This window comes from Micromys minutus (genome assembly GCF_963924665.1).
Source record: "Micromys minutus genome assembly, chromosome: 11".
Taxonomy (NCBI): Eukaryota; Metazoa; Chordata; class Mammalia; order Rodentia; family Muridae; genus Micromys; species Micromys minutus.
The window spans coordinates 40,323,149-40,465,746 of NC_137980.1; the positions used below are offsets into that span (position 1 = coordinate 40,323,149).

The window sequence follows — 142,598 nt, forward strand, 5'->3', positions numbered from 1 at the left end:
TACACAGCAAGTTCCAGGACAGCCAGGACTACACAAAAGAAACCCTGTCTTGAACAAACAAACAATCAAAAAGAAGTTTTAAAATCTTTTGTTAGGTATGCCCTTAATCCCTGTACTTAGGCAGGCAGATCTCTGTGAGTTCAAGGACAGCCTAATCTATATAGCAAGTTCTAGGACACCAGAGATACATAGCAAAGTCTTGCCTCAAAAAAGGGGAAAAAAAGTTTTATTTTTAACTATGTGCAGGGATGTAATGGGAGTACATACATGAGTGTAGTTACCCACAGAGGCCAGAAGAGGGCATCATGTCTCTCTTCGTCGGGTGTGGAGCTGGTGTCACACAGATGATCAACGTGAATGCTGGGAACCAAACCCACGTCCTCCACAAGAGCCACAAATGCTCTTAACTACTGAGCCATGTCTCCGACCCTAAGATTTCTCCTTGAAGTAAATCTATTTAAAACAAAGCAACCAGGCTTAAAGGAACCTTCAAGTTGCTACTCATCACGAGGACAGATAAATCAGAGCAAAGACAAAACGCAGGAAGCTGAAGTTTGCAAATTGTCCTAAGAGAATCTTGATGGAACTTAGTGGAAGCTGCCTTGGCTTGTTTCTCTTTAATTAAATTTCTGTGAACCCCATTTACATTTTCAGTATCTCATCACGGAATGCATTAATACATATTTGCTAGATAATTGAGGAAATAATCAATCGATAGAAGACGCTAACTGTAAGACCTGTCATCTCCTCTTTCATTAATCCAGTTCATAGCAACAAAAACATCTTCACCATGTAACAGAGCATTTGTCATAAGCCACGCCCACAGACCACGCGCATAAGTCACGCCCATAAGCCACACTCAGCCTGCCTATTGCAGTCTTATGTGAAACGCCCCCCCCACCACAGGCTCATGAGTTTGAAAGGTTGGCTTCTTGTGGTGCTTCATCCTCAGGTTTTGTAACAAGAGGCCTAACTGGCAGAAGTGTAATTTCGGTGGGGGTGGGAGACGCCTAAAGTTTAAATCGGTCTCTGCTTCCTGCCCCAGCTCTCTGCTTCCTGACTGGCCAAAAAATGAGAGCTCTCAGACATTCTCTGGCCACTGTGGACTCTATCAATAAGGAAAGAAAGCCTGAGCCAAAGGAAACACCTCCTCTCTTTCAGCTGTTTCTGTCATGGTGATGGGAGAAGAAACTTTTAGATGACCTTAAGCAGGCTGAGACCCTTAAGCAGGCTGAGATTCTAGACAAAGTCATCCACTACCATATAATAGGTAGTGGGCATGCAGCGTGCTTTTAACACCACCATGAAGTGGGAAAGTCACCAGTGGGCACACTTTAGGTCGGCAACCGTATGCTATCATCTCCTGCCCCAACCCAGCTTCTACAGTCACATTTTCTCCCTGGCTCTGACCTTCCTGACTCCCTCTGTCAAGAATGTGTCTGGTGGTATTGTTGCAGGGGTGGGGTTGGGGAGGATGTTTGAGTGGGTGGAGCTTAAGTCAGAGGACTAGGGCCCTAGAAATACAATGGCCATTCAAGTCACTCTGGACCAGTGGTCCAAGGTCCACTGTCAGCTAGCCCAGGAAAAGATGAGAGTGTCAAGGACAGGCCAAACCTTACTGAGATTGTTGTACCCATTTCGTGAACCACAAGAAGACCAGCAAAGAGCTGATTCTGATGTAATTGCACTAGGATCTTTATTCAGGCTTGCACACACACACACACACACACACACACACACACACACACACTATCACTGATGCAGCAGGACAGGAGGGTGAAGCCGCAAGCCCTCAGCAGGACAAGGGTTTATGGGAAACAGCGAGCAAGCAAGGGGGTTTCAGCCTGGCAGGCATCTAACCGGATGACTGTTATGACATATGCTCAGCAGTCAGGTAGGTGCTCTGAAGCAAAACCAGGAACAATAATCACAAATGGTCTGAAAGTGCATCTGGAACTACCAGACTAATCCTGATTGGCTGTTGCTAGGGTGTAGCTAAGGAGTAATTCTCTTATGGGCCAGGGACAAGCTATGTGGTTCTTCCTGGAACTTGGGTGCAGCTTGGGCACATCTACAGGTCAAGTTCTCAGGCACTTTTTCTTTTAAAATGGAGGCTGGTCCCAAGATGCGGTAGGTTTGGCCTCTCAAGATAGAGAAGCAGCTCTGGAGGAGGGAGGGGAGAAGCCCTGGCCCAGGTCTTAAGATTCCAACTTCTTCATAAAGATCAAGATCAGCAGGTGACCTTCCCAAATCAAGACCCCTGGCTGCGGTGGATCAGCGAGAGCCCCGGCTGATGAAGGTCATGCTTCAGACATGCAGGAACCATGGGCATACTCCACACAAATATGACCAAAGTTTAGTCATTAAGAGCAATGCCTCAGCCTGGGCCTGGAATCAGGTCTGTCATCCCAGCTACTTGGAAAGGTGAGGCAGAAGGATTGGAACAATAAAATGCATGGACAGGTGTTCACAGGAAGATGGGGGCCAGCCACTCTCAGGTCTAAAGGAAACTCCGTTTCCCCAAACTCCATTTGAGAAGAGATGGCATTCCTCAGGAGCCTGTGGAACTGGTTCCTGCACCTAAAGGAGCCATTTCCCTTACCTCAGCACAAGGGGCACATGGCTACCTGTGGTGCCCATTAGCACAGCAAAGCTCATGCTGGCCTCCAGCCTTCCCCGGGTGACACAAGAACCTGTTACACACTTCAGAGTCCCAGCTAGCCCCCTGTCTCTCCTCACCTCTTCTGTCTTAACTCTACTCATCCTTAAAACCTGGCTCTTCGTGCCTCCCCTCCCCCACCCCTAAATCCCCTCCTACCTCTCCCACCAAGTTCTCTGTTCTCTGCTGCTCTTCTCCCTCTCTCACAGACAGCCCTGGCCCGCCCCAGTCTGCTGGCCATGGTCAGTCTACTTTCCGTCTCTGCTCTGGACTCTTCCAGATGCCTCTGGCTGTTCTCCTTCATATCTATAACAAAAACCTTCCCCTTATCCGTATCTCGGATTATTCTTGTCGTCAGTCTATACAGTCACAACCCATGTCCATAGTGACGTTCTTATCCTAAGGGGTGTGTACCTCTGTGTGTGTGTGAGTGTGTGTGTATGTGTGTGTGAGTGTGTGTGAGTATGTGTGTGTGTGAGTGTGTGTGTGAGTATGTGAGTGTAAGTGTGTGTGTGAGTATGTGAGTGTAAGTGTGTGTGTATGAGTGTGTGAGTGTGTGTGTGAGTGTGTGTGTGTGTGTGAGTGGGCGTGTGGGCGTGCATGTGTGTGAGTGTGTGTGAGTATGTGTGTGAGTATGTGTGTGAGTGTGTGTAAGAAGTTTAGCAATTGTTTGTTAATTAAACGGGGGAAAGGACAGCATAGAAGAAGTGAGGCCAAATGACACCCATGGCTCTAAATTTACAGTATGAGATTAACTGGATGCATCTATTAAAAATATGTTTCTGTCGGGCCTGGTAGTTCACACCTTTAATCCCAGAACAAGGGAAAGAATGGCAGGTGGATCTCTGTGAGTTCGAAGCCAGCCTGCTCTACATCATGAGTTCCAAGCCATCCAGAGTTACACAGTGGGACCTACCTCATCCATACATAGAAGTGCCCAAGTCCTCAGGAAAGATCTGCCCTTCAAGCTGTGAGCCCCTGGTACCAAGATCACTAGATCTCACAGCTACAAAGGAAGTGTGGTTCCAGATCTGAGATGCAGGCGGGGCTTGAGGAGTCTGAGACCAAGAAAACCTTCATAAAGGACTGCCACCAGGGACCAGTGCTTTTGAGAGGTGACATGGGAAAGACTTTGAGATAACAGAGGTGGGGACAGGAGTGGAAACCTGCTGAGAACAAAGAAGCCAGAACAAATGTTGGAAGGCAGGGCAGGTAGGGGACAGGGACAACTAGTCACCTAACAAGAAACCTGGATTTCTTTTATAAGAGGCAACTGGGGAGCATGAAGCAGTCGCCTCATGTGACCAGAGCTTTCAAAAGATCCCTTCCAGCTGCTGAGAGAACAGAGGCAGGAATCAGTGGGCGGCAACATGGCTCAGCAGGTTAAATGGCTCGCTGTCAAACCTGACCACCTGAGTTCAGTCCCCAGGACCACATGAAGAAGGGAGAGAGCCAATTTAGTATGTTGTCCTCTGACCTCTACTTGTGTACTATACACACACACACACACACACACACACTAAAAAAATCAAATGTAATTTTAAAAAAGAAAAAGGCATTTGTGGTGCCTCAGTCAGAACCCCCTGGGCTCACCTCTTCCCTCCAGGGGTGGTTTCTTCCACACTCAGAAGCCTCCCTCCCTCCCTGCTCCCCACACCACCAATTCCCCCCCTCCCCTGCCCTTGAGTGAAGAGAGGAAGAGGATGGTCACCACCATGAGAGGCCTCTAACATGCTGGGGTCCAGGTCCCTAACCAGCAAGAACAAGTCCTGTGTACCACAGAGTTACAAAACTACCATTCGGGACACATGCCCAAAATCACAGTAAGTGCTCCGTGAATGCTTAAAAGGGATTTATGGAAAGACTAACAAACTCACAAACCACTACCAGGGCAGATGGCTAACAGTTTTCTTTCCTTCAAGACAGCCCCCAAGAAGGAAGAGGAGGCCACAAGCTTGGCCACTGAGGACAAAGCAACTCAGTCAGGCTGTGAGTCAACAAAGTGCTTGCACATGTAGGTGTAACAGGACAAGCAGCAGCAGACCAGGGAGGTTAGATCTCGGTGTCCTGCAATCAGGGTGTCTGTCTCCCTGCCTTTCCCACATTAAGACTCTTCCCCACTAAGCCGGCAGGCTCCATGCTCTGTGGGAAAGAAGTAAATTTGTCTCTGCAGAAATAAAGGGAGAAGCTGATATGATTCCTGCTTTCATGTTTTTTTTTCTTACTTCAAAAGAAAGCGCTTGGCAATAAATGGGGGGACCCTGGGGCAGCAAAGCATGCAGTTGGTACAGCGAAGACCAGATGAAAGGTGGTATAGAAATTGCTAGACTCGACCTGGGTGAGGGGAAGGTCGGAGGTCCAGGACACAGGAGAAGAAGGGGTCAGGCATGAAAGAGTCTGCCCACCACAAACCCTTCTGCAAGGCTCTGTGCAGCCAGCTGCTGCATGTCTCCAAGGGTCACACACGAGGGTGACAAGCACTTAACCCCAGAGCTGCTCCAAGCGTGTAGTGAACCACCACACAGCACCAGGAGATGCTTCCAAGTTCAACCCTCCTGGCTCCCGGGGGTAGAAGCCACAGCATGGGGTCCATCTAGAACTGCTCAGCCGGTAACTCAGTCTGTTCTGTGAAGCCCGAGCCTCTGTGATCCTCTGATAGGCGAAACCACTAAGAAAGAGAGGGACCAGAGATGTCCTCCAAACCACTGGGATGGACCACTGGGACAGCAGGCCAGGCCATCCGCTGCAGAGGTGAGATCTTAAGGAAGAGATGGTGAGATCAAGATAGCGGGCAGTACTCACAGATGGTGGGGTCATTCACTCATTCATTCATAGATGGTGGGATCCTTCACTTGTTCATAGATGGTGGGGTCATTCACTTGTTCATAGATGGTGGGATCATTCACTTGTTCATAGATGATGGGATCATTCTCTCGTTCACAGATGATGAGATCACTCATTCATTCATAGATGGTGGGTCATTCATTTGTTCATAGACAGTGGGATCATTCACTCATTCATTCATAGACGGTGGGATCATTCACTCATTCATAGATGGTTGGATCACTCATTCATTCATAGATGCTAGGATCATTCACTCATTCGTTCTGCAGTACTATCATCTTTATCTTTGTGTCGGTGGAGCCCAGGGCCTCTTGCACCCTAGGCAAGCTCTCTATCACTGAGCTATGGCTCCTGTTCTGATAGTTGAAATAGGAAGTGTCCCCTGTAGGATTATGTGTTGTCCCCAGCTGGTGACACTGTTTGGAGAGGTGACAAAGCCTTTAGGAGGTGGAGCCTTGCTGGAGGAGGTTCATCACTAGGGGTAGGTTTGAGGTTTTATAGCCTCCCCAACTTCCCCTTCTGACTGCCAAACCACCTCACACCCCCACTGCCTACCATGATGGGTTACACCAATCCAGAGCTGTGCACAGAAATGAACCACTTTCCCCCAAATTCCCCTTGGCCATAATATTTTATTGAAGCAACAGAAATCTCTAAAGCCTCAGCCTCTTTTTTTCTGAAATTTTTTTTTTCATTTCAGACAGTCTCAAGATGTTGCCCAGATTGGCCTTAAGCTTGCAGTCCCTCCTGCCCCAGTCTCCCAAGTAGCTCTGATGCCAGACAGGCCTGTGGTGGCAGGCTCAGTGCTTTTCTGCCAACACTGACTGAGCACTTACTTTCTCAGCGCTGTACTAGCTGGAGAATGTGGGGACTCATTTCTGGGAGCCACAAAGAGGCTGAGAGCAGCCTGTGTGCAAACTGGAAAGCTGGCTTCCTCCGAGGCTCAGGGATCTTCAAGGAAGAAGCAACCTGAAGACCTTAAGAGCCAGAGGTGGAGGATAACGCAACAGGAAAGCCTCACACATAAACTCAAAAGAGACTGACGGCACCCACGAGATCTGCTCAAGCTCAAGACAGACAGACAGCCAAAATCCTATTGTGGAGTGGGGAGGTGGGCACAAAATCCCAGCCCTCTGAGGAGCTATGGGCATTTACCAGCTGCCGAGAGAGGGAGAGTTTGTTTTCTTTAACCATACATCTACCAGGTCAACCACATATCAGGCCCCAAGTGTATGTAGCTGCATGTCTTAGTTAGGGTTTCCATTGCTGTGAACAGACACCATGACCAAGGCAACTCTTATAAAGGACATTTAGTTGGGGCTGGCTTCAGTCCATTATCATCCTTGCAGGAAGCATGGCAGCATGCAGGCAGACATGGTGCAGAAGAAGGAGCTGAGAGGGTCTGCATCTTGTTCTGAAAACATTCAGAAGACTCAGCATCCTCAGGCTGCTAGGAGGAGGGTCTCCAAGACCACGCCCACAGAGACACACTTCCTCCAACAAGGCCACACTAACTCTTAACAAAGCCACGCCTCCTAATAGTGCCACTCCCTGGGCTAAGTATATTCAAATCACTACACTGGGTACCACAAACAGAACCTAATGTGTGGGGAGAAGAAAAAAAGAAAACTCAAAGTCAAGGAGGGGCCACATGAAGACAGTAGCTCTGGGAGAAGTTCAGAGGATGAATATGATCAAAATACGTTATATCAAACTTATGTTAAATTCTCAAAAAATTAAGGAAAAATTGAAATGAGGGGGTCTCTCACTGTCCCGAAAGTGGTCTCTCCCGGGAATTATCACACTGAAGAGATGCTGGGAAGAGACAAAGCCAACATGCAGAGGAAGAAAGGGAGCCACAACTGCTGCAGAGCAGCCTGGCCAGGGAAGAGGGTTTCAGAACTCGAGGGAGAAGGCACAGGAAACTTCTGCAATGGTGTAATCCTGTGAGCCTGAATAAGACAGCAGGAGCTATGCAGGCACGCATGGGACCAGGCTGGCAAACAGCAGGAAGACTGGTTCATGTGTAGGCTCTCAGTGTGTCTGGGGCGGGGGGGGGGGGCGCAGGGGGAGGGGCACCTAGGAATCTGGAGTGACATCTCTTTTTAAAAAAAGATATATTTATTTTATTTATATGACTACACCATAACTGTCTTCATGCACACCAAAAGAGAGCATCTGATCCCATTACAGATGGTTGTGAGCCACCATGTGGTTGCTGAGAATTGAACTCAGGACCTCTGGAAGAGCAATCCATACTGTTACCTGCTGAGCCATCTCTCCAGCCCTAGAGTGACATCTTTAAAGGGGAGCATTCTAACAGAGACCCCAGGAAGAGAAGAAAGAGGACCCTCAAGCCAGATGTTGGAGTAGAGAAAGCAGGTCCTTGAGATTCTGAAGAAGAAAACCGGGTCTAACATTTGGGAGATTTCAGCCCTGCCCCTACCAGTTACCTGCTGTGCAAACCCCTTCAAGAGTCTAGCTCTCTCTGGGCTTCATCTCATCATTGGAGCACTGAGAAGTTTGAAGACAGTTGGTCCAGCGATGGTATCTGGGGAGCGGGGGACTTTGGCAGGCCATACATACACTCTCAAGGCTTTGAGACTTAAAATGACAAATCAACAAAGAGGAGGCCACTAGGCAGTCCTGGGGGTCGGCGGGGCGGGGGGGCAGAGAATGAAGAGGGAGGATTTAGGCAACAAAATGCATATCCAGCCAAGGGGGTCAGAGCAGAGACTCTGCCGCTCTGGTCTTGTTGCTGCCAAATGAAGATGTTCTGTGTCTCCCTCCAGTCTGCAGGAACAAAGCAAGGTGGCAGTCGCCCAGAGTGCTCACTCACAGCAGCCCTCAGCCGCTGCAGGCCTCAGAAATAAATGGTCCCGTCAGCCACTGAGGAGGTGAACCGGGGCTTTGAGATGGAAATGAAATAAGAGGGAACGGAGCCCAGAAACGACGCAAAGGAACGCGGGAATCAAAATCTTCCACTGCAGCAAAGCCGAGGTTCAGGATGCTACAAGAAGCGCTGACCTTGAATGCAGGGACCAGGGCACAGAGCTGGTGCCTGATCCCAGAGCGAGTGGAGCCTGGACCCGGAGCGAGCAAGCGGACGGCTGCACTCCGCCTTCTGACCCACCCCTGTAGGAAGGAACCTTCACTTCCTGTTCTCCCCGCCCTGTATGCCTGCTACCTATCTAGAGGCTGCATCGAGGAAGCAAAGCTAATTCAGGGCGAGGGCTCCACAGGAGCAAAAAAAGGTATAAGCGCACCCAGGTTCTTCTCCAAGCACAGCTGGTTTGTGATCCTGACAATAACTGAGCACCCTACCCTGTACAGGAAACAAGAAGAATAAAAAAAAATTTACCCTGTGGGGTCATAGATTTAAAAATCTTAGGAGAGGGTCGATGAGATGGCTCAGTGGGTAGTCGCTGTCTGCCAAGCCTGATGACCTCAATTCCCAGGACCCACATGATGAAAGGAGACAATGACCTGAAGTTGTCCTATGACCTTGCATGCACGCTGTGACACACATAACCAAAGGCACTCACAGGAACATAAGGAAATGTGATACAAGTAAATAAATATAATATATGCAATGCCCATGGGGGCCAGAAGATGGCGTCAGATCCCCTGGAACTGAATGGTTGTGAACTGCCACATGGATGTTGGGAACCAAACCCAGGTCCTCTGTAAGAACAGCCAGTGCTTGTAAGGTCTGAGCCATTTCTCTAGCCCTGTTGGTTTTTGAAACAAGGTTTCACTATGTAGCCCAGGCTGACCTAGAACTCCTGGGCTCAAGTAATCCTCCTTTCTCAGCTTGTGGTGGGGGGAGGGGTAGATGGACCCTAGGCTTAGTCATCCCCTTAGTCTCAGGTTGTTCTTCAGTAAAGAACCACTTTATGCTCCAGTTACTTAGGGTTATTGCTTCCTGTAAAGGCAAGACCACATATCAGCCAGGATGAGACCATTAGACTACATGTATGGAGTAAGTGCAAAGCAAGCACCCTCGCGTTCGGCTTTCCCTTCTCCCATCAGACGCCCTCCCTCTGAGGCTGCACAGGACATCACTTGTTCAAGAGTATATACTGTCTCCCTACCTTACAAGTGTCTAATCACTATCAGGAACTTTTCTGAGGCAGGCCCCTCCAGAGGCTACCTGTCTAAAGTCCAATCTCCCCCATCTTCATGTGTTACTGAGGACCAGGCAGGCATCCTTGGGGCATAAGAGCCACACCTCCCAGTTGAGTTAAAGCTGCAGGAAACCTAGGCAGATGGAACCAAAGCATCCTGGAATGTGGTTATGGGCTTGGCAGGGGTTACCCTGACACCTGGACTTGGGAGGGAGAGCTACTCATGCATCAAGAGTGGGGTTGTCAGGACTGGAGAGAAGCCACCATCCTCAAAGAGACTGAGGGAAGTGGAGAACTCACAGCTGGATCCTGAGAGGATGCTCCCGAACTCACACAGCACTCTCTGGAGCAGGGAGTTGTTGGGAAGGCTTCTGCGTGGCTGGTGGTATCTGGAGACAGTGCTGGAAAGACCTACCTGGCATGGGGCTCGAGGACATTCCATCGCACCTGCAAACCACACACTGCACAGACCACACTGGGCACGGCATTCCCTTGGGGCTGTCGGAACTCTCAGACTGCGGATGTGGCCAAGTGCTGGCTTGTGACAGAGGTCCTTGCGGGATGATGTCTGTCTGGCAATCGTGACTGAAACTGAGGGACAAAGAGCAGAACATTGAAGAATACAGCCACCTCACACCTTCCAAATCACATGCTTCAAGGGAGGGGAAATCATTGCATTGAGATCCTGTCTGCAGGGGGTGACTTGGGGGGAGGTGCCCGGGAAAAAATGACACCCTAAAAAAAAGTGACATCCCTAAATGGCTGGGGTCCGCAAGGCCACAGAGAGACTCCGTGTATCTGTCAGAGCTTTAGTGGGCCTCTTAGATCATTCCAGAACCAGTGTCAGAGGTTAACCTTCCCTAGAATAATGAGCCAAGGGGCTCAGGTTGCCAATGGGACCTGTGTCTGAGGACACAGACTAAATCTAAGTTGCTCTCCTGAATCCAGCCCAGGTTTGCTTTTTGTTCGTTTGTTTGTTTGCTCGCTTGTTCCTTTGCTTTACTTTGGGCGATGATGTCTGTCTATTTAGAACTGGAATTCCATATCCAGACCAGGATGGTCTCCAACGAGATCCCCCTGCTCCAGCATCCCCAGTGTTAGAATTAAAGGTATGACTATCACATCTGACTATAGAGCTCTTTTCAAAGAACACAGGCAGGAACTAGGGAGACGGCTGGGGTTGGGAACACTGGCTGTTCTTGCTGAGGGTCTGACTTTACTTCCAGCACCCACAATCAGGGAACTCACAATTGCCTGAGACTCCAGCTCCAGGGGATCTGACGCCCTCTTCTGGCCTCCATGGGCACCTGCACTCACACATGCAGGCACACATACTCATAAATAGAAAGGAAAATAAGTTTTGTTTTTGGGTTTTTTTTTTTTTTTTCGTTGTTGTTGTTTTTTAAGATTTACTGTTATGTGACAGGTGCTTGCCCATGCACCATGTGTACCCAACACCTGCAGAAGCTTGAAGAAACCAGGGTGACAGATGGTTGTAAGCTGCCCTGGGAGTGCTGGGTGCTGGGTGCTGGGAACTGAACACAGGTCCTCTGCTAGGGTAGCCAGTGTTCTCAACCAATGAGCGTCTGCAGTGGAAATGTCTGGTTTCTTTGGTCAGTTATGCCCAGTGATGTTTCGCTGAAGCAGACACAGGTGAAAGGATGTTTTGCTGAAGCAGCTTATGAAAGGGCACATGATGAAGGATTTTTCTCTAACAACACGCATGTATTGGTTCGTCTTGCACTGCATTGCTGAGCTCCACTCGTGGGGATACCACAGAGAGAAACTTGCCAAAGAACTCATGAAGTTCCTGTGGCTTCTTGTTGCTTCTGTAAACCCAGGATGATCGGCAGAGTGAGGTGGAAGTTTCTGGACAGTGTCCTGTGGATTTTTGCTTAGACAGACTCACAAGGTATTTGACTGAGGCAAGACCCACGGGAGAGCACTGATGTCTGGAGGGAGAGTTAACAGGTCTCAGTGAACATAGCCAGCCTTCCAATGCTTCTTTGGTTTCATGTCTTCGCTGATCTTCACCTTGTTGAGAGGGACACAGCCGAGAACTTCTCCTGGTGTCCCTACTGGTCCTGGTCGCTCTTGCAGACTTGTGTGGGTCTGGCTGTCTCTGCTAGGCCGTGCCACCGCTGCTGAGTCCTGTTTGCTAGCCCGACTCTACTGAACTGGGCTGCTGGTGTATGTGAAGTGTTTGCAAGTGGATCGAGCTGCCTCCACTGACTCCTGTGAACTGAACTCTGATTTCCTGACAACGCAGATGGGATTTGCTCCAAAGAACAATTTCTAAACAGGTCCACCTCCCTCATATCCTAATAACCTTTCTCTTCCACTACCTCTGGTAAGTGGTGGGCTAGAGGAGAGGTTAAAGCATTTAAGAACCGTTATTAATATATATTTATATTTATATATGTACATTATATATATAACGTTTTATACACACACACACACACATATGACTGAACATGGTGGTACACAGCTTTAATCCCAGCATTCAGAAGGCTGATGCAGACAGACTTCTTTCTGTGTGTTCTCGACAAAACTACATAGGAAGCTCCAGGACAGCCAGGGTGCAGGAAAAGGAAGGAAGGAAGGAAGGAAGGAAGGAAGGAAGGAAGGAAGGAAGGAAGGAAGGAAGAAAGGAAGGAAGGAAGGAAGGGCCCCAGGCTGGAGCTGAGGTGGAAAAGTGACCTTATTGGCTCTTACCAAGTCACTAGGGAGAACATCTAATAACATCTTGATAAAATATCTTAAAATATCGTAAAGTTAATGCAAAATGATCGGTATTGTGCTAAATATCCAAGCCTGTCCCTGAGTGGCCCATTCTTACACACCGCTCACACCCACTCCCAGCCTGGATGAGGGGTCTCTAGATGACAAAAGAAATCCATGGGGTGAAGACTCTGGGTAAAGGAGCAGAGTGAGCAAGAATCAGAGGCCCAGAAAGGGGACAGGGTGACCAGAAGACAGGGTGTCCTGGAGAGAGAAAGGTTCCTGACTCTCCTCCCTGACTTGACTCCAGGTCTTTCTTTCCCTCTAGTAAGCTGAACTTAAGTTCCTGAAAAAGGCCCAGCACCCCCTCTAGTCTCTTTGGACCTCCCAGACCTCCCAGTTCTAATCTAATCTAAACCTTTTCATCCCGGGTGATAGATAAGAGCTTCAGACAGCTGTAGATAACCCTGGTGCTTTGGGAAATCAACCAGGGACTTGGTGACTCGCTGACAGTGGGTGGTGGATAAGAAGAAGAACATTCTTAACCCGATGATGAGGGAAAGAAACATTCTGACAGCAACTCCCTTTTAAGGCAAGTCCCAAGGCTCCACTAATGGGTTTCCTCCTGCCACTGGGGGAGTGGCATTTGGTTTTCAGGGTGAGTTTAGGCTTCAGGGTCTGACTGGCATGGCTTCGGATCCTGATTTGCCATCTGCCACGTGAATCTAGAAGATCTGTGGAGATGGTTGGCACCAGCTCCAGCTCCTGGGGCTCTGGCAGTGACTTAAAAGACTTACATGATGGGTACAGGCTGAGAAACAAGCCATGACCCTCAGTAGCACTTCTGGCCAAGGAGGCAAGAGGGCCAAGAGTTCAAGTACATCTTCAGGTGGACCAAGTTCAAGGTCAGCCTGGGCTTCAGGAAACCTTGTCTCAACGGTCTTTTCTTTAAATTAAATTAAATTGTTAATTAAATTTAAAAAAATACAAGTCTAATGATACACAACTGTGATCCCAGCAAGTGAAAGAAGGTGATGGGAGGGTCTGAAGCTCACGGTCATCCTTCCATCCTTAACATAGCAAGTTCAAGGCTAGTTTACATTACAAGAAACCCTTTCTCAAAAGAAGAAGAAGAGGAAGAAAAAGAGGAAGAGGAGGAGGAGGAGGAGGAGGAAGAAGAAGAAGAAGAAGAAGAAGAATGCTAGCCAGATCTGCCAGCTTTAAAAAAAAATGTCATATGAAATCTGATTTTTTTTTAATGTTAGCAATCAATTTTGAACGTCTTAAAACCTAACCCAGTAGAGACAAATAAAACAGGGCCATGTGCCATAGCCTGTCCCCCACAGGCCATCCCATGTGTCAGCAAGCCTGGTGGTCCTCCTCTTTTCAGAAAGCCTAGCCCAGAACCCTCAGCATCCTTCTCCATGGGACAACTTGGCCAGGGCTGCTTCTCTCGAGAGGGAGATGAAGACAAGAACTGAAGGTCTGGCAGGCGGCACTGGAGAGAGAAACTGCAGCGGGAACCCTTAAAAGGATTTAGAAGGAGTTTATTGGACATGAGGAAGTACAGCGGGGGATAAGATCATAAATTCACCCCTGAGAACAGCCTGCGTCTGAGACTGTGTGGAGGTTGGGGCAGAGGGAGGAGTGGGGGGTGGAGTCTTTGCCCCTGCTGTGCTGGGCTTTCTGTCTGCAGGTCCCTCCAGCACCAGACTCAGGTGCCCTGGGTTCCAATAGGCCCAGTCCCCTGTTCCTAAATATAAGCTAAGCTAGCGTTGGCTTCTCAACCCATCTAAGTATCTCTCTTGTGAGGTTTGAGGCCAGATGGAGCTGAAGTCTTCGAAAAGCCCAGGCCAGGGAACTTGCTAGAAGGGCCACAAGCATGAGCCGCTGGGTTTGAAGAAGTCTCCAGAGGACTCAGACCACAGTACGGTTTTGAGACCTTCGGCTCGCATCCTGGTCCCGCGGTCCTCCATGGGGACAGCACTGAATTAAATTTCCCCGAGTGGAAGCTGCCGGCCCGAGGGAAGACAGTGCAGTCCTTGCTCTGGTAGAGCATGAGGCTCAAAAGAAAGCAACAAAAAGACAGAAGCATGGGTCCTTCTATTCGAGAAGGCACGGGCCTGATAGAGCACCAAGCAACAGCCGTGTTTTCAACATGGAACCCGGGACCACTGGGCACCAGAGTCCACTGAGAAGCTGGCCTCTGTTATGTCCCTCTGGTAGACTGCCTCCGGGCCTCTCTGCATCTTAGACATCTTTGTTTCATCCCTTAGTGGGGTATCTTTGCAAATCTTCCAAAATGTGGTCCTCTCAGCTCCTAGCCCTCCTCTGGAGTCTCTCTTGGTTCCATCTAAAGAACCCCTCCCCCACCTCCTAAACGCTGCAGAAGCAGGAGTGGTTTTTGGGCAGGTCGTCAGCTGACCCTCTGACTCTGCCATCTGTCTCCACCCACGTGCTGAGTGAACCCAAACTTACATCCCCGGTCAAGCCTAAACATCTCTGTAAAGAAGCCCCAAGCATAGGAGCCACGCTCGCTCCTGACCTTGGTCCTTGGATCCCTTCTCTGAAGGAGAGGAAAGAGACAGTAGCAATCAATCAAATGCCCCAAGGTTACTTCCTCTCCTCTCCAACCTAATCCCAATGCCTCGAGCAACTTCTGCCAACTCAGAGGCCTTCAGAGTCCACCCCGCCCTCCCCAGGCTGGACCCAGAGACTGCCAGACGGGGTCCCACCCGGACCAGTGAGCAACTATAGCATAGGGGTCACTCTGACACTCATTCTTTGGCTTAGGTGACACCTCAAAAGTGGTGCAGGCCCTGGACGGAGAAGGCACACGTACGTACAGCTGGTGTGGCTCCCTAGAAAGAGATGTTTAGGTGGAGAGTGTGTGGGGCTTCCGTGCTGCCACACATGAAGTGCTCCGGACGTGACACCTTCAGTGCCCGTGACAGTTCAACGAAGGGTCCACGACTTCACGTGAGGTTGGACCTCCTAAGGACAGGAGACAGGTCGTGTGGCATTCCCACGATAGAGACTCACGTGGGGAATGAGGCTCGGGTCCTGGCACTCGCTGACAAGGATGGAAGAGCAGCACGAACGTCCCACGACCTCTGCGAAAACTGGAGAGGTGGCTGCGCCTCGGGCCAGGAGCTCCGGGACTTAAAGGTCACCATACCCCCCGCAGGGCGCAGGAGGTGGTTAGGGGAGCAGGAGATGGTTGTGGGCGGGATGAGGAGAGTGCGGTGCTGCATTCTACTAGAACCCAGAGTCCCAGAGGAGTCCCAGGGTCAGGATGCGTGGCATCGCTGTGGCGGGTCCGCGGTGGCTCCATCCTCCAGCCCCCCACACCCCCACCCCACCCCCCGTCGCCCGCCCCTCTCCCCGCCCCGCGCTCAGTCCCCTCCCTCCGTCCCGCCTCCTGCACAGCCACCTCCCTCAGCTGCTCCCGCGCCGCGTTGCCGGCGCACTTGCAGCCGGGCGGGCACCAGGAGGCGGAGGCGGGACAGTCAGGGGTCCGTGCGCTCAGGACAGCGTCCCCAGGGCCAAAGTTTGCAAGCAGCCCCGGCAGGCCTAGCGGGTCCCACGCGCTGCTTGCTGCCTTCTCTCTTATCCTCACCCCGGCATCGCTGCGGGGGACAGAACTGAGGCCCGGCTGGCTCCGAGGCGGGGACGCCGCGACGGGAACTTAAGGTGGGAACTTCGCGGGCTGCAGCCTGGCGGGACCCTGCTCCTGCAAGCGGCGTTCCGGGCTCTGCACGTGGCCGCGGCCCCGGTACCCCCTGCGGATACCTAGGAGCCCCGGAGAGGCCGCCCTGGCGATGCGGGATGCACCCACGAGGCCGCAGGCAGTTTGGTCCGATCGCGGATCCTCTCCAGGGGTCCCTGGAAAGCGAAGTGCGCGCTGACTTTGCATGCCGGGCTTTTGGGGTCCCCCGGGAGGAGTTGGAATGCAAGGGAGTCTTTCACTTGCTGGTTCACTGTCAATAGGCACGGAAGGCAGCACCCCCACCAGCGGGCCTCATTAAGTCATTCATTAATTAGGAACTCAGTGAGGGCTTATGGACCGCCTACTGTGTGCAAGGCCCTGGAGATAATTCAATGTTCTCGGGCCTTAGCACCTAGTAGGAAAGTTAGAGGTCTCCTTAACCTCAGTGTACCCGTAATGGGTGGCCCGGCTTTGCTCACAGTTTTGGGGTGTGGATGGAAAGGAGACCAATTCGTTCATTCTCTGAGTTGTACAAAAAATTGGTTGAGCACCCGCTGTGAGCATCTCACTCTATCAAATACTTAGTGTTCATCTATTCATTTATTCAACGAGCCTGTGCTGAACAATGGCCAAGGTGGAAACAGGACAAGATGGGGGAAGAGGTTGAGACTCAGGCCCTGCCTCAGAAAGGTCACAGCCTGCCGGGGTGGCCAGCAGCAACAGCATATGTGTATAGCAGATTTAAGGTTGGTACATAATGCATTCATCCCTGGGGGTGGGGGGTGTCGGTCCCTGGAAAGGAAGAAGTGGGGGTGATGGTGGGGCTGAGAAGGTTCATCTAGTGTTAGGTGAACACAGCCTCCTAGTGATGGGGTCTGAAAGCTAAGCTGTCACTTCCACCCACATTTTGTTAACCACTTACAATTCTGATTACTTAAGAGGTGCTAAACATCTGAGTTCCCCCAGCAGATAGTAGGTGGGAGACCACCCCATATTCAGCCCTCCTCAGTGACACCTGAGCTCAGTGCACAGGATGGTGAGAGGGGGAGGGGTGGAGACTGGTCTGATTCACCGGAGCAGGGAGGACATGCTGGACTCCATAAATCTAGGTTGATAATTGCTGGGGTCTGTTTGACACCCCCAAGCACAAACGCACACACACACCTATGACAGCACTCAGAGTCACTGCCTGGTGTCTCTTCAATAAACACACCTTCAAATTCAGTGGCGCCCCTGGAGATTAAGGCAGTAGGGAGTGCACACAGTGGGTCTTTAGGCTTTTGCAGCTTTCCAGAGGCACCTGCTGGGGGGAGGGGAAGGGAAGTGAGGCTAGGCATGGAGGCTTGGCCCCAAGGGATTGCTCCTACCAGCCCAGCTCTGAGCCAACCCATTCCAGTGGAAAAATGTCTGCCGTGGGACACACTCCAAACCCACAGGGGACAAGTGCACTGAAAACAAGTCACCCTGAGCCTCTTCCCAGAGATGGGGGACCCGGGCTGTGAGTGCTCAGCAGCCTGATGAGGCAGACTCCTGGGGGGAGTTGAGTTCTGTGCACTGGGTTGACACTGGACTCTAGCAAGAGGTAAGCCACCTGTCCCAGGGACAGAAAGACAGAGATGTTTCCTGAACACAGTAGCTCACTGTGGCTCCCTCTGAGAATCCACTCTGAGTTGGTTGCCTAAACCTGGAAAAAGAGATTCCCCCTTCCCTGACCCTACCCATCGATATAGCGGCTGGTGATACCATCTAATAGAATTGATGAAAACAGAAGGGATGAAGGAGGCTGCCAAAAGCCTCGGTATTTTTACCTGGCAGACCGTCCTTAATGAACGAAGTCAGCATATGTATGAGTACCACAGGATCTGAACTGTGCCTGAAGTTATCCCTGCCTCAGGCCAGCATCTGCCCCAACAGACAATAGGCATAGCATCCCTTCCTTCCTGCTGAGCCCTGTGAGCAGGCCAACTATCTGCTGCTGTCTCCAGGTCCCATCACTCCTCTGGGTTAGCCAGTGTTCCCCAATTTCTGACCACAAAGAAAGAAAGAAAGAAAGAAAGAAAGAAAGAAAGAAAAAGAGAGACAGTGAGGTCAATAAACAAGCCCGAGGACCTGAATTGAATCCCAGTACCAAAATCAACAATAATAACAGGTACAAGAAACCAAGTGTGGGATCCCAGGGCAGGGAGGCAGGGCCTGGTTAAAGGGGCTCCACAACTGGCCCTGGGGCTCAGTTGTCTGCCAAGCCTAGAGAAAGGCCCTGCTCAAAAACCAAGTGAACAGAAACAACAGCTGAGGTTGTCCCTAGGTACAGCTGAAACACACACACACACACACATACACACACACACTCACAAAGACACTAATACAAAAATGTTCTGGCTACAGTTTTTTAAAGCTCCTGTGTATATAACAGCCATTTTGCCAGCAGCAGAGCCAGGTAGCCAACCTGACAGCCTGCCTACTTGGTACACTTTCCCTCATTTTGGCTCAGGTGAGGCATGACAAACCCACCTCCCAGCATGGAATCCCCCCCCCCCCCCGGGACTTTGACCCTCGGAGACAGCGCTGAGGTGTGTGGGAGTGAGCATGGCAAATGATAGGGCAGATTCCCACAGGCAGCAGTCCTGAGGGGAGGGGCAGCACGCAAGGACCTGGGCAGCCTCATAGCTGTATCTATTCTAATTAACCACTTAATTGGGGGTGAATGCAGTGGCCAGCCTCTGAGTCAGCCCAGCCAGGAGCCCTAATCCTGACAGATGAGGCTCATGTGAGAGACAAGAACCATATTGGGCCTGGGAAGAGAAGGAAGGGAGCCTCAGGTCCCCTGCTCCAAGTTAGGATGGTAGTCCAGGGGCTGAACCCTGACACCAGAAGCTTAACAAACAAATACTCTAACTTCTAGAAATCTGTCTAGGGTGTTGTGTTAGGCTTTCACCTTTTACACACAGTGTTCGTGAACATCTTAGAGTCTGAGGAGATAAGAACTCCAAACCTTGTTTTGCTGAGTAACATCTTCTGGGGAGAATTCACTCCCCAATACCTTTTCAAGTGCCCAGAGCCCTCCTGAATGGCTTGGCTCACGCCATAACCCCTGTGACCATGGTCATATCTCTGGAGGCCACAGTGATGACCCAGAACTCAACAAAAGCAGGGACTTTGTTGCTTTTATACCCTGATCTAGTGCAAAAGATGATGGTGTTTCCTAGCCTGCACAGTCACCTGCTTCTTTCTATCCCCAGGGGACATCCGTCCAGGTCCCCACAGTGACATTAGGATTCAGGGTCCCGTGAACTATCGCGGTTCCTTACTGCCAGCCATGAATGTTTGTTTCACTGGGCCTCAGTTTCCCCATAATGTAAGCCTCTGAGTGAGGCCCTCAGCAGCACACCTTGGTGCTTACTGAGTGTGGGGGGAGGCGTGTAGGGACTCACTGTTAATTGACAGGTGAGCCTTAGCATTCTTTCTGCACCCCACCTACCCTGAAAAGATGTCTAGAGTACCTCCGAAGAGATGAGCTCATAAAACAGCCCCTGGACAGCCCCTGGGGGGGGCCTTAGGGGTGAGGATCAACACGTAGCGGCTACCTGTACTCACCAGCCCTTGGAGCTCTGCAAGAGACACCATTACTCTCATTTTAAAGGGCAGGAGAAGGCTCTTCGAGAACAGTGCTCTGTGCATGCGGACGGCTGACTTGAACACAGGGTCCTTCACAGGAGCAGTGGCCATGGTTGGCCACGTCGGCCACGGACATTTTGTCCATTGCAACTACTCCCTTACTAGATCTAGACCCAACCCCTTGAGCTCACACCCCCAAGCCCACGGTGGACCCAGTACTACTTCGAAGTCTCCCACTGAATGAACATTTCTCCTTGGAAAGGTTTGCTGGGCCGCAGTTACAGCTCCCAAGAGCTATTTTAATTCCAGGAGGAAGGACAAGAAACAGCCTCAGGGTTGCCGTGGGTCTCTGGACTCCTTGGAGGAGAATGGGATAGAGGCAGTCCCAAGGGAGATGAGTGACAGACAGAAAGCGCAGGGGGCGGGGCATTCTCAGATTCTGCAGTGAAACCTTAAGATGTCAAGTTGGGCAGGAGGCTCCCTGCAGCCCTGAGTTCTCCCAGGACTGATGGACCCCTCCCTCCCACTTCTCTTTGGAACTTCTAACGTGATGGTTGTTTCAGAAGGAGCCAGACAGGATGGTTCTAGGACAGAGGGACTCTCACAGGGACTCCAGGTCTGGTATCTGCCAAGCACCCGCCCAAGACAATTCTCAGACTGGAAGCTTTTCTCGGCTTGTGGTTTTGTTGTAATCTAGACAATCTCAAATTGTGGGGCCCACCTGTCCACTCCCTAACACGCTTCCTCCTTGCAGGAGCTGGACTGTCTTGTCTCCCCAGCTTTTCTCCTCCCTTCTAGTTCCCAGGCGTGGTCTCACCCCACCTCCCTCCAGCACACTCCATGCTACACACAGATCCTTCTGTGTGTTTGAGTCCTCGTTGGGAGTAATGCGTTCATTTACATAAATAGCACCATGCTGTAAACTTCTGTTGCTTTTCCCACTTGGCTTGTGCTTTAAAGACACAATTGTTTCTCGGATCCTACACAGACCATAGCCTTGCGTCTTCTGTCTCTTTCCCTGGCAAGATTCACCAAGCCTGTCTCTGGGGACGGACGCTGAGAATGTCCCACTGCCTCAAGAAAAGCGGGTGACATTCTTGTATCTTGTTCATCCCTGAGATCGAATTTCCACGAAGCAGACCCCCAATTAGAGACTTAAAGGGGGATAATTTGTCATGTCAGTATCTCCGAACACCCTTGTTGCCCCAGAACTGCTCCAGAGAAGGTGAACAGCATTCATCAGTTTCCTTTTGCAGCCTAGAAGGGCCACCCTGCAGGCTGGCCAGACAGCACTCCCTCCAGCTATGGGAGTTGTGTGCTGAGTTTGAATCCTGCTAGGTCAGGTCAGGGGAAACGCCTGGAGGTGTGGAGACGGGTGATAGGCACTTGCCAGATCCGAGACTGAGACAACAGGCGTCTGCTGACCAGGCTCTGTACCACGCGCACAGTTCATGTCCTCTCTTCGCCATAACTCAAGTGGGTAGGACCTGTTTGCGCCCCCATTTTACAAATGCAGAAGCCCAAAGCAACCAGCGTATCCCAAAGCTAACAGCCTCTTCCGCTCCCATTATACCTCCAAGTAAGCGAATCATCTGATTGAGTCCTGGGAAAGGAGGTCTAGCTCAGTCTCTGCCATCCCCTGTACTTACTGCCCCTCCCCCATCTCCTCTTTCCTCTCCTCTTCTTCTTTGACAAGGTCTTACTATGTGGTCCTGGCTGACCTGGAACTCACTCTGTAGACCAGGCTAGCCTTAAATTCTCAGAGATCTGCCTACCTCTGTTTCCTGAATGTTGAGATTAAAGGCATGTTGCCAGGACACCTGGCTATTTTGTATGCTTATTGTCTAAATGGGATGGTTTAAGATAACCCACGCTGGTGGTCTCATGGTTCTGTAAATCACGGGTTTTAAGTGGGTCTGATAGCTAAAACTGGGAGTTGGAGAGACCGTGCCCCGTTCTGATTGTTCAGATTGACTTGCCTGTCTTAAGCTCCGCTGGATGGCCACACTGGCTCCCAGTTCCCTCTCTATCTTCCAAGCCACGGGTAGCCTACCTTAGCAACCTTCCTTCATCTGTAGTCTCAGGCCCCCCTTGCTCACAGGGTCTGGGAGTAGGATGTGTGTGCCTCACATCTTCCCGATGTATAACTCCTGTGGTGTCTGTCGGCACTGACCTCTGGGCTCAGCTGTGGGGTACTTCAATAGAGTTCTGGGGTCTGGGTACTGTGCTCAGGTCAGGCTCCTGCCTCTGTACTTTGAGATAACTCTACTAGCCTGGCCCCTTCCTGGACCACACACTGGTCAGGTCGGCTCTGGCCCTCCCCTCCGACCTGGCCCTCCTACATTTAAGTCACATCCCCAGCAGTTTTTGTCAGAGGCTCCTTCTCACGCTCGCCTGTCTCAGCGCCACCTACTGGTCGCCTCTGGAATCACGCTCCTCTCGTTCCCTCGCTCCTCCAAGCCCGCTGAAGCCATGCCAGCCTGAGTCCCCTCCACTTGTCCTACCCTTGCTCCTCTGTTCCCACTATCGTGTCTTGGCCCCTAAGTCTGCCCCGGCACTGCCTGAGAAGCCCTGCCTCACACAGATTAAACCTAAGCTACTCCTTGTGACCGTATATACCTGCCCCTGCTGTCCTCCAAATTCATCTCCTGATTCCTGCCCTTAAAGCTTGACCATCCAACCCCTCTTGCAAGACAGAGCAATCCAAGCTGTCCCCTACGTCCGGAGTAACCAGCCTGAAGAAGCACAAGACTGCGCATGCTTCACATACACAAGGCCCTGCCCCAGGTCCCTCCAGATAATGCGGCCACCCCACAGTCACTCATCACCACAGCCAGCTCTGACCTCCCGCAGCAGATGCCATTTCCTGAGGTCACTGGTGCACTTGTGGGGAAATGGAGTCCCTCTGACCACCATCATCATCTGCATGAGGACAGAGCAAGATCTGGCTCGCTCTCTGATGCGTCTGCGGGCCCGGCATAGCATCTAATACATGGGAACGTTGAAGAATGAATGGCTCAACTCTTCCATGGCCCCTTGCTCAGGCAGCAGCCTCTCCAGAACCTCCAGAGCCTCCAGAGCCCCCAGTCCCTGAAGCCGACGGAACTGTGACCTGTTTGATGAACGTGTTTAACTCCGCAACGTCTAGAAATAGCGGCTGCCCTCCGGTGACCATCAGATTAGGAGCCACAGCTGGAAGAAGTGAGCTCCGACTTGGAGGAAACTGCATCTGCAGTGGCCACCCACCACCCTCTAGTCCTAACAGCCTGCTAACTCCGTGTGGGGATCCTGCCGTGGGCAGGAGACCCAATGAGCCGCTAACGGGGAACCTCTCCTGGAAGGCAAGTGGGGATGTAAGGGAGACTCCTGGAGAGAAGAGGCTCATGAGTGAGAGTGCGCTCCGCTCCAGAATGAGGCTCCCAGGCTGTTCCAGCCAAGTAGAACACGGCTCTCCTCTCTTGTCTTTGGCGGCGGGATGAAGCGGAAAAGCTGAGAAGCAAGACGCTCTTGAAGCACCTAAAGGGACTGTTCCCACGCCTCCGAGGGATCCCGGCAGGCTTAGCCTGAGGACATGGGTTCCAATTTTAGGAGACGTGAAAAGCTCTCAGCCGCTCTAAAATGCAGCCATTGACTTCAAGCAGGTGTAGCCTAGTTTCCCAAAACTCGGTCTATGAAACTACGGTCTTCCCCGAGAGCGGTGCTGAGCTTGTCCCTGCACCTGTGGGGAGGAGGCCCCTTGAAGTGAGCACCCTCCCCGTATGTGTTCCCTAAGATCAGCTGTGTATGCCTGACCCCAGCTGGATCCCCTGGTACTGGAAATGACAGTCTCCACCGGCACTGCTTGCTTCCTTCAGGAGCTGAAGGGAGAGATTGGGTTTTTTTCTTTTGTTTTGAAATGGATTTTTCTCTATCCCCCAGCGGCCACCACTTTGCTTTGTAGCGAAAATGCATTGCTCTTGTCCTCAAAAGGAAGAAGAGACGGTTTAGTGTGACGGCAAATCTAAGTGGTCCTTGCCTGGGGAAACAGACGGAAGTCTTCCCAAACAGTGTGTTCCACTGTGAAAGTGGTTATATGAGATCTTATTAGTTACAGAACAAAGATATAAATCAATGTGTTTATCAGATACGGCAGTGGGGGCCACAGGTAGTGAATCAGCAGCACATCCAGAGGGCTAGTGGGAATGTATCCTGAAGTCACAGGATGTTAGGTCAGACTCGGGTGTGGGCAATGAATGGCTTTCAAAGGGACTAAAAATAACCCAAGATAATTTGGTTCTGGTCTGCAACATTTTAACAGTCCATAATCCTCCAAGTTCAGTCATTTGGCATCATAGAATATTTAACACAGGCGACAGCCTCCCCTCCCCTCCATTTCTGTCTTTCTGTGTGTCTTTTTCTCTCCCCATAGGGACTTCACTTCACCTTAGCAAGAGACAATCTCAAACTTACAACTCTCCTGCCTCCACCATCTCGGTGTTGGGATCGTGGTGAGGCAGCACCAGACCCAGTTTCTGGGCATAGCCCAGGCCTCTCTCCATGCTAGGCGGGTGCTCCAACCACTGAGCTACGTCCTGGGAGTTTTGTTCATTAAGACAGCATCTCTGTGGCCTGGAGAGGTGGCTCAGCAGTCAAAAGTATCAGCTGCTCTTTCAGAGGGCCTGGGTTCGATTCCCAGTATCCACATGGCAGCTCACAACCATCAGTAACTCCAGTTTCAGGGGATCAACTGTACCCAGGTTAGGCTCCTGCCCCTGTACTTCCAAATATCTCTGCTACCTGGACCACACACTGGTCAGGTCCTGACCTGTACCAGTGCCTCCTCCACCTGGACCAGACAGTCATGTACACTCGTTCAGGAAAAACACCCATGCATGTAAAATTTAAAAATTTTTAATTATCTTTTTTTTTAAAAAAAGCCACTCATGGTGGCACAGGCCTTTAACCACAGCACTTGGGAGGCAGAAGCTGGCACATCTCTGAGTTCAAGACTAGCCTAGTCTATAAAGCAAGTCTCAAGGCAGCCAGAGCTACACAGAGAAAACCTGTCTTGAAACAGTGTCTCTGGGGCTGGAGAAATGGCTCAGCTCTGGTTCAATTTCTAGCATCCATATGGCAGCTCACAAACAATCTGTAATTCCAACCCCTCCATGGGCACTGCACGCTTGCTGTGTAGACATGCATGCAGACAAAACACCCACTCGCATTAAATAAATATTTTGGAGGATAATGTCTTACTGTGTATCCCATTCTGGCCTTCAGTTCGGTAATCCTCCTGCCTCAGCCTCCCAGGTGCACTACCAAGCCCAACTATGGAGGGTGCCAAGTGTTACCTGAGCATGACAGTGCAGACCTGTAATTCTAGCACTCATGGAACTGAGGCAGGGGGATCACAGCTTTGAGGATAACCTGGCCTCCGTAGTGAGATTGGGAGAGGAGGGGGGAATATTAAACTTTTGCTACTTTCTTATATATTCACTTGGGTCTAGAAAGGTCTTTTGAGTAATCCCAGTTCTCAAATGCCTAAAGTACAGGAAGGAAGCCTGTGAATGAAGTGGGGTGGGTGTAAGGAAGACCATGGGGAGCAATAAGACTGCAGTAGACTAGAGCAGGGCCTGAAAGGCAGAGCTGTTTCTCAGCTGGAATGCAGGAACGAATACATCTTTTTACATGAAATTGCTTAATTATCAGAAGTATTCGTGATCCAAGCTGAGCCCCCGAGCCGGAGACAGGTCAGCTCCCTCATTCTCTGGGTGTCGACCGTTCACTCTGAGGCTGGGAAGGAAGGAGTTCAAGGTTGCTGGTCGTCTGACCTTTGCTGTGTACAACTTGCCACGTGCTTACGAACAGTCAATGCTCTCATCCGGCAAGTGGGTCGTGGAACATTTACAGTGCCGGGTGCAAGGATCCCGAGATGAGTCAGGCATGGTACCTCCCTGAGGAGCAGACGGTCTACAGAAGTATCCAAGCCTGCACACAGATAACCGTAAAGCTGGGTACACAGTAGGGCTAAGGGCATGGCTCCGTGGGTAAAGTGCTTGTCACTGCAACATGAACACCGAGGTAAAAGTCCCGCCTCCCATGTAAAAAGCCAGGCATAGATGATTGTACCAGCATTGGGGGACAGAGAAAGGCAGATCCCATGAGTTCACTGATCGGACAACCAAGTGTGAGATCCTGACTCAAGGCATGTAAGTACGGGAGCGTGTATACACACACACACACACACACACACACACACACACACACACATACACACTGTGGGGCAGATTTATTTTTGAAGCATCTGGAAGAACCAGTATTGGCTCTATGCTCTCCACTCCTGGAGTCCCCAAGGTGACATTTGGCAACAGGGGAGCAAAATGAGCCCTGCTTTGATATTCCAGACATTTCTTTGCCCATTGCCTCCTACGTAGCTGTTTCCTTTTTGCAGAAATGACGGAGGTGTTGAGTTAAACACCAATACAGTCCCGGGCCAGGACTGAGCACCCGGCCGATGTCAGGCCCTTTGTCCTTTCTGATCCTGTAGCGTGGGTCACATGGTTAGACCCATTTCACACGTAGGTGACTCACCTGGTCTGTTTGGTCCAAAAGTTCAATGTCAGGGCCTCTTCACTCAGCATTCAGGATATTGAGGGCCAGACGACCTCAGTGGGGGCTGTGGCCGGCTGTTGAATTAGCTGCTCCCCTGGTGCTTCTGCTGGAAGCTGGGATTCTCCGACGCATCAGTCAAAACTACCTCAGACATTGCTGCATGTCCCGAGTGAAGTCAGCTCCACCTGAGAGCCACTGGCCGAGGCTAAGATGTCTCTCTCAGCTATGCCATCTAATTAAAAGCTAGCTGGACTAGGGGTGCCACTGTAGCGGAGTGCCTACCCAACATGCACCTGGGCTCAATTTCCAGCACCTCACACACTAAATGCTAACCCAACCCCAGGGCTCCCCTTGTGGACCCACCTCGGTTACCAGAGAGCCCCTGCCTCCAGGTCTCAACACCAAGAATTCAGGCAGGTGAAGTGGCTCAGCAGGTAAAGGCGTTTGTCAGGCAAGCCGAGTTACTGAGGTCCATCCCCGGAACTCATGCCAGAGTTGGTAGAAAGAATCAGCTTCACAAAGCTGTCCTCTGGCTTCCGCATGCTCACACATGCACATACACTTGTGCGCACACATGCATAAAAATAAAAATATTTAAAACCCACAGTACTGTTCCTTAAATAAAAGTATGTATTTCACAATCAATAAAGGGCTCAAGGGTTACCAAGGGTCTCTCCTTCTCTTTCCAGGCCCAAGAGGGATGTGAAGACCCCAAAATGACCCTGTTACCGGGAGACAACTCGGACTATGACTACAGCGCTCTAAGCTGCGCCTCAGACACCTCCTTCCACCCAGCCTTCTTCCCACAGCGCCAGGCCATCAAGGGTGTCTTCTACCGCAGGGCCCAACGGTTGCGGCCGCAGGACGACCTGCACCAGAGCAGCTCACTTGGGGACCGCAGGCGACAGATCATTATCAACGTGGGTGGCATCAAGTACTCATTACCTTGGACCACGCTGGATGAGTTCCCACTGACACGGCTGGGCCAGCTCAAGGCATGCACCAACTTCGACGACATCCTGAGCGTGTGTGATGACTATGACGTAACCTGCAACGAGTTCTTCTTCGACCGCAACCCGGGGGCCTTTGGCACCATCCTCACCTTCCTGCGGGCTGGCAAGCTGCGCCTGCTTCGGGAGATGTGTGCCCTGTCCTTCCAGGAGGAGCTGCTGTACTGGGGCATCGCGGAGGACCACCTGGACGGCTGCTGCAAGCGCCGGTACCTGCAGAAAATCGAGGAGTTTGCGGAGATGATGGAGCGGGAGGATGAGGACGAGCCGCTGGACAGCGAGGATCAAGACAGTGAGGGTCCATCTACCAGCGAGGGTCGCCTGAGCCGCTGCATGAGGAGACTGCGTGACATGGTGGAGAGGCCACACTCGGGGCTGCCTGGCAAGGTGTTTGCCTGCCTGTCCGTCCTGTTTGTCACTGTCACCGCCGTCAACCTGTCCGTCAGCACCCTGCCCAGCCTGCGAGAGGAGGAGGAACAGGTAAGACCTTCAGCAACTCCAAAGACTGGCTATAACTTCCTTCGCCATTGCCACCCACTTGGGAGGCTTTCCCTCACTGCGCTAGCTGAACAGCCTCCGTGGTGCTTGAAGTCGTACTATGTGTGTGTTTGTATCCATGTTCTCTACCTCCCTCCCTAGTAATAATATATGCGTGTCCAGGAGTCAGCAGCTGTGACTGTCCTGTCCTGGTCTCTACAGCGCCCCCTACTGTCCTAGCCCAACAAAAGCCCCCAAGCCTCTTCTGCAGATTGCAAGTGTTTGGATGATGTGATCCTGACGTGCCTGCCTCTGAGCTGGGCACATTCCAGAGGCCATTAAAACTGAACTCACAGACCCCAGTCCTCTCTTCCTCCTCCTATCTCCCTTCTATACTAACCTACCAAACTTGTTTTCTTAGCCATGCAAACAATTTCTTTTTTAAATTTATAGGTCTGTGTGTATGCACATGTCCCCAACAGATGGGCATGTTTTTGTGCATAGTAAGAAATGGTGGTGGTGCACACCATTCATGCCAGGAAGCAGAAGGAGGTGGATCTCTGTGAGTTTGAGGCCAGCCTGGTCCACAGAGCTAGTTGTAGGACAGCCAAGGCTACACAAAGAAACCTGGGGTAAGGAGGATATTGCCTGTAAAGCATTTACTCTCAGTCTGAAACAGGATTCATGCTGTCAGAAGCCATGGGAGCCTGGGGGTGGTGCTCTGTTTCCTTCTTACCTCCCACGAAGGTCCTCCCATAACTCCATAGGAGACATGTTCTCACACCCACCCAGCAGGTCGGGACACTGAAGCAGACAGTTTATCAAGTCTGTCTACCCCACACAGCAGCTGGGGACCCATGATGACCCCCACAGAAGTACATGACCCACCTGCCCACAACTCCCCCAGCCTGGACTTGAGGTCTTCAGAAATGGGGTGTTTTCCATACGGAAATGCACACCTGGCTTTTCATAACAACAGCAGAGGCTTTGGGGAGAGGCGAGTACATGGGGGAGGTCCCCTGGACCTTTGGGTTGTGACTCCTGCGATCACATGAAGGAACCAGGTGGCACACACTGTGCAGACATTTGCAAGAAAGTCTGACAGTGTGAGGTGAACACAGACACCAGTGGCATTAACTGTAGAGCCTGCGTGTGCTAAGCCTTTTGTGCTGTCTGACTTAATCTTAGACGTGTTCACGAGGAAGGAGCCCTTCCATCTACAGATGTCATGGCGGATGTGGGCATCCCGGCTGCATTTGCAGATTGATTGCTGGCACCTTCTTACACACTGGAGGTTTTTTTTAAGAAGGATCTTAAGAACACATTCCACCAACAGAATTAAATGTTGATGGTCCTAGGGACTGGGGACAAGGAGGGACGCCTAGAGCCAGAGAGCCAGAACCTGGATGGCATCTCACCCACTCTGGCTGCATACCTGCGGGAAAGTTACTAGGCCATGCTCTGCCTCAGTTTCCCCACCTGTTCAGGGAACTGTGAATGCTGTTCTGAACATCCAGTCAGGTGAGGATGTCTGTGTGAGGGATCAGCACCGAGCCTGGCACATTATTTAGTACAGATTTTGTTTTAGCGCCATCGTTTTGTGAGACAGAGCCTCACCATGCCAGCTTGGCCTGAAACTCACAACAACCCTCCTGCCTCAGCCTTCTGAGTAATAAGTTTATCACCACTGGCTCCATTATTCTTGGTCCTATATTATTTTATGTGTTTGTGGTGAGGGGATTGGGGGCTCTCTCGATCCAGAAGAGGGTGTCGGGTGCCCTGGAGTTTCAGGCTCTTATGAGCCACCTGGCGTGGGAACTGAGCTGGGTCCTGCTGAGGAGCAGTAAGCACTCCTCAGCACGGGCTCATTTCTCCACCACTTCTCCCCCCGCCCCGCACCTTATTCCTAATTTTATCAGGAAAACAGTGTCAGCGCCACACTGATGGAACTTCTGGCACTGATTAGTTTTGGATTTTTCCATGTGGTGCTGAAGGTGGAGCCCAGGGCCCCACACAGGCTGGGCAAGTGACCTATCAGTGTGAATGCACTCCCAGTTATGATGGCACTTCTTTTGAAATGTGTGTATGTGTGTGATTTGTATGTGATGTATGTGCATGTATAGGAGGATGATGTATGTGCATGTATGTGATCTGCTTTCATGTGTGCATGTGTGTGCTGTGTGTGCATGTGTGTACATGTGTGTACATGTGTGTGATCTGCATACATGTGTGTGCTGTTATGATATGTATGCATGTGTGTGATGTGATGTGCATACATTTGTGTGATGTGATGTGTATGCATGTGTGTAGTGTATGTGTGCGTGTGTGTGTGCATGTGTATATATACATCAGTGTAGTATGTGTATACATGTGCAAGAATATGAGTGGAGGCCCAGAGTTGACATCACATGTTTTCCTAATTGACCTCTGCTTTTTTTTTTCATTGAGGTGGGATCTCTTACTTGAAACAAGAGTTTGCCAGTCCTGGCTAATCTGGCTACCCAGCTTGCCTCTCTGGCTTTTGTCTTTGCCTTTTGAGCAGAGACTGCAGTAGCTGCCACACCTGCCTGGATTTTACCTGGGTTCTGGGGATCCAAATATTGGCTGTCCTGGAACTTGCTCTGTAGACCAGGTTGGCCTTGAACTCACAGAGACCCACCTGCCTCTGCCTCCCAAGTGCTGGGTTAAAGGCTTGTGCCACCATGCCCAGCCCTGGCCTTCTTTAAGTCATGGCAATGATCTTTGGTTTTCTTTGGGGACCAGTAGGATTCGTTGTGGCACCCAGTTCATGTGCATAAATTTGAGGGCCTACTGTATACAGGCACTGTAGGGAAGACAATGACCAGGACAAGTCTAAATACTTCCAGGTATATTGGGCTTAGCTGGGTTGGTGGTACCCCACTTCATAACTACACAAGGGGACTTATGTGAGAGGCCTAAATACACCTGGGGCTACTCAGGTTGGGTGCACTCTGGGGAGACTTCCTGGAGAAGGAGGGCTTTCCACCCCAGAGGTTGAAGACATCAGAGTCCCCAGGTCAAAACACGTGCTTGAATGCATCTTCAGAAAATCAAGACCACAGGGTCCTCTGAGGACCTACCTAGTCACCATCAGAGAGCCTTTACAGTGGCTCTCAACCTTCCTAACACTTTGACCCTTTAACACAGTTCCTCACGGTGTGCTGACTCCCAACCATAAAATTTTGTTGCTCCTTCATAAGTGTAATTTTGCTACTCTTCTGAATCGTTTTTTAAAAGATTTATTTATTTCATGAATGTGGATACACTGTAGCTGTCTCCAGACACACCGAAAGAGAGCATCAGATCCCATTGCAGATGGTTGTGAGCCACCATGTGGTTTCTGGGAATTGAACTCAGGACCTCTGGAAGAGCAGTCAGTGCTCTAACCGCTGAGCCATCTCTCCAGTATTTGATATACAGGATATCTGAAATGGTATCTCACAAAGGGGTCCCGATCCACAGGTTGAGAACCGCTGCTTTAGGAAGTCTACAGTTGGGACATCTGCAACCTTTTGAGGGCTGTGCACTGGAAGAATGCTAGCTAGGGTGGAGTGGGGGTGTGGGCTGCCTGAGGGGTGGAAATGCAGGCTGCCTGAGGGGTGGGGGTACAGGCTGCCTGAAAGGTGGGGAGTGTATCTTCTTAGTACCTGTATCAATATTCTACAGTAGGAAGAAAAAAAAGGAAGGGGGCTGGGTAGTGGTGGCCCACCTTTTTAAGCCCAGCACTTGGAAGACAGAGGCAGAGGGATCTCTGTGAGTTCAAGACTGACCTAGTCTACACAGAGAGAGTTCCAGGACAGCCAGGGCTACAAAAAGAAACCCTATCTTGAAGGAAGAAGGGGGGGAGCAAGCAGGGGCTGTGACTGTCTAAACTGAGTTAAATGGGAAGTCCAGAGAACAGGAGAAGTGGCTGTAGAGAGCCTGTCTGGAGATAGAGACCAATGGCACCTAGAGAGATGCCCTAGAGAGAAGAAAGGGAGCTGGGTGTTCCGTGTAGGCCAGAGCTTCCCACTTGACTTGCTGGTGTGACCCCTGCCCTGTGCCTCCCCAGGGCCAGTGTTCCCAGATGTGCCACAACGTCTTCATCGTAGAGTCGGTGTGCGTGGGCTGGTTCTCCCTTGAGTTTCTGCTGCGGTTCATCCAGGCGCCCAGCAAGTTCGCCTTCCTGCGGAGCCCGCTGACCCTCATCGACTTGGTGGCCATCCTGCCTTACTATGTCACACTGCTGGTGGATGGCGCTGCCTCCAGCCGCCGCAAGCCAAGCACCGGCAACAGCTACCTGGACAAGGTTGGGTTGGTGCTGCGCGTGCTGCGGGCGCTGCGCATCCTCTACGTGATGCGCCTGGCCCGACACTCACTGGGGCTGCAGACACTGGGCCTCACGGCGCGCCGCTGCACCCGTGAATTCGGCCTTCTGCTGCTTTTCCTGTGTGTGGCCATCGCCCTCTTTGCACCATTGCTCTACGTCATCGAGAACGAGATGGCAGACAGCCCCGAATTCACCAGCATCCCTGCCTGCTACTGGTGGGCTGTCATCACCATGACAACCGTGGGCTATGGAGACATGGTACCCCGGAGCACGCCGGGCCAGGTGGTGGCTCTGAGCAGCATCCTCAGTGGGATCCTCCTCATGGCCTTCCCTGTCACCTCCATCTTCCATACTTTCTCCCGCTCTTACCTAGAGCTCAAGCAGGAACAGGAACGGGTACTGATCCGCCGGGCCCAGTACCTCATCAAAACCAAGTCACAGCTCAGTGGCATGTCCCAGGACAGTGACATCTTGTTTGGAAGTGCCTCTTCAGACACTAGGGACAACAACTGAGGCGAGACGACACCCCCTGCCCTGCCTGCCAGGTTTGGCTTCATGCATCCACCGCCACTGGAGCCTAGAAAAGGACTTAGTGCTTTCAAGTCCAGCCCTGGCCTGTGAGCTGAGCAAGCCATGGCGCAGCAAGGACACGTGTGCCACATCACCAAGAGTCCCTGCCCTCCCTCTAAGCCCAGAAGTAACAGGGAGGCTGGCTCGAGCCAGTGCCTCACAGCTGTGTCTCTCCCTAAGAAGCTGACTGCCTCCCTCCCACCATGTAAAGAACATGCCCAGCAAAACCTGCATACACCGGAAGACTGCGCGGAGAAAAATGCACATGGGGCAGCCACACGTGACTTTAGTGTATGTCCGTGGAAGGCAGAAAAGGCCTACCGCTGGGACCTTCAGGGAGGGAGCTGTGTCTCTTAGTGAAAGGACCACGTTGTGGGGGTCTCTGGACTGGTGGGACAGACCCTTCCGGAGCCCACCACGGATGCTGCGTTCAGGCTTCTGCTCCTGAGCTCGCCCTTCATCTTTCTTCCTGCTCACACCCTCCACATCCTTTTCCGATTCGAGGGCTCTCTTCTCAGACTCCACTTGCCCCAGTGGGGCTGGAGGGCACCACCGAGCCTCCCTGCTGACTTCAAAGGTGAAATCGCTTCGTTCTGTGCTTTAAAATTAGTGAGATTTTAGCCTACTCCAATTTATTTAAGTATTACCCTCCCCTCAAAAAAAGACTTTGTACTCCTTACCTGAGCCTCGGTCTAAACCCACTATAGACAGGTGCTTCTGGCAGGGGTGACAGTCCTCAGGAAGTCTGAAAAGTGTGATGGAACTTCCTCTATGCCCTCAAAAGAAGCTACTCACTCAAACAGAGATTGTGCACCAAGAGGGACTCCAGGCTAACCTAGAAGGTTCCATCTCAGCCTGAGTCCCGGGTGCCTGACACTGAGGAGACATTGCACAAACACGTGGCATACATACATACACACACACTCATGCACAGACCTGTGGTATATACACATACACACACTCATGCACAGACATGTGGCATATACACATAAACACACACGTGGCATAAACACATACACACACATGTGACATACACACACTCACGAACAGACATGTGGCATACACACACATGTGACATACACACATACACACACACACACACACACACACTCAGAAAACACTTATTAAAAAAAATGAAGAAAGGGGAAAGAGCAAAAAGGAGCAGAGATGGAGAACCTGTCCATTACAGCTTAGATCCAAATGTTCCCAACTGTCTAGAGCCATACCCCAAATGTGCCTGATCTCATCTGAACTGTTACCCAGAAGCTCACCTGTCAAAGACTTGGTTCCCGAGCAGTAGTGTTCAGAGGTGGGACCTCTGGTAATGAGATCACAAGGGCCCTGACCCTATCAGCAGATCAACCCATGATAAACTCACAGCTTCAGTGGACGCTGGAAAGTACTAGAAACATAGAGGGGGTGGGATCCAGTTGGAGGAAGCCTATTATCAGGGACATGCCCTTGAAGGGGGTGTTGCCCCAGATAACTTCCTCCCTGCTACAGTGAGGGAAGCAGTTCAGTTCCAGCAAGCTGGCCCCCCTGGGATGCCGCACCTTAAAGCGGGCCAGAAACAAAAGAGTCAAGGGACCATGGTGAAACCAGAAACCGAAATAAACCTTCCCTCCTTCAAACTACCTGCTACCCTGTGGTGTTTTGTCATGGCCATGAGGATGGTTTATTTTTAACGCTGGAGACTGTGGAGGTCCCTCGAGTACCTCCATCTTCTCCTGATCTCATGGAGAGACACAGCCGTCTCAGCACAGCATACCCATAAGTAGGTAGAGTGGAAATACAGTGCAAATCCCCGAGGACCTCTTTAAAAGCTCTGACACCTGCTTTCCAGTGACTCAGATCTATAAAATAAGTTACTACTAATTAGCGTCGCCTCTCCCTGGCCCAGTAGGTGTGACAGCCCAGCACCAGCATCAGGGTAGCACCTCAGAGCCCTGGGATGCCTTTGAACGCTCAAAGGTGGCTGTAAAAGACAGCCTAAAAATGTGCTGGGCGGGGTGTTTCGGGGAGCCCTCTGAAGTCATAGTGAGAAAAGAAATGCCTCTTGTCAAGGAGGAGACCCTCAAACTGAGGACAGAGCCTCAGTGTGTGGAGAGGCTGAGGCCTAAGTGGCTGGACTCTCTAACCTTTCTTTTGCAAGTCTAGCTGTGCCCTGAAGCCTGGGTTGCCATCAGCCAGGACCTCACCTGGGGACAAGGGCTCTAGATTCCAACAGCAGAGCAGACTCAGAGGCCTGGAGTAAGAAGCAGGGCACCCAGGAAAGCCAGCAAACTGCTCTGGAACAGAGGGCAATCTCTAGGCCAAGCATTTTGTTCCTCTTAGCCAAGGGACTCGCTGTCCATGGACCATCTGATGACAGATGCTTTGGGCTGGTGTGACCTCCACGCTGCCTCACTCAGCTGAGCCTCTGCTGACCCTCACAGCTTTGTGTGCGAACCTTGGCTTTAGGACACTTGGCACCAGGCTTGCCAAATCAGCAGCAGTCGCTAAGTCACATGGTTGTCCTCTTCTTGGGACCTGTCAGGCACTTCTGCACAGTCATAGCCTCTGAGCGGCCCTGGACCGAAGTGAGGCCCCTGGGCACCTGCCTTTGACACCAGAGTGAGGGGAAGGACCAGAAGACTCAACAATCATGACTCAGATACTTCAGTGCTTTAAGATTAAAACGCTGCCAAAACCACATGATGAGCATGTCAGGAGTTCACATAAAAACAAATCTGACTTTGACACTTGTTACCGTCCTGTCCCAGTGCCCTGATGTACCCAGGTGACACACTGTCATGCAGCCAGAGACTGGCTCCAGAAGGGGACGCACAGAAGAGGGAGCTGACAGCTGTCTACATCTCCGCTGTGGGCACAGCACGCATCCTTATCCTTTTAGAAGGGTCAGGGGCCATCAGCCACACCTCTCAGCAGCCAACCCCGGGGACCAAAGAGTGACAGGAAGAGAGATGGTGAATATGCAAAGTTGGCAGGAAAGAAACCTGTGTTGGTGACAGGGTCAGGGGAGGCAAATCACAGCCACTTATGTGCAGGAGGTGACATCTGTAGCCCCAGCTACTCCAGAGGCAGAATCAGAAGGATTATAAATTAAGTGCCCAACTGGACCCAAAGGAACTTCAAGGCCAACCTGGGCAACTTGGTGAGATTCTGTCTCAAAGTAAAAGGTGCAGAAGGGGTTGGGAGTAGTCTTGGGGACACGACATTCCCGAGACCAGGCTTTTAGCCTCAAAACCTCTAAAAGTATTGTGTTTATTTATTATTTTGTTTGGGTTCATTGTTTTGTTTGTTTTGTTTTTAGACATGGTTTCTCTGTGTAACCCTGGCTGTCCTGGAACTACTTCTGTATATCAGGCTGGCTTTGAACTCACAGAGATCCATCTGCCTCTGCTTCCCGAGTGCTGAGATGAAAAACACGCACCACCACCACCCCTCAAAAAAACATTATAATCTGTCTGTTCAGAGAAGGACTCACAAAGGGAATGATGCTAAGTAGAGAGAGCAGCAATTCAAGCAGAAAGAAGGGCTGGCCAAAATGCCCAGAGGTAAAGATAATCCCACCAGCCTTGAAGAGAACCCAGAGCAGACACACACACTGCTGGGCCACCTCAGAAGCAAACGTATGATCTTTGCAGGCATTAGGGCCTGTCTCCTCCCAGCATCCTTCTCCCTGCTGCCCCATCTCCCACTACCTTCCCTCACCTCTCCTCAGGTGTCACCTCTCTTCGGGTGTCACCTCTCCTCAGGAACTCTGAGGTGTGACAGTCTCAGCCTCTCTGGTCTTCCTCTTTCCTCTCATTCCTGCCCTCAGTCCCACAGCCCTGGAACTCAGTCAGATCTCTCTCACATCTGCTCAGAGCCAATCCTTGCCTGGCACTCCCACCCTTGCCTGTGATAGCCCATAACCCCTACTCCCACCCCACCTCCACAACAACCGTTGCCTGAGCATTCTCTCCTCAGCTACACCCATCTCTTCTCTAGTCACCGAAGACCAAGAGCAGTTGCCACTTCCTGGGTCTCAGTCCCTAGAGACTGTCAATTTCCAAACCCACCTCCAGAGCCCTGACCCAGCCACCTCCTGGGTAGAGTGACCACCCCAGCACACAGTCCCAAGTCATATGCCTTAGAACCAGGCGTCAGGAAACTAGGCACAGCTCCTCTGACCAGAGACAAAGCCTGCTTGCTCTTCATCTTCACAGAAGCTACAGGGAAAGTCCTTCCCCCCAATATGCACCTCCCTGCTTCTCACACCTCCTACCCTGTCTGCTCCCTGTACCCCTCCTCCGGAGATGCTGCTCTCCAGTAACATGCTGACCCCTCCTGTTTCAGTAACAGTCAAGCCTTTGTTTAGTTCATGGTGCTGGCCATAGAACCCATGATCTGCCCATGCCGGGCAGGTCCTCTACCCAGAGCTTCTTTCCCTTCCAGCCTGTTTTTACTTTTTGTCTAAAGATAGACTCATGAAGTTCAGGTGGGCCTTGAACTTGTCAGTTCCCTGCGTCAGCCTCCAGTAAACCCATACAGGCCTATATGACCAGTCCCAGAGTTAACCTATATTTTAAACATCTTTCCCATCTCTAAAACCATTATTACCAAATGATACATTACACAGTTATTTATTTGTGATCTTTCTGTCCCCTTGATGCTTAACCTCTTGAAGACAGGAAGCTTCTCAGAGCTCCCTGTCGAGGACACACTGGCCAGTTATACCTCCTGAACACCTGAGCTCACAGCCTCCCCAGGACACACTGGCCAGTTATACCTCCTGGACACCTGAGCTCACAGCCTCCCCCAGGTTCCCCTGGGATTCTGCTTGGCAACAAATTCCATCCTGTGAGGGTCACTGTTGATCAACTTTCTTTTGTGTCCAATCAAGTGGATGGGCTGTGGGATTAGTGTCCCAACCATAAAACAGTTCCCTCGAGTTTCTAACTTGCTTTTCAGAAAAAAAAGAAAGAAAGAAAGAAAAAAACAAGAACATGTTGTTTACCCAAATGACCTGGTAAATACCCAGGCTTGACTTGAAATAGACTTAAGTCACCAACCAGTCTTTCTTGGGGGAAGGTGGGTACAAGAGGGGGAGAGGAGGTGGGGAAGTGAACTAGCTCCTGGGACCAGGTGCAGCTCCTCCTGTCCCAACACACTGAGCCCCTAAAAGACCACCATCCCTAGTGACAAGTCAGGTTGATAAGTGGCTGCAGTTGCCCATAAAGGAAAAAAGACACAAAGCACCTCACTTCAGCAGCTTAAGGGCATAAAATGCATAGGCCAGTGACCATCCACCAAAGCACCCAGGGACATCATTCTAGGGGACAGAGACCCATGGAGTGTAGCCAGACCTTCACCCCTCTGGCCTTCTCAGATGGCCTACCCCCACAGAGATCCACAGGAAAATGAGATGCCACCGGGAGCAGACAGCTTCAGAGTGAGTTCCAGGACAGCCAGAGCTACACAGAGAAACCCTGTCTCGAACACAACCTCTAAAGAAGGAGGAGGAACCAGGGCTTCCAACACAATGTCCTCAAGAACCTGGACACCCCATCTCCACAGGAGATAAGAACTTTGGACCCAGAGATGCTAGGGAGTGACTGCCCATCCCATCAAGGCAGGCCATGGTGTGACTAATGGCCATAGATCCCAGGTTTGGTCCAATGGCAGTGCTTATTCTGGGATGCACAGGGGAGAGCCACCCGAAGGGCCAGACTCTCTCATCGCCTGACTCTGTGCTAAGTCTGTGAAGTGAGAGCAAGCAGGAGTGGGCGTGGCCCTCAGGAAATGCCCAAGGGGTAGCAGATGTCACCAGGACCCTTAACTGTTGCTCAAGGAACAGACTGCCACCTAACAGCAGACGGGCAGGGTTGGGGTGGGGGCAGGAGCAGGGGCAGGGTGTCTGCTTCGCTGACTTCTCATGGCACCATGAAGGCTTTCACACAAGCGCTCCATCTGCTGTCACCCCAGCTGCTAATTGCCAATGCATGTTCGCACCTCAATGGCAGACTTGGCAAAAGCAACCTGAAAGCTTTTCATTAGCACTTAGGAGACAAGCTGCTTCTTCTCCATTACTCAGCCTCTGTTATATTCTTCTCCCGGCCCCAACCCACCCACCCCCCTGTGGTGACAGTCAGAGTCCGGGCTTGGTCACCTTCCGCCATGATCACTTCTGGCTGCCGGAGACAGAGATTCCTGGCTCTGTCTCCTCTATGAAGCAAAGCAGGGTGACGGGAAGGACTGGGTAGTCCTACCTCTGCCCCTCAGGAGCTGGGTGGCCTTGAGCCGGTTACTTCTCTGAGCAGTTTTTTTCTCACATGGAAAAGGGAGACAACAGACTAGACCTGTAGCTTGATTGGCAGAGCTTTTGCCTAGCATGCATGACATTCTAAGTTCAAATCCTAGCATCTTGTAACCGATGGAGCGGTTAGCATGTGCTTGCCCTCTTAGTGACTGAGAGATGAAGTTAGGTTTGTCAGAGGAAGTAGCGGCCCTTTTCAAAACCACTGGTTTAGGAAGGACCACTCCGTTCCCAAGTACCCTAAAGCTGCTCTACCGGAGAAAGGTTGCAATGAGGGAGCTAACTCAAAAATTAGACCTTTTTTTAATATTTATTTTTTAATGTATATGAGTACACTGTAGCTGTCTTCACACCAGAAGAGGGCATCGGATCCCGTTATAGATGGTTGTGAGCCACCGTGTGGTTGCTGGGAATTGAACTCAGCACCTCTGGAAGAGCAGCCAGTGCTCTTAACCGCTGAGCCACCGCTCCACGAGTCAGTTTCAAGTTCATACAATTGAAGTTCCCATGCTCACACCAGCCTCTCACATAGTGAAATGCTGCGTGCCGTGAGGTGTCCCTCCTACTGGACAATTGTCACCGCGCTCATCTCACTCTTAGTTCCTCTCACATCGATCACTGGCAGCTCAAGAATCTTCCCTCATGGTGATACAACATGGCTGCCGCAGGCTCAGACACTCACCTCAAGACCAAGTCTAAGTGGAAAAAACAAGAACTAAGATAACTCCTAAAACCCCGAGATCTGCTCTGATCAGAACGGCTTAACCATGTGACCAGCCCTGAGCCAATCGATGAGGCTCTGAGGTGCCAATGGGACATACAGGGACTGTGGTCCTCTCTATTGCCCTTTGTGGAGGGAAGTTGGCATTGCACTAAGTGTGGAGGCCGGATGTTTGGAGGACTTCTGTTCTAGACCCAGAATGAAGATGTTAACTGAATCAAACATTTGCCTGGCAGAAGCTGTAGTGTGAGAGAAAAGCGTGGGTACAGCCAGGAGCAAGCCTTTAGCCCCGTCCCGTTTCACAGACCCAACAGAAACCACATGTGGGGTAAGGAATTCTGCTTGGATGCGGCATATTTCCAAAGAACAATAGAAGAGCAAGTGTGGTCCTCAGGGTCACCATGTTGTGAAGCAGTAGCTCCTAGAAGGAGCGTAGGTCACGGTGTCTTCCTAAACAGGAGTTACAGCGTCTCTCATGAGACCCCCATTTAGATCCGATGGGAGTGAACCATTATAAAGAGCAGGCCTGACCCCACCCCTCCTCTCTGACTTCCTCACCATATCATCTCTCTCTCTTCCACATACGATCAGCATGAAGCCATCCACCAAGTTGTGACCTAGCCAAGTGGCTGGCATTGTGCCCTTAAACCTCCAAAACTACAAGCCAAATCATTTCTTTTCAAGATATAAGAGCTAATCTCAGGGAATTTTCTCATAGCAACAGGAAGCTGATACACCCAGCTCTGCAGACAATCACCATCCCTAGTTTACTGAGGAGGCTGGCACAGGTCTGTAGCCAGCACACGGAGGCAGGCAGTTGGAAGAAGGAAGCCATCACTGGGGCTGAGGCGTGTCACATCCAAATGTCTGAGGGTCCCTTTATGACCAAACAGGTAGGTACACAGGGCAAATGTTCTTCTCACTCTATAAATCAGCTTCCCACATTCAGAACCAAACTCCTCGGCAGACAAGCGTGGAGGAGGAATGGTCTCTCTCAGCTGATGATTTCAGAAGTTTTCATCCATATTGCGTGGCCTAAAATTGTAAGTAAAGCCTGTTGCAAAGCCATTGCCAAAATCAGGGGGCGGGGGAGCAGGGCTGCTCGCTATAAGGCAAGAGAACAGAGGAGACTGGGGAGAAAGCAAAAGAGAGGAAGACAGTCAAGGAGAGATTTCTGCCCATGGTGGCACACTCCTATATTGCTAGCATCCAGGAAGCTGAGACAGGAGAATTACTGAAAGTTCGAGCCCAGCCTGGTGAGTTCCTGGCCAGTTTGAGATCTGTCCAGAACAATAACAAAATGGAGTGTCTGCCAGCAACAGCTACAGGTACAACCAAGTCTGGCCAACTGTACCTGGCTTCCGTCAGTATCGCTGCCTGCCCTCCTGGTTGTTGCAGCTTCTTGGGAATGTGATCCTCCCTAGAGTAGAAAAATACCCCTCTCCTACCGATGCCTCTTCCCCAAAGTAGGGAAGTGCAAGGCGCCCGGAGAGAGCCCAAGGTGCTTAGCCCAGTCTAAAACTTCTCTCCTTCACCTCCCTATGCCTGCCCCGGCTCATAGAACTCCAGAAAGAGGGAGCATTTTGCATGTGAGTATACCGTGGGCTTCTGTGCTGGAGAGTTTTATGTCAACTTGACACAGGCTAGAGTTGTCTGAGGGTAGGGAACCTCATTTTAAAAATGCTTCCATAAGATAGGACTGCAGGCAGCCCTGTGGGGCATTTTCCTAATTAGTGATCGATGGGGGAGGGCCCAGCCCCTTGTGATAGTACCTTCTCTAATGGTGGTCCTGGGTTCTGTAAGAAAGCAGTCTAAGCAAGCCATGAAGGACAGACCAGTAAGCAGCACGCCTCCATGGCCTCTTCATCAGCTCTTGCCTCCAGGTTCCTTCCTGCCCTGTTTGAGTTCCTGTCCTGGCTTCCTTCAGTGATGGACTATAATGTAGACATGTAAACCAAATAAACCTTTTCCTCCCCAACTTGCTTTTTGGTCATGGTGTTCTGCTCGTAGCAGCAATGAAAATAGAAGGTAAGATGTCTTCCTTGACCCATAACTGACCAGCATGTGCCTCCTCCCTCTTTGGTGCTCATGTCTGACATCTGATGCTCACAGGCTTCCCCTGCAGAGCCATTGCTCTAAGGGCGTTTCTTGTCGTACACTGCCACCTACTGGTAGTTCTCAAAATTACAACATGGGATAGAGGTGGCTTTCCCTGCCCTTGCTGCTTGTGAATGGCCACGCTTTAAAACCAGTAGAAGCTGTTTTATTGCTTGTTTTTGTTTTCGAGAGAGCATCTCAAGTAATCCAGTTGGGCCCATGAAACGTTCGCATTTTAACAGACTCTGCACCCACGGGTCCTGTCAGTGGCTTAATCTCTGACTTATCTGAAGACACCCCAAGCCTTTCCAGTACCATCCTGCTACCATTGCAGACCTCCGCCTCTGGAATGGATGTTTGTTTGTGCACCACACACATGCTAGACTCTATCGGTAGCTGTGTAGCTTCTATACTTTATAACAGCCAAATAACTTTGGGATCCAGCTGCTTCTAGGACCTAGTGTAAGACACGTTCTAAATATGGAGTGTTTAGCACACGCTGGTCTTTTCTCTGTAAATGACTCTCCCTGTTTCCCCACTTTTGTAATATTACATAGGCTGGGATGGTATCAATATGAAAGGTGCTTTGTGTCCACGCGGAGCTCGGTCTCCTTCCGTTTCCTTCTTTTATACTGTATAGTGGCTCCACAAGTTTATTGTGCACATGCATTAAGCCTTTAAAGTATTTCACGGTTTTAACTTTTAACTCTAAAGTAGCATCTTCATCACATACAAAAATAGTTCAGGGATTGGACTGGAGAGATGGCTCAGTGGTTAAGAGCGCTGACTGCTCTTCCAGAGGTCCCGAGTTCAATTCCCAGCAACCACATGGTGGCTCACAGCCATTTGTAATGGGATCTGATGCCCTCTTCTGGTGTGTCTGAAGACAGCTACAGTGTATTCATATAAATGAAATGAATAAATAAATCTTTTTTAAAATTTTAAAAATAGTTCAGATATGCTGCTGGAAAGCTAAAACAGTCCACATGTGATTGACTCCTTCCTCGATGGCCCTTTTCAGTGCAAACGCCTTATGTGCACCTGTTTGGGATCATCACCTCCCTAGCACTCATCGCCGTCCCCATACCAACAGTTGGCACTTTTGATAAGTCTCCATCAAAATATTTAGCATTTGCCAAAATGCTAGCGTTTTTTATCTCGTTCTTGATACTAAAATGGATCCTGGCTCATTGAAAGCTGGACCTACTCCTCCAACAAAAATATCTATTCCTCCGGCTTCTTTTATTTTCTCCTCAAATGCATCACACTCTGCCTGCAAATCTGCAGCGTTCCCATCAAGGATGTGAGCACTATTAGAATCTATATCAATATGCTTAAAGAAGTTCTTCCACGTATAAGAATGGTAGCTTTCAGGATGGTTTCTTGGAAGTCCAACATAGTCATCCACGCTAAAAGTCTTAACATATTTAAATGTCAGGTTCCCACTCTTGTGGTATTCTACTAGTGTCTTATAACATCCTAAAGGTGTACTCCCTGTTGGTAAGCCCAGTGTATCTGTCCTGTCCGGGTTTCAATTTTATGATATGATTGCGAATGTTCTTGGCGCCCACTCACTGGCCAATCATAGGAGCCTCATTATCGGTGGTGAGCAGCTCTGAGTCCAAGAGGTTGGAACCGGCAGACCTGCAGCCTCATCCAATGGCCGAACAGCAGGAGCTCTGAAGATGGGAGTTTTAAGTTTGTCTTCAGCTACACTTCAAGTTCAAGGCTAACCTGGGCCACAAAAGACCTGTCTCAAAACAAAACAAACATAATGAAAAACAAAAACAGGGGCCTGGAGAGATGGCTTTCCAAGGACCTGGGTTCAGTTTCCAGCACCCACACGGTGGCTCACAACCATCTGTATCTCTAGTTCCAGAAGATTCAGTACCTTCTTCTGGCCTCTGCTGGCGCCAGGTACAAACATGGTACACGGATATACATGTAAGCAAAACACTCACATCCATAAAATAAAATAAATAAACAAAAAACTTGAACGTAGGATGCACATGCCTCAGTGGTAAAGTACTCGCCAAATACATACTAGGGCCTAGGTAAAATTTCTGCCTCCAAGTGCTGGGATTAAGGGTGGAAGGTGTTTTGTTTTGCTTTTTAAAAAGAAACTTAATATTTGAGGGGAGCCTAATGACAAAAAGTTTCATAGTGGGGGAGGGGCGTTGCAGAGGGGTAACTGGGAAGTGGGATATCATTTGAGATTAAATGATTAATTTTTAAAAAATTAAAAATAGAGAGAAAAAGGTATAGAAAAAAAATTCCTAGCGACCCAGCACCCCCTGCTGGTGGAGCACAGCCAAAAGATTTCACTTCCCCTGCTACCAGCCTAACCACAAACACTGCCTGTCAATCATGTGGCCTAGGACCCCTCCTTCCTCTAAAAACAAGTACCTCTGGGCATAGTGATGACTTCTTTAATCACAGCACCCTAGAGGCAGAAGCAGATGGAGCTGTGGGTTTCCAGCCAGACCGGACTTTTTTTAAAAAGGTTGGAACACTAGCCAAAAACAATCTTTAATTTAAAGAACCAGCTTAAAGTCAGAGCATCGGGCCAAAGTGAGCAAGGTAGGCAGGAATTGTCACTGGGAGGGAGTGGCATGTTGGCATGAGATGACACGGTCCCTGCAAGCCTTCCACCCACTACCCTGATTCTGGACACGTCTACACTGCTGGTCACAGCTGCTGCCTGCCTGGCTCCTTCAGAAACCACCAAAAAAAAAAAAGAGGAAGGAGACACAAAGGGTGAAGTCCCTTAGGTGGCCCAAAGTTACCCAGAACGTGCCAGTCTTCTTGGGCAGGAATTGTCCCCTTGGCAGCTACCTCAGACGTGGGTTTCTCACATTTCCCAGTCCTGGGCCTTGCCTGGAGGTGGCTTAGTGGTTTTGATGTCTAAAGAAAGCAACCGTCCCCCCTGCTCCTGGCGACAGCAGGCACCATTTCTGTACAGTCTTCAGATGACAAGAGGGGCTGGTGTCAAGGGCCGTGAGAACTGCTGTCACCTGCTGCTGTCACCCTCTGGTGCCGGTGAAGGGACTGGCAATGGCAGGTGGAACCCCTCAGACCTAGTGACCCAGGCAAGAGCATTAAGATGCCAATCACCAGGAGGCTTGGGGGTGCAGGAATCCCAAAGACAATGCTTGTGCTCTGAGGGACTGGGGACTGAAAAATGGGAGTAAGTTGAGGCCATATTTAAGGGACCAAAGCAGCTGGAACTCTGCTCCCATAGACAACATCTTTTGTCTGTAGGTCCAACACTTGTAGTCTTATGTTTCTCTGGAAAACTGAGAGGACCAACATCTGTTTCTTTGCTTGTTTGTTTGTTTTCAGTAAGGCCCCCCTAGACTAGCCTGGAGCCCTCGACCCTCCTGCCACAGCCAGGGCCTCCGGGTGTTGGGATCACATGTGGGCACAGCAAACCAGCTATTGGGGGGAGGGTTTGTTTGTTTTAGACAGGGTCTCACCATGTAGCCCTGGCTGCCCTAGAACTCACTGTGTTGTTCAGGTTGCCTGTGTAGATCCTGAGTCCTGAGATTAAAGGCATGCACCCCCTCACACTTCTGTCTAGACGTGCACACATGTGTTACATGCATGCTACACCTGTGTTAAAGTCAGCACAGCTAACTACAGTTACTTCTCTCCTTCGGTCATGTATGTCCTGGAGACGGAGCTCAAGCAGCCGGGTCTGGAAGCAAGCACCTTGCCTAAGTTAGGGTTCCTATTGCTGTGGTAAAGTTTTAACCTGGTCCTCTGGAAGGGCAGCCAGTGCTCTTAACTGCTGACCCATCTTTCTAGCCCCCGTTTTTTAACAGTTTGAAGACCAAATTTCATCCTGTAGCTTAGAACATGTAGTTTTTCTACCCCCAACTCCTGACCGGTGGGTTATGCAGGCATAAGGCATCCTGCCCACTTACCACTGACGGTTCCAGCGAGAGCCCACCTGGTTTGTGTTGAAGAACACTGGGCTCTGTGGATGGATGGATCTGCAAATCTGGACAGACACAGGCGTGGTAGTGACGTAGAGGATGCTGTGGTTTGAATGGGCAGAGGCAACATTGCCTGAAAGTGCACCAACATGTGGACCCCAGATCGGGCGCTGTTTGGAAGGTTGTAGAGACTATAGAGAATGGAGCCTGTTGGAAAATTTGACCTGCAAGGGCCTGGCCTTGATTGGTGTTGTATTTTAAGATAGTTTATTTTATGTTATGTGCATGTGTGTTTTGCTTACATCTGTGTATGTGCACTGTGTATATATGTGTATTACTTGTAGATGTGTACCATGTGTATATGTGCACGATGTGTATACATACATTGTATGTGCACTACATGTAGATGTGCACCATGTGTATGTGTGCACTGTGTATATATGCACACTGTGTGTATAACAGAACTGTGTGTATATGTGCACTGTGTGTATGTGCATTATGTGTATATACACTACATGGAGTTGTGTACTATGTGTAGGTGCACTGTGTGTATATGTACACGGTGTGTATACATGCATGTCTGTGCCCTCAGAGCCCAGAAGGGGGTGTTGCAGCTCCAGGAACTGGAGTTAGGGATGGCTGAAAGTGCTCTTAGCTATGGACTCAGCACCCCAGCCCCACCTCCTACCTGCTCTCCGCTTCCTGATAGCAGATGCAAAGCAAGCAGATGCCTCATCCTACTGCCTTGCCCGTCACCTCCTCTTTGAGCTGTCAGTCAATATAAACCCTTCAGGGAGCTGGAGAGATAGTTCAGCCTTTAAAAGTGCTCTCTCACAACAATCAGTAACTCCAGTTCAGTTCCAAGGAACTTGATGCCCTCTTCTGATCCCCACTGCCCCAGGGTTGCTTCTTGCTATTGCTGTGCCTTCTCACATTTGTCATTTGCCCTCCTCATGTACCTGGCATGGTGTGACCGGGTGTGGAGAGACCCTCCCTGCCTATGACCTGGTGTGATCACCTCCCGGGTAACCGCCCCACTCAGTCAAGTTTCCTGCAAAACGAGAAGATAAGCTTTCATGGGCTAATGCTGTTGAGATGAATTAATGATCTCATGGAACTCCTGAATTGATTTAAGTCGTTTTAAGAAGTTAGAGTAGTTTGTTGATTTAAAAAAAAAAAAAAAGTCCAAGGAGATGGTTTATGTTGTGTTGCCAGAAAGACAACAGCGAGCTTTCGTGTAATTGTACTTTGAAGAGAAAAATGGACCTGGGACGAGCTAATGACCAAAGCAAACATTCGTTCTAGGTTGGGTCTGAGTTTCTGGATCCTGTGATCTAGGGATGTGGCCACAGGTTTTGGTGCACACCAGGAAAAGACGGGGTTATGAACGGAGAGTCAAGGGTTCTATTACGGGGACAAGAATAGACACTAGATGAGTAGCCAGGTTAGCTGAACGAGACTTCAGAAATAAGACGGAAGGGCGATGATGATATTTCTTGGGAAATACAAATTTTTGCCGTCTAAGCATAGGAAAGAGCCTGCTATCATAGACTTGGCTTGCTTAAACTTTGTTCGTCAATGACAAAAGAATGGTTGCTTTGGGGTTGCAATGAACTTGTGGAGAGAAAGACAGACAGGAAAGGTTTAGTTAGGTGCGAGTTTTAAAAGAAGAATATGTAACCCCTGTTGTAGTTCCCTTTCATGTGATGATTTAAATCTGTTTTTGAAGACTGTGTTTTTCATGGTGACTGTTTTTACAGACTATGTAACTTGTGGCTATTCAGTAATCTTTTTCTTACATAGAGAATTTCATCTTACATATTATAAAAAGACTAAGAGAAAAAAAATTAAGTTGTCTGATCAACTTGTTGGAGTTTGCTCCATCCACCAAATATTTGAGTGTATATGTATATATGTATAATGCATATGTATATGAAGAACATATTGTTGGACCCTGCTCATTGGAGCTTTGATACCTCCACCCACAAAGAGCATGTGTATGTATGTAAAATGGTTGGAGCTTTGCTTCATCTACCAATGTGAAAATGTGAATGTACGTACGTACATATGCATGTATGTGTATGTGTGAACTTGTAGGAGCTTGTCTTGCTTCATCCACTCCCTCTCCCTTCCCCTCCTCCTCTCCTTCTCCTTCTCTCTCCCTCTCCCTCCTTCTCCCCCTCTCCCCCCTCTGTGAATAATCCCCCCTTTTCTCTTTTCCTTCTCACAGATCCCCAAAGAATTTGAAGAGTTCAGATAGTTTCTAAGGGGTCACAGAGAACACTGGCTTTATCCCTTAGAGAAAGGTTTGCTCAGTGATGACACTCAGCCCTCCTCAGTTTACCCTGTGGTGTCGAAGCTTGCCTTCAACATTTTTTTTAAAGAAGTTCTTCTACATAGCCATGACTGTCCTGAAACTCAGTGTGTAAACCAGGTGCTGGCCTCAACTTCAAAGATCCATCTGCCTCTGCCTTTTGATTGCTGGGGTTAAAGGTGTGCATCCCTATGCCTGGGAAGACCTTCATATTTTAAAACTTTGTCCCAAATGGAAACTTCTGAGCCACTGCTTTCTGAGGAAGGAACACATGAATATATAGATTTTTATTTTCTCCCAGAACAAAAATGAATGCCCGAGGACAGATGCAGTCTTCCCGGGGAAACTGTTACCACACCCCCTCCATCTTTGATTTGTCACACTGCTGTGTGTCCTTCATCAGGAGAGTTTCTATAACCACTGTCACATCTATAATCACTGTCACACAGCAAGGACACAGTTGAGCAGCCACAGTGGAGACCCTACATCTTGAAAGCCCAAAAGCTTGGCTCTGTCCCTACTGGACCTGGATTTTCAATGTGTCATGTGTGCATGAATACTGGACATGGAATGCCTGCTTCCTGGCAAAACTGGGAACAAGGTTCTTTCCTTGAATTATCATTTTGTGTAGTCTCAGGTTCATGAGTGTGTGTGTGTGTGTTTGTGTGTGCGCACACATGCCAGATGACAACCTCAAGTGCCATTCCTCAAGAGTCATCCACATTTTGTTGTTGTTACTTTTTTAAAATAGGTTTATTTATTTATTATATATAAGCACACTGTAGCTATCTTCAGACATACCAGAAGAGGGCATCAGATCCCATTACAGATGGTTGTGAGCCACCATGTGCTTGCTGGGAATTGAACTTAGGACCTCTGGAAGAGCAGTCAGTGCTCTTAACTGCTGAGCCTATCTCCAGCCCCATTTTTACTTTTATTGAGACAGGGTCTTTGACTGGCCTGGATTTTGCCAAGTGGACTGGACCAGTAAGTCAGTGAGTCTAAGGAATTCATCTCCCTACACTTGGATTCCAAACACACACTATCACATCTGTGTTTTTTCTTTACCTTTGTTCTGGGAATCAACTCAGGTTCTTGTACCAGACAAGCATGTCACCAACAGCGTCATCTCTACAGCTCCATGTTTTTGAGACAGTTTGGTTATTTATCTAGCCTAGCACTTGCAGTCATCCCCCTGCCTCTGTGGATCACAGATGTGGGCCCCATACTTGGCTTTCTGCTGTTTTCGTTCCCAGGCTGACTGTGGGCCTAGGTTCTACAAAGAGAAGGTTGTGGGAGCATGGTTTTGCTTGGGCTCCTGCTCAAAGCTGGAGGAGGCTCCTTTGGATAGTGTCATGGGCAGGCAGCTAGCATCCTTCTGTTTCCATACATTCATCCTTTAGAGGCCCCATGGGGCTCTGAGATGCTGATGCTGTTGTTCAGGGGAGCCAGCTTGGGCTGGTTTCATATTTCTTTCTCTGGCTGGCACCATGACCCCACACAGTTGGGACCAAATAGAATGATCAATTAGGAAAGATAAATCTAGAGTCTGGTTGCTTTTATCTTAGAATTCACGGGGGCAAGGGCATTTGAGCTCAGCCTTTTATCCTTTTGGACTTCAATATATCTGTACGCTCAGCTGCAAGGCAGCCTTTGGATGTGAACTACACCCAGGAGCTATGATAAAGACTTCCAACTGGAACCTGAATTGACTGTTGGCTTTTACCAGCAAAGTTCATTTAATCTCATTCCCAGACCTGGAATAAGCAATAACAAAGCTCAATGTAAGCTGAGGTGGGAAAAATAATAGGCAACAGTTAATCTTCAAAGTAGAAAACTGAGTAGCCTTTGTTTTAATTTGATGAGCACTGAAAGAGTTAAAATTTCAAGTTGGCCCCACTGACCCTGCTTTGAGGACAAGTATGCTTCAAGGCTAAAAACAAAATAACTTGTTTAAAGAAATGGCCCAAACCCAGACCAGCTAGACTCGATAAGGTCTGGGCTGGCCTTGCAGTCCTGAGAATAACTAGTATGAAGGTCAGTGTGACCCAAAACAGAGTGGTCTAGAGTTGAATCATATCCAAAAGCAGACAGAGAGTGCCAATTTGAATAAACCAATGAAATTATTATGTGCTTGTTGCTAACTGCTTATGTAATTTTCCCTATAAATATGTCCCCCTAATTGAGTTCAGGGTCGTTACCTCTGTCTCCTGCATGAGATATGTATCGGCCCGGAGCTCTGTCATTAAACTACCTCGTGCTTTTGCAGCAAGAAGGTCTCTGGCGTTTCATTGGGTAACCCCGTGTCCTGAGACTCAAGTGGGGGTCCCCGAAAGGGGGTCCTACAAGCATATGTTTCTCCAGCCCAGAGCTGGGGTGGGGGTCATTTCAAGAGCTTCAGGCCACAGCAGCAAGGCCAAGCAAGGTGGACACATCTGTTAAACCCAGCCCTGCTGAGCCTGAGGCTGCAGACTTTGCAAATGTGAAGCCAGTCTGGGTTGGATCAACTGTGAGACATAGTGCAACATTGTTTCAAAGAGCCAAAATCAAGGGTCTAGGGAAGTGGCTCCATGAATATAGTGCTGGCCACACAGGTGAGAGGACAGGAATTCAAATTCCCAGCTCCCTTGTAATAAAAACTGGCATTGCAGCCACTTCTCTACAACCCCAGAGCAGAGAAGGCAGAGACAGGTAGATGCCTAGAGCCACTGGCCAGTCAATCCAGCTGAGCTCAAGGTAGAAAGAGATTCTGTCTCAACAAATAAGAAGGAGGGTGCTGGAGGACTCCTCTGACTTGGGGTCTGCATGCACACATGAAGAGAACATGCATGTGCACAATATGCACAAACACCCATACACTACACAAATAAGCCCAGAGTGGTGGCACTGACCTTTAATCCCAGCACTTGGAAAGCAAAGCCAGGGGTCTCTGTAATCTACATAGTGAGACCCTGCTTCAAAATAGCCAAAGTGAAATGGTGACAGGGAGGGAACAGTGGCAGACATTGGGGTTCAAGGAGCCAGAGCCAGGTCTAGTCTGAGTCACTTTTACCCTCAGGATGTCCACGGGTTTGATACTTGTGGCCAATACTTGAAAAAGAACCAAAGGGCAAAAAGGCACCTTCTAGGACCCCTGTTCCTGACTCATCCTGTTCCCTTAGCTTGCCCCTTCTCTGTCCTAATTAGCTTTAACTGTGAACTTTACACAGCCTAGAGTCCCCTTAGAGAAACCATCCATTGGAGAATTGCTGTGATCAGATGGCCCTGTGTACATGTCGACTGGAAATTGTCTTAACTGTTAGTTAATGTAGAAGGGTTGAGACCACTGTGGGCAGCACCATTCCCTAAGCAGGTGTTCCTGAGCTGTATGAGAAAGCCAGATGAGCTCATAAAGAAACATCCCACATGGTTTGTTGTCCTTCTCTGACTGTGAAGTCCTTGGTCAAAGGTAATATAGTTTGGCAGTACAATGGCAAGCAGGTCTGCCGTCAGGTCCCTACTCAGACTTCAGCAGAGAAGGTGAAGACTCACTCTTGGATAAGGCAATGGTCACCCATGTGGGATTCCTGTCAGGCTCCCTGAAACTTAGCAGAGACAATCAATCTAAGACACTCAGCTAAATTCAAGCTTTAATTTTGTTTACCTTTATATACTCATTTTAGGATTCACTCATTTTATGGCTGTGGGTATTCTGCCTGCATACCAGAAGACAGAATCTGATCCCACTGGACTACAGTTACAGATGTTTCTGAGGTGCCACGTGGGCACTGGGAATTGAACTCAGAACCTCTTAAAAGACAGCCATCTCTTCAGCTTCATTATCTGCCTCTGTGTGTGTGTGTGTGTGTGTGTGTGTGTGTGTGTGTGTGTGTGTGTCTGTGTATGTGTGTATGTCTCTCTCTCTTTCTCTCTCTCTCTCTCTCTCTGTGTGTGTATGTCTCTCTGTGTGTGTGTGTGTCTCTCTCTGTCTGTGTGTGTATGTGTCTCTCTCTGTCTCTGTCTCTCTCTGTGTGTCTCTGTCTCTCTCTCTCTGTGTGTGTATGTCTCTGTGTGTGTGTGTCTCTGTGTGTGTGTCTGTGTGTGTGTATGTCTCTGTGTGTGTATGTCTCTGTGTGCGTGTGTCTCTCTGTCTCTCTGTCTCTCTCTCTCTCTGTGTGTGTGTGTGTGTGTGTGTGTGTGTGTGTGTGTGTGTGTGTGAAACCGCCACCATGCATGTCTAGATGTCAGAGGACAACTTATGGGAGTCAGTTCTCTTTCCACCTTGTGGGTCCCAGAGACCCAGATTTCCAGACTTGGTGACAAGCATCTTTGTTGCTGAGCCATCTCACCAGCTCTAAGTGTGCTCTTTAAGGCAGGCTGACATATACATGCCTGTGCTGTCGATCTGAAATATAAACGCAATAAGGGTCCTGTGATGTCTCTGACAACCCTGGGAGAAGGGAACCTTACAGTGACACCAAGGCCCACTTCTGAGACTTGGTCACTGGCTGGATGCTGCCCAGTAACAGGACTTAGAAAACCCTGTCTCTGGCCCCTGCAGTCAAGGTGGAAAGCACAGCTGGAGAAAGGTCCTGGGTTCTTGAGACTTTATGCTTCCTCTCAATTCCCTCCTGCAAGGTGGGCTGATGCTGCCAACTTCATTTAAAGAGCACCTCCCTGTCTTCTTCCTCTCCCTCTCCTTCTTTTTCTTCTTCTTCCTCCTCTTCTTCATATCTTCCCTATGGGAGGGGAGGGCTCAGTCCTCAAAGACAGTTTCCTCCCTATGGAGGCCTAGATGCTGGGGTGACAGATGCAATCAGAAGTGAGGCATAGCACTTTAGCAAGGCTGGCCAAGCTTAGGAGGTCACCAATCCCAGTCACATTAGAACAGGGAACTCTGCCTTCACCTGCCTGGCCTAGTATCGTTTCTACTCGGTTCCCAGCACCCAGCCAGAAGTGACTCACACTAACCTCTAATCCTAAATCCAGGGAATCCAATGCCTCTGGCCTCCTCGGATTCTGCGCTGGTAAGCAAAAGCCACATACACAGCAAAAGCCACATACACATAATTTGAAAAAGAAAAAGATTAAAACCACAATTTCCCACCTCAGTATGGTCAACCCGTGGAAGCTGATCACAGTAAATACTGCACAGTGTGGGGTGTCACCAATGGAACCCTTCTCCTCTCCCCACTCAATGCCAGTAGACACCCTCCTCACAACTGTGGTCATCTTGTCTATAGTGTGCAGTTTGCACCATACACTTCTGTGAAGTTACAGGTGCTGTGCTCACAGGGTCTTAGCTGGGTTGAACACGTGGTCACACCATCATGAAATACTTCACATCTTTGGAAGTGGCAAACTGCTACAGAAACCTCAGGAGCAGTTCTTGGGTGAGTTTCTCTCTGGAGGCATTACCACAAGTGGAGCTCAACAATGCTATGAAAGGTAAACAAATACATGCGTGATGTTAGTGAATATTGAGGCAAAGCAAACCAATGTTCAGTGTTTATATCCCACTGTCTGTGGGGGTCATATTTATACTCCTTCAAGAGTCCTTTCACTTACCTGCCATGCCCGAACATTCTTTTACCTGTGTCTGCCCCAGCGAGACAACCTGTGTGACCCAGCAAAACACCATTTGACATTAGCTTTCCAAAGAAACTAAGTTTCCCCTTCAGATTTCAGGGAATAAAGTGGTGGAAACCTTTGGAGAAGGTGCATCAAAGGCCCTGAGCTATGCCTGCTCAGAGCTCCAGGGAAAAGCCATTGGCACAGGGCACTTAAAGTGGGAAGCCAACAATCATAGTAAGTTTTGGGGGTCTGATGCATCTTGGAGAAGTATGGCTTCATCTTGGGAAATGAGGTACACAGAGGAGTCTGTTAGCTGGGTATGATGATACACCCCTTTTATCCCAGCACCAGGAGGCAAAGGCAGGCAGATCTCTGCAAGTTCACAGCCAGTCTGGTCTATATATAAAATTCCATGCTAGTCAGAGCTACACAGTTGAGACACTGTCTGGACTCCCTGTGCTGCCTCCTTGGGGAAGTGACAACTTTGGGAGTGGGGATCCTGAATCCCTGGCAGTACTTTTGTGTAAGAGGGAGCTGGTGACAAGTGTGTGTAACTTGTGAAAAACTTGGGCAACTCAAAATGACTTTTTCTGTATTTCAAAACAAGGTTTCTCTGTGTAGCCCTGGTTTTGCTGGAACTTTCTGTAGACCAGGTTAGCTCCCAATTCAGAGATCCACCTGCCTCTGCCTCCCCAGTGCTAGGATTAAAGGTGTGCCCCACCACCAGCTCAAACTACCACAATTTAAAAATGGCCTCAGTGGAAGAGTGCTTGCCTTGATGCATAAAGCTCTGGATTCAATACCCAGTGTGTGGTGTGCTTTTCTGTACACTCTTCAGTGTGATGTTGGCTGGACCGTCCCAAGAATGGAAGCACATACTACAGGAGCCACCTGTCATGTGTATGCCTGTGTTCACACCAGCACTTGCCCATCCTTAAAATTATCTTCTGCTACAGACTGTCAATTGTCAATGTTCAGGTTTCAACTACAGTGAAAAGCCACCTTTTTCCTCTTTTTATTAAGGTTTTTAATTTCTTTATTTTATATGTATGTGTATAGCCTGAATATAGGTTTGTTCACCAAATTTGTACAGTGGTCATGGAAGCCCAGTAGAAAAACACTGAATCCCCTGGAACTGGAGTTACAGACAGTTGTGAGCCACCATTTGGGTGCTGGGAACCAAACCTGGGTCCTCTGAAACTGCAGCAAGCCCCTTTGCCTGCTAAGCCATCTCTCCAGACTCTGCTTTCCAGCAGTTTTTAAACCTAACCCATCTGGTATTTCTCTCCTGTTGCTGCCAGAACTTACTTGTGAATTCAGCTTGAAGTACCACAGCACAAACTTCCAGATGACCTTGTGACTGTCCTGTCCTGTTCTTTCCCCTTCAATCTGCTTGGTCTACCAGGCAGTTTCTGACACTGCTTTAATAAAAGAAACTACTTGCAACCATCAGTTCATTAAAATAGAAGGAAGTCTGACACGAAAGCACATGACTGTTACTGAATTTCAAAGCCGGCCTGGACTGCACAGAAGACCCTGCCTCAGAAGTAAATAAAGAGCTAGGAAACAAGAGCATGCAGGTAGCCCAGCACCCCTGCTCCAGAGCCCTGCTAGTCAGCCCACCATGCTGGTAAGTGCACCTGTTCAGTAAGCTGAAGTGTCTCACAGCTGAAAGTAAAATGCCTGGCCTAGCTTCTTTGAATCTCACTAAGACACAGACACAGACACACACACACATACACACACACCCCTACATATCTCAATGCTTGCAAACTGGTGACTGGCCTGCAGAGGGTTTTGTCTAGATACAAATTTTTATCCTCTCTTAAAATAGCTGCCAGAGATGCGGCTACTTGAATTACTTCCATGGACTTTGCTTCTCTTAAGAAACAGAAGCCTGGGCCTAGAGAGATGGCTTGGCACTAACTGCTCTTTCAGGGGAATCAGCTTTAATTCCCAACACCCTTTTAGCAATTGCAAACTTTGCTACCTACTGGAAGCAGGGTGGGTTGACTGCCTGTTCATCAAACTGTTTTTTAGTAAATGGAGATGAAGCCCAAGCCCTTCTGCTCCTAGGCAACTGCTCTACCACTGAACTATACTCTCAGCTCCCTTTTTACATTACATTTTAATATGGGTCTCAATTAGTTGGCTGGGCTGACCTTGGACTCACTCTGTAGCTCACACAGGCCTAAACTTGTGATCCTCCTGCCTCAGCCTCAAATAACTGGGAAGACAGACCTTCACCAATAGGCCTGGTCAAACTGTTTACTATGCAAATAAACATAAAAATATCTACATAAAAATGCTGGAATAAGTACATTGAATCAATAGGAAACACAAAGGGGTAGGAACAAAAGACTGGAACTTGGGACTAAAAGATTCCAAAGCAGGACAATGTACAGTTAAACTAATGTCATATATCATCAGCCAGAGTATAGGGCAGTGGTACCCAACCTTTCTAAAGCTTCAACCCTTTAATACAGTTCTTCATGTTATGGAGACCCCCCAACTATAAAAGTTATTTTTGGAGCTACTTTATAAGTCTAATTTTGCTACTGTTGTGAGTCATAACTTAAATATCTGTTTTTCAATTGTCTTAGGCAACCCTGTGAATGGGTTATTTGACCTCCAAGGGGTCTGGACCAAGGTTGAGAACCACTGGCAGACACTGAGGCCCAGTACAAGACAAATGCAAGCCACTCCTGAGGGAAGCTGAGGGACACAAAGCAGCTCCCTTTATTTTGCAAAACTGTCAAGGCCTCGTTCTGAATCCACAATGGGTTCTACAAAGATCCATTTCCAGACAATGGAAACGCCAATCATGTTGTGTAGTTTAAGGAGTATAGTCTATCATTTGAAGTAGAATTAAGACTCAAGTAATATTTAACTTTTTTCTTAGATTTTTAAGACTTTGTGTTTTCACTGCCATGTATGTCTGTACACCAAGACCTGGAGCTGAGGAAGGAGACAGCATGTGATCTCATAAAACTGAGTTACAGACAGTTCCGAGCCAGCACATGAGTGCTGGGAGTCAAAAGAGGATCCCCAGGGAGGGCAGCCCGTGTCAAGTCTGCTCTGCAATCTCCCAAAGAACACCTTTATTTAACAACCGGCTGAATGTAAGTGATTAATTCGGTTAGACTAAGATGGAATAAAAGCTGCATCTCAATTCCAAGTGTAAGATGAATGGTTCATGTGGGAAACAGAAATCCTGTCATATGCTATGTCACATGTTGAAGGTACTACGTGAGTGCCCAAAATACAAGGCAGCTCTCAGAGACAATGTTATCCTGTTTTCTCAACAAGCTCCTTGCAAAGAAAGAGTCCATCTATTCAGAGACAGTGAATCCAGGCTCTTCCCTACATTGTTGAAAAGGCTCGAAAAGATCCTTCAGGTATCATGACCATCATCCACTCAAATCACATGCTGTCCCCTTAGTACTGTGGAAATGTCCCATCAATTTTGGCAGCCCAGGCCATGAGTCCCCCCACAATATCCCGAACGGTTACAGAGTCTAACTCTGGCACTGTCGTTAAGGACTGCAGGACCTTCACAGCTTTCTGGGAGTCGTTGCCCAGTTTGCAAATCACATACACAGGGAGAGCAGCCTCTTCATGTGAATTTCGCTTCCCCTCATGGAGGGCAGCCCCTAAGAGTTTCAGGCTGTCTGCATCCCTGCGTTCCAACTGATTCAAAGGGATGTGGAGAGAGTGCTGCAGACGACAAATGTCCACCTCTACTTGAGGCCGGACATCCAGCAACACATGGGGCGCCCCGGAATCCAGGAGGTACTTATAGTCAGTCACAGAAATCCGCTCCTCGGGGCCTAGGAGCTTCAAGGAGCGGCACTTGTCAGTGGCCGAGGAGCCGCAGAAGGCCTCATAGTTCTGCAGGCAGGTCACGGTGGGCTGCTGACCGCACACAACACAGTCTGGCCGGCGCCGCCGCAACCGGATCCTGCGGAAATGGCCCCCGAGGCCGTCAAAGAGCAGCATGCTGCCGCTGTAGGAGGTCCCGAGGCCAGCAGCGATCTTGAGCACCTCAAGCGCCTGCACGCAGCCAAGCACACCGGGCACCACTCCGAGAACGCCACCGTCGGCGCAGTTGGTCACCGTGTCGGCCGGGGGCGGCCTCGGGAACACGCAGCGGTAGCAGGGCCCGTCGTCGTAGTGGTAGACCGTCATCTGACCCTCGAAACGCAGCGCACTGGCAGACACTAGCGGCCGGCCGGCCAGCACGCACGCATCGTTCACTAGGTAGCGCGTGGGCACGTTGTCGGAGCAGTCAGCCACCACGTCGTAGCCGCGGACCAGGTCGAGCGCCCAATCCTCGCTGAGCGCGCGCGCGTACGGCACACACTCAACCTCCGAGTTGAGGCGGCGCAGCGCCGCGGCCGCCGACCAAGCCTTGGCATGGCCGGCCTGCGCCTCCCCGTGCAGCACCTGACGGGCTAGATTGCTCGTCTCTACCACGTCGTGGTCCACCAGACCCAGCCGGCCCACGCCTGCCGCCGCCAGGTACTGAGCTAGCGGGCAGCCCAGCCCGCCGCAGCCAACCACCAGCACCGAAGCGGCTGCCAGGCGCAGCTGACCGCGCACGCCCAGCTCCGGGAGCACCAGCTGACGGCTGTAGCGTAGGATCTCGTCCCGCGACAGCGCGGTCCTGGGCGGCAGCGGCATTACCGGAACCGGACGCTCGGGCCCCGGCTCAGCCGCTAGAGATGCGGCTAGCCTCCGCTTTAGCGAAGCTAGCTCTTCCTCACGCTTGGCAATTTCATCTTGTAAAGCTGCTACGTCCTCTTGAGCAGCCATGACAGCCTCTTCCGGAAATATCTGGGAATTGACTTCCGTTTCCGGTTACCCATCTCTTAGAGACTGGAAGACTAAAAACGCTTCCTAGGGCTTGAGAGCGAAACGAACGGATGTTACCTGGGGAAGCCTTCACCATCGACTTTAAACCGTCACAAAATCTGCGTATTTCCCGGAAACCACATTGGGAGGCAGGAGAGCCAAGTCTCCCTCTTGCTCCGGGATTTGGTATGATCCGCGTCAGATGACGTAAGTCCGCTTCCGGCGCCTAGCTCAGATCCGTCATGGCTTCCACGGGGGCGAGTCGCAGTCTTGCTGCGTCTCAGCGGTCGCCGCAGGGCCGCTCCTCACGACAGGACAAGTATTCGGTGCTTTTGCCCACCTACAACGAACGGGAGAACCTGCCGCTCATCGTGTGGCTGCTGGTGAAGAGCTTCTCCGAGAGGTAGAAGGAACTTCTCGCGCGGGTGCGGGGAGCCAGCCGCGGGCTGCACGTCGGCGGTTGGGTGCGCGAGGAGACTCTCCGAGGCCTTGCCTCCGCTCCCTCCCGAGCCTGCTCGAGGCTTTCCTCAGCGGGGAAAACCGGGGCGCACAGCCCCGCGTCTGTCTCCCGGGTTCTCATTCCTGCTCAGGTCTCTAGCGAGTCCTGTGTTTATCTAACGACAGATCGCTCTGGTCTCCGTCCCCGACCTTTCTCTTGAAAGGCTAACTTCACTTTTACTTCGGGGCGAGGCTGGAAGCCTGACCTCATCCCTCTCCAGGCGGTCAGGATCTGCCGCCAGAGCCGGGAGTACGGAGCCAGCGTTCTCAACATCGCCTCGGGGCCGAGCGCTTACGTAAGCTAGTTGTTTGCGCTGTCAGAGAACTGCTGAGGAGCTGGCAGGGAGAGAGCATCTTCGAATTTGATCAGGAACCGGGTCTTGTTTGTTGTTTTGAAAATGGGCCTTTCCGCATTGCTAGGCAGAGTCCCAGCCCTTAGGAACAGGAATTTTAACAGTGGAAGTGTTACGCATTAAAAAAAGGTCTCCAAACTAAACAGTAAATAAGACGCCTCCCGATAGCAGAATGGAGTCAACTCGGCCAGATGAGTGTCATCCTGCTGTGATCATCTTGGGCGATCTTTTCCTGTCAACTTACAGAAACGTGATTTTGCTAGTTAGAGTAGGATGCCGTAGCAGTGTGCTGTTTTATTTAGACCAGTGTCAGAGAACACATTGTTTCCAGAGCTTTTTGTTTGTTCCTTGGCTTTTGCTTTTCAAATGACAGGACGCTGTGCCCTTATTTTACTTAGCAGCTAAAAAAAGTATTTGATGCCAAGCTCTGTAGTGCAAGAGATGCATTTGCAGACGAATTGTACTAAGTTTGAGGCCAGCCAGGGCTACATGAGCAGCTTCTGTCTTGGAAAAACAAAACACTTGATTCATACTTTTTATAGAAAGCACAGCCTCACCATACTGATTGGTAAAAGCCTTAGACTGCCTTGTTTGATTGGTTTAGATAAGGTCAAAATTATGTAGCCCTGACTGGCCTGGAATTCAGATCTGCCTGCCTCTGCCTCCCAAGTGCTGAGATTAAAGGCAGCCACTGCCACCCGGTTTAAGAATGCTGTTTTGGTTGCATCCAAATAAACAGTTTATATAAGGTGGCCCTGTGGTGCATATCTTTTTTTATTAGGTTTTATCTTTTTTTTTTTTTTTTTAAGATTTATTTACTTCATGTGAGTACACTGTTGCTGTCTTCAGACACACCAGAAGAGGGAATCAGAACTCATTACAGATGGTTGTGAACCACCATGTGGTTGCTGGGAATTGAACTGAGAACCTCTGGAAGAGCAGTCAGTGCTCCTAATCACTGAGCCATCTCTCCAGTCCATGTTTTATCTTTTAAATTGGGTCTTCCAGGTTTTTCCAAGCCCCAGCTTTGTATACTGGTATTTTTTGCTCTGTTTAATTTATGAGCCCAGCACCCCTACCTCTACTTTCCTGCTCCCTCTCATCCTTTATAACCAAGGCTAGTCTGGAACACCCCAGCCTCCATCCTCAGCTTTTGAAGTTCTGGGCTATCTTTTTATTGAGTGATTTGGGGGTACTGAAGGATGGAACTCTGTCAGTGAGCTGCACCCTGCAGTGAATATTCTTGAATCAAAATGGAATTACCTTTGTCAAAATCAACATAATTTGTGTTTGGCCAAATTACATACCTATCCCAGAGTTACAGGAACAGAGGGAAGCTGGTCACTGTACCTACTCTTTGTGTTGTAGGGGCAAGGTTCATGCAGGAACAGAGGCTGGCTGAGAACGTTGGGTGCCTTCCCTGTTCACTCACTGTTCACTTTAAATTGTTTAAAACAGGCTCTCAGCCAAGAGTGTCCCCTTAGGCTTGTGCATTCTTGAGCTTCTGTTATTTTAGGGGTTTCAAGCCCCCACCTACCACCCCTAGTACTGGAGTTTCAGGAATGCCTAGTCATGTCTGTTCTTTTGGTTCTTTGGGATCCAGACACACTTCCTTGTTTACACATCAGGCACTGTTACCACTAAACCAGCTCCCCAGACCCCCGTGTACCTATTGAAGAACAGGCTGGGGTTTGTTTCTTTCCTGCCAAGTTTTCTGGGGCTAACTTTTACCACTTTTAATAGTCAAACCTTTAACACTAGTTTCCTGAGTCTAGGTCTACACTAAGGCCAAGAGGAAGATGTTGCTTCCTTTTCCTTCCCCTTTACAGTCTTATGGTAAAGGAGGGACATTATGATTATGTGTGTGGAATTTTTCTGCCAGACAATTATATGGAATGGTTTTTAGAGTAGAAACTATTGTGTGAATATAATAGGAAGCAATTTTAAGAGTGAAATTAAGTCAGATAAATTTTAGGTTATTTAAATTTGCTAGTGCCATTTAAAGTATTCTTTTGCGTTTATTTTGCGATAAGATTTCTGCTATGGAAAGCTGTCTGTAAGTCACTATAGGTCTATAGAGTAGCTTTGAACATCCTAATACTCCTGGCTTCTAACTTTTGAGTTCCTTTAAAACTTAGATATTGCCACCCAACATTAATATAAACTTAAATTTTATTTTAGTGCAATCAACTATGAAATTATAATCATAGATGATGGAAGCCCAGATGGGACAAGAGAAGTTGCTGAACAACTGGAAAAGATCTATGGGCCAGACAGAATTGTAAGTCACAGATCCTTTCCTCTTCTCTGAGGGAGGAAGTTGATAAGGAGCAAAGTCTGGAAAGATAAGATGCACCAGACCCTCTTGAGATTGAAATTATATATCTTTGGTCAGTGGGCCAGTGGTAATTTTACAAAGAGTAGACTTTGGTTGACCTCTAGCTTTGTGATGGACTCTACAGATACATTTTCTTAAAATACCAAAATGTGACACTGTGTCAGCCAGTGTATTATAGAGCTAGTCAGGAAAGAGTTTTGGGGTTTCTGTTTTGCTTGCTCCCTTCTCTGGGACCTCATGTACTTTATACACAATGCCACCTGCAGCTCTGAGCTGGTAGGTAGGAAAGGTGGCTTCCTGAATCTGAAACTTGACATTCTCCCTGCACCTGGAAACCTATTGTCCTAGAAGAGTGACTTGGGACAGCTACAGAGGCAATTTTATAGTGACTTCATGAACTTGTATTATTTTTGAAGCAGAGTTGGAGCTTATTAGAGAATATTCTCAGTATAGATTTTAAGCATGAGGGTTGGAGAGGGGTATCTGGGCAGGAGGGAGCCTTTGATGCTCTGTAAAGGACCCAGCTCAGATCCCAGTACCCACACCAGGCAACTGACGGATGCCAGTAATCCCAGCACACAAGCACACCAACACAGGCAAAGAAAGAGATGTTGCCAGGAGCTGTGAGGCTCACTAGCATGAGTTGTATTTTTTGAAAATGTTTTGTGAATTCTCCTTTGGATAATTTTTTGGGACCAAAAGCACACAGTTGGATACAGATTTAACTTGGAAACACACTGGTGCTGGCCATGCAGATGTCATTTGTGTTTATTTGTTGCAGTCTTTTGTGACTTAGGATTCTTGGTTTACACATATTGCTGATGCTTTGCTGTAGGGACCTGTCCTGTGCAATGTAGATGTTTAAACATCTCTGGCCTCTATCCACAAGATGCCAGTAGCAGCCTCCCTCCCTTGGCAACCTGAAATATACCTGATATTACTACATGACCCTTTGGGGATAGATAACATTGTCCCTTCTTGGGCTGGAAAGATGGCTCAGAGGTTGAGTACTGCACATTCTTCCAGAGGTCCTGAGTTCAATTCCCAGCAGCCACATGGTGGCTCATAACCATCGGGTGCCCTCTTTTGGCCTGCAGGCACACATGCAGGTAGAACACTATATAATAATAAATCAGTCCATCAATCTTAAACAAAAAACCATTGCGTCTTCTCTAGATAGAGAACCATTAGGAAACAAGATCTAGTATTCTTACAACCTCAACAGTGGGAATCATTTTTTCCCCTGTGGCAATGGAGAATTGAACTGAGGACCATGCACATGCTAGGCAGATACTCTGCCACTGAGCTGTATCCCTAGCTCTCCTGTTATTTGAGGCAGGGTCTTGATGTTCCTAGGCATTTCCGTCTTAACACTGCATCTGCTTCTAAGAAGCTGAGATTATAAACCTGCCCTTGGGCCAGGCTTAGGACTGTTTTTCATGGGTGGTATTTCTGAGAGTTTCAAGTAGCAGATAGTGGCAAATGGGAATGGTGTAGGGAAGTTACACTACTCATGCATGGCAAATCCACCCATACTCAGAATTCTGCCTGTCTCACACAGCCAAGTGCCATGCCTGTCATATCTCACAACTTGACATTTCAGCCTAAGACAGGTTTTAATGCTGGGTTGACAACTTTGGCCTATAGTTTTTAAAGGTTCCTTAGAAGCTCCAGGCCAAGACTACTGATTCACATTGGTTATTGTCTTTGTTTTATTGCTCTAAAAAACCATGACCAAGGTAGCTCTTATAAACGCAAACATTTAATTGGGGCTGACTTGCAGGTTCAGAGGTTCAGTCCATTATCACCATGGCAGAAAGCATGGCAGCATCCAGGCAGACATGGTGCTGGTGAAGGAGCTGAGAGTTCAAAATCTTGATCCGAAAGCAGCCAGAAGACTGTTCCACACTGAGGAGAGCTTGAGCATAGAAGACCCACCTTCAGGGTGACGCACTTCGTTCCACAAGGCAACAGGTCCTAATAGTGCCACTTCCATAGGCCAAGCTTTCAGACACATGAGTCTATAGGGACCAGACCTATTCAAACCACATTGCACTCCCTGACTCTCAAAGGCTTATAGCCATAACATGATGTATATATAATGTATTTAGTCCAACTTCAGAAGTCCTCATAGTCCATCACAGTCTCAACAATGTTTTAAAAGTTCAATGTCTTTTCTGAGATTTATGCCATTACTTAACTATAACCCCTATAAAATAAAAATCAAAAAACAGATTACATACTTCCAACATATGGTACAAAATTATACATTACAGTTCCAAAATATAGGGGAAAGAGCACAGGAGATAGTGGATTAAAGCAAGATGGAAAGCCAGCTGAGCAAACTCAGCTCTGCATCTCTATGACTGATATCAAAGCTGTCTTCAGATCTCCGACTCCTTTTATCTTTGTTCATCCTGCAGCACACTTCGTTCTCTTGAGCTGGTTTCTCTCCCTATTAGCAGCTTTCCTCAGCAGGTATCCCACAGTTCTGGCATCTCAAACATCTTGAGGTCTCCAAGACAACTTCAACTTCACAGCTTTTTGTTCCAGTATCTGGAATCCATGTATCTTCTGGACCTGGGTCACTTCTCCAGCTCTGCCCTCTGCAGCATTCTAGGCTCTGGCCGACTCCACTTTACTGCTGCTGTTGCTCTTGGTGATCATCCCATGGTACTGGCGCCTCCAGTATGCTGGGTCTTCTATTGCAACTGGGCTGCATTTTCACTAATAGCCTCTCATAGGTTCTCTCCATGGTGCTAAGCCTCAGCTGCTCTCCATGACCCCTTTTCTGAGTCATGGAGAAAAGTAGAAAGAGCTGGCAGACAGATGAGCAAACAATAACCTTTTAAAAAGTGAGTGGAGTGTGTTACTGGAGCAGTAAAGCACAGGTTAGGTTGAGCTGGCAGAGGAAATGCCTGGCAACGGTGTGTGAAATTTGGGATGAAGACGAACAATACCCAATACTTTGAAAAGCCGTAGAATTGTTAGTTAAGGTTCTGTTTATCTAAAAAGGGAACAAGAAGCACTCTTTAGACCTGGAAGATGTGGCTGAGTGAAATGATGCACACTCTTTATCCCAGCATTTATAGAAGTTTCAGACACTGTGTCCAAAACAACACACACAACAAAAGTAGGGGGGATATGACAATACTATTCCATATAAGAATAAAACCAGAAGGGGAACATTTTTTGTTTTTATTTTACCTGTAGGATTAGGATTAAAGAAAATTGCTTTTCCTCTTTCAGAGGCTCTAGGTTCATTTTCTAGCACCCATATAATGGCTCGAAACCATTTCTGACTCTTGTTCTGAGGAATCCAGTGTTTTCTGGCCTCAGTGAGCATGAGACATACATGTGGTACACAGACACACATGCAGAAAAATGCTTATACTCATAAAAAGTTTAAATCTAAGTACAAAGATATTTTATGCCAGGCAGTGATGGCATAACTCTAATCCTGTTCTCAGGAGGCAGAGATGAGCAGGTCTCTGTGTTTCAAGGCCAGCCTGGTCCACAGATCGAATTCCGGGATAATCAGGGCTACACAGAGAAATCTTGTCTTCAAAATAAGCAAACAAGGTTTTGTTGACTGGTTGGTGTGATGGCTTCTGTCTTTGCTTTGTTGGTGGTACAAGTAGGCATCTTGAAGTTTATGACAGTTCCTTAGACTAGATGAGCTTGAGGTTCTGACTCTTGGCCCTGCCTCCCAATACTGTTACTGCGGGCTGTGTGCGAGTTTATATAGTGCTGAGTGGGAGAATGGGGCTTCATGTATACTAAGCCACAGCTCCAGCCCCCAAACACCAGTTTAACGTTGGACAAAACCATACTCTGCTTCAAGGTCTAATAAATTCAACTCATGTTTAAAATGAGTATACAATAAGAGTAAATAAAGATAAATAAAGTAAATAAAAGTAAATAAAGATAAATAAAGTAAATAAAAATAAAGTAAAATATAAGAGTAAAATAAAATTTAAAGTATTTTTGTCTTTTTGTGTTGACATGTTATTTCTTTTTTTTGAAGCTCCTGAGACCACGGGAGAAAAAGCTGGGCCTCGGTAAGTAGGGTCTCCTGTTACCTGCCCTCGTCATATTTGCTGCTCTGTTTTCTTACTTTGGAAAAATGCCCAAAGACAGTCAGCAGTGATGGCCTTTAATGGTCTGCTTGACGTCCTAATGGTTAAGTTGGGTTGCCTGTATCAGTCTGAACCCACTCAGCAAACCAGAAACTTCTGTGGTTCTGTCCAGATGGGAAACTTAATACAGGAATTCCTATTGGCAGGGAAATGAATCATTCAGAAGCCTGATCGGAAGCTGAGCTGCTAGCAAAGAGACTCCAGAGGAGCTGGGGTGGGATCAGGAGGAAACTGGTTGTGTTAAGGGAGCAGAATGTTAGGGGGTGGAAGGTAGCTGAGGTGCTGCTGCTGCATGCTGTGCTGGACGCTTACTTGGATGCTCTTGGCTTCCCTTGGCATCGTCACTTGTGCCTCTAACAGCTGCCTGGACACAAGCGACAAAAGAGCCTGAGACATGGGCTTTCTCATAGCATAGCCTAGAGAAAGGAAGGTACAGGAGAATTTGTGAAATCTTTAAATGGTGAGTCTAAAAGGTAGTTGTTTCTAAGAATGAAAAACTTTTCATCTTAAATAGAACATTCTAGAGCAGTGGTTTTCAACTTTGCTAATGCTGTTATCCTTCAATACAATTCCTGACATTGTGGTGACCACCAACTATAAAATTATTTGCCTTGCTACTTCATAACTATAATTTTGCTACTGTTAGGAGTCATACTGTAGATATCTAAAATGCGGGGTCTCTGACAATATGACTGCTGTAAAAGGGTCAATTGACTCCCAAACACATCAAGACTCACAGGTTGAGAACTGCTGCTGTAGAGTATTTTGAATGAGTCCAGTGAGTCTGAGATAAGTCTTGAAATGCCTTCAGCTCATAATTCTTAACAAATGATAGCTGCTATCCTGAGAGGGGAGATGGCTCAGCAGTTAAATCACTTGCTCTTGCACAAGGACCAGTGGTCAGATCTCCAAAACAACCTGGTGTATGTTATAACTCTCCTGAAATTCTAGCCCCAAGGGAAGAGTGAGGACACTATATCAGTGAGTTCTAAGCTTGGTTCAGAGACCCTGCCATAATAAACAAGGAGAAAAGGATCAGGCATGGCTTCTAGCATCAGCTCTACATACTCACACCTCCATGCCTCATACCCACATAGGGAAAACATGCATGCACACATGCATGTGTACTTTGAAGACACATGGAAAAGGCTGCTATAACTGACCTGTAGTAAGTGTCCACACTGTGATAGCAGCTTCTATGTACAATGTGCAAGGACCAATCAGGAGACTTGGTATTTCTGCCACCTCAAACATGCCACTTCTCAGTGGTAGGAACATTGAAAAGCTTCCTGTAGCCAGGTCTAAGGGTGAATGCCTTTAATCTTAACGCTCAAGAGGTAAAGGCAGGTTGATCTCTATGTGTTTGAGGCCAGCCTGGTTGACATAACAAATTCCTGGCTAACCAGAACTATAGTGAGATCCAATTTAAAAAAAAAAAAAAAAAAAAAAAAAAAAAGGCCAAAAATCTCTTATTTTGAAATGCTCAGCTGGTGCCAGCCACTGCAACCTGACTGCTGTAGATTATGGTGGGACTAGGGATAGAAAGAGCAGAGATGGTCTTGATTAGTTATCAGTCCTCCCAACAGGTAACTCATAATCTATCCCTGAATGGGAGATTTTGTGCATACAGACATCAGAATACTTGGCCACATCATTCTAGTAGGGCCTAATTAATGTACCAGGCAATTTGCAGTTGGCCTTCAGGCAGCTTCTGGGAACCTAACTTGAAGGGCAAGGAAGAGCAGGAGAGAAAATGATTGAGAAATGGACCTAGGTCAGAAGGTCATGCCTAGAACACCATGAAGGTGGAGTGGAGTTTAAATGAGAAGATGGTTGGGATCTAAAGCTAGTATGCCTGTAGTCACAGTGTGACTCTCAGGCAGAGACAGGAGCTCAGACTGCTTGGGAATGGGTAACACATCTGCTGCCATTTCCTTAGTAGTAGCCTGTGAGAGAGCCTGGAGTCTGGGTAAATTTGAGATCCCTGAAATAGATGAGTGAAGAGGGCAGTGGCTAGGAAGCTGATGTGTAAATGTGGAGCTCTGAGAAACCTGGCCTCTGTCTCAGGAAGACACTAAAGCACCGGCAAGAAGGTTTACTGTTTCTGTTGGGGGAACTAAGGAGCATAAGCATATAGTGATTTTTATATAATCTGATATTTTGGAAGCTTGACGTGATGGCCCTTAGCAGCTGGAGTATGAGGCAGAAGAATCTTCATGGGTTTGAGGTCAGCCTGGGCTATAGAGTGAAATCTTGTCTTAGCACCTCCACCCCCTCTTCCCAGGGAAAAAAAAAAAACTGAGGCTTTGTTTTTGGTTTTGTTTTGTTTTGTTTTTAATTAAATTAGCATCAAAATGTAAGGTGGATGGCCAGCTAGCTACCTTCTAACTGTGTAATACTGTGAGCTGTGCACTGGATGTGGAGAGACAGCAGTGGGCTAGGGTCACTCAGAGAGCAAGTGTATGTTTTCAGGATGCTGAGTGATCTCTTCCTGCTTAACTTAGACTCACATTCTGGGTGGGCTTCTGTTGCTTGTGTTTTTCAAACTTCATAGTTTTGAGTGTTTTGCTTCTAAATATGTCTGTGTAATGTGTATATGAATTATCTGCAGAATCCAGAACAGGGCAGCTGGAGTTAAAGTGGTTGTGAGCTGGCATGTCAGTGCTGGAAATAGAGGTTGGGTCTCGGGAAGTGCCAGTGCTCTTAAATGATGAGCCATCTCTCCAGCTCCTTCTGGTAATTTTTACTAATGAGTATAAATACTTTTGATTTTTAGGAACTGCCTATATTCATGGAATAAAACATGCCACCGGGAACTATGTCATCATTATGGATGCTGACCTTTCACACCATGTGAGTGTTCTATTCTGTGTTGGGATGGCTTTACTATGTAATCTAGCCTTTTGAATGTGAAGATTACGTGAGATGCGCCACCAAACCTAACACACATTTGTTCATTAGGTGTTTATGGTAAACTTGTCATATGTTCCTGACTTACTGTTTATTCTTTCCAAATTTCAGCCCAAATTTATTCCTGAATTTATCAGGTAGGTACAATTTTTAGTATTTCTAATATTAATTGAGATAATTTAAAATATGCATGCTACTTGAACTTTTCTGTCAAACTAGCTAATGTAGAGACTTGAGACTTATAAACATGGGTCTTTGACTAATGACTTCTTTCAAGAACCCGCAGTAGATGGTTCTGTTTTCTTTCAGAACATGAAGAAAATAAAGCCCTTGTTGTTTAGCATTGTGCTTCACTTGTTAAAGTCAAGGCTATAGACCGTAGTAGGGTTTGGTCCAGGAGTGCCAGGATTCTAGACATCATAAAACTCTACAGTGGAATCCCTCACTACCTTGTCAGGCAGCAGCCAATGCTTAAAAGAGGAAGTGAGCCAGGTGGTGGCTGCACAAGCCTTTAGTCCCAGCACTTGGGAGGCAGAGGCAGGTAGATCTCTTGAGTTTGAGGCCAACCTGGTCTACAGAGTCAGTTCCAGAACAGGCAGGTTATGAGAGCCAGAGAAACCCTGTCGCGAAAAGTAAACAATAACAAAAAATGGACTTCTTAAGCATAGTGACACCCTCCTTTAAATCCCAGCACTAAGGAAGCAGAGGCAAACTGATCTTTCAGTTCAGGGCCAGTCTAGTCTATGTAGAATGTTTCAGGACACACAGAGCTACATAGGCCTTATCTCAAAGGGAGGGGTACTGGGTACAGGCAACATGTGTAATTCCAACATTGCTGAAGCAGAGGCAGGAAGAGCGTTAGAAATGCAAGGCCAGTCAAGCATTTAGTGAAACCGTGTTTTTTGTTGTTACTAGTGTTGATGTTTATCCCAATTTAAGAATAGAAAAGGTTTCTTTTGACTTATGGGGGTTCTAAGTTTATAAATACAACACAGCTCTTACAGGAAGATACCTGGTTGTTTTCTGGAAGAAACAGCAGTCTGGAGGTGCCCAGCCTTTTCTGCAGAAGGAGCCTGGACAGTGGAGGGGGAGGTTGAGGTTAGCATGTGGTAAAGTCAGCAGATAGAATCCTGGGTTCATGCTTCACTATAAGAAAAGTAATGGGACTGGAGAGGTAGCTCAGTGGTTAAGAGCACTGACTGCTCTTCCTGAAGAACGGTGTTCAATTCCCAGCAACCATGTGGTATCTCACTCAGGTAACTCCAGGTCCAGCAGTTTCCAGCACCTTCTTCTGGCCTTCAAGGCTACTGCCTACACATGGCGTGCTAACATGCATGTAAGCAGAACACCCACGCACATCAATTTATTTTTTACAATGTTAATTAAAACACAAGATCCATGTCAGGATCCATTGAAAGACTCATTTGGACAGTCAGGTCATCTGGCTTCATGCTTTACCTCTGCCTCTCTTAAACTTGATTTCCTGGTTTATGAAGACACCTGTTCAAAGCCTAAGAGTTTGTTCTAATTTAGCTTGTATAGGTTTTTTCTTTCTTTCTTTCTTTCTTTTTTTTCTTTCTTTACAGGAAACAAAAGGAAGGTAACTTTGATATTGTCTCTGGAACTCGCTACAAAGGGAATGGGGGTGTTTATGGATGGGATTTGAAAAGAAAGATAATCAGGTATGTGTACATGTTTATATAACTCGGTTTGGGAATAATCATTTGAAGTAGACAGAGCTTGGTTAGAAGTAAGCTTCTCATTATTGTGATAACTTTGTGTTTACTGTTGAAAGCTTTACTCTACTCATCTTAAAAACCAGCAGTCTAGATTTCTGATACTGTCTGGCAAGTTGGGTAGGATTCCATGGACTGACTGGTAGCTGCTCCTCTGCCTTCACCTGGAGCTGGCATTGCTTCTGCAGCTACTGGCCATGCTAGCAGGTCACACAGTAACTAGCAGTTATTGCTGGCAGTCAGCTGGGCATCTCAGTTCTGATGGCTTCCCCACACAGGTAGATTGGTGTGTGTGTGTGTGTGTGTGTGTGTGTGTGTGTGTGTGTGTGTGTGTGTGTTAGATAGACGGAGGAGAATGGGTGAATGTACACACCTCAGTGTTGTTAGGTACTATTCCTCAGGCACTATCCACTTATATTTTGATGTAGGGTTTCTAATTGGCTTGGATGTTGCTGGTTAGACTAGTCTGGCTGGCCATCCCAGCACACCTTCATGCCTGGCTTTTCAGTGAGGATTCTGAGGATCCCATTCTTGTCTTCATGCATTCAAAGTAAGCACTTTACTGTCTGAGCTATTTCCCCAACCTCTTTACATGGCTTCTTTGGAGAAACAAAGATAGAAACCACGGTCTGTCATATGTAGACCACTAAGGCTTCCACAAAATCAGGGTTTCCCATGAACAAATAGTAAGGGAATAGTCTGGCACTTGGTGTAAAGACCCATAAGGAACTGGGATCCAGTCTATCCCATGCAGTATCACAGTGATGGGAAGGAGGAGTCAGCACCAGTGATGTCTCTGTCCTTGCCTCATCCAGTCGCAGATTAAGCTTACCTCAATTATGGCATCTTGGGATAGCTACTTAAAACATTCAGTTCTCTGTGAAACAGAGATTGGATGAATAGTGGTTTTCAGTCTCTCCTAAGGAGAGGGCACACTGTGATACCTGCCCTTCTTATACTCGTTGCTGACCGTGTGACTGAGATTCTCCAGAGGTTGGAGGCAGGCTCAGCTGGAACTGAAAACAAATTAACCTCCAAAGACATTTTGAACTTGGTCACTCATTCACCTGTGTGTTAAAAGTAGAAAGTCCAAATCATGGGGACATTCTTCCTTTTAGTTGTGGCATTTAGTTGTATTTAGTTTTTTCTGATGAGAATAGTTATAGTTACTGTCTGCATTTTGTAGGCTTCAGGTCTCAGTGTAGCCCACAACTAGAATTCAAACCCACAGCTGGTGACTCTTAACACATTTTAATCAAAATACTTTAATTCAAGGGCAGGTTGAACCACATAAGGAGTCCACACCATCCATCCAGTTAAAAAAATTCATCCTCACCAGGCAATGTAGCACATGCCTATTGGCCCTCATATTCAAGAAGCTAAAGCAGGAGAATGACTTAAATACAGGCTTTTGGGACCAACATAGCAGGATTCCATCTTAAATAAATGAAATAATGTGAAACAAAATGCAATAGTAATTTGGGGGGTTTTGTTAAAGGAGCCATGAACACCAGATCTGCTTGGGAAACTGCTGTCAAGGAAACATTTTTCTCACTTTTCCCGTTGTAGCTCCTAAGCCCAGCTATCTGGTCTGACTCCTGTGTCCAAAACTTTTCTCAGGGTCTATGCTTGCATTTCTGCCAATACATTGGACACCAAATGTAAATGTATTAGGGGGTCACCTGCACCCCCTTTACTCCCAAATAGCTCCAGGGTGCTGTTAACTCCCACTCTAGCCTGTTTTAACTCCTGAATGAGCAAACACAGAGACCTGGTGTTTTTATTAACATGCACTATGCTGGGCAGGTTCTGAGCTATTCTGTCCCCCTAAGGCTGCCTACTTCCCAACCAGGCGTCCTTTACCTTCAGTCTTTGCTCTGGCTTGCTCTGCTCCATGTGTGTTCTCATGGCTACTCTCATGGCAACCTCATGGTCTCTTCATGACTACTCTTTCTCTCCCCCACTTTCCCTGATTACTTTGTGACACCCTCACTGGGCTTGGATGTTCCACCTTCTCTGTCCTCTCCTGCCCAGCCATAGGCTGATCAGCTCTTTTTTAACCAATCAGAGATGATGGGGAACAATTACATAACTTTGAGACCAGAGATACTTACTTGACCATGCTAAGATCTGGACAGCAAACAGATACCTGGGCATAGAAATCAGAATCTGAATACATGGTGTGTATTCCCCAACAACAAAATATGAACATTGTTTTGGGGCTGGGGATGACTACCTAATACATAGGAAGTCTTGGGTGCTGTTCTTAGCACATATGCACCAACTAGATATAGTAACCTACTACTATAATCTAGCACTGTGGAGGTATGGTCAGGGCTATCTTGGGATGATTAAGACCTTTTTTGGAACAAACTCAAGCCAAAAATGATCTTCTGCACTTTCGTCTTTGTTACTATCGTAATTGCTCTGAAGACACACCAGGACCTCAGCAAATTATAAAAGAAAGCATGTAACTGGGGGCCAGCTGCCCTCTTCAAAGGGTTAATCCATGATTGGCAGGAAGCATAGAAACAGAAATGCAAGTAGGCATAGTGCTGGGACACACTAGCTACAAGCTTTCATCGTGATCAAGTTGGAGGAAGAAAGAGCAAGACTGGGCCTGGCATGAGCAAATGATCTTTGTTAAGAAAGCCTTCATTTTGGATTCTGGAGAATAGCTACCGTTTTCCTTCAGGCTCTTGATGCCCTTTCAAATGTTAATATAGCGGTCACTTAATAGTTGTGACTGACAATTGTATTGGATTCTGTTAATCTAGAGTCATTGTTATGGACTGAATGTTTGTGTTTCACTAATGCCTATGTTAAATGAGATCCTCAGGTGTTGTGGAGTCTTGGTCTTTGGGAGGTGGATAGTTTGGAGGGGTAAGCCCTTTGATAGGATTAGCATCCTTTTAAGAGATTTGAGAGTCACCACCCCACCCCCATTCTCTCTTGCCCTGAACCTTCTTTTGAACTTCCCATTCTCTAAAACTAGGAGAACACCTTTCCTGTTAACACCAATGCAATGGTGTTCTGTTACAGTAGCCAAGCTGGCTCAGTCATCAACCACCACCTGAGGCACTCCAGTGCTTTCTTCCTGTTTTTCATCAGACCTCTGCTTCCCTGACTGGCCAGGTGTTTGTAATCCCGCCACAGTAGACTTGGACCAGCATGCTAGGTGTGAAGTCCGTCTCTGTTTGCTGGAGTCTGAAAAAGAATTTTTTTATGGAATTCCTGTTCTTTCTACCAAACCATTTCTAAGTTTAAATGGCTGGTTTTTCTTAGCGAGAGTTGGGTTTGAGTGTGGGAATGTGTGTGGCTATCTCATCTAGCCTGATCAATCAGTCAAGCCCAGTCCACACAGTGCTGGTGGTGGAGCCCAGGCCTTTCATTCTGGGTAAATACTCTACTAAATGTGCCCCTCTCTCAGACGTACTACGGTTACTTTCAGGTCTCTTCTCTATTTTACTTGCAAAGGGTTTAAAAAAAAAGCCAGATCTCATTTCACTGACTCTGTTCTTAGAGATTGAACATTTTGTGTGTATGAAATTGGTATCTTATTTATTAATAATTAATATTTAATAGTCTGCTCTTAGGTGTGCTTCTCTTGTTTTTCAAATATATTTATTTAATAAAGAAAATCTGGTTAATTTGGCAGCCGTGGGGCCAACTTTATAACTCAGATTTTGCTGAGACCGGGAGCGTCGGACTTAACAGGAAGCTTCAGGTACAGTGTTTCTTTCTTACCTCTGCAGCCTTTTCCTGGAGGCTTTGCGTCAAGAGGTTGTTGAGAGCTGCTTTCTCAGCAGGGCATGTTAATCCCAGCATGCAGGAGGCTGAGACAAGAGGATCTCAAATTTGAGGCCAGCCTGATGTACATAGCACATAGCAGCACAAGCCGAGCTGCATGGAGACAGACACCCCACCCCAATAAAGAGCTGCTTTCCTTTCACAACCACTTAATCACACATCCCCACTAATGGTCAGCAGGCTGACGCTCCCAAGAACCTATTACAGGTGTGTGTTAGACTCCTACTTTCCAGGTCGAATATAGGACTTAGGCATGCTTGTTTACCCCCGTGCTGGGCTTGGTTACCCATTAGGAACATGGCTGCTACTGGTGCACTCTGAAGAACAGCACGTGCATATCCCAGCCACAGCAGAAAAACCCTAGAGCCTTACTGTTCTCTGTATAGATGAGTCTGTGCCGTCAGTCTCATCCACACATGAACGCTAAACATTACAGGAACCTCAGGAAGACTGCAGAAAGAACCAAGATCTGACAGCTCCTTCGGTATAGTAGGTCCATCCATTGGCCTTCAGAATGTAGCTATGCCAAATTCTCATTTCTAGCTTGTAAATATGTATATACATGATAAGGAAGATGGTACAGTAGGTAAAGATGTGTGTCAGAAAAGCCTGACAGCACACACTAGAGAGACAGACAGACACAGACCAATAAACTTTTAAAAAGAAATTATAACTTCCCTACCTGTTTTAAATAAATTAAAACCCCGTCTAATGATACCTCCTGCTGTTTGGATTTTCTGAACCAAAGGATTGGGTTCCCCACAAGCCTGCCCTGTCTTACTTTATAGATTAAGTACTTGATAAGGTAGACTTGCCTACCACAAGTGCCTGTGACCTCCATTGTCCAGAGCAGGCTGATGGATTGCCTGCCAACTGTGGTGCCTAGTTCTGGTCTCACTGAGCTCATCTGTAGTTTTGACAGCTATTCCTCAAATGACCTGACTGCCCTCCGGACCTTAGCCCATGTTGGCGAGCAGACACGGGTTTGCTGCTGGACTGCTCGTTACCCTGGCACATGTCATCTTTCATCTGCCACCCTGCCGTTCCAGTATGTCCAATTCAAAGACCAATCCAAACCCAAAAGAACAGGTGCTTGTGTATCCGGTATCTAACTGACCAGATGTTCATAACTTGTGATAAGATATATCTCAAGAAATACTAATAGTATTTTCAAAACTATTCCAAGCTCCTACCATATACTTCATGGCCAAGAGAGAGGATCACAGGCTCTGAGAACTTGTCTGTACACCAGTGACTACTGAGAGTATTATAGACACCAGTGAGTTCTGAAAGGTCAGGGTATGTGTAGATAAGCACGTGTCCAGATGTTCATAAATACCCTGAATTTTTTACAGGTTGTACCGAAAAGAAGTTCTACAGAAATTAATAGAAAAATGTGTGTCCAAAGGCTATGTTTTTCAGATGGAAATGATTGTTCGAGCAAGACAGATGAATTACACCATTGGTGAGGTGAGTGATTGTTAAGTCCTTGTCCTCCCCAGAAAAGGAAAAGGTTTACAAAAGCATGTGTTCCTAACAATGTCTTGGACTTGCAGTTCCTTGGAAGGTGAACATTCAGATCAGTATATTTGACCTGCTGTGATTTACACTTACACTGAAGGTGTGTTTCCTTCTAAATAATGGCTTGTCTGCATGTCAAACTTCTTTCTTCTGACTAGTACTTGGCTGCTTTTCTTAGTAAGTGTTCAGGGGTTAGAGAACACGGAGGCAGGTTTTGTCTCTCAGGCTGGGTGGTGAGTTTATTAAGAGATGATCCCACATCTAATACCAAATGCTTATTCAAAGCAAAAAAAATACTACCCTTCCAGAATGCCTCACGTCTTGTGAACATTAGAAGGGTTGTAATTTAACTCCTCCGTGACATTAAAGGTAACGGTCTGAAGGGAGAAAAAATTGACAAAGCATCTCACTGGAAACACACCTGAAATTTCATGCACTGACTGTTCAGCTCAGTGTTTCTCAGACAGCTGTGGGGCTTGACCCAGATGACTCACTTTAGATAATAAGTGTGTCAGGGACAGTTACCTTAAGAACCATGGTTGACAATGAACATATATCCTGTGCTGCCGGTTAAGGCTTTGCTCTTGTGTTGAGAACGCCAAAGGTAGCCTAAGCTCGCTACCCTTGTTGGTTGAAGACTGACTTTGATGTATTATGTGTTTTTTAAACCAGGTTCCAATTTCATTTGTGGATCGAGTTTATGGTGAATCCAAGTTGGGAGGAAATGAAATAGTCTCGTTCCTAAAAGGGTTATTGACTCTCTTTGCTACTACATAAAAGAAATTACTCATTTATGCTTCCCGTGTTCATTTCAATTAAAACTAAGAGAAGCCCAGGTCATGATTTTTATCAATGTTCTCTTAACACATGAGCCAAAGGTAAGATGCATTTAATATGGATCTTTTCTCTGGAGAAACTCCATTTTATATTTCAAATTAAAATTTAAAGCTCTTGGTTTAGTGAGCAATGCCCTTAGTTTTCATGTACATTATACTGTATTAATAACTATAAATAAATGTATATAGGTTTTTGCATAAAATGTTGCTGCTTTGATTTAGATAATGTTTGTGCAGTTTCTTATGAGAATGAATATGGGATACTTCATAAAACTAGATTGTTAGTTCTTTATACCTAAATGTTAGAAAGAGAAGCTTAATTATATTTACAAAATTCAATTAATGTATGAACTAGAAAAGAAATCTCTGACCTTAAAGTCCATCTCAGATTTCTGACCCTAGATGAAACAGTACTCCCTGCATGCAGACTTAGCATTAGCCTGATGAGGATGCTCATCTGATGAAAGCAGACTCGTGCAGAGTGTGCAGTGGGGGTTGGGAGACAGGATGGCTGAGGAGACAGGTCGCTGTGCTCCTTATTTTCTTTTTGAGCATTAACTTCTATTGGGAAGGAAAGTATTTTGTTTTATCTCAAAATATGTTTTTACATTATTTCAATACCTTAACAAAACTTGTCACCATGACAGAAAAATATCTGTACTATTTTTCTTCAGAAAAATGTTCTGCTTGTTAAAATGAAGGATAAGTTCCTCCATGCAGCCAGGGCAGTAGATACTTCATTTATCAAGTCAGTGGATTTCTATCTGTAACATAGCTTTCAGGTGATGTAGTGTGTTTCAGGGTCTCTCTTTGTGACAGCCCTGGCTATCCTGGAACTGTCTGCCTTTGTAGACCAAACTGGCCTCAAACTCAAAGATCCATCTGCCTCTGTCTCCCAAGTCATGGTTTAGGTTTTGAGTGAGTACATGAGGTCTGGTTGCCTGTCGTTGCAAGAAAAAAGAAGAGACACATGTCTCTTAGTTATTGCAGTGAATTTATTCCTTTCAGTGAACAGTGGGTGTCATATAGCCCAAGCTGACTTTAACTCACTCTGTGGTCAAAGCGAGTCTTGAATTGCTGATCCTGTTTGCTTCACCTCTCACACACCTCCAACCTGTACACTTGCTTTCCCACCTTACTTGGGCTGCTAAGAAATTGAAAATCTTAAATGTTTGCTTCCATCTTTCTGGAAGAAGAATAAACATTAGATAAAGCCTTCACTTGATTTTGAGCATAAAAGCTTGCCAGGTGGTCCCATGGGGAGGTGACTTCTTCATCCGTAGTAACTAGAATAGTTATTGGTGTTCAATTTAATTTTGTTTTAAGTGCTGAGGAATCTTGAAACAAGGCATTAGGTTTTCAGTGTTAAGCACATGGGACAGAAGTTAAGCAGCCAAAGTTACTGTAGCTACAGCATCACTGGTGGCTTCATGCCTCACTGGAGCAGAGAACGTTGGTCTTTTTCATCTTGTCAGTACTTAGCCCGTGTGCAGTTGCTCACTGGGTGCATTTGAGCAGTGAACACCAGCATTCAGAAGCCATTTAGAGAAGGCTGACAAATTTTTAAGCTGGTTTTTTGTTTGTTTTTGTTGTTGTTGTTAAATCTGGTGACATAAACCTGTACTTTAAGTTCTCCATCTGATTTGAGCACCTTTTGTGCTTCAGGGTGAAGGAGTGCTGAAACCCAGATGCTCTTCCTGCTATGTGAAACCCAGGGGCTAAGGAGAACTACAGAGATGGGTTCCCTTTGCCTGCTGCAGTTTGCCTGTTTTCTGCATTGTGTAGTTCTAGTCTTTTGATGTAAGGCCTTGACTTCTCCCATACCTCCTTTTAAACAGCTTTTATTGTTTTCCATTGTTGAGGTATTGATTAGGTGTTTAAGTATATATATATTGTAATAATTGCAAAACTTCAATGTCAGGTGGAGGTTTGTTCAACTTCCTAAGCAAACCCTTAGACATGGAGCTATGTAAATATAGTCTGATTCTTTAAAATTTGCAACTTAAACAAGTGGAGGCCACATATTGAGGGAGGAGTAGCCAATCCTTCACAACTGCACTTGGTACTTTTCAGAGCTTTTAGCCATCCATATATATTCTAGGGTAACTACTATTAGTTTAAAGTGGGCCCAAGGGTGTTGATGTTGACATGGTATGTTGGTTGGGGCTGATCCAAAGTTACAAAGCCAACAGTCCATGTATCAAAATTGTGAGTGAGTGCCAGAACTTTTCATCCTCATCCATGGACAATCCAATGGCCTCAACTCTACAAATCCCACGTTTTTTTTTAAGTCAAGGAGAAGTGGTCATCTGATGACTTGGAAGAATATCTAGAGTCCAAGGAACAGCAGAACTGTTAAGCTGAGCCCTTGCCCATCTGTTATCCCATACCCTACCACTAGAAGAGCTGACATGACCTCAGAGCTATGTCATCTCAAGAAAATGTGAATCACAAGGCCATCACACCTCCTTTAAGGCAGGAGGCATCAGGCTCAACCCTTCAACTTGCCTCCCAGCTTTTGAGAGAGGGCTCTGTGAGCACGTGGAGCTTTGGAGCAGCCCCAGGCACCCTCCTGCCAGATGTAGTTCAGGCCCAGATGGGCCCGCGCAGGGATCCCCAGTACAGCCACCTGACTGATTGTCGAGGCGTGCTGCGGCCCGCTGCTTCTGCCTCCGCCGGCGGCGCTGCGGCCAAAGGAAGGCACCCAGGAGCGCAGTGCGGCCATTATCCACGGCGCCTCCTAGTGGGTCAATGGCAAATCCTCCACGTTCTCGCGAGAGCTCCCCTCAGTGGGGATTATATAATCTTCCCCAGGCGAGGCTGGGGGGGGAGGCACCCTCCCATAAGAAAAGTAGTGGTCGCCGCAGCTGAGGATAGGAGAGCACTCCCTGGGGGGGGGTTCGCAGGGTAGGGGGTACTTGGCCCCCACAGCCCCCCCAGCTGGACAATGAGTCCTCTTATGCTAATTAGACGCTTACGTCACTTCCGCTCTTTCTCGGCCGCCATTTTGGCTAGGGCAGGTTCGGGGACTTGCTCCGAGGCGCTTGTATTGTCTGCTGAGGGGAGACGCGGGACCAGCCCCCTCCCCCCGCCCGTCGCCGCTGCCGCCGCCGGCCCGGTCTACCCGCCGCCGCCGGGACCCATGAGCTGAGCGCCCGCCCCCGGCCCGCCGCCATCTTGGCCCCCTCCCCCTCCGGCCGCGCTCGGGGGGGATTTGGCGTCTCCTCAGACACAGCTCCCTCTCTCGGTCTCCGCTGCCGAGGAACCGCGCGGCTGTCGCCGCCCGCCCGCGACGGTGAAGCCGCGGCCCCCCGCCCTCCGCCCCTCCTTTGTCTGCACTGCCCGTGCCGCCGCCCGCCGCTCTGTTGCGCCCGCCGCGCCCCCCGGCAGCAGCCGCGGCCGCGGCTCGAGCCGGAGCCCGAGCGCGACGAGGCCCCGGGCGCGTCCTCGCCGCCATCGCCGTGCCGCCGTCCACCCGCCGCCGGGCCCTGGAGCACGCCGGCCCCGCGCACGCCTCGAGGCCGAGCCAAGGTAAGCCCGCGGCCCTGCCCGCCGCGAGTCCGGGGCGCGGTCATTGTGCACACACTGCTCTGAACCGGCTGCAGCCCGACTCCCATCTCCGCCCCGAGAGGCCGTCGGCCACCTGGGCTTTTGCGGCTAGTGGCATCTTCTTGCACCCACCCCGCCCCCAGCCGAACCCCGCTCGTTCTCTTATCCCCAGAACTAATCCCCTCTCGGCCCTCCCCCCCCCCTGCACTCCCCCAGTCCCCGGAACCAGCCTTCTGCCTGGTCTTCCCACCCTAGGCTTGGGAGGGAAGGGGGAGGCCTGGGGGGCGGGGAGCGTGCATGGCACAGGATGGAAGTCTTTGCCTCCCCAACAACATGCCAGTTTCCCTCCCATCCTAACCACCACAGCCCTTCACCAGCTCTGCTCTTAATCTGGGCTACCTGGTCAGCGCTCCCTCTTTAGAGCTTTCTGATCAACTTTGCAGTCAGAAAATGGAAATCCAGAAAGCCTCGGAAAGATTTTTTTTTTTCCGAATGCAATGAATGGGGAGTAGTTCTTTGAGCACCCACTTATTCACCTCTTCTTTTCTCTGGGCTGCCTGTCCTCCTCCTCCCCTCCCCTAATACCCTACCCCCCCCCCCAACCTGGATGCCTGTCTGCTAGAAAAGGCGCGATTGCTTCTCTTCTCTCCAAGATCGAGCTCTGAAGTCTAATATTCATTTTACTCTCACTCCCTGCCACACACCCCAAGTGTCTTCTCAGTGTTCTTGTAGTCACCAGGTCCTCTGGACAGTTCTTGTCATAACCCCATTTCATAGACAAAGGCTTAGGAGGGAAAAAGAACCAAACTGTTTCCTGTGTTAGCCATTTTAATGCTGTCCAGCCCCAAACGCCCAGCTCCCATCCCTGATGCTTCTTGTGCCTGTGTCTTGAACCTTCACAATGGAATGGGTGTGTGGGGTGTCTCTTGGATAGCTTTGTGCGGTTACTTTATAAATCTGCATTGTTGCTTCTGGTTTATGGCCATGAAGAAAATACCAGCCCCCACCCAAAAGGCACTGCAGCCAAGTCGGTTAAAGGCATTGAGTGTTGGAGTCAGTAGGGGGCGCATTCTCTGCACTGGGTAAGGCTGCAGAGGGGGGGAAGGGCCCCAGAACTAGAACAGGATGTGCTTAACAGCGCCTTCTACAGACCATGGGAAAATGGGCCCAGCAAGACTTGCACTGAGTGAGCTGACAGCAACATGGCGAAGGATTAAGTGAGTCTGGAGAGAGATTTTATTTAAGAAAGCCACTTCTCCTTTTGCAAAGTTGTCTTTTTACTTTTTCAAACCTGTTCACCCTCAAACTTTGATTGCTGATCAGTCACCTTGGTGCACATCCTTGAGTCATAGGTTCCCTTTATCAAGAATTCCTTCACCTTAAGGTTTGATGAGTTGACATCTCTTTCCTAGGTCAGGTTAAAACCTGAAAGTCATGGGCTTGGGGGAATCACTGGCCAATCCAAATCTCCCCAACTCTTTTGATAGTGAAAAGTCATTCTTGAGAGGTTTTTGTGGGGTGATGATTTTGATAGCCATGAGAGATGGGTGTCAGGATTTGCAAGGCTTTGTTGGTAAACATCAGGTCCCTATTGAGTTCTTCATTGTCAAACTTAATAGAGTTAATTGCAGAATTGTGTTGCCTTCCACCTTCACCAGCCTTCCAGCAATACACACACAGTCAGTAGCCAACGCCTTTGCAAGTGTTGACATCAGTCTTCAGTGCTCACCCACCTTTTTAGGGTGTGTGGATTTCTGTAGATTTTACTCCTGTTGTTATTTCCATAGGTGTGAGATGCACAGTACGAAACCTAGGCCCCAGCTTTTACACCGCGATGCACAGGGTTGCACTTTTTGTACTGAACTGATAGGTGGCCTAGTGGTTATTCCCTGTACTGCCATTTTGAGGATCTGGACTTCGTTCCCTGCCTTGCTCTTTGGACTACATTGTCAATTCACACCGGTGGGTATTCATTTTGGAGGGTGGGGACTGCAACATCAGGAAAGCTAGAGACTTTCTCCTGATCACCGCCAAAACTTAAACTTCTAAAATTTCAGCCTTGCCACATTCCTCAAGGAACTGGTTAGAGCTGGTTGCTGTAGTGGGTCCTGAACATTTAAGATATGTGTCTCTTAAGAGAAACTTAAAGTCAGTGATGTTGTTGCAATCATTTGCATTCTGCACTATTGGGCATAAAGTTTTACGAAGTCTTATTTCAAGACTTGCTAAGCTTCTGAAAGCCTTAATTACTTAGTTTGAAGGGTCTGGGGAAAGTAGTTCATTGGTAGAGATGTGACTAGCCTGGTAGGAGTCTCTGGATTGGATCTGAAAGCACCTTGCCATGCACTTGTTCTTGTTTGGGAAAATGGACAGTGGATGCTGGTATCTGTGAATGCTTTATCCTACTGTTATAGACATCTTACATCAGCATGCCAAGATAAATTATGGGCTGTCAAATAAATACATGTAATTAACTCATACTGAAAGAAGATTTTCTTTAGTTTGGTTTTTGGTTTGGTTTTAAGTTGCTGTCAGGTAGCATTTTGCTGAGTGAAAAAGAGGCACCTTGTTACCAGTGTTGCTCCAAGAGACTGCATTGCACTCATGGTTTGTTTATGTTTAGTATTTACACAGTCCAATATTAAATACAAGTAAGATTGTTTGTATCATGAAACACTGTGGTGTTAGTATTTGTTAGACACATAAAGTGAATGATAGAAGAACAGTCTCCTGTTAGAATATGTGTTTGAAATAAAGTTTGTAAATATGCCTTTATTCATTCTTACAAATGAAATGAGAGTTAGCTGGTTTCCTTACAATGGTGGTCAGTTTTTCTTCAGGGACCCTTGTGGGCTGTGAGAATGTATGTACTTGCAGCTTCAGCTGTTAGCTGGGTTGGGCACAAAAAGGGAGGGTTGAAAATGGAAATTGTTTCTTATCACATGTGAATGAGTATTTTCTCTACATATATAGAAATGCTTTGTGTGCCTTCAGTGCCCATGAAGACCAAAAGAGAGCAATCGCTTTCCTAAAACTGGAGTTACTGGTGCTTGTGATGGTGAGGGTGCTGGGAACCGAACTTGGTCCTCTTCAAGAGCCGCTGATCCTTCTCTGACCCATGAAAGCTGAAATGTATTATAGTATATGAACTAGAACTCTTGGAACAGCCTTAGTTAATCTGAAGAGAAGTGAGTGTTCTGTTTAATTAATTTTCTTATCTTGATTTGTTGAAAGTATAAACATCTATACAATATACCGTATGAGATTATTTGTTGTAGCAATTTTTTTTAAATATATAATCTATTAAAAAGAATTCAGTCTTCAGAAAGCAGAAACATTAAGCTCGGCAGTGGTAGAGCACACCTTTAATCCCAACACTCAGGAGGCAGAGGCAGATAGATCTGAGTTCTAGGACAGCCAAGACTACAAAGAAACCCTGTCTGGAAAAAAACAAAAATGTTCAAAATTATACTGGCTTTTTATCTTAATGCTAATGTTTATTCTACAAATTCAGTTGTGAAAAGTTGCAACTTATGAAATAGCTGGTTTATTATAAGGGAAAAATAGAAATCAATATGTGGTAGATTAAAAACTAAAAAACACTTGGGCTGGAGAGATTGCTCAGTGGTTAAAATGGCTCATTGACTACTACTCTTCTTCCAGAGGTCCTGAGTTCAATTCCCAGCAACCACATGGTGGCCTACAACCATTTATAATGGAATCTGATGCCAATAAATAAAAGATGAAAAACTTGAAAATTTAAGTAGTGTCTTTTTGTTTGTTCCCTTGTTTTAGTTGAAGCCATGGGGTTTTGAGCTCATTAATTGGATGTATATAAATATTCTTTTTATGTATGTGAGTGCACTGTAGGTGTCTTCAGACACACCAGAAGAAGGCTTCGGATCACATTACAGATGGTTGTGGGCCACCATATTGTTGTTGGGAATTGAACCTCTAGAAGAGCAGTCAGTGCTCTTAAACAGTTAACCATTTCTCCAGCCTCTTATTTGGCAGGAAAGAAAAAAGTTGAGAATGATTGTCACATTAGATAAAAATAAGATATTTAAGTATTAGAAATATAGTTTATGGTAACTTTTAACATAATACTGAAGAAAATTTGTGTGTGTGTATTAGATAGAAGTTAGATGTTTTCTCCATGGTGTCTATACTATTTTATGGATATAAACATAGACTGTCTTACAATAAGCTATTTGTCCAATCTGTCAAGGAACTTTGAGTGTCATAATGCTTCTTGTAATTTTGGAAGGTAAAGTACTTCTCATTAGGAGCTTAATTTTCATTGGCTTGTTCAGAAGACATGTAGAAAGAAAGTTGCTCCCTAAGTGGGTAATTTTAGTGAGACTTGGAGAACTTGACATTTTGTTGCCAATACATAAATTTGAATGTTGCTGTCCCTGCAGCTGGTTGATGTTGCATCCTTTACTGAAGTTTGTATGCTCTTCATATTGTCGGTATGGAAATGTGGTTTGTGAAGCTGATGTAAACTAACACTAACCAATTAAGTGCTTTGGCAAACTCTTTGGTTTGTTGGCAAACTGGCTGTTTCCTATCTTGATAGTGAAAATGCCATGTGAGCCATCTGTGCCTAGTCCAGCCTTTGTGGCCTTGGGCATTTGTTTGCTTATCCTCTTGTTCAGATAGAACAACAGGTTTTTCCTCCTTTGTCTCTAGTGTCTTAGTGCTTTTCTTTTTTTTTTTTTTTTAAACAACTTTATTTTACAAAACAAAGATAAATGTACAGATTTTAAACATTTTTTTTGCTTAAAATTATACATTTTTTGTCAGTACTTTTTTTTCAGATTTTAACATAATTTTTACATAAAACTATATGAATATATTTTTAGTCAGTACTTTATTTTTTTCAAGGTTTGATTTTATGCCTTGAAAACTTAATAGTTACAATGAGCTAAAGTACATGTAAAACAAAATGTAACATGGAAATAGTTAAAGTTTTCTTGTTTTGTAAATATTTTTTTTGTTTTGTTTTCTTTATTTCTTGGACTTCATACAGTCTGTGAGTTGTTTCTGGGGGAGTGCAAGCCTCTGGGGTTAGCATCCCACTATCAGTGACTGCATATTATGTCTGTTCTTTTGTGACTGGGTTATCTCACTCAGGATGATATTCTCTAGATGCAGCCATTTTCTTAAGAACTTAGTGCTTTTCATATCTGTCCCTTTCATGACCCACCTGTCTTTCTTCCAGTTTAGAGAAATTATATTCTGTCCCGTTGGAAGGGAAGACTTTCATATATTATTAGCCTGCTTCCTAAAAGTAGCTAAGTCAACTTTAGTCACACAAGATGTTTGAGTGGGACAGGTCTCAGAACGTGATGCACGTTCTTGTCCTTGTCAATGAAACCTGCAAAGTGTGCCACTCAGGTTCCTTCATCTCAGTTTGTATGATCTCAGCCCTTTTTGCCTTTTGAGAGGCATTCCCATCCATCCATAGCGTTGCTTATCCTTCCCCTTCCAAGACAGTTACTAGAACAATCCTGAAACCTGGAAAGAGGATCAACAATGTTCCAGAAATGTGTTTGGGAGCTATGAGAACTGGAGGGGAGAACAAGAACTTTGGAGATAGCTTTTGAAGAGGGGGCTGAATCTCTATACATCTTCATACTTAATCTTTTGGGTAGAATCTAGATTTGTAATTGACTCTGGCGGTGACTTAGGCATCATTTCTAATGTGACTTAGCTGGGAGCCTTTGGTAGGGTTAAACCATTAGTTACCAGGACCCATTACTCAATTTCAGAGTACTGAGTAAGATTTGGGCTGGAGAGATTGTCAGTGGTTAGAGGTATATCCTGTAGGGAACCAGAATTTCTAGCACCCATGTCAGGTGTCTCAAAACCACCTTAACTACATCTACAGAGGATCCAGCAACATCCTCTTCTGGCCTCATACCCCACATGAACACAAAGGAAGAGATGATTTAAAAGTCCAAAGGAAGAGTAAATTCATGTCTCAGCCACATGGAGAATACCTCTAATTCCAACACTTAGGAGGAAAGACAAGGTAATTTTTTTTTTTAAGATTTATTTATTTTATGTCAGTACACTGTAGCTGTCATCAGATACACCATAGGAGGGCATCGGATCCCATTACAGATGGTTGTGGGCCACCATGTAGTTGCTGGGATTTGAACTCAGGACGTTTGAAAGAGCAGTCAGTGCTCTTAACCACTGAGCTATCTCTCCAGCCGGACAAGGTAATTTCTTGAGTTGAAAGCGAGTTCCAGGACAGCCAGGGCTATACAGAGAAGCCCTGTCTGGGGGACCACAACTAATGCCTCAACAGTTTGGCTTTCTAGCAAGAAACCATTCAATGGTGTGTGTGTGTGTGTGTGGGTGTGTGTGTGTGTGTGTTTTAAATAAGGAAATCAAGGTACTACTGTTTACAGCAGTAACATCGTGAGCCACAGTCTCTGTTAGATGTCCAGGCCTATGCTTGGGACACTTTATTGGACATTTTTTTAAATGTGTCTAAGTAGTTTCTCTGTAACACACCATGTGTGTGCCTAATACCTGTGGAGATTGAAAAGAGAATGTTGGAGCTACTCCTAGAACTGGAGTTCGGGTGCTTGTGAGCTGAGGGTGGTAGGAACTCAACGTGGGTCCTCTGGAAAACAGTAGTGCTCTTACTACTAAACCATCTTTTCAGCCAGTGCTTCGGACACTTTGGGTGCTTCTGTGAGTGCTTTACTATTGTCTTGGTACACCAGTGGTCCTGCATGGATGGGTTCTGGTCATGCCCCAGCAAGTAATGGATATGAGTTGTGCAGTTTGCATTAGTGCATCTGTAGCTCCACTAGGGTCAGAATAGAAAACTTGCTCAGGCCCCATTGCTGCTCCAGTGCTCTGGGTTGTCTGGTTCCTGTTCTCACTTTGCTGAGTAGTGACTTTGTTTAGCAATTGGAGCTTTTGTCCTTTCTTTCTGAACTCTATGAAGCTTTGTGATTGGTCCCTTTAGAAATAGTATGTGGTGAGGAGCTTAGCGTGTGGCAGCTTTACATTTTAAATTGCAGTTGTGAATTCTGAGTTAGTAAAATTCTTAGTCCTGTAAAAGGTGAGCTGGGGTTGTTCTGATTATAGAAATGCCCAAATCATGAGTAACAGCAGGCGCAAAAGGCAAATAAGATACCTCTAGTTGAGCCAGTAAGTGAGTCCCTAGTGCTGAGAACCCCTGTGTGGTGGTGCATGCGTTTCCTGTATTCTCAGCACCCAGAAAGTAGGGGCAGGGGCAGGAGGATTGGAAGGTAATATAGTCTTCCTTGGCTGCATGGGAAGTTGAAGGTTAACCTGTTTGGAAAACATGCCTTTTGTTAAACCTTGACCCTGGGTGAGGGTGTAGAAAAACAGCTTGATAACATTGTTTAAATAAATGATTCTGTTATTTTAAAGTGGTGTAGAGAATAATTTCTCATTGCTGTGGAAAGTTATTCCTGAGTGGTTTTGAAAGATTGGCATATTAAAATAACTTAGTTACAAAGCTTTGAGATACGAAGATGCTCTCCTCTCATGATTATCAGTGAGCATGTCTTCTGTGCTTAGGCCCACTGAGTATTCGAGTTGCTTTTTTTGGGGTTCCTCTTAAACCAGGTTGTCCTCCATACTACTGACAAGAAGGGCCTCTAAGCCTATAGAGTTCTTCACAGGCTCAGTCTCTGTGTCCCTGCCTTGTTCAGTCCTGTTTACAATTGGGTCAATGGGAAAGTGCCTTTGCAAGTGTGCACTCAGAGTCTAGATAAATCTCTGTCATGCATCTTTATCCCTGTTTTCTTTTTAAAGAGTACATCACCAAGAAATCATCTTTTCAGATAAAATAAGAGCTCTTAAATTGATGGGGCTAACAAGTCAGACCTGGTATTGCATTGCAGCTTTCTCTTTGTTTCTTGGAAATAGGGAGTAGCAATATGAGTCTTAAAAATTACTTGCTTAGGTGTGCTATGTGTGTAAAAGTTCCATTAAATAAATATTTGAAGTACTGCTGTATGTAAAAACTAGAATTGTGCTAATTTGAATGACTTCGTTATGTATACCCAAATTATTGCCAAAACCATTGCAGTACAGATGCACAGTATGCTGTGTACAGAAAGATGTTACTATGGCAACCACAGCTGGTTCTCGGAATAAGATAGCCTAAGCTTACAAGGTCATTAGACTTTAGAATATCTGGTCTGGCTCGAGGAAATAATGAGAACTGCTTTGACATTGATTCGTTGCCTGGCTTGAGTCCTGAGCACTTGAGCAGTGGGATGCATGGTCTCACTATATACATATAGTTCTGCTGGCCTTGAACTCACGGAGATACACTTGCCTCTTTCTCTCAACTACTAGGATGAAAGTGTGTGCTACCACACCAGGGCAAGGATTTAGAGTTATTTCCAATGTGTTTGTATGTCTGTATGGGTTTATGCTGTATGTATGTGGGTGCCTGTGGTGTATAGAACAGCACATCGGATTCCATAAGTGCTGGGAACCAATCTTATTTACTGATGGAGCCATCTCTCCACCCCCTCATTTCATATAAGGAGATAGACTTTTAGAGGCTAAGTAACATTTTAGGGTCACAAAGCTAGTATATGGCAGAGCAAGGAATTCAACACATCTGTTTAGCTTCTGGGTAGATTCTCAATCACTCACTGCATTTTACCGTCTTTTTTAGCAAATAGCAGCTTTACTGACAACCCTACCTCTCAAGAAGTTTGACATTGAAGTCTATATATCAAACCAGGTATGTTTTGGTCTGTGAGCACAACTTTCTTACTGAAAGACAAAAGGTTTGATTCAAGACAAATAAGCTTTCAATCTCAGCAGAATTGGGTGACTCTCTGAGAGTTTGAAGCCAGTCTGGTCTACAAAGTTAAGTTCCAGGTGGGCCAGGGATAGTGAAACTATATCAAGAAAAGGGGTCTTTTGTTGGTTTGGTTTTGGTTTTGGCTATAAGTTGTATTCCTGAAATGTTTCTGTTCCCTTCCTTTGCTGTGCCTTCACTGTCTCACCTCATGTCTAAGGCACGAGTGACTTCACAGGCCTTTCAGAGAAGAGTTGTGTCTTAGCAATACCTTGAGTTCTCACATTGGTTAATTCCTGGTATTAAAATGTCTTCAGATTTTTCTTAATAAACAATACTAACCAGACTAAAACTCAAATGCCACTTCTCAGATCTCAGAAATAAACCTTAGTCCTTGCCTGGCTTGTCTAGGTTTAGACACACACACATATTAGTGTGTCTGTGTGCACAACTTCTCTTTCTATACCTGTAACTAGTCATAGCACAGACCGTTCCTAGATTACCATCAACCCAGTTTTCCAGCAAGTTTTGCCTTTGCAAAGTGACAGTTCAGATCTAGTGCAGGACTTGCTAGAACTTGGCTTCCCTGCTTCTGGCATCATGACCTCAGACAGCAGCAACTTCAGAAGATGTTTTGTGACATAACCTGGTATTAGCCTTATGTGGATAGGGTACTGTTCATTCAGTCTGGTTTTTTGAGCTTCTACTTTGTGGCAGCCACTGGTTTGAATAGATGGTGTTTGTCTTGAATAAGAAGATAATGTCTTACACACATACCTTAAGGCTGCACTTCTCAGCCAGTGGGTTTCACATCAGACATAAGATTTCTAACAGCAAAATTACAGTTATGAAGTAGCAACAAAATACTTATGGTTGGGGGTCATCATGACATGAGAACTGTATTAAGTGGTCTCAGCATTAGGAAGGTTGAGAACCACTATCTTAAAGTCTTGGACTCCATCGGTTGGGATCCAAAAAAAAAAAATCTGATAGTATGTTGTGCTGGTGAGGCCTAGATACAAGTCTCATCAGCTTATCAGTTTAAAGTCACTTTTCTGAGTTTTTGAGCTCACCCATGGCGAGCTTTCAGAAGGAAAGCTGCTGCATCAGTGTCTTTGTCATTTTGTCAGTTGATGATGCAGGGAACAGGCTGCCCTTGGCAGGTAGTTTCTTGGCAAGCTAAAGCACTGTGCAGTACTTGTTGGGTTCCATTCCCTTTGAAAATATTCCCGTTTCCCTTTTCCTAAGATCTCTCTTCTATTGAAGTTAAACTCTTAAAACTACTAGAAGGAAATGAAAGGCAAAATTTAAAGTCAACACATGGGATTTTTCTGAAGGCTTCTGTGATACCACATGCTCCATTTTGCCAAATAAGTTTCAATTGAATTTGTCATCTGAGGCAGAGTGCACTAAGACCTTTGTTGTTGATGATTCACTGCACTGTTTTGGGCTTCTTTAAGTGGAGCCAATTTGCCAAGAAAGCTGTCTAGTAAGCTTGTGGGTTGTTTTGGTTTGAGTGTTGCTGCTTTGGTTTGTTTTCTTGTTTGAGATTTTAAAGATTTATTTATTATATATGAGTACACTGTAGCTGTCTTCAGGCACACCAGAAGAGGCATCAGATCTCATTACAGATGAGCCACCATGTGGTTGCTGGGATTTGAACTCAGGATCTCTGGAAGGGCAGTCAGTGCTCTTAACCACTGAACCATCTCTCCAGCCCCCTTGTTTTGTTTTAGTAGTCAAAAGTTTTGGGACCATGGAGACAGATTCCATTTGCTATATTACACAAAGTAACTCACTAACAGTGTCTAGAGTGTTCTGGAACTATGCTAAAATCATCATTCTAGATTGCATGAGCAACTTGGTCTAGAGATTTATTCTACTCTAGAAAATTCTACAGGTGTGTAGTAGTTATTGTTTTGTACAGTAGTCTTAAGTGATAAAACCCATTAATAATAAATTTCCCTGGTTTTAAACACCAACTGAGTTTTAGAATTATCTCTGCTCTACAGAGTTCCAAGACAGCCTGGGCTACAAGAGAAACCCCTGTCTTAAACAAATTGGTGCGTGCTTCTAATCCCACCACTCAGAAGGCTGAAGAAGGTGTGGGTCTCTAGTAGGAAGAGGCTAGCCAGGTTGTGAATACATATGAAGTACAGCTGTGTAGGTCTGGCATGATGCTTACTTAGCCTTAGCCTATGTGATACCCTGTGTCTAGTCTCTAATGCCACAGAAAGGGAGAATCAAATTCATGCACATAAAAATCTAAAGGATGCTATATTGTGTTGTTGTGCCTTTGATTGAGTGATAAGTTTTACTTTATAATTTGGGTTTTTGTTATTTTGGTAACAGCTTTACCAGTTTTAGTGTACAGTTGGAGTTGGCGCCTATAACACTAGGCAGTGGAGAGGAGGCTGCAATCAGGGTGTAAAGTGAATAAATAAATACATTCATAGGGTGGGGGAGAGCAGTAGACAGAACACCTTCATCCCCCAGGAAGAAGCCTGGTGTCCATCAGCAGTCTCCTCCTGTTCTCTCCCCCCACCCCTCACCTCCAGCTGCCCTGTTCTTCACATCTACATATTTCATAGAGACAAGGTCAGATAGCCATGGCCTTTTATGACTGGCTTGATTCATCTACCATGTTTCCAAAGTTCGTCTCTGCTAGGGCAGGCATAGTACTTTACTTGGAAAAATGAGGACAGCCTAACATTCCACTAACAATCCACAAACACAAATTTATCAAACCCTCTGCCTTCCCCAAGTAGCTTTCAGAAAAACACAGTGCAGTGGGACATACCTGTGAGCCCAAGGCTTGAGAAGTAGAGGCAGGAGGCTCACACCTTTTACACAGTGAGTTTGAGGTTGGCCTTATTTGGCTACACAAGAACTTACCATCTCCAGAAATGTTAACAATGGGAAGGTGATGGAAGACATTTCATTTTTTAAAAGCTGTCATGTGCTGGGTGTGGTGTAGCTTTTGTTTGTTTCTTTTTGGTTTTTTGAGGCGGGGTTTCTATGTGTAGCACTGGCTGTTCTGGAACTTGCTTTCTAAACCAAACTGGCCTAGAACTCAGATCTGTCTACCTGTCCCTCCCAAGGGCTGGGATTAAAGGTGTTCATTACCGTGACTGCCAGAGAGCTAACACTTAGAGGTCTCTGACCTATATCAATGCCTTGAATACACACGCTTAGTTAACTCTTTCTTTCTGTCTTTCTTGTCTTTTTAAACAAAAAGGAAAAGACCCTTCAGTGTGGTTAGTTAATGGCTATTAGCATCCTAGCTGATAGGAGAGCATGCCTTGTCCTCAGCTGTATCTTTGTTTCTCTTCTGGGCCTTGTAGGATCATCTGGCTGGCTTTAGGTTTGTGCAGATTTTAATTACTGTGTGTGCACCTACAGGCTGGACAAAGCTCTTCAGTTTGGGACTGGTTAAGCTGTGGCAGTAGCATTTGGCACACCATCTCAAGAGTAGTGGTACTGTCTCTCTTCTTGATGAATGAAGTGCCTTTCACAAAACAAATGGACATTTTGGTATTAACTTAAAAATTGTGTCCAGAATTAAGTATAGCTGTCTCCTGCATTTCTCACATCCAGAGTTCACACAGGGCCAACCAGGGAAGTTGACAAACTGTAACCTATCTGCTGAGGGATGACTTGAAGATCACTGAGCAGATGGTAAAAATAATTGATCTCAGCTAGGAGAGAGAGAAAACTTGGGGGAAAAGGGAATGTCTTTCATTTGAAAATTTGGTGCCTAGCAGCAGTTCTGAAAAACAATACATTTGTGCCATCACTTGCTTAAATACATTATTTTCTGGGAGGTGCCTTGGTATGTGTGTGGAGGTCAGAAAATTGACTTTCTTAAGTTTTCTTTTTAATTTATGTATGTGGATGTCTTGTCTGCACCATATTGTGCCTATTGCCTTCAGAAACCCAAAGAGAGCTTCAGATCCCCTGGAACTGGAGTTAGAGACAGCTGTGAACTGCCGTGTGGGTGCTGATAAACCTCTTGAAAAGCAGTCAATGTTCTTAACCTGTCTGAGCCATCTTTTTTATATTCTTCTGTCTCGTTGCAGTTTTATCTAATCCAGAACATTTTGTCCCTGGGTAGCCAGAATTAGCTGCTGTGGTATTTGAGACAGAGAAGAGAGAGATGTTAGAGCAGCCCTTCTGTTGAGACTCTTGAAGGACTTTTTCCCACACTGACAAAAAGAAAGGGTTAACTACTCCCTTTTCCAGCAGTGTGTAGGTGATGATGTCCAAACTGAAAGAAGCCTCTTGGGGGGGGGGGGGGGGCTTGCTGGATGCAAGGTTCTAGCAAGGCCTTAAGGCTTATTTGCAAAAAAATAAAGATAAACAAAAACAAGCCCAAGGTACAAATACAGATACAGGAGGATCACCAACCACTTTGGCATGAAGACACATGGATAGAAAGGAGAAGGGAGGTGGTCCTTGTACTTAGGACATGAAAGCAAGTTCAAGTTCAGCTTTGGGTATATGTGACCCTGTCTCAAGAAGATACTAACTGTTTAAAAATCCACTGATTTAGACCAGTTCGCTTCTGTAATATGAATAAGTAACTGTCCTTGTTGGCTCTTCCTGCAATGCCAGATTAGTCTTGTAAACCCAGAGGGTTACATGTTTCCAGAGTTGTACATTAGCATGTTCAGATTTTGGTTCCCAAATAGTTTTGGGAGATGGCATAAAAAGATAGATGCCTATGCTTGGCCGTCTGCTGTGCTTACTGTCATACTGTCAATGTGTTCAGTTAGCCTGGACACTCATGAATGGTCTAGAAAGGTCAACTGAGGGTGCACATGAAGAAAGATGGCTTTGCCTTTACAGTTAGCGTAACCTGGACAAGTTGATTTGAGAATTTTTCTTGCTGTGCTCAGACAATAAGTTTGCAGCTGGCTGTGAAGATTTCCTTCCTTTCTGTCTTTTTTTACTTAGTGGAAGTATTTGAGTTCTCTTTGTTTGAGATTCAGGGACTCAAATCCATGGCTCCCTGGACACAAGACAGCTCTACTCACTGTTTTATTGTTTGATCTTTTGTAGTTCTAAAGTAGGAATCAGTGGTGTCGCCCTGACTTGGTAGCTCTGCAGGGACACTGACACAGAAGAGCCTCGCTGGTACATCAGGTCCTGCAGACCTTTCCTTGAGCTGCTAAACTGTCACTGTCATGGCTGTGCCCTCCTCCATCCTCCTAAGAACCTGCTCAGTCTCGGGGTTGAGTTCTGCTCAGTATTGCCAGGTACTAATAGTGGATTGCGGCCCTTACCCCCCTGTACAGGTTTGGCCTACAGCTGGGCTGTGTTCCGTTTACCCTCTTGGTACCTGAAGTAATTGCTTTTGGTCTCTCAAGGACATAGAGGATCAGGCACACTATACTGTATACATGGTTTTAATTCTTCTGTAGCCTTAGGCCTAGATGATGAATCTGATTTTCATTGCAGCCATTGGACTCTTGCTTTCTAATAAAACATTAAAGTAAGAGTCTGGCCTGGGTTAAACTGATGCGCTTGCTCTTCTCTTTAGGTGTGAGATTGAGAAAGGGTTGACTCATTCATTCCAAATGAATTTTTAAGACAGTATCAAAAGGTGATTATGGGTCAGAATTGATGACACATGCCTTTAGTCTAGCACTCGGGAGGCAGAAGCAAAGGTAAGAGAGGTGGGTCTCTGAGCTGGAGATCAGCCCAGCTTACAATGTAACCTTTCAAGTTATTTCATAGCTGTGAATAAAACACTTGGATTGAACATTCTCAAAATTATTTATTAACACCACGTTTCTAACCAACTGAGCTAATTGGCCTACCCCCAAAATTATTTTAGAATTTAACAGTTGACTTTTTCCCATACAGTGTTTTAATTTTGATTGTCAGGGCCAGGGTTTTGTAGAATTATTGTTTCTGACAAAGTTCTTTCTAATCAATCCCATTTTTTTTCTTTTGACTCACTTCTTTTGTGTGTCCGCTGCCCATTGTTTGTGCAAAGACTTGTTGCAACGACGCTTGAGCGCATGTGCTTGTGTCTAGAAATGGATGTGGGTACAGTGAGGAGAATGCTGCTTTAGGCATCTTTCCCTCTGCTTTCCAGCATACCTGACAGCCATGTTCTGAGCACATGAACAGTTTTTTGTATACTGATCAGTATCTACAGAGATAAAACCTGTTGCTCACCTGAGTCCTCACTGACAGCACATCATTTGTGGCAGGAGTGGTTTCCAACAGAAGCTGGACAACAAAGCTTTGTTGTGTAAAACCTGTTGCCTAAAGACCTTCCATGTGTTCCCAGCACTATGACCTACATAGTTGAGGTGTCTTGGAAATGATTGATGAACAAGAGGACAGTTGCATTAAGTTGGACAATTGGCCTTTTTCGTGCTATGTGCTGAAAGGAGGTTCTCCTCGGCAAGAGCCCATTAGAAACTGCCAGCTTAAGAAACAATTATGGTCTGTTTGAGATTTCTTGTTCTGAAGGGTTTTGAGGCTTTTGGGGAGGTGAGAATGGTTCTTTAAAATTTAAGCAAAAACTGGATGGGTGACAATGATAAATCCTGGAGCTAGTTACTAACTTGAACTTACATTTTTGAGTCAAGGTGTCACTGTGCAGGGCTTCTGTCATTTAGGGATAGGTGCCATTAGCTCATGATCCTACTGAGTGCTGGGATTCTAAATGTGTTACTGCCTAGCCCAGCCTGAGGAAAAGCATGGAGACCTCTGAGTCCTTTTTCATGTCATGTGTAGGAATTTAGACAGGAACTGATGTTTTATTGAAACCTCGCTTGGTTTGGTGTAAGGCCTAGGGAGTGTGAAGGAGAAATAGTAATGGTTGCTCCTTCTGGGTAGAGACCACTCTCAGCCCTGGTCTTAAGCTCATAGGAATTTATCTAGAGAATAATAAGGCTGGGAAGTGCTGAGTTTTCAGTGAATGTTTTAATGTTAGGAGACCCAGCTAAATAAACGTTGGTACTTCGTAATGGAGTATTCTGGGACTTGTGACTTATGGGAACATCCCCAGATTGAGGCTTGCCATCAGTAAAGGTGATGGTTTACAGTTAAAGTGTAGGGTTTGTCAGATCACACTTGCTGGTGCATTGGGGGGTGGGGGTGGATTATGGCTTTGGTCTTAGAGCTACTTTATTCTGTGAAGTTATGTTGGATTTAGATTATTATTTTTAAAAAGTAAGGTTACATTCAAAGCCTTAAAAATCTCACCTCAAATTTTTACTAATTGAGTTTTCTTAAATAAACTTAAGTGCCTTGATTTTTTTTTTTTTTTTTTTTTTTTTTTTTTTTTTTTTTTTTTAAGGAAAATGGATCTACATTTTTACCTTTTATGCATTTGGGACAGTCAAGCAGCCCTTTGGTTTCCTTAGGCACATGTGTGTGCGTGCTCATGGGCTTTTTTTTTTTTTTTTTTTTTAAGATCCCAGAAAGACTACAGCAATCACTATATGTTCTGATTTTCCCATCTGTGTGTTTGTTTATTCTGTGGCTTATGTGAGGCCTTTGCCCTGGTGTGTTGCTACCCAAGGAGCCAGTCCCACTACCATTTGGCACTTTGGTTTGAGGAGGAGACAGAAACAGTCACTGAATGACTTGTTGCTTCTGTGAGTGGTGTTGCCTTGGTCAGGACATTTTAGATGCAAACTTGTCCCCTAAGTACTGAAAGCTGATTGGTGCTGTGAAGTGTGGAATAGTTCCAGCTTCTCAGGTCTAACATCAAGAGGAAACATGCGCGCTTGATTTGGTTTTAAGACAGCTGATTGATATTGCTGCTCTCATTTTCCAGCTTCAAATTCATCTCTGAACAGATTTTTACAGCCAGCTGAGACTTGTGTACATAGACTTGTGGTCTGTAAAGTAGGGAAGGAAGGCCAACAAGCACTCACCTTTTTGCCTGCTGCTCTAAGTGTTCCGTACTAGGCAGGGAGTTCTCAACTGAGGGAGCCAGGGTTTGGGATCCTGTCATCACTAGAATTAGTAACTTTTACAAGTTGTGCATATTTTGACTTTGACTTAAATTTTTTTTTCCAATAGAAACTATGTTCCAACTTCCTGTCAACAATCTTGGCAGTTTAAGAAAAGCCCGGAAAACTGTGAAAAAAATACTTAGTGACATTGGGTTGGAATACTGTAAAGAACATATAGAAGTAAGTAGCATGCCATTTTTAAATTCTAATGTGACTCAGCTTCTGATCCATTACTGTGTCCATGGGCAAAGATGGTTCACTGTTAGTTGTGGTAGTTTGGTTCAGCTTCACCAAAACCTTCTCACTGAGGATAGCTTACTTCATTTTCCCAAAAAAAAAAAAAAAACTGTTCATCTTTGTAATCTAAGGCAAAACCAGTTACAACACAGAATATGCACAAGTCAGACAGTGCACGGGGTGCTTTAAAATTGTATATGAGCTTTGTCCTTGAAATAACCTTTAGGGGGCTCTGGGAATTCTTGTCTCCAGTCTGAGAAAGAGAAATTGGGACTACAGAGCCTGTTTTCCTTCTGATAAGCCTGGGTGTTTCTGTTGACCTGACTGTTGAGGCACGGTTGTCTGAGTGTGTGTCATCTCTTTCCTTAGAGTTTGAGCATTTGTCAGCCTTCTGAACTATCAAAGACTTATCTTGCCCTTGTGTAACAGTTTGGCCTCTCCAGACTGTTTTCCATCCTTTTTATTCTGAGCCTTTGAAGCCCCATAAGCTAGATAGAGGCGTCTCCTCCTTTTCCAGATCTCGTTCCCAGTCTTTCCGTTAGTTAGACACGGCCTCCCATTGAAGTGCTTACAGCTACTTCCCTGACCAGGCCACAGTTGGCCTTGGTTAGCCATTTATCCCATTACCTACTTAGCACAGTGCTCAGCACAAAACGAATGCTGGGGACACAAGTCAGGGGTGGAATTGATGTATGTTTTATTCATGGAGCAAGCTCTTTTCAGTCCCACTCAAGAGTAGTCAGGGATGTGCCCTGAAAAACCAAAGTTTCTCAGAAGTGGGCTTCTGGTGGTTGTTCACAGGGTGAAGGTAACTCTTCTGCCCCTCAGATTCAAATGGATCTGTACTTGGTGGTGTAGGAGAGAGGGGTGATCCTTACCAAATAAATACACAGTCAAGTGTCTTTTCTATCCTGTGCTGGGTTTGTTCCTCCCCCTAGACCCATCACATACTCTGAAGTTTTCCCACATTAGCTTTCCACCTAAAGCTGTAAACCATTCACCCTACTTTCTTCTCAGTCTGAAGGGGAACATTGCAACCCCTCATCACAGAGTAGAAACTGGACGGCATGTTGTTTACTTTCTTTCTGGGTTTAAAAGTCTGAGTTTTATTCCAGATTTACCCTCCTTCTGTTTGTTTGTTTGTGTGTTTGTTTGTTTGTTGGTTTATGTACCCAAACTAGACTCTTAGTCCTACAAGGCTACTAGCATACATCCCTCCTCTGCCTAATGTTGTGACTGGCAAGTTACATGGTTAATGGAGTTGCTCTGGAATCTGGAGAGTTCCCATCTGCACTTGCAGCACTTTCTTTGGAAAGCTGGCCATGTGCCTTTTATATTTCCTGAGAGCCTCAGCACCAATGCATTAGTCTCCGTGGGTTGATTCTCTTGGACTCTTCCATACCGGTTAAAGAGAATTTGTGTGCCAGGTCTTCTGGGGTTGATACCACTATGTTTTTTGTAAAATTTTCTCCCTGTTTTCTAGGATTTTAAACAGTTTGAACCTAATGACTTTTATTTGAAAAACACTACATGGGAGGATGTAGGACTGTGGGACCCTTCTCTTACAAAAAATCAGGTAAGTCATACAGGAATGCCCAGCACACCTGCAAACCTTTCACAGTGACAACTCTGTCTGGGTGATGGCCTGATGTGGAAAATGTATAACTACATGTCTCATTTGTCTGAGTGGTAGAAAAACCAGGTTACTCCTGGGCTAGAACTTCTAAGTTAACAGAACAAACAGAAATTTTGTTCCTTAAAGTTTCTGAAATTGGAAATAAGACTACAGCTTAGTTGTAGCATTCCTTATCTTATACAGAGCTCTGGATTTGATCTTCAATACCACGGACCAAACATGGGTACACACCTCTGGAATTCCAAAACTTGGGAGTGGAGGCAGGATCAAAAGGTCAGGAGCATCCTTTATAATAAGCTTAAGGCCAACCTAGATAAATGAAATCTTGCTTCTATAAAACTAAAATAGCAGAGTTGGCTATGGTATATAAGTCTCCCTCCATGGTGCCTTCCTGCTTTCATTTCTAAGGAGTGCTCTCCAACACTGTGTGTGGCCACCCGTCTGCTGTCTTAACTCTGTTGCTACTCTTGTTTTCTAGAGAAAAGCCACACTTGTTGTTGTTGTTGTTGTTGTTTGAGACAGGGTATCTCTTTTAACAGCCCTAGCTGTCCTAGTAGACCAGGCTGGCCTTGAACTCACAGATCTGCCTGCCTCTGCCTCCCAAGTGCTGGGATTAAAAGGTGTGCTCCATCACATGACCACAGTCACCCTTGTATTACACTCTTTTATTCCCATTGATGGTGTGTGGTGTTTATGGGAGGGTGTGGTAGATGACCCCTAGAAGGGCCATGACAGACCGTGTCTTGCACTCCTGCATGCAGAAGGATGGTCATCAATGCCATTGAGTATCCCTAGTTAAAATGTGATGACACTGTAAAGGCTGCCTCTTTCCATAGGGAGAAGTAATTGTCAACTCCCATTCTAGTTCTGTACTTTGCCCTAGGAAGAGGTGCTGAGCAGCATTCTGACATCAGAAGACTTTCCTAGAGAGGGTTTGGTTTTGAAAATAGGGTCTCTGTAACCTTGTCTGTACTGAAGCTGAGAGATCCACTTGTCTTTGCCTCCCTGCACTGAGATTAAAGGCACACACCACTACACTATCTGAGTAGCTTGAAGGGAACACAGAGAGACTAACTACTTTTGGTTCCAAATAGTTCATGAAAAACTAGAGAAAAGATGATTGTTTATCATGTATGTATTTACCTGTTTTTAGGTCAGTTCTAAAAGCCGATCTCTAATGTCATTGTGCTCTGTAGCACAGTGGCTTCTAAATACTTTGCCCTCTGACCATAAGGCAGTCATAGTTAGCTACACAGGTGGCTTAAACAGCTACTACTTCAGTGGCCATTGGTTGGTTGGCTGGTTGGTTGGTTTTTTGAGATAGTTTCTCTGTGTAGTCCTGGTGACACAGAGAAAAGATGTGCACCACCATGCCTGGTTTTTAATTGGCGGTTTGAACAGGAAAAATTTTTTTATAATGTGTGAATGGGCATTTGTGTGCTGTTAGCATGCTTAGTGCCCTTTGAGGTCAGAAGAAAGCACCAGATTCCCTGGAACTGCACCATGCTGCCTTACAATTGCTGGGAATCTTTGAACACAACCAGTGCTTACCCACAGAGCCGTTTCTTCAGCCCTCATTGACTTTTTTGAAACTGTTCTGCTGGAGAAGAGATAGAAAGGGGCCAGTGTTCCCAGTCTGGAACCTGTTGATCTACAGCAAAGTCTAGATAAATAATGCACTGCTTTAGAACAGAGAAGAAACTTTGAGATTTTGCTTTCTCTTTCCTCTTTCTATGAAGATAGTGTGTGGTGGGAACAAGAACAATACCTGCAGAAGTATCACCTGTGAGTTCTGTGTCTGAAGCCGAGCAGATCTACAAAAGAGGGTTTTCTATAGTTGATTTGTGGCTTTAGCAAGAAAATGGAGGAGGGTTTGGGTTTTTTGTTTTGTTTTGCCTTTGACTTCTCTCCAAAACTAGCCAGGAAGTACAACTAACAATTTTCAAAGATTTAGCAAGAACTTAGCATTGAGTTTTAATTTATAGGGACACAAATAAAAATACTTGATTCAAAAATGCATCTGTTTTTGTTGTTGTTGTTGTTTTTCTGCAAGAGAAACCTCCAAAAATCATTGCCTTGCAGAGTTTCTTGGAATACCTGGGAGGAGGGGTGCCTAGAACCTGTAACCACTTACCTTGAGTGGCCTTCTCACTCTGGTTTCTGTTCTGTTTTGTTTCGTTTCTTTTTTTAGGACTATCGGACAAAACCTTTTTGCTGCAGTGCTTGTCCGTTTTCTTCAAAATTCTTCTCTGCCTACAAAAGTCATTTCCGGAATGTCCATAGTGAAGACTTCGAAAATAGGATTCTCCTTAACTGCCCTTACTGTACCTTCAATGCAGATAAAAAGACTTTGGAAACACACATTAAAATATTTCATGCTCCAAACTCCAGCGCACCAAGTAGCAGCCTCAGCACTTTCAAAGATAAAAACAAAAACGATGGCCTTAAACCTAAGCAGGCTGACAATGTAGAGCAAGCCGTGTATTACTGCAAGAAGTGCACTTACCGAGACCCTCTCTATGAGATCGTCAGGAAGCACATCTACAGGGAACATTTCCAACACGTGGCAGCCCCCTACATAGCAAAGGCAGGAGAAAAATCACTCAATGGTGCAGTCTCTCTGGGCACAAATGCCCGAGAAGAGTGTAACATCCACTGCAAGCGATGCCTTTTCATGCCCAAGTCCTATGAAGCTTTGGTGCAGCATGTCATTGAGGACCATGAACGGATAGGCTATCAGGTCACTGCCATGATCGGACACACAAATGTTGTAGTTCCCCGAGCCAAACCCTTGATGCTGATTGCCCCCAAGCCTCAAGAAAAAAAGGGCATGGGACTCCCACCAAGAATCAGTTCTCTTGCTTCTGGAAATGTCCGGTCTTTGCCATCACAGCAGATGGTGAACCGATTGTCAATACCAAAGCCCACCTTAAATTCAACGGGAGTTAACATGATGTCTAATGTTCACTTGCAGCAAAACAACTATGGAGTCAAGTCTGTGGGCCAGAGCTATGGTGTTGGCCAATCAGTGAGGCTGGGGCTAGGTGGCAATGCTCCAGTTTCCATCCCTCAACAGTCTCAGTCTGTGAAACAGTTACTTCCAAGTGGAAATGGGAGGTCCTACGGGCTAGGTGCTGAGCAGAGGCCCCCGGCAGCAGCCAGGTACTCCCTGCAGACTGCCAACACCTCCTCTCTACCCCCAGGACAGGTGAAGTCTCCCTCTGTGTCTCAGTCACAGGCATCTAGAGTATTAGGTCAGTCCAGTTCTAAACCTCCACCAGCAGCCACAGGCCCTCCTCCAAGCAACCATTGTGCCACTCAGAAGTGGAAAATATGTACAATCTGTAATGAGCTTTTTCCTGAGAATGTCTACAGTGTTCACTTCGAAAAGGAACATAAAGCTGAGAAAGTCCCAGCAGTAGCTAACTATATTATGAAAATACACAATTTTACTAGCAAATGCCTCTACTGTAATCGCTATTTGCCCACAGATACCCTGCTCAACCATATGTTAATTCATGGTCTGTCTTGTCCATATTGCCGTTCCACCTTCAATGATGTAGAGAAGATGGCAGCACACATGCGAATGGTTCATATTGATGAAGAGATGGGGCCTAAAACGGATTCTACTTTGAGCTTTGATTTAACATTGCAACAGGGCAGTCACACCAACATTCATCTCCTGGTGACCACATACAATCTGAGGGATGCCCCAGCTGAATCAGTTGCCTACCATGCCCAAAATAATGCCCCAGTTCCTCCAAAGCCACAACCAAAAGTTCAGGAAAAAGCAGATGTCCCTGTTAAAAGTTCACCTCAAGCTGCAGTGCCCTATAAAAAAGATGTTGGGAAGACCCTTTGCCCTCTTTGCTTTTCAATCCTAAAAGGACCTATATCTGATGCACTTGCACATCATTTACGAGAAAGACACCAAGTTATTCAGACAGTTCATCCAGTTGAGAAAAAGCTAACTTACAAATGTATCCATTGCCTTGGGGTGTATACCAGCAACATGACAGCCTCAACCATCACACTGCATCTAGTTCACTGCAGGGGTGTTGGAAAGACCCAGAATGGCCAGGACAAGACAAATGCACCTTCTCGGCTCAATCAGTCTCCAGGCCTGGCACCTGTGAAGCGCACATACGAGCAGATGGAGTTTCCACTGCTAAAAAAACGAAAGCTGGAGGATGATAATGATTCCCCTAGCTGTTTTGAAGAGAAGCCAGAAGAGCCTGTTGTTTTAGCTTTAGACCCCAAAGGTCATGAAGATGATTCTTATGAAGCTAGGAAAAGCTTTCTCACAAAGTACTTCAACAAACAGCCCTATCCCACCAGAAGAGAAATTGAGAAGTTAGCTGCCAGTCTATGGCTGTGGAAGAGTGACATTGCTTCCCATTTCAGCAACAAAAGGAAGAAGTGTGTCCGCGACTGTGAGAAGTACAAGCCTGGTGTGCTGCTAGGTTTTAACATGAAAGAATTAAATAAAGTCAAACATGAGATGGATTTTGATGCTGAGTGGCTGTTTGAGAATCATGATGAGAAAGACTCAAGAGTCAATGTTAGCAAGACTGTTGACAAAAAGCTTAACCTTGGGAAAGAAGATGATAGCTTCTCAGATAGTTTTGAACATTTGGAAGAAGAATCCAATGGAAGTGGCAGCCCTTTTAACCCTGTCTTTGAAGTTGAGCCTAAAATTCCCAGTGATAATCCAGAGGAGCCTGTACCGAAGGTAATTCCTGAAGGTGCTTTGGAATCTGAGAAGCTAGACCAAAAAGAGGAGGAGGATGGCTCAAAGTATGAAACTATCCATTTGACTGAGGAGCCAGCCAAACTAATGCACGATGTCTCTGATAGTGAGGTAGACCAAGATGATGTAGTTGAGTGGAAAGATGGTGCTTCACCATCTGAAAGTGGACCCGGTTCCCGACAAATCTCAGACTTTGAGGATAATACATGTGAAATGAAACCAGGAACTTGGTCTGATGAGTCTTCCCAGAGTGAAGATGCAAGGAGCAGTAAGCCAGCTGCCAAAAAAAAGGCTACAGTGCAAGATGACACAGAGCAGTTGAAATGGAAGAATAATTCCTATGGAAAAGTTGAAGGGTTTTGGTCCAAGGACCAGTCACAGTGGGAAAATGCATCTGAGAATGCAGAGCGCTTACCAAACCCACAGATTGAGTGGCAGAATAGCACAATTGACAGTGAAGACGGGGAACAGTTTGATAGCATGACCGATGGAGTTGCTGATCCCATGCACGGCAGCTTAGCGGGAGTGAAACTGAGCAGCCAGCAAGCCTGAGGCCCTGGTGTGCCATAGCTTATTGCTGTGTTTCATCCTGGACCTCTTCCAGTCTGACTGCAAAGCTGTCTTCTAGCTGACACTACCTTGCAAGGACTGGTCAGTCAGCAGGCTGTGGGATATGTGACCACTACAGTCAGTCCCAGTGGTTATTTCCAAGTCTATGACATAGGATTGGTTAATCTTACTTCAGACTCTTCTCTGGTAGACTGGTGATGAAGTGTGAAAAACCAATAAGCTGGTGGCTTATGAATGCACACAGGGAATAGTAGTTCATTATATACCTGCCTTCCCAGTGTTTCTTCCCCTCAGTAAGATGTTTGGTTGGATGTCCTGGGAAAGCCTTACCCTGATTCACATAGTAGTGCAGGGCGGGCATACACACTACCAGTCAAATGTGTCTAGGAGACTTGGGAACATGGACTGTTTTTTTCATGTATTCAATCTGAATAGTTGAAATGTATATTTGTACAGTCTTTTAGACCTCAAGTGATGCTTATGACACTGTTACTGTGTGCCCGTCATAGATTGGTTTAGTGTTGCCCTTGCTGTGTGATAAATGCTATATCTAGTTTACCTAGCAGAAGCTTGACCCTGCGATAGTATGGACCTTCGGACAGACTTAGTTTTTGCACATAACCTTGTACAATCTTGCAACAGAGGCCAGCAACATAAGATATATATCTGGACTCTCCTGTATTATAGATTTTTTTTCCTTGTTCTGAGTATCCTTGACATGACAATTGTCAAAAATGGTATTTCAGATCTCTTTCTGAGACCTTTTAAGCTAAAATAACATGCAAGAATTGATTTTACAGCTACTAATTTTGACACCTTTTAGATCTGTAAGAGTGTTGTGTCAGCAGCAGGCACAGTTGAGTGCTGCATTTGGGATATTTAGTTTCCTCTTTAGTTGAGCACCACTGGGTGTATTCCATTTATACCATCTAATATATGACACACTGTTGTAGTCTGTATGATTTTGTGGTCTTTATTTCCCTTTGTATTCATTTTAAGCATCTAAATAAATTGCTGTATTGTGCTTAATGTAAATATTTGCTTTTATTACACACATCTGTCCTGTATGTCTATTACATCTTTTGCTGTTTGATGCCACAGCACCCTGAGCAGAGATGGAAGCCACCCTCACAAAGAATACTGTGGGAAATCACAATCTATCATTTGCCTGAAGCATGTTTTCTCTCTAGGCACCTGCTACAAATTGTTCATTTGTATGTTTTCCTTTTTGCTGCAAAAGTAAACATCCTTGAGGTTTTCAATTCCCCTTTTGATAAGGAGCCTGGGTCTATGTGTAGCTGTCATGGTGAAGGGCGTGACTACGTTGGCCCCTGGTGGTTTTTCTTCCCCGTGTACTGTTTATTCCCTCCTTGTGGCAACACTTGTACCAAACAGGCAGCTGCTCTGCCTCTGAAGTCCTTTGATTATTTTGCCCTGAAGAGAAAGACTGGCGAGCACACATTTGGGGCACTTGGCACTGATGGAGCTAGTACATTGACTGGACAAGAGATTTCTGAGAACAGGCTAAATGCAGTAAGGAGACAAGTGGCAGAACATTTAGGGTGGACTTCTCCATGCTGGGGGAGGTCAGCCACCTCAGCTACATTGCCTTAGAGAAGTCAGAAGTGGCTACCTTTGGGACTCCTGAACCTCTTTCAAGAAAAGACCTGTTTCCTGACTTAGTAACAATAAAGGAGAATGTACAATTCTAGCATGAGCTGTTATGGGTGGCTTGGAGCTTTTCTAATCAGTTGCCAGGATACATTATAGACGTGTGCTGAAGCAGCTCTGGTCCCAGGGAGGGTTATCTCCATGTCCACATGCTAAAGACACCCAATCTGAAACACCAGCTGACTTTTAGCCACCTCCCATTTGTGTGGATTTAAATCTGCAAGGACCACTAATGAGACTGGTACAACTAGAATGGAAGTTAGATGGTGATCCTCTCTGAACATCTGTGCAGAGTCCCGGTGCTCCCCAGCCAAGTGGATGGGTGTGAAGCCTCAGCACCAAAAGGGGTTTAGCCACTGTGGAAATTGAGTTCCTAACTGGAAATCATGCTGAAGCTCTAAAAGTGTCTCAATAAAAGCCATTTTGAAAGAACCTCATTGCTCCTGTTTGCTTTTGGCTGAACCTAACAAGAGCCATACACACTGCCACCTTGCAATTTAGAAACTGCCTGGAACTCTCACCTTAAAAGGTTCTGTAGACTTCAAAGAAAATCTTAATCCCGGCTGGAGAGATGGCTCAGTGGTTAAAAGCACTAATTATTCTTCCAGAGGTCCTGAGTTCAATTCCCAGCACCCACATGACAGCTCACAACTGCCTGTAACTCCCAAGATCTCACACCCTCACAGAATACATGGAGGCAAAATACCAATGTACATATAATAAAAACAGGTAAATGTTTAAAGGAAACTCTTAATCCCAAAGGTCCTTGTATTTGAAATTTTGTGTGGCTGTAAATTCTACCTCATGATTATTTGCCTCACCTCTGCACATCTCCTGTCATTGGGCATAAGAGTAGTCCAAATGTTTCTCAAATCCAGGTTGGAAGAGTCAAGGTTCCTTGCTTACCTAAGTTGTCCAGTTGATCTCGGTGCTTGTTGGTAGAATGAGTGTCCAAGTGTTTAAAGATGGGAACTCACCAGCTGAAGCATTCTAAGAAGCTAGTATTCTGGCTACATATCAAGTGATCCCACCCACAAGAGAGCCTCACTGCTGGATGCTGACCTCTTAAAATGGGGACCAGAATATGCCCTCAACCCGGTAATGTTCACTGAATTTTATATAGAATTATGTCAAGCAATGGTTTGTTCTACTTGCTGATTTTCTAACCCTGCTGTCCAGAGCTGATACCAACTGGATGCCTGGTTTGTTCAATTCAGCATTGGTGTGAAAGATCTGGAAAATCTTAAACACTAGTAAGGGGGAAGATTGCCTGTGACACCATTCCAGAAGAACACTCCAGCATAACAGCGGTATCTCCCCTCAGCTACAGGAAGCGTGGCTTTTCTAATGGTAGCCAGGTCTATTCTGAAGGCTTGGCAAATGTCTGGCTGTTTTCCATCCGCTTGAACTTGAACAAGCATTTAGTGCGGTTGCAGTGTGGACAAGGATCTGTGGAGATTGGAGGCAAAAGGCAGTCATATTCCTCCCTGGATATCCTTAGGTTGCACTTTGAAAGTTCTTCAAAAAAGGCACAGAAAAAGACCACTGCAAGTCAATTTTGCATTCAGATACAGTGTTTATGACCCCTCTCCAGATGTATGCCCCAATAGACTAGTTAACCTTTGGGGGCCTAATAATGTGACGAAAATGGCCTTTCTAGTGTATTGGGAGCTAGAACCCAATGGGACAACTGGGTCCTTAGGCCAGTCATCTGGAAGTCAGAAAAATCCTGCCTTGGAGCCAGAGGAGAGCAGGCTCTAAGACATGCCTGCTGCTCTGGTTTGCACATTCAGTGCTGGCATCCCTATTCAGTTTCTGGAGAAGCTCCACACTGGCCTCTTGTAGTGGGGGAGGGAAGCCCTACCCCCCCCCAAAAAAAAAGTGGAATTCCTAAAATCTGGGAGTTTGGGGAAGTATGGCCTCTGAAGGGCATTCCTGGGACTAATGGACACTGAGTTCCACTTGAGTTCTCAAAGCAGCCATGCCCTGTTCCCTGCAGCCTCACAAAAGGGGGGAAAATCATAAGATTGAAAATCCCAGAGGCTGACAGCAAGGTTCAGAGAAGTACAGCCCCTCGGTCAAGGAAAAAAGGCAATCTCTATAGAGTCTCCAGGGCTCATATTCCCAGCCACACCCTGCAGCCTTGTACTACAGGTTGCATGAGAAAGGCTTCCCTGGCTAGGACTGACTGGAAAGGTCTGAGAGTCTAAACGCTCTTTGAACTTCCTGCCGCCTGCTTGAACCCACACCTTTTTTTCTAGTGTGGGAGCAAGAAATAAACCTGTTTAGAGTTCTATGTGTGGGAGACCAGCTCTCAATTTACCCTTCCTCCCACCTTTTGTGGGGGAAAAGGAGACAAGGTCTTACACTCCTTCCTAGACATTAGCTTGCTTTGTAGCCGAGAATGGCCAATTTCTGATCCTCTGGCCTCCACCTCCCAAGTGCTAGGATGACAGTTAGTCACCAACTACCATGATGATTTGTACGGTACTGGGAACGGAACCCAAAATGTCTTGCATGCTAGACAAGTACTTGCTGTGCCACCTCCCCAGTCTGGACTGTTGCCAGCCTTTTTTTGTGTGCTGAGGGCTGAAAGCAGAGGCAGGTCTCTGAGTTTGAAGCCCAGGGATACACAGACCTTGTCTCATTTGAGGAAAAAATATGAGGGGAAATTAAGAGTAGAAGATGTCTCCTTGATTCTGGATGGTTAAAAGGAGCCAAGGAGACTTAGCAACTGAACTCTGATTACACTGCTGTGGTAATCATGGGGGTCAGAATGCAAGTCCAGCTGGTGCTCCAGCTCCAAGCTCTTTCCAGAAAACTCACTTCCTTTAGCAATGGTGACCCAGATGCCTTAATCTGCATATCATGGTCCTTGAGGATGACTGGTGTCCTTTGCCTAGGTGCCAGATAGCACTAGGCTTACTCAGGAATTGCCTTTATCATTGAGTCATCTTTCTAACCCCTGGGTCTCTTAGAACCAGGAGCCTCCCCGAAGGTACCTAGCTCATGCTCAAGGAAACATCAGTTGACTGTGCCCGAGGTACTGATGGGTGATGCTGTCAGCAACAGCCCAAAGTCCCCCCCCACCCCCACCTAAGGGTCACCTTCATTCTAGACAATTTTGTGAGGTCCTCTCATTCCCTACCCTAAGAAGGGACTCCCTCTCCACTACTGAGCAAAAGACCTGGGTTGGCTCATTGTCTGGGCTGGTAAGATGAATTAGTCCTGAGCCAAGAGCCGCTAGCAGCACAGTAGACAAACATTCTTGCTGCCTACTGTCTCTTAGGTCACTTCTCTGGAGCTAAGGGAGAATGTATTGACACCAATCAGAAATAAGTTAGAGCCAGCCCCAAGAAAATAAAAGACAGGGACATTACAGTCACAGTCTTTCATCCCTTGCCTGCTGGAAGTAGGTCTCCTGGGCAGCCTAATGGCCACTATCCCCTTCCAGAGAGCCTATGGAGTTGGTTGGCGTGTAACTAGGACCAGGATAGATAGGTGTCAGCTAGACTGCCCCCTGAGCTCAGCATAAATGCTAATATAGATGATGTCTTACTGTGTATGTGCAGTGCAGATCAAATACTAATATACAGTTGCTTTGAGCCCTTGGGTGTTTGACTCAGATTTGAAAGGCCAGTTCTGTGTATTAATGTTGTCATTCTCAGTTGATCTGGTGCTGTAACCATCCAGAAATTATTTTACTACTTAAAGGTAACTGTTACTTTTGGTAGTAATGGTGACTGATTAGCTATTCAGCAAAATCTGTTTGCAATCATAATGAAAACGATGGTTAGTCATCAGGTGGGAGTGAGTTCTACTTTAAAGAGTTGAGAAAACCTTTGACACTACCATTGCTGGGCCAGGGCCATCTTGTTGTAGGGGTCTGGCCTGTGTCAGATGTTTAATAGCATTAGCACCCCTTTGTTAAGACAACCCAAGAAAGGAAGAAAGAACTGGGAAAGAGTGAGGAGGGGTGTTTTGAGACGGGGTTTCCTTCTCTATGTAGCCCTGGCTATTCTAGAACTCAATCTGTAGACCAGACTAGCCTCAGAACTCAGAGATCCACCTTCCTCTGTCTCCCAAATTCTGGGATTAAAGGTGTGCACCACATGCACAACAACAAACAATTTTAAAGTTTGACACCAAGGGTTCCATAGTGGGCTACTGTTCTATAGTCAGGGTGTATAGAGGTGGAAGCAGGAGGGAGTAGCAATGAGGAAACTTACAGTGACTACATTGATGTTCCAGAATAGGCATATATTAAGATTTTGAGGTTATAGAATTGGCATATATTAAGATTTTGAGGTTATAGAATTGGCATATATTAAGATTTTGAGGTTATAGAATTGGCATATATTAAGATTTTGAGGTTATAAAATTGGCATATATTGATACTGTGTTTTGATTAATGTTCTTTTTAAAACTTGCCACAGATGTGTCAAAGCCCTTCAGACAGCTTTATTCATAAATGCATAATGGGTACTTTTTTTCTTATAAAAATTTTATAAACCTAATTTCTTGCTAACTCAGAACAGTTGATTTATCACTGGGGATATGACTATGTAGCAAGTATTTATTGAAATTTAAAAATAAATTATGAAAAAAAAAAATGCTTGCTGCGGCCCCCGGAAGGAATAGTAACTTCACAGGAAGACCAAGAGTCAGCTAACTTAGACTCCTGGAGAGGAAGCACCTGACCTCACAGAGACTTTAAGTGAGGGGGTAGGGATTGGGGGATACCCAGGGGGGACCCACAGTTCAGAAGAGAAGGGGAAAAGGGAAGGATTGTGGAAGGGGGTGATCGGGAGAGGGGCAATGGACAGGATATAAATTGCATACCTTAAAAAAAAAAAAAAAAGGGTGCTTGCTTCTCTTCCAGATAACTGGAGTTCCATTTATACACCTATACAGATCTACACGTGGAAATAAAAGCTTTAAGGAAAAACAAAACAAAACTACCTCTTGCCTGATGTGTAGATACTCTTAAAAAAAAAAAAAAAACAAACAAACAAAATAGGCATGTGTACCACGCATGTAACTGCCCACAGAAAGGAGGAACCCAGAAGAGAGCCTTAGATTCCCTGAAGCAGGAATTAGCCGAAGTTGTGATCTGGATTCTCCTGCTCCCATTGAGCTCAATGGGTAGAGAGCTTGTCATTCAGGTGTGAGGACTCCCCAGAGCCATGTAGCCCCAGGGCTCCTGCGGTAAGATGGGAAGTGGGAGCAGGAGAATCCAGTTCGTGGGCAGCATACACAGTGGAGAATGAGAATCACAAAGAAGACAGCCCTTCAGACAAGATACTAGGTGAGGACTGATACTGGAGCCTGACCTCCCCACATCTCACGCTCCATGGCACACCCACACTTGCACAGAGGAACAAGGGATGGAAAGGAAGAGGCTTCTTAGAGTCACTATGGCTATGTCCCTCAATTAGTGTTTTTGTGGAGTGTCTGCTTATATACCCTTTGTTCCTTTTCCTAATTTTTATTTGTAGATGCTTTTTACATATTAAATTATTCCTTTTAGTGGATGTATTTTTTACTTCAATATTAGTCTTGAATTTGCTTAAAATTTTGTCGGGGTCAGGGAGATAGCTCAGAAGGAAAGGTGTTTGCCACCACACCATCTAAGTTCAGTCCCCAGGGCCCTGATTGTTACAGCCATCCTCTGACTTCAAACATGAGCTATGACACAGCACACACACAATATGTGTGAATGTAGAAATAAAAAAATTTTCAGAGCTGAGGACTGAACCCAGGGCCTTGTGCTTCTAAGCAAGCAAGCAAGCACTCCACCACTGAGCTACATCCCCAACCCCTAAGATGTATTTTTAAAAACTGTCCTGTGTAGTGTGTAGCTGTTTCCTCTGGGGTCAAAACACTCCGTCCACAGGGCAAAAATAAAGGCTTCTGAGAGGTGCCCCAGACCAGCCAAGCAAAGAGGACTCTTAGAAACCAGCTGAGCTGCCTAGAAGACCACCAGAACAATTGTGGTACCAGGAAAGGACATGCTGACCTGCCGCACCGCCTGCAGCCTGTGTGGTTTACTTCCAGTTTCTGCTTTCATGAGCTGTCACCTGTGCTGGAGTAGATGCTTGCTGGTGTGACTTTGTGTCATTTCTGCTCCTGTAAGTAACCCCTGTCCCATAATCTTGTAAATAACCCCAATAAAACTCATTGGCTCACCAGGTTGGGCATTGGTGTAATTGTTTCTTTGGTCTGTCAAGGCTCCCTTTCGGGGTGAGTGGAAGTTGTGTCTCCCCAGGGAAACTGTAGCACAGTGTGGGAAGTCCGAGAGCTACCGACAGTGGTAAGCCACCTGACAGAGATGTTAGGGATCAAACGAATGTCCTCTACAGGAGCAGTGGGGAATCCTAACTGCTGAGCCATCCCTTTGGACAGGTGTTTTTGTGTTTGTTTGTTTGCTGTTTTAAAAGTAGACTATATAGCTCTCGGTAATCTAGAACTCAGGGTGTAGACTGAACTAGACTTAGGGACCCATTTGCTTGTATGTATGTGCCTGGTACCCATGGATGTCAGAAGAGGATGTTGGATCCCAAAACTGGATTACAGATGGTTGTGAGACACCATGTGTATACTGGGAATCAAACCCAGGTCCTCCACAAGAGCAACAGTTAAGCCTCCCAGCGTTTACTAATTTGAAAAGCCTAATTTAGACCCGGTGTGGTGACCCAAGTCTTTATTCCAACTCTCATGAGGAAGCAGCAGGTGGATCTCCGTGAGTTCCAGGCCAGCCTGGCCTACACAGCAAGTTCCAAGCCAGCCTGGCTGCATAGGAAGAACCTATCACTAAAACAACAATAGTAACCGCAACAGAAAGTACAATTAAAAACCAAATTCTAGCCCGGGCTCAGAGGACATCTTGGAGGCTGGAGCAGAGAACTGTGAACTTGAGTTCTCTGGACACAACTCCTCTACCACACACAGGAACTCCCTGCACTGAACTTAAGATGCTTGTTGTACAAAGTCTGTCCATACAGAGCTCAAAACAAGCAAGCCCATAGAAGAGTTTCTTAACTTGTGGTTGCTGGGAGAGGGCACACCCCACTGTGGATGGTACTACCCCAGTTGGTAGTCTTGGGTTCTATTAGAAAGCAGGCTGACTCCTGTTCTCTCTTCTCTTGCCCTCTTGCTCTAGCCCCTTTGTCCCCCTCCCCTTGTTCCCTTTCTCTCTCCCCACGTGCTCATGACCAGCTTCTACTTCTCTACTCCTCCCTCTCTCTCTGCCTCTACTACCCTCTTAACTCTCCTCCCCATGCCCTGAATAAACTCTATTCTATACTAAAAAAGAGAGAAAGGAAGGAAGGAAGGAAGGAATGAAAAAAGAAAGAGCAGACTGAGCAGGTGCCATGAGGAACAAGCCAGTAAGCAGCACCCCTCCATGGCCTCCTGCCTCCAGGTTCCTTCCCTACTTGAGTTCCTGGCCTGACTTCCTCCAATGATGAACAGTGATATGGAAGTGTAAGCCATTAAGTAAATCCTTTCCTCCTCAATTTCCTTCTGACCATCATGTTTCATTGTATCGGTTATAACCCTGAGACATTTGTTACTGCTGTCTCAACAAGTTCATTATTTTGGACTTTAATTTCATACTTCAGTCAGCTTGTGTGTGTGTGTGTGTGTGTGTGTGTGTGTGTGTGTGTGTGTAGAAAACACATGCAGGGAGCTGGAGAAATGCTCAGCAGTTGGGAGCATAAGTTGCTCTTCAGAAAACTAGTTTCAATTTTGATTTCCAGCACACACAGAGCGACTCACAATGCTCTAAAACTCTAGTTCCAGAGGATCTGATACCCTCTTCTGACCTCTGGCACCAGGCAAACACAGAGTGCACAGACATATATGCAAGTAAAAGCTCCATTCACAGAAGAGAAAGAAAGAACGCACATACAGCCAGAGGGTAAGAGCACTGGCCAGAGGCTGGAGAGCTGGCTCAGTGGTTAAGAGCACTGACTGCTCTTCCAGAGGTCCGAGTTCAATTCCCAGCAACCACATAGTGGCTCACAACCATCTGTAATGGGATCTGATACCTTCTTCTGGTGTGTGTCTGAAGATAGCTACAGTGTACTCATATACATTAAATAGATAAATAAGTATTTTTTTTTTTTTTTTTTTAAAAAGAGCACTGGCTACTCCTTTAGAGAAGCTGGGATCAGCTCCCCATATCCACATGGAGGCTCACAACTGTAACCCTAATCCCAGGGCATCTGGAAACACCTTTTGTCCTCCATGAACTCAAAGCACATGCATGATGCGCAGAACTCTATGCAGACAAGACACTCATGCTCATAATAATAAAAAAGAAGCAGCCAGGTGTGGTGGAGCATACCTTCAGTTCCAACACTAAGGATGTAGAGAACAGGCAGAGCTTTGGGTTTGAGGCCAGCCTAGTCTACATAGGAAACTCCAGGACAGCCAGGGCTACCCAGTAAGACTGTCTCAAAATGATGCTGTCCTGCTTGAGCACCCTTACCTCTAAAAGGAGGCCTAGCCCAGGTGGAAGCTTTGTAAGGGGACCTGGAGGGCAGGGATGAGAACAAGGAGGCCATCTTTCAAAGATATGGTCCAGCATCTAGAGACAGGGACCTGCTTTGGGCAGGAAGAGTGGCCCCCAAGAAACACTAACACAGGAGAAAAGGAAAGCTTAGCCTGCACGGGTCCCATCTGGACCACTAGAGAGCTCCTGACACCTTTATTGGGGTGATTCGCATGCCAGGGTCAGGCTGAGATCTGCCTGCAACACCCTCTCTGCAGGCCTTAGGGACTGGCAGAAGATGGCTTTGCAGGCTGACACAGGCCCTGCTGCTCCATGAGGTCCCATGGCTGCTTCACACAGCTCAAGAAAAAAACAAACACAGAGAGCAAGGGACCCTGGCAGCTCCTGTGCAATCACTCCACACCCTGGCCTGGTAACAGTCAAGGGGTTTTCAGGCTTTGTCCCTCCAACATCCATAGGAAGAGAGCCCTCGGCCCTGTACAGCTTGGGCAGCTCATCATATGTCAGGGATGCTGACACTCTTAGCTCCTGGAACGAGAAAAGCCAAGATGTCATGTCACAACAGGGATCCACTGACTCTGTTGCCACGAGTTACCCACCACCAATGGAGAGTCTTTACATGACCCATACAGAAAGAGCCAATCACCAACATGTCCAGAACGGGACTGGCCCATACATACCACAGTAGACGATTCTGAGGGTGTTGTCTAGAGCCAGAATCCCAAGGTCTGATGGAGAAAAACCTAGAGAGAGTTCCTGATTGCCGTCTTTGGGGTGTGTGTGTGTGTGTGTGTGTGTGTGTGTGTGTGCGCGCGCGCATGTATGCATGTGCATGTACATGGTAGACACCTTTGCTACCTTTGCTGTGCTGAGACAGGCAATGTGCTGTCTGTGGCTTCTCTTCCCTGGGCCCACTCTGTGCTCAAGGCTGTGGCCTACTCACTCTCATACTCCTTTTCAAAACTCCAAACCCTTAGGGAGCCCCACATACCCTGTTTCTGGCTTGCGGCTGAGTGTAAGTTGGGGAGGGGAGATTCCCCATCAGGTACCTAGCTAGTTGGTGACTCCAACAGAATATGAGCATCAAGATCAGGCCAGTCAGCGTCCTGGCTCCAGATGAGCTCCACAGACAACCTCCTGATACTTTTAGGGGAGGGTTGGAGCAGGGCTCACACAAGGTCTCATGTATCCAGGGTTGGTGTTGAACTCCCTAGCAGAGGCTGGCTTTGAAATCCTGATCCTCCAGCGTCCACCTTCTGAGTGGGAGCCAAAGGCCAGTGCTACCATAACCCCACCCTCATGAAATGGTTCTACCAACACGAAGACAGATTTCTAAAAGGAGAGTCAAACCCAATTCTGCCAGAAGCAATGGGAGGCCCTGGCAGCTTTTGCCAGGATCCAAGTCCAAGTCTACTGAGCTAACTCAGCAGCGGCTGGCACCAGGCCTTTCTCTTGGTGATGGGAAGAAATTCCACTGCTGGCTTCTGAAAGCCAGGAAAAGAGGGATTGGGGGTGTATAGGAAGCTTCACCACCAAGGAATATTACACTCTGGAGCTTGTGAGCTTAGGAAGGGGGATCTGACTACAAACTCCAAGGGCTCCCCCAGAAACGAGCCCCTTCAACTGGGCTGGCTTTTCTATCCCAAAAGTGTCTCCACCCTGGACCCCAAAAATGTCAGTAGAGCTGGTTTAGCTCCATTCTACTAGGAGCAGGAACCCTGGCATCATCTTGAGGAATCATACTCTATGCTAAGTGATTGGAGAACCCGTGGAGGAGCAGCCAGAGGGTTGCCCCATCAGTGTCAGCCCCTAATACCCCCCTGACAGCCTCCTGCAGAAGATGCGAGCCGAGGGCTGCCCTAGTCTGTGCACTTCCGCTTCCGGGATGGCTTCCCGCTTTCTCTCTGCCGGGCTGGTCTTGTCCTACTCTTAACGGCAGGGCCTGCCCTTGCCCACAGCGACTGGGCCAGCTGAGCACATGACCCAATCAGGCCAATGAGAAGCCACCTTGGGTTCCTCACGCTGTCACTGGGTTACTACTCTCCCTGAGGTTGCAGGAGTGCCACCACCCCAGGGCCCGCCTACGGACGCGGAACCCAAGGGACAGAGTTGGGCCATGAGCAAGAAAGAGCCCGGGTACCGCTCTTTGGCTCTAAGGATCGATTCGGGCTCCATACTGGAAGCTTCCTGTTCGAGAGTTCCAGAATGTCTTTGCTTGAGCCAAAGCTGTCAAGTTTCTGCTCAGACTCCCTCAGGAGGCCGTAGGAAATCCACCTGGGTGAGGAACGCTTTCACCAAAGCCTCAAAAGCCGCTGGGCAGGAGCCGGCGGGTCCAGGATACTGCAGAGTGACCCAGTCACTGTAGGGGTGCAGACACCCTTTAAAGGGCTGGTGAGAGTTACCGCACCCAGGAAAGCCCTAACTGTAAGTCTGGTGTTCAGCCCTGCCTGCCACCCACCTCTCAGGCTCCTGGGTAATAAACACACACCGCAGTTGGTCAGAAGGAACTACAGGTAGAGTACCCAAGGTTATGAGCTCTGCCTCCCCACCCCCAACTCCAGACTCCTAGGCAGGAATGTTCCACAGCTCAGGGGTGGGCTAGGTCAAGACTAGAAACCCGATACCATCCTGCCCAGCCTTGGGGCCACAGCCAGGCTGCTGTTGCTGCAGGAGGGGCTCAGCTGGGCCCACACTCCAGCCCTTCTTCGACTACCCCACCCCCAAGCTCCCTACCTTGAAGACTGCAGGCCTGGCATTTCTGAGCCTGCTCCCTTTGTGATTTCGTAAAAATGCAATTAAAAACCACTGGATAGAAACCATATTTCCCAGGAAACCCAGCTGCAAGTTGGCTTCTCCTGGAAAAGCATATGGCCTTGTCCTCTAGGACCACAAGCCCAAGGAGCTTGTCTCAGCCAGCTGGTTGCTCTGAATGCTGCCTCTGGCAGAGCAGAAGCCCCCAGTGTTTGCACCCTGTGTCTGTACCACTAAGTAGCTTCTTTCCTCACAGAGGCCCCCACATGGCAGTCCCAGCCTGTGACAAGCCAGCCTCAGACACTGCTGGGAGAGGGATTTTTGAATCTTTACTAACCCAGGCACAGACCTCAGGGCCTTTGCTGTCTCCCAAGCCCTCCCCAGGCGCCTAGCCCATCCTGGTGTGTCACTCTTAAAAAGCCCCGCCCACCGACCCTGCTGGCAGCTGCTGTCTGAACAGGTCCAGGCCAGAGCCTCTGTCTGCAAAGGGCTAGACTGTCGCTGTGCTAAACCTCCTGGGCCATGTGGTTGCTGTCCCAACTGTTGAACTGTGCCCCTGTGATCCTAAAACTGCTTTAGCTAACCCATAAACGCAGGCACTGCTGGAGCCGGGCATGACAGAACGGGCTTGGGCTTGTCATCCTAACACTTAAGACCCAAATTACGAATTTGAGGCCATCCTGGGCTACATCGTGAGGCCCTGTCTTCAAAAGGCATAGCTGTATCCCTATAAAACTTTATGTACAAGAACAGTGGTAGGCCAGACTTGGCCCCAGAGCTTTGTCCTCCTAAAGAGATAGCCACACCCTCCCCATGCTTCCAGACTAGAGAGCAATGCATTGTGGGTCCCAACCATGGCTGCCAGATGGGGGATGGGAGGGAAGTTGCCTTGTAAACTTAATTTAGGCCTGAATGTATTCTGCCCAGAGGCTCCTGGGAAACCGCTGTAATCCCATATTCTGACTCCAAGAGACCGGGCAAGAAGCTTAGGTCAATGCATTGCTGAATGCCAATGCTAGGTAGGTCAAGGCACCCTGAACCAAGGACCCTGGAAATGCCCATCCCACTATCAGGGAATAACTAAACTGACTCCATGCTGGATATGCTCTGTCTCACCCCCAGAGCCCCTCTTCAGGGAAGCTCAAAGCCTCCACACCCCAGTGGGTAAGACCATCAACCTCCCCAAGCCTGCTTGGGATATTGTAGTGATGGTGGAGGTGCTGCAGCCACCTTGAGCCAAGGAGGACAAACACCACATGCTAAAGATATCAGAACATGAGCCAGAAATATGCATCTCTATTTCCTTGAGAAGCTCAAAGGACTCAAATGACCACTTCAGGGCTTTGTGTCACAGAATTTTCTTCCTGTTGGACCACCTAGTGGGGTCTCTGCCCTGCCTGACACAGCAGAGCCTGAGGATAAGATAATGCTGCTAGGATTCGTGGAGCTTTGTCATGATGAGTCATCGCGACCGCAGAGACCTGGATGGCACAGGCACAGCACTTGGGCTGGGCTGTGGGGTCAGGTCATGGAGGGTCTCCAGCACACAGAATCCTTTGGGCCTGCAAACCTTGACCGTGTAAAAGCCTGGTCACCTGAGCTTGATTCCCTAGAATCTATATAAAAGGTAGAAAGGCAAGAACCAACTCCACCCAGTTGTCCTGTGATGTCCACACAAGTACTGTGTGACACGTGGGCACCTGCATACACACACACACACACACACATCATGTACATGGATAATAATGAATAAATATCAAACCCTAAAAGATGCAATAACAAATCACAGCTCTCAGGGGGTGGAGACAGGAGTTTATCATGAGTTTAGAGGCAGCCTGAGCTACTCAGAGATCCTGTCCCCCAAAGGGCTGGGGCTCAGTGGTAGAGAGCTATGCATATGGGGGGACCTGGCTTTCACCCCCTAAACAAATCAAACACTCCAGGGGCCAGCAGGACCAGAAGCCCGAATGGCCTGCTTCTTCATGCGCTGGCTTCCAGGGAGCCAGTGAGAGGTGGGGGTGGGGAGGACAACCCAGCAAACGTCTCCTCAGACACACAGCACCCACGTGACCAAGTCCCGCCCTGACGGAGCCCTTGCTGTGATGGGGGCGGGGCACCTCTCTCTGGAGGCTTCCTAAATCTAACCCTGAGGAAAGGTCAGAAGGGTTCTGGAGGAGCACACGGTACAAAACCTGCAAACGATACTCCTCTGCACGGTGGAGGTGCTCCACGGAGTTCAGAGAAACCATCGGAGGCCAAAGGAGGCCAAGACCTCTGTTTCTTTTCTAACACAATTAAGTCTCACTAATGACAGACAGTGATGTGCTTGCTGTCCTGGAAGAAAAGCAGCCCAGGGAAGGCAACAATATTTATCCTCTTCCTCCCCTGCCTCCCCGCTGTAGCGGGCTGCACCCGCTGACACAGAGTTCTCAACTTCTGGGTCGCGACCCCCGCGACACCCCTCTATCTCCAGAAATATTTACATTACGACTCATAACGGTAGCAAATTTACAGCTATACAATAGCAACCAAATAAGTCTTTGCTGGGGCTCACAACACTGTTAAGGATCTCTGTCAGGAAGGCTGAGAACCAGTGCACTAAGGGGTCAAGGCGGCACCTCAGCTGACACTCAACACTACAGTGGATAGGACAGTCAGTGACAGCCCATGGGACACTGCATGGCCACAGCCAAAACAGTTTCTCTAATTCTAAAAAATGTATTTAAAAATCAAACAAATCAAAGCAAATGAAACCGAGGCTGGAGAGACGGCTCCATGGGTTAGAGTATTTGTTGCTCTTAGAGAGGACCCAGTTTGTCTCCCGGTACCCACATGGTGGCCCGAGACCATCTGTAACTCTAGTTGTAGTAGGTTTCACACCTTCTTCTCAGGTACCAGGTACGCACATACATACATGTAGGCACACACACATTCATTCAGATAAAGTAAAATAAATCTTTTTTTAAAAAGAAGATGTGCTGTCTAGTTTTATGTCAACCTGACATAATCGAGAGTTGTCTTGACAGGAGAGTACTTTGCCCGTTGAAAGGCAAGCTTATAGGGCAGTTTTAAATTAGTGATTGATGGAGGAGGGCCCAGCTCATTGTGGGTGGGGCCATTCCTGAGCTGGCACTCCTGGGTTCTAGAAGGAAGCAAGCTGAGCAAGTCATGGGGAGCAAGCCAGTAAGCAGCACCCTTCCATGCTCTGCATCAGCTCCTGCCTCCAGGTTCCTGCCATGTTTTTGTTCCTGTTCTGACATCCTTCCCTGGTGATGGCCTAGGGTTTGGAAGTGTAAGCTGAATAAACCCTTTCATCCCCAAGTTGCTTTTGGTCATAGTGTTTCATCCTGCCAATAGCAAATCTGACTAAAACACTGTGTGGCACTCCTGTTACCTAGGAGCTGGAAGTAAACATCAAGAGTTCAACCTGGCCAACCTGGTTCCAGGACAACCTGGGCTATAGGACAGACACCTGTCTATAGATAGATAGATAGAAAGATAGAAAGATAGATAGATAGATAGATGATAGATGGATAGATAGAAAGATAGATAGGTAGATAGATGATAGATAGATAGATAGATAGAAAGATAGATAGATAGATGATAGATAGATAGAAAGATAGATAGATAGATGATAGATAGATAGATGAAAGATAGATAGATAGATAGATAGATAGATGATAGATAGATGAAAGAAAGAAAGATAGATAGATAGATAGATATCCAACAGTTTGGTTACAAAGTCCTGTAATCCCACCTACTTGGAAGGGTGAGGCAGGAGGAGCGCTGTGAGTTCAAGGCCTGCCTTGAACTTAGAGTGAAACCCTGTCTGTAAATCTGTAAAGAGGTAAACAAAAAAATAAAGGCTGTCCACAGCCAGCCTGAGACGATAGTGCAATACAATAAATAAATAAATGTTTAAAACGAGGGTTAGATGAGATGGTTCGGCGGGTCAAGGTGCTTGCCGCTAACCCTGACAAGATGGGTTCAATACTGGAGTTCAGTTCCTGGGTCCCACAGTTGTCCTCTGACTTCCCTGGCACCAGCACACCTCACAAACACACACACACACACACACACAAACACACACACACAGAGAGAGTTAATAACAATATAATAACTTTAACAAGAGGCCAGGATATAGCAGTAGGTCTGTACAGTGCTTGCCTAGTATGCAAAGCCCTGGTTCTATTTCTGGTGTCACACAGGTGAGCCATGGTGCCGGCAACACACACCTGAATAACCCTAGCCCTCGGAGGTGGGTAAGAGAGTAAGAGAGTCAGATGGTTAAGGATGATGGAGTTCGAGGCCAACTTGGGTTATGTAAGACCTGTCACAAAAAGAAAAACACACAAGAAAGCAAGCTTAAAAAAAAGAAAGAAAGAAAGAAAGAAAGGAAGGAAGGAAGGAAGGAAGAAAGAAAGAAAGAAAGAAAGAAAGAAAGAAAGAAAGAAAGAAAGGAATGAAATTTAAAACATCAGAAGAGGACTGGAGAGATGGCTCAGTGGTTAAGAGCACTGGCTGTTCTTCCAGAGGTCCTGAGTTCAAATCCCAGCAACCACATGGTGGCTCACAACCATCTGTAATTTGATCCCTCTTCTGGTGTGTCTGAAGACAGCTGCAGTGTACTCATATCCATTAAATAAATAGTACTTTTTAAAAATTCAGGAGAGCCCATGACGCAGACACAGCTCCCCCTCAACGTCCATCCATCACCCATGGGCAGCTGTCCAGCTCCAAGATTTGTTGTGGTTGTTGTTTTGGTTTTTTGAGACAGCATTTCTCTATGTAGCCCTCTGACACTCACTCTGAAGACCAGGAGGATCCCGACCTCACTAAGATTGGCCTGCCTTTGCTTCCTGTGTGCCGGGATAAAAAGCCTGCACCACCACCACCTGCCCAATATTTTATGTAAGTGGAATTAATTGCAAATCAGCTCTCTCAGGAAAGCCAGACTCAAAGGTACTGAGTAGGGATAGGGTGGAGAAACGTCATCTCTGGGAGAGACAGACGGCCTTCATCTCTGTGGACCAGAGGGAAATGAGGTGCAGAGAGTCTCTGGGCCATAAACAACCAGTCCCTCCCCTCGACTGGTGGAGCTGTGATCTGAATCCAGGCCTGCCTGGCTGCAGTCTAAGTATCCCTGCACCAACCTGGAGCCCAGCAGTGTTGGGATGAACTCTCTCTTGAGGTTCCAGCCTTGGGTCAGCACTGGGCAAAGTTTGTTAGTCTGTAGCACATGCCTGTAGTCCCAGCACTCAAGGAATGGAGGCAGAAAGGTCAGGAGTTCAAAGCCATCCTTAACTACATAATGAGTTGGAGGCTAGCCTGAGCTACATGAAACGGTTCAAATAAATAAACGAGATAATAAAATCTTAGGATGGCGCCTAACTCTGAAGGACTGATATGTTCCAGTAATGAGCTAGTGTCAATCTTCCTTCAGAGAGAGAGAGACCGGTCATCCCAGCAATCATGGCTACATAGTCACTTCAAAACTAGCCTGGGCTATACAGAAAGATAAACAACAGAGACCCAGCTTCCAGCTCACCCACCAGTGAGCACAACAGGCATATACTCCTGTGGGATGCACTATGCAGACCCACAACATCTGTCCAGCCAGCATGCCTGTCTGTCTATCCAGCGTGTCTCAGTCTACCTACCTGACTAACCTGTCTATAGGTTCTGTGGAGCCTGAGGGTCTGGAGCTGGTGAAGCTCTTCCCTGGAGGCTGTGGAGTTTGCTGGCTGGAGGCCTGAGCTCCCAGCACCTGCCCTGAACCTCAGGGGTGTGGGAAGCAACCACAGTCATGTTGCACGGCGTCTGCTAGAACCAGAGCTAAAACTACAAGACAGACATGCACCTTGGAAAGGCTGGGACCATACAGCTGCTATGTGACTGAGGTAGCTCTAGTATCTCTGGTTTCTAAACGCCCTGACAACTCTAGGCAGGTCCCTTCCCATTCTCTGTGAGCCTCAGACCCTGAGTAATGAAGCTGTTTCTGGCCCTGCGGACACAGGAGCAGATGCGTGTGGAAGGCCAATGGGGTTCCCCAAGCGTTGACCTGCACGAATAGGTGCCATCTGGAAGGTTCCTGGTGCCCCCAAAGCTCTGCAGAACACTGGTCAGTACACCCTAGGCACAGGGATATCCAGGCATCAAGACTTCTGTGGCTTAGTGGCGTGTCAGGAGTGTGGTGCCCCAAGTCGGGTCAATTTAAAGAATCAAATTTAAAATGGAAGGCAGAAAGGGAGATTTATTTAGTGTGGCCACATTGGGAAGAGAGACACAGAGATCCAGCAAATGTCACCAAAATCCACCCACCTAGAGGAGAGATCAAAGTTTAAGTAGAAGCCAGGGACGTGCACAGCTTTGCAGTCCCGGACAAGGTGTGGTCCCGCCCACCACTGAGCCGCCTGTCCGCCCTTCGGGCTCATCCCGGAGAGCTGTGAGAAATCTCTTTCCGAGGAGATAAGAGATGAGTCCCCGTTTGGGCCGGTGCCTTTTCCTTCTCTCCGCTTGGCGTTCCTGGGGGAAGTCCCAAATCTCTGATGCCCGTCGTTCCGTTAGCCTGATAGATTGAGACACAAGCGTGTCTTTAGATCCTTTCCTTTCTGCTGTACCTGGCACGCACAAGGCCCTGGGTTCCCTTCCTTGCTTCCACCTGGGGCCAAACTCTGGCTCTCAGCTTGGCGCTGGCTCTCTGGTGTCCTAAGGCATCTGCAAAGAGGGGGCGGGGTGGGGGAAGGTCCCGGGACTACTCCAGCCCTGTCTCCACCCCCACCTCCACTCCTCCACCCCGCCCCACCCCCACTTCCGCCCCAGTGGCTCCCCAGGCACCTAGCCCCTCCAACCGCAAGCCCTAGATTGTCTTCACCACTTGGATGCTTGGTCCTGAGAGAGAAGGCCACCTATAAGGAGTTACCAGTTAAGCTCAGGTCTTCTTCCATCCACCCCGCTCTATGACGACAATGACTTGGGGGCTTGGAAGGTCGGGCCTGTCCTTGCCCCACATTCCACCCTCAGATTCCCCACCTGACTGCGCCTGCTCCCAGCCAGTCTCCCTGACTCTACCTGCCAACGTCCGGACGGGCTGGATTCGCACAGCAGCTTGGGAGAATCTCCAGGGAGATCCACCGAGACAAAAAAGCTAGTCCCAGCAGACGCCAGGCTGCGGGCTCCATTTATAGAACAGTATGAAATGATGACATTCTAGAAACGGAGGGCTGGTAGGTGTTGCAAGGGGCCGAGGAAGGGGAGGGGAGACAGAAGGCTGGCTCAGCGTCTCCGCGCTCCTGCTGCCGAGAGGCAAACCAATGGATGGAGGCAAATCACTGATCACTGGGGAGATCCATGCGCGGGGAGGTAGATGCAGGAGGATAAGACTTCAAGGTCATTCTCCCTGAGGCCAGCCTGGGCTACCTGAGGTCACCCTGGGCTACCTGAGGCTCTGGGTCTCAGAAGACAAAACTCAGGTACAACTACAGAAGTTGTAAAGCAGACTACATGGGAGGGTGAACCACTCGGGGCAGAGGTCAGAGCCAGAGGCGCTCACCAAGAAAACAGGTCATACAAGACACAGAGACTGTCAGCTTCGATAAGCATAAGGCACAAGGCTATCTGCACAGCCTGGCTGCAGATCTAATCTCACTAGTTAGATCAGGTTGACCTGGAGCTAGCCCAGGCTAGCCTTAAGAATCTTGATGACCTCGTGCTGACCTCCAGGCTTCAGCTGGGATTCAGCCCTGAGCCACTATACCCAGGTTCCCGGGTTTCCTTCAAATCACATGCAAATCTGAAAATTACCACAGCCGGATCCAGGCATGTACCCTGCCTGTCCCCAGTCCACCTAGCTCAAGTCTTGGATATCCAGGGTTTGGCCTCTATGCTGGTGAGGCCACAGCTGTCTGTCAGCACACAGGCAGAGAGTGGCTTAGGACCCTAAGGACAGGCTGCTCTCAGTGTTACCCAGAGCCTCTTTCTGTTCTTTCCTCGATTCCTCCCTAAGGCCCAGCCTTCCCAATGTTCTCTCAGCCACCAATCTGCCTTGACACCTTCTGCCTTCCACATGATGCTCTTCCTGCTTAGCACAGAGTACATGACTCTGGGCTGTCGGAACCCCCTATCTGACAGGGTCTGTGAAATTCTGGTTCCTGGATGGATGGATGGATGGATGAATGAATGAATGAATGAATACCTGGGAATTAAAAAGTTAAACCTGGCCCATGGCCTAGGGAAGGCAAGACTAGGGGACCTGTTCTATCTAGAAGAATTTAAAGATGTGGGGAGAATGGCCAAGAGGGTATCCCTGCTTGTGGGGTATCCTCAGGTTCACCCCCACTATGGATGCTCCCATTAAAGCTGAGTTGGGGATCTGGTGTGGAGAAGACATTGCTGGGAGTTGCTTCCAGCACATTAGCCATCAGCCCAAAACATCCTGTGGCTCACAGAATGACACCCTGGTCACAAAGGACTTCAGATGGGACTTTGGCACCCACCCATGAAGCAGTTAACACCACAAGCTGGGTCTCTTGGCCTACCTCAGTGACCTGTACCCCACTCAAGACCCACCTCCCCTGTTGCAGCTGCTTCCTTTCTTTGGGGAAAAAAAAAGTTTCACTTTAGTGTGTGTGTGTGTGTGTGTTCAGGGACCGACATTAGTCACTTCTGTCCTTCCATGTGGGCCTATGGGGATCAAACTCAGACCTCCAAGTTTGGTGGCACCTTCACCCTCTGAGCCATCTCACCCTGGCCCAGTGGCCCCCCTTTCTAGCTGTGTGACTTGGGCCAAATTACCAAACTCTGCGTCTATTCTGCTATTTGGGAGTCAGGCCTGACTGGGGCACCTGCCTCACCGAGTGGAACAACAGTCCCCCTAACTGCAAGGTGCTGAGGAGGCCGAGTTCAGTGAATGCTGCTAATTTCATTACCGTTACAGCCCCTGAGTTCATATCCGCGTTAAACGCCATCATTAGCCCGTGAACAGGCCAGGTGTACCGTTTTATGATGTTGCAGTTTTAGAATTAAAATGAATGAGAACACTTAGACTAAATCGCACTTGCGGGGGTTTGGTTCAGGCTTCAAGCTTTTAATTTACAAGGCGCCTCACAAGGAGCCGCTCGGGGACGGTTCTCAGCTGCTAAGCCGCTTAACTCTGTCTCGCTCAGGTCTGGCTCAGGGAAGGAGGAGTGCTGGCCAGACGGAGCAACAGCAGCAGAGTCCTCTTCCCTTGTCCTCTGTGTCACCAGGGCTCTTCTTGAATGTCCCCAGGAAACACCTAAGGAGCCCTGTTCAGGGCCTCTGGAGTGGTGAGCACACTGGCAAGAAATAGCCAGAGCTGGATATGGAAGGGTAGGGTGGAGGCCGGGGCGGGGTGGAGGCGGGGACGCGGTGCTCAGAGTAGGTCGCAGCGAACACCTTGGGGGTCTGCAAACAGCAGCTTCTCTGTTCGCGTGTCTCATTCCACTCAACCCCCGGGAGTTCCGGGTTAATTATTAGGAATTCCCTAGTTCCAGGAACTTTGGCCCGGACTGTGGGCCTGGCAAAGGGACAAGGGACCTGGCGGAAGAGAAGCTTGGGGAGCCGCTGCAAAACGCGATGTGGTTTATTTTCCCGGTAGAGAGAGCATTTTCCCTTCAGGGCTCCCAAAAGACCAAGAAGGGTGTTTCCAGGTCCTTACACTGACCCCCTGCAGCATATCTCCCTGGAAGGCTTGCCTGGACGTCACTGGCGGACACCTGTGCCCCAGCAACCTCTCTGAGCTGTGACTCTCATGCTAAGCCACACCTGGAAGTGGGCGTGTCCTTTTTCCCTCTCCGTCTCCTCTTCTCTACTGCCCCTTCTTTCTCCTCCTTCTTCCTCCCTCCCTCCGACCCCCCTCCCCCTCCCTGCTTCCTGGCAACCAGAGAGACTGCATTTTTAGCTGTACAAGCTCCTAGCTTACCGTAGACCTAAAGCAAGCAGGCCAGGAGACCACGGGCTGAAATCTCTGAAACCACCCTTTTGAGGTGATTCCTCCCAGGTATTTTGTAGACAGAGGACACAGAGAGAGACAGAGAGATATAGTATGAGGTTTGTTTTGAGACAAGGTCTTGAGTATCCCAAACTAGCTTTGAATTCAGTAGGTGGCTGAGGATGGCCTTGAACTTGTGATCTTCCTGCCTTCCCCTCCTAAGTACTGAAATCACATGTGTGCACCCTCAGGTGTGTGTACGTCACCTCTGGGTGATGTGCTGGGGTTGGGGTCCAGGGTTTCATGCACTGTAGACAAGCAGCACTCTGAGCTCTAACCCCACCAATTTCACAGAATCTTCCTTGTGTGCTACAGAGGCTGCAGTTGGGTCAGACACATCTGGAAGTTCTGAGGGCGATGAGGTTGAAGTCGGTGCCCAGAGGCAAGAGTTTCAGCTCCAGCTCCATAGGGTCAAGAAGTCTTGGTGTGCCTCCACACAGCAAGGTGATCGGGGATAACAGCCATGCCGTGTGTACCTCAGGATGTCTCATCAGAGGCTGACCTTGTAGCTCCCACGTGCCGTGAGATCGCCACACACCAAGCACATCCCCACGGGACTCTCCATCAGGGAGGGAGTTGGGGGGACCCCAGCCTTACATCCTTCCTCTGTCAGCTTGTGGGGAAGATTCCCAGAAGGCCACCGGGCAGAAAGGGGGGGGGCAGTACATACAGGTCTATATGCTTCTGTGTCCGTGTGGGTACGTGTGAATGCTAAAGGTCAGCCATGGGTGTTGTTGGGAATATGTTCGTGGTCACAAAGAAAGGAGCACCACTCCACTGAAGAGTCAGGACACGGCAAACTTTATCGCTGATCAGAAAAGCAAACACACAAGACAGAAAGTGCATTTGGCTTTTAGTCTAACTGAGGTGTAACTGAGTCTCTTCTTCATTGGCTGGGCTCCGGCCTCACAGTCTTATTCAATTGGCTGCTCTGAGAAGAATTAGCTCACTGGAATTAAAAGGGAAGGGGAGAGGGGGCTCTGCTGCAGGACATCAAAATCCTGGACTAGAGCAGTGGACCTTTGAGCAAACAAGGCTGTGTGTGTGTGTTAAATTATTTACCTAAAAGACAGGGTAACCAAAAGATTTTAATTCCTTGTCTTAGACACAAGCGTTAGAGAAACGGAGAGAAAAGCTTCCTATGTGGCATTTCCCACAGGTGCCATCACCACATATCTCTGTGTAGACCAGGCTAGCCTCAGACTCACAGAGATCCACCTGCCTCTGCCTCCTGGGTGCTGGGATTAAAGGTGAGTACCACCATGTCTGGTTCACTTCAGAAAAAAATAAAATAAAATAAAATAAAGCCCAGCTGTAGTAGGACACACCTTTAGTCCCTGCGCAGAGGCAGGTGGATGTCTAGGTTCGAGGCCAGCCTGGTCTACAGAGTGAGTTCTAGGACAGCCAGAGCTACCTAGAGAACCCTTGTCTTGAAAACAAAACAACAACTTTTAAAGGTATACTTGGACTTGGGGGAAAAGTTCCTACCTGCATTCTCTTTGCCTCTGACTAAAGGCCCTCTGGTCTTTCATTGAGGAACGCCTGTGGTGCGCATTAGCATATCAAACTCGGGGCTGCACGGCTTCTGCGCTCCTTCAATCTCCACTTAGCAAGTCCCTGTTATACACTTCAAAGTCCTCCACCCCAGTTTACAGCTTCCCCTCCTTCCAGGTATCTGTTCCCCTTAAACCCAGGAAACACCCGCCGCCGTCGCCACCACTGTCCCCACAGCTGCCACCACTGTCACCATCGCCACCCCCCACCTCCCACCCCCCACCCCAAGCAACACCAGCAACACCACTGTGTGCACAGTTGCTTCTCCATTTTCCCCAGAGAGAAACAGCCTTCACGGTTTGGAACAAGCCTTTCCCTTTACCCCAGAGTGGCTACTTTGGATTCTTTACTGCGTGCATTTCATTCATCTGGAGCCGACATGACATCCGGGACCAGTCTCATTCTTTTCCTTTTTTATTTCTTCTCTTCATTCAATGTGTTTTTGTGGGATTCAATAGGCTTGGTGGCCTTTTACTGGCTGCACCTTCTCGCCAGCCCAGTTTTCTGTTGTGTGGATACAGTGTCTCCTATAGCCCAGGCTGACTCTGAACTCTCTCTGTGTAGTTGAAACTGGTTGTGATTTACTGGTCCTCCTGCCTTCATTTCCTTCCTGGTGTCGGGATGTCAGAGTGTCAGGATGTCGGGGTGTTACAGCCCACGCTCTCAAAGCTGAGCCTATTTTGAGAAGAGTCTGTCACTGCCTTTGGGCTTACACACCAGGCTAGGCTAGACAGGAGACTCATGTGTCCCAGGCTAGTCTTGAACTTGCTATGTTGCTGAGGATGACTTTAAACTCCTGAGGCCCTGCTCCACTTACCAAGTGCACTGTGACACTTGGTCACACACCCTGCTTTTGAAATGTGGGGTCTGGGGTTCGAACTCAGATACTCATGCTTCTGAGGCAAGGGCTTCATCTACTAAGCCGGCAGAGGGTTTATTCTGTGGAAATTACCACAGATGGCTCAGAGGAGACAGGGTGGGTGCCTTGGCCTTGGGCCCCTATTCCCAGCCAACATCCATCTGGACTGATAACCCAAGATGGACACCTGGCTTGCAAGGGGCATCTGGCTATGTCTGGACTCCTTTCTGGTTGTTACCCCTGGGATGGATATGCTTTTGGGACCCTAAAAGTAGAAGCAGGTTACATTAATGCCACCATATAAGTCCCAGACATCAGAGGACGACACAGATTTGGGAGAAGGAAGTTTTGAGTGTGTCCCACCAAATAATTTGGTGGCTTCTCAGTATGCTTACACAACCCCCCCCCCCCCAAGTAAAAACTTCCGATCAGAATGGGCAGCCAACTCATTCTCCCAAAGGTTTAACAAGAACACAACCGTGTAAAAATACATCTCAGGGCCAGCGAGAGGGCTCAGTGGGTAAAAGGTGCTTGCTGCTAAGTCTGACAAATGGAGTTGCACCATCTTAAGGACCCACATGGTGGAAAGATCCAACTCCCTCAAATTGTTCTCTAAGCCAGACGTGGCGGTGCTTACCTTTCATACCAGAATTTGGCAAGAAGAGGCAGGCGAGTTCAAGGCCATCCTGGTCTATAAAGCAAGAGTTCCAACCCTGTCACTGTTACACAAGATCCTGTGTGGGGGGTGGGGGAGGGACAGAAACAATTTGTACTCTGACCACTACAGGTATGCCGCCGGGGCATGAGCACGCACACACACGCACACGCACGGCTGTGTTGGAGGCTGGGTGCTGGGGAGGTGTGAGACTCGGGGCCTCCATCCTTGCTTAGGTATTAGCCATCTGTCGTGCTGCGTTTTTTTACCACAAGGACTGCGGAGGGCAGGAAGAGAAAGAGGCCAGTTCAGAGCTACCAGCAGGCGCCTGGAACCTCCCCGGGCTGCTTTGTGTTTGAGCAAAGGGCCCTCCCAGTTCCAGCCAAGCAGGCTCCTCCCCAAGGCCCTCCAGGGGCCCCAGCTCGGGGGAGGAGGCCCCCGCTAAGCCTCTCTCCTGCTGGCTGGGGGAGGGGAAGGGAGGGACTCCAGACCTAGCACCCAAGGACGACCCCTACAGGCCAGCCAGGGCAGGGCAGCATTCACTACAGCCGCCATTTCTTCTCTGCTCGCTCTCTCTTGCTGCCAGACGTAGCCAGACGGAGCTGGAAGGCTGGCGACGGCTTCAAACACGGTCAGATAACTCTGGACTGTATTGAGCACCTGCTGGGTGCACAACCTTGCAGAAGAGCACATGCCCTCGGCAGGTATTGGAAATGTAACAGGGTAGATGGTAGTTTAGGGGTGCTACCCAGGGTCCTTGGTAGGATGCTAGCTCAGGGCAGACCCTTCTTCCCACATGACACCCTGGGCAGGACGGAGCATGTCACCAAGGGCAGGACAGAGGATGTGGTCCACCCAGGCAGAACACAGGCAGGAGGAGGGACCCTGTGGGGTCTTTAAGCCTAGAGTCCCTTCTCTGGAGGTGTAGACGGCAAAATCAGGAGCCAAAGCTAAGGAGCTAGTACGACCTCATGGACAGATGTCCCTCAGTCCATGTTCCTGGTCTCAGAGGCCTCTGAAGCACTAAAGCCAGATTCAGGAGGATCAGCAGTTCAGGGTCATCTCTAGCTCATCTGAGGATGGCCTGGAACTTCTGATGCTCCTGCCTCTACATCCCAAATGCTGGAATTACAGGAGTGTACCAGTATACCCAATCTAAGCCTTGCTGGGGTGGGGGTGGGGTGGGTGGGGGTCCAACATGCTGGGCAAACACCAATCTTAATAAAATGTAAAACTCCTCAGTTTGAAGGCAGCCTGATCTCCATGGAAAGTTCTGAGCCAGCCAGGGCCACAAAGTGAGACCTTATTTCAAAAATCAAAAAGCTCCAGAGATCCAGCTTTTTTCCCAAGTGAGAGAATCTGCTCCCATCCCCCGATGTTTCCACCCTCTTGTGCTTGCTCTGCTGTGGCCAAAGTGTCCCTTTTGCCATCAGGGCCTCTGACGATTTTTCCTTTGAGCAGAATCATTTAGCCTCCTGGTCTCTTCAGGCCCTGCTGGATCAGGGTGAAAATAGAGGCTGGGCCACCAAGGTCAGCCTGCCTGCTCTCTGGAAAGTAGGCACAGGCCGGGCTGGCTCTGCCCTGAGTCCGGGATCCTTCCCTGGAAGTACCTCTTATGGAGAAAATGAATCAAGGTGACACCTCACCAGCAAGATGTTTTGGCTTGACAGAAAACAAACAGTGGTTTACAACAATTCAGTGAGCTTCTGAGCCTCTGGGCACAGGGGCTGAGGGCAGGGCCAGGTTGTCTGCTGACATCTGGGGTCTCCTACAGACCTGAGCCACGGGCTCAAAGCTCCCTTCCTATGGACCAGAACAATCTGCAGGTGGGATGCTCTTATGTGTGGATTAAGCTGTGGCCTACTTCTCAGGCTCTGTATCCCAGAGTCTTGATCCCTTGATGTAAGGCTGGGTTTCTTCTCACCTTTGATAGGACTAGAGGCCCAAACCCCTGAAGTGGGAGGTTTTAGGGAGCCCAGAGCTCAGCATAAAATGTTTCCAGGTGAGGACACTCCCAGGAAGCAAAAGCCTACTCTGTGGGTGGGAGTGTACGCAGGCGCCCTCCTCAGCTCCCAGGGAAGTCTCTGAATGTTGCCACCAGCACTGAAGAAGTCTCTGCTCCTACTATACCCAGCCTGTCTGGCAGGAGGGGACACATTCCAAAGAGACACTCATGACCCTTTTTTTAGCTTTCAGTCTAATGAAAAAAAAAAAATGGACCCCAAGAAATTAAAAGTTCCCTGGTATTCTCCTGTTGGGAGCCTTGGGGACAACCTGAGGGAGTTACTGGTCACCCGGAAGAAGATTAACAATTAATCTGATGTCCTTGCTTGGGGGTTGGACAGAGAAGATGGCAGAGAGGGTCATGCCTTGACTGTTTAGCTATGCAAATCTCCTGCTATTCAAACCCCACCCTCAGGTCAGGATGCCTATGGACTTGGGAAGTCCCTGGATCACCTGATACCCTCCTGATGCGGCCCCATCTCCTTCCCTGCTTTACACTGTACATTAGCTACTGCAAGTGGCTTATTGAGGTCTGGTGTCCCAAACCTGGAAGGCTGTGGCCCCAAGCCCGGTGGACCCAAGCCCGGTAACCCTGCTATAAAACCCTTTATGACATCCCATTAACCTTAGTTTAGTACTAAACTCCATGTGCCCCTGACTCTGACCACTAGGCTCTCCCACCGACATTTACCCTCGCCTTTTGCACATATAGGCCAAGAGTAACCCCTTCCTCTGTTCCAAACAACTCTCATTTATCATCCCATTTTGTGTCCCCAGCCCTTCCTACAAGCCACCTCTAATGCCCTAAGACCAGATTGGATCCCTGTAGACAGAGCCATCACTAAATCATCTTAGATTCTGGTCATTCTTGGTATCCCCCAGTAGACATGAGTTTCCAGGGTACTATAGACTAAGAATAGGGTTTCCAGTGCCCACTTGTGTGATCTTGGACCAGTTACTCAACCTCTCTGTACCTCTATCACCCCCCCCCCTTTGATTTATCTCATGTATGTGAGTACACTGTAGCTGTCTTCAGACACCAGAAGAGGACATCAGATCCCATTACAGATGGTTGTGAGCCACCTTGTGGTTGATGGGATTTGAACTCAGGTCCTCTGAAAGAGCAGTCAGTGCTCTAACCACTGAGCCATCTCTCCAGCTCTGTACCTCCATTTCAAGTAGATACACACAGCACATATCTTGAGAAAAGGACTGAGAATCACAACCAGTCTGGCCTTGTCCCTGCCACATGCCACCCACAACTAAGTGCTGAGGGCTAAGTCTGTCTTGGGTCACCTGTCTCCTGCCCAGAACTGGCCTTTCAGATCTTTGATGTCCTTAATTCTGTGCTTGGAGGCCCCATTCAACCTCAAGAAAATACAGGGTAGAAGGAGAGAACAAACTCCACAAACTGTCCCCTGAATGGCACATGCACTGTGGGACACGTGTACCCCCTACACACAGACACACCCTCAACACTCATACATATGCACACACAAATGAATATAATACAAAATTTACATTTGTGTTTTATTTTTATAATTAGAATATACGGACCATTTCTTTATTAGATATCCAGACATATTGTAACTAATTTTTTTAAATAACTTTTTATTGGATATTCTCTGTATTTACATTTCAGATGTTATCACCTTTCCCCCACTCCCATCCCCTCTCCCATTGCTTCCATGAAGGTGCTCCCTCTCCCAACCACCCTCTTCCACCTCAGTGCCTTGGCATTCCCCTACACTGGGATAATGAGCCTTCGCTGGACCAAAGGCCTCTCCTCCCATTGATGCCAGACAATGCTATCCTCTGCTGCATATGCACCTGGAGCCATGGGTCTCTCCATGTGTGCTCAGTGGTTGGTGTTTTAGTCCCTGGGATCTGTGAAGGGTTTGGTTAGTTGATCATTTTGTTCTTCCCATGGGATTGCAGACCCTTTCAGTTCCTTCAGTCCTTCCTCTAGCTCTTTCATTGGGGACATTTGTTTGTTTTTATTGTATGTTTTCCCTTTGTGCATATATGTATACCATGTACACGTCTGGTGCCCTGGAGGTCAGAGGAGGGCATCAGATCTCCTGGAGCTTGAGTTAAGGATAGTTGTGAACCACCATGTGGGTGCTGGAAATCAAACCCAGTATCCTGCTTAATGGTTTTCAACTTGACACAGGGTCGGGTCATCGGAGAAGAGGGAACCTCACCTGAGAACATGCCTCCATCTGATTGGCCTGAAGGCACATCTGTGGGACATTTTCTTGATTGGTGACTGATGTGGGAGCGCCCAGCTCACTGCGGGTGGTGCCATCCCGGGGCAGGTGGTCCGGGGGTAACAGGAAAGCAAACAGCAGGCCATGAGGAGCTCTGTGTCAGCCTCACAATCCTGCCTTGAGTTCCTGCCCTGGCTTCCTTTAGTGACAGGAAGTAACCTGGAAGCGAAAGTTGAACTAAATACTTCCTTCCCCACGTTGTTTTGGTCCTGTGGTCATATTTATCACGTGACAGAGACTTTTTCACACTTGGTTTCTCTGTGAGAGCAACCAGTTAGGGTGTTAGGGTTAGTGGATCTTGTCGTATCATGTTGTTTCTTTTCTTTTTAAAACTTTATTTATTTAATGTATGTGAGTACACTGTGGCTGTCTTCAGACTCACCAGAATAGGCATCAGATCCCATTACAGATGGTTGTGAGCCACCATGTGGTTGCTGGGAATTGAACTCTGTCAGCGCTTTTAACTGATGAACCATCCATCTCTCCAGCCCTATCATGTTCCTATAACCTGGAGCCATCTCTCCAGCCACCCACCCACATTTTTTAATAAAAAACTTATGTATTTATTTATTTATTTATTTATTTATTTATTTATTTTAAGGAGCAGTTCTCTTAGCTTAGTCCTGGAGCAGGAGGAGGAAGCTGGAGTGGGTCCTGCCTCAAAGGCCTCATTCTAGACCTGGAAGGAACCGGCTTGACAGTAAAAGCAGTGTCCAACAGGGCAGGCAGGCACGGACTTAAGCCTTCGAGCAGTTTGGCTCTGGGGGAATCTGGGGCAGACAGAGCCTTCTTGTGGTCTCTAAGGCAGGCCTGGGGCTCAGAATGTCAGGCAGCAAGCAAAGCAGCGGCCACAGCCGGGTGACCAAGGTTCAAACCCGGTTCTGGCACTGATTGGCTGGTGAGCCACAGAGCTCTCACTTTTTCTTCATTTGTAAAAGAGAAACAAGGAGAGGAGGTGTACAGAAGGGTGGGGTGACGGTCGGAGGCAGCACCCCGGGGAACAGTGGCAGCCCAGCCACCAGGTCTCTACACCCACTCACCTGCACCGTCTTCCCTAGTCAAAACCTCAGGGCCCAAGATCAACAGCTCCTGTGACTCACCGCCCTGGCAGGATGCTTCCTGAGACAGACAGGCCACTACAGGCAAGAGCAGGGGGTGAGGAGAGACACTTGCAGGTCCCAACATGAAGATCCCGTGAACCAGTGACAGAGGGAGAAGGGGACGGTAGGGCTCTGACCTCCATCTCCACCCTCAGATTCCTCTGTGCCTGTGAACCCCGTGCACTTGTGGGCATGGTGGCACTGGGGACACACAGATGACAGAAGGAGCCTGGATGCAGAAGTCAAGGACCCAGGCCACCACTGTCAAGACATTTGCAGCTTAGGAATAATTCCCCTAGGTTCTTTGTCCCTTCTCACAGGGTTTTCCTGTGTAGCCCTGGCTGTCCTGGAACTCACTCTGTAGCTCTGGCTGGCCTTGAACTCAGAGAGCTGTCTGTCTCTGCCTCCTGTGCTGGGATTGAAGGTGTGTAATCAACCACCACAGCTGTCCCTTCTTTTTCTAATGTCCACAAAACGGCTATGTGAGAGGGTTTCAAGAGCAAATCCTGACCTTGAACCAGTGGGGCTACAGTGTAGCTATTACTAGCCTCCAGAATCCAGTGAGCTAGCAAGATGGGGGCAGGGAGCAAAAGCAAGCCTGGGTCTCCCTAAAAGTTTAGGTGCACCACCAGCTGAACAAACCCATTTACGGAGGCCAGGTTCTGCTCCACACAGGAGTCAGAGGCAGGAGGACTAGAAGTTCAAGTGAGTTTTGAAACCCGGTCTCAAGAAGGGGTGGTGGAGACATGACCAAGCAAGTAAAGGCTCAAACCTGAAAACCTGAATTCAATCTCTGGGACCCATGTAAAGGTGGAAGGACACAATCAGCTGCACAGTATTAGCTTCTGACTTCTGTGGCATGATTCGCACATGTGCAGACATGCAAACACACAAGCACATGCGTGTGCACACACACACGACATACACACAGGCATTACATATACACATGCACACACATGTACACAAACACATGTACACATACACATACAAGCACACAGGCACACACATACACACTCACATTAACATATACATACACACACATACACAGAAACACACATACACTCACTGTACTGGCTGGTTTTGTGTCAACTTGACACAAGCTGGAGTTATTACTGAGAAAGGAGCCTTAGTTGAGAAAATGCCTCTATGAGATCCAGCTGTAAGGCATTTTCTCAACTAGTGATCAAGGGGGAGGGCCCAGTCCATTGTGGGTGGTGCCATCCCTGGGCTGGGAGACCTGGGTTCTATAAGAAAGCAGGCTGAGCAAGCCAGGGGGAGCAAGCCAGTAAGTAACATCCCTCCATGGCCTCTGCATCAGCTCCTGCTTCCTGACCTGCTTGAGTTCCAGTCCTGACTTCCTTTGGTGATGAGCAGCAATATGGAAGTGTAAGCTGAATAAACCCTTTCCTCCCCAACGTGCTTCTTGGTCATGGTGTTTGTGCAGGAATAGACACCCAGACTGAGACATCACACACACATGCACACATACACACACACACACATGCACACATACACACATGCACATGCACACACACCACAATAAGTAAATAAATAGATTTAAAGTTTTTATGTGGCGGTCATCTCCTGGTGGCCACTGTGGCTGCAAAGACAGAACATTAATAGGGCACATGGACGATACCACAGAAGCTGGACAGGCAGACAGACCGGTGGAATCCAAGCAGACTGGCCAGTGAGGCAGACGAACTGTCACTCCTGTCACTTGCATGCTCTCGGCAGCCTCTCGTATAAAGTAGGGTGGGGTAAAGAAAAACACCCTCCTAGAGACACTGCATTGGGTGGGCCCCAAACACAACAGCACCTAAGGCGGGTGGGAGGGACCTGGCAGGATCCCACCCAAGACGTGAGGAACCGCGGCATCTTTAGCATCACCGACATGACATCCGCTAGAGAGAAGGCTCTGTCTTGGTGACATGTGTACTACATGTACTTGTGGGAACCCATGATTCCCCACTTGATGCCAGTAGCACGCCAAGTTATTATGACCAAAGCCTCTGCAGGCACAGGGCACAGGCAGAGGACAGTGATGGGAAGCATGGTGTCCATCACACTGAGAGGACAGGGTGGCGTTTCCTTGTGGGGCCATGGGAAGACCCCAGTGGAGATGAGAGCAGAAGGCTTACAGGGTCAGGTGACTTCTACCTTCCACCTTCCCTGGCTCCCTCCAGTTGCAGGGTGACCTCTACCCACTGATACCTGGATGTGTGACCCTTGACCTCAGGCAACATACACAGGTCAAGAGGGTTGTCAATGCCTTTTTTGCCTGCCATGGCAACAGTGTCTGGCAAACCATAGACCCTCGGTAAATGGAGGGCCAGCAGGACTGCCCACTGGGTAAAGGTGCTTTCTACCAGACACCTTGGACATGATCCTTTTGGAGAAGAGACCGAAGTCCTACATGTTGTCCTCCGCTGGGCTGTGGCACGTGTGTCTCACAACTAAGTAAGTAAGAGAACAGACGAAGATGGGTGTGGTTTGAGTAGGCTGAGACCCATGTGAAGAGGAACAGGGCTCCCAGCCAGTCCTGCCTGCAGGGCAGAGCCAAAGTGCCCTTTGACCCCCACCTCTTACTTATTTCCAGAGGCTTCTCCTTTGATCTGGTGGAGTGGCCGGGGACCCTTTTATTGCTGGTCAATACTCACTATTCGTGGGAAGGAGCCGTGGACCGCCTTTGCCTGGAGTCTGTCGGGATGCCACATCTGGCAGCTCTGAGCACTCCCAGTGGGCTCCCTCCACCGAGACCCAGACTCTCAGACCCTGGGGTTCTCAGAGGCTACCTGCCTGGTCCAGGTCACGCTGTGGGTCCAAGTGCTCAGTTTCAGCCTTCACCTGGTGTACAATGGAGGACAGGAGGTCATATCAACTGCTCACCGCCTGATTTTCTGGGGCAGGGTCTCTCACTGAACCGTGGCCCTCTGATTCAGCTTGATTGGCTGGCCAGCAAGGCCCAAGGATCCTCCTCCCTCCACCTCTCCACAGCTGGGGCTATACTGCAATTCCTGCTGAAAAGTCTCCAGTTCTTGTCCTCAGTAGCCACAAATACAGCCCCTCACTCCCTCCTACACCCTCCCAGAAAAAAAAAAAAAAAAAAAAAAAAAAAAAACCTGGGGAAGGGGCTGGAGAGATGATGGCTCAGTGGTTAAGAGTATTGGCTGTCACAAGTTCAATTCTCGCACACACATAGTGTCTTACAACCGTCTGTAACTCCAGTCCCAGGGAAATCTAATGCCCTCTTCTGGCTTCCCTGGGGGCACCGAGCACACACGTGGTGCACAGACGTACATGCGGGCAAGACACTTTATTTCACATATATGAAATAAAATAAAAATAACTCCAAAATGAGAAAAACTGCGGGCCCAGGAACATTCGACAACCCCAAATAGCTTCTGTTGTTGCTTCATGTCTTCTTCCACACTTCTTGGCTTGTGTATGTGTGTGTGTGTGTGTGTGTGAGAGAGAGAGAGAGAGAGAGAGAGAGAGAGAGAGAGACAGAGAGAGAGAGAGAGAACGACAGACAGACAGAAAGACAGACAGAATGCACATGCATAAATACATACTAAGAGCAAAGGATACAGTAGTGTTTCCTTCCCCAGCCTAGGCTAGTTCCAGGCAGGAAGTGCAAAGACTCATATCACATAGCAGAGACAGGTTCAGTGAAGGCTCAATGCCAGTGTGGTCCTTAGGGGCCTCCCTCACTACCCAGAGCAGGCCCTCCCTCACTACAGGGAGCAGGCCCTCCCTCACTACCCAGAGCAGGCCCTCCCTCACTACAGGGAGCAGGCCCTCCCTCACTACCCAGAGCAGGCCCTCCCTCACTACCCAGAGCAGGCCCTCCCTACCCACCAGGCCACTCCCCTCAGCTTGCTTCTGTTCAATCCCTGACCTCCTGTGAGTTCTCAGAAGCGCTCAGCTTCTTTCTCCCTCTGCAAGCCCCCTACCCCAGCTTCCCTGCCCAACCGTCCTCGCTGCATGCCTGGAGTGGCCTTGTTTGTCCTCAGGCCTCAGATGAGTCATGTCCCCCTTGGAGGCCCTCCCTGACGGCCAGGACCCTGTGTAGACATGCCTTCTAAGTCATCATGGTCTTGACACTCCGGCCCGAGTGTTCTTAGTTAGTGAGATCTGTGCGTGAAGGAGCTGTCAGTGAGGCTCACAGGCCGACCAGAGCCTGGGCAGGCCTTCACAGGGTGGGCATGTGAGCGTTCAGATGACATCCTTGGTACAAAGACCCAGATGAATTCAATATGGTGGAGCCTGCCTTGATCTGCAGAGCTCAGAGGCTGGGTCGGGCAGCCTGTTGTGTAAGTGTATTTCTGAGTGTGGTTGAGAGTGCGTGATTATGACAAGGAAGAGTGTGTGCGTGTGTTTAAGTGTGTTTGCAGGTGGGAGTGTATATGGGTGTGTTTGTGGGTATGTGTGAACTCTTCTATATGTTTAAAGTACAGTGGGAGTGTATATGGGTGTGTTACAGAGAGCGAGAGGGTGGGCGGTCCACTTCCAGAGAGCACCTTCTGCAGGCTGCTACCTTGAGCTGGGGCCTCGTGGCCCACACATCTGGTGGGGATGCTTAGGCCAGAGTCTTGGCTCCAGCTGCAGCCTGTTCCAGTTTTCTACTCCAAATGCCAGCTGGAGTGGATCTGAAGGGGGTTGAGGCCATGAGGGAAGTGTTGACAGGAGGGGTGGGACCCAGGCCCGCCAGCCAGGGCCATATGCCTGTGCTGGGTCATCTGAGCCTCGGGGTGGGCCCCCCGGAGCCAGCTAAACTCCCCCTGCCCACAGCACAGTCCTGGTAGGAGGGGCTAGCCACAGCCTTCCTGGTGGCTGGGGTAGGGGAACGGCAGTGATTCCCCCCACCCCTCTCTTTGGTGGAAATGTGATGTTTAGCTTCTTTTTGCAGCAGATGGAGACCATTACAGAAATCCCAACCAGTCAGAAGAACTGACCAGGCCACCCAAATCTAAGGGCACATCTACAACACACCCCTATACCTAAGGCTCAGGAACATGGCAGAAGATGAGGCATTAGACAGGAAAGAGCCAGAGAGCCAGGGACATCTGCTGGGAGATGGATGTGTCTAAATAGGACAGGGAAGCTGCTCTCGGGAAACCTCAATGACATGATGACTGCAACAAGACTCCCACCATGACACCAGCTGACATCAGGGTAGATGGGGGAACTCACCTGGGCCCCAGCCCTGGATGATGAGCGACAGACAGTTAATACAGCCAAGACAGACACACAGAGCAGCAATGCTGACCGAGGTCCTTGGGTGGTTTTTACATATACCTATGCATATGTAGGATGGGGGAGGGGAAGGGGAGAAGCGATGTAGTCCCCGCCCCCTCTCTAACTGTGTTTGGCTGGCTGAGCTGGCTGTGGAGAAGGCAGGGACCTGGGAACACTGCAGTGGTTCCACATCCACAGGTTTATAGCACGGCAGTTCCCAGGATGGACCTCCACATCCAGCAGAAAGAGGCCACCTTGAGTGAACCACTGTGTGTCCCAGTTGCTGTGTCCAGGATATGGATACTTATCCCCTGTGGGCTGCTGGTCCCATAGTGTTAGCTTTTATTAATGACAGCCATAAAGGTCCACGTACCAGCCTGGGGCCCACTCATGGTTTCTCATCACTAACTGGCTAAGTCACATGGACGCTGAGGGCAGGGTGAGCCTGAACTCTGTGACAGCCAGTTACAGTGTAGTCAGTTGGTCCAGCCTTCTCAGCCGGACAAATGTACATGTGTCCCTGAGCTGGTTGTCTGGCTCAGTGGGTGGGGGCCTAGCATGCACAAAGCCCCCAGTTCTAGCACATCAATCAGGCAAAGTCAGGAAACAGATACAGTATCATCGAGGGGATGGGAAGACGGCTCGGGCACAAAAAATGTTCTAGAAAGATCCTAGGAACCTTTAAATAGTGTGCTAAGCATTCAGTCATCTAAGACTGGGAGTACAAGCCTGTGATCCTGGAATTCAGGAGGCTAGGCAGGCAGATCATGAGTTCAAAGCCAGCCTGGGCTACACAGAAGGAGGGGGAGGGGACTTTCTCATTGCCCTAAAACTTTGCCACGTAGGCTATATTTCCTATGAGCTTCAAGGGAAGGTCTAGGGCTGGTTCTGTCTCCTCCCAGGTGCTGGGATTACAGGTGTATGTATAATGCATGCTTTTACTTATTATGTGGGCTCGGGGGACCCAAACTCTGGCCTGCTTGTTAGGTCTGAGGTATCTCCCCAGTCTTTTTTATTTTGTGAGACAAGGCTGGGGCTATGCAGTGCTGGGGATTGAACCCAGGGCTTCCTGCATGCTGAGCCAACATTCTCTTTACTAAGACATGTCCCCAGCCCATGGGCTACAGGATGCTTGGAGTTAGTCAGGCATTGGCAGCCTGTTACCATAGCAACAGAAAACCAGCATGACCAAGCTATACTGAGCAGCTGTCTGGACAGGATCATGGCAGAGGGCTTTTCTCGCTGTGACAGGCCTTCAATGGTACACAGTGGTACCTCAGACCATGGTCACAGACTGCAGACTAGGAAAAGCATGGAGCTCAGAAGCTGGGCTGACCCCAGCACGGCAGAGAAGTTCCTCCCTTGCTTTTCCTTGTTCTTATGTGAGCCATAAAATTCAAATGAATCAGCTATTCCAGGGGCAAAGTTTTAATTATCTTCCAGCTCCACTCTCTGCTGACAAGAATGCTAATTCTCCTCTAAGTCGGTATTAAACACAAGCTCCCTCCCTCTGTGCTCAGAGCCCAAGTTCCAGTGGCCTATGATGCCCAGTAGGTATGAGTTGGGGTCCTAGTGTACCCCAGGGAAGGGTCTGGCCCTGTAAGGCCTCTGCTGTTTCTCTGGGACAGGGTCTAGGCCATGTTGAGAAGGGAAACAGCACACATGTGCTATGCCCAGACTGAGGCGTGAGGGTAAGACAAGTCAGTGGTGGAACCGGGTACGGAAGGGACCGAAGGACATAGAAAAGCTGGGCGTGGTGACCACTGTTCTCTTTGTTCTGTGAATGCTTGCAGGATGCAGCCACAACCTAGTGAGAATAGTACTCACTAGAGCGTGACATGGGGAAACACACTAG

At 47.7% G+C, this 142,598-nt stretch overlaps 4 protein-coding genes and 1 pseudogene across 9 annotated transcripts; 3 read left to right on the forward strand and 2 right to left on the reverse strand.

The window, feature by feature from the left end:
- Positions 1–26,959: 26,959 nt before the first annotated feature.
- Positions 26,960–32,596, forward strand: KCNG1 (potassium voltage-gated channel modifier subfamily G member 1; the record flags this gene model as incomplete). The annotated part of the gene is made up of 2 exons (XM_080925750.1): positions 26,960–27,756; positions 31,826–32,596. Exons 1-2 carry the CDS (start codon positions 26,983–26,985, stop codon positions 32,594–32,596), a joined length of 1,545 nt encoding a protein of 514 aa, XP_080781876.1. The 5' UTR covers positions 26,960–26,982.
- An 8,086-nt stretch (positions 32,597–40,682) lies between these two features.
- LOC308427405 (glucosamine-6-phosphate deaminase 2-like) lies at positions 40,683–53,578 on the reverse strand (annotated as a pseudogene). Its single transcript has 6 exons — positions 53,572–53,578; positions 45,699–45,775; positions 43,264–43,354; positions 42,731–43,181; positions 42,326–42,520; positions 40,683–40,805 (listed from the first exon to the last, which is right to left on the reverse strand). The product of its transcript is annotated as a glucosamine-6-phosphate deaminase 2-like (transcript).
- Positions 53,579–56,146: 2,568 nt separating this feature from the next.
- MOCS3 (molybdenum cofactor synthesis 3) lies at positions 56,147–58,537 on the reverse strand. Its single transcript, XM_080924951.1, has one exon. The coding sequence runs from the start codon at positions 58,390–58,392 to the stop codon at positions 57,016–57,018; it is 1,377 nt and encodes a 458-aa protein (XP_080781077.1). The 5' UTR covers positions 58,393–58,537; the 3' UTR covers positions 56,147–57,015.
- A 130-nt stretch (positions 58,538–58,667) lies between these two features.
- DPM1 (dolichyl-phosphate mannosyltransferase subunit 1, catalytic) lies at positions 58,668–76,788 on the forward strand. Its single transcript, XM_080925675.1, has 9 exons — positions 58,668–58,834; positions 61,464–61,563; positions 65,648–65,681; positions 68,536–68,612; positions 68,781–68,806; positions 70,256–70,351; positions 74,064–74,132; positions 75,571–75,685; positions 76,409–76,788. The coding sequence occupies exons 1-9, from the start codon at positions 58,674–58,676 to the stop codon at positions 76,511–76,513; spliced, it is 783 nt and encodes a 260-aa protein (XP_080781801.1). The 5' UTR covers positions 58,668–58,673; the 3' UTR covers positions 76,514–76,788.
- Positions 76,789–79,878: 3,090 nt separating this feature from the next.
- ADNP (activity dependent neuroprotector homeobox) lies at positions 79,879–106,138 on the forward strand. 5 transcript variants are annotated; one of them, XM_080924927.1, is made up of 5 exons: positions 79,964–80,103; positions 88,808–88,876; positions 96,986–97,098; positions 98,639–98,731; positions 100,983–106,138. In XM_080924927.1, the coding sequence occupies exons 3-5, from the start codon at positions 96,991–96,993 to the stop codon at positions 104,091–104,093; spliced, it is 3,312 nt and encodes a 1,103-aa protein (XP_080781053.1). In that variant the 5' UTR covers positions 79,964–80,103; positions 88,808–88,876; positions 96,986–96,990; the 3' UTR covers positions 104,094–106,138. The 5 variants fall into 5 exon arrangements, with proteins under 5 accessions (XP_080781057.1, XP_080781053.1, XP_080781055.1 ...); XM_080924928.1 differs by lacking the exon at positions 79,964–80,103 and adding an exon at positions 82,064–82,083; XM_080924931.1 differs by lacking the exon at positions 88,808–88,876 and having other exon boundaries at positions 79,879–80,103.
- Positions 106,139–142,598: the final 36,460 nt, after the last annotated feature.

What these genes read in the sequence shown, in the direction of transcription:
- DPM1 (XM_080925675.1), top strand. Translation starts at nt 58,674, where the DNA reads ATGGCTTCCACGGGGGCGAGTCGCAGTCTTGCTGCGTCTCAGCGGTCG. An exon ending in GTGAAGAGCTTCTCCGAGAG is followed by an intron (nt 58,835 to 61,463) that starts GTAGAAGGAACT and finishes ATTTTATTTTAG; the next exon opens with TGCAATCAACTATGAAATTA. An exon ending in GGAGAAAAAGCTGGGCCTCG is followed by an intron (nt 65,682 to 68,535) that starts GTAAGTAGGGTC and finishes TTTGATTTTTAG; the next exon opens with GAACTGCCTATATTCATGGA.
- MOCS3 (XM_080924951.1), bottom strand. Translation starts at nt 58,392, where the DNA reads ATGGCTGCTCAAGAGGACGTAGCAGCTTTACAAGATGAAATTGCCAAG.
- ADNP (XM_080924931.1), top strand. Translation starts at nt 96,991, where the DNA reads ATGTTCCAACTTCCTGTCAACAATCTTGGCAGTTTAAGAAAAGCCCGG. An exon ending in ACTGTAAAGAACATATAGAA is followed by an intron (nt 97,099 to 98,638) that starts GTAAGTAGCATG and finishes CCTGTTTTCTAG; the next exon opens with GATTTTAAACAGTTTGAACC. An exon ending in CTTCTCTTACAAAAAATCAG is followed by an intron (nt 98,732 to 100,982) that starts GTAAGTCATACA and finishes TTCTTTTTTTAG; the next exon opens with GACTATCGGACAAAACCTTT.